The sequence below is a fragment of the Lactuca serriola genome, chromosome 7, assembly GCF_051521515.1.
Source record: "Lactuca serriola cultivar US96UC23 chromosome 7, Lser_US96UC23_V15, whole genome shotgun sequence".
Taxonomy (NCBI): Eukaryota; Viridiplantae; Streptophyta; class Magnoliopsida; order Asterales; family Asteraceae; genus Lactuca; species Lactuca serriola.
In genome coordinates, this window is record NC_136414.1 from 50,157,085 (window position 1) to 50,301,263 (window position 144,179).

A 144,179-nucleotide genomic window follows, 5' to 3' on the forward strand; every position below is an offset into this window, starting at 1 on the left:
TCATGTTCACTCCTCATATGTTAAGATTTTGGTGTTCTAATTCCTTTCATGTAAGCCCCTAAGTCATTACTAAGCTCCATAAGTGGTTTGGAAGGGTTTTGGGGCTTCAAAACCCCATTTATGAGTGTTTGCGGTCCAAGAGTGTTCTTGGGCCGTAAACACATGATTATGAGGGTTTTGGGTGATTTAAACACAAATTTGCAGGTATATTAAGCTAAACAACAAGGTAGGATAGATTACTTACGATTATGGAGCTCGAAATGAGCGTTTTTGGATCGGAAGCAACTTGTAGAGAAAGAGAGAGTAGAGAGAGAGTGAAAAGGGTGTAAATGAGGTTTACTCACCCTTATATAAGGGTTTGAGTTTGTGGCCCAGTGGAAATCTACCTGATATCGACGTTAAACGGGGCTTTTGGTCGCACCTGATTGAATGGTCGTAATTTGGCTTGATTCTAACTAAAACTTTTCAAGGGATTATTGAGGGTGTTTCACATGCTTCTAATTTGTTCCGACTCTCATGAAGTCATAATAAAAGTCCCAATTTAAGTAACCTAATCCAAAAGGTTAACGGGCAATTTAATAAAACGAGTTTTATTAACGGAAGAAGAGGTTAAAATGACGGGATAAATTTCGGGTTGTCACATCATCCCCCCATTAGAGGGAATTTCGTCCCGAAATTTGGGTTTAGGCAAGGAAGTAGGCATGAACAATTGGGTAGAGAGATGAGGGTACTTCCTATTCGGTTGGTCCTTGCGCTCCCAAGATAACTCTGGCCTTTGCTTGGCGTTCTAACAAACTTTCACTTACGGGATGCGGATTCCGTTTCGTTCAGTTAGCGATTCCTACAGGTTCGTCTACGAAGTTAGGGTTCCCAATGATTTCTATCAAGATGGGTGGGATACAGAGAGTGACGTCGGGCAAACACTTTTCAAGTCTAAGAAGTGGATTGATTTGGGGTGAAACTTATGGAATTTCCAAAAGTAGTCGTGGTCTGACGAGGGTTGGACCAATTTTTGTAAAGAATCTCGGATGGTCCTAAGCTCTCGGAAAGGTATAGCTTTTCAGTACTTAGAACATAGAGTACTTCTATGGCGGGATCATCACTGGCGTGATCGCCATTCTGAAGTTCCAAACGTTCTCTCATACTGGGAGTGTAGTCCTGCAGGTTGGTTCTTAAAAAGCTCGGGTTATCCTTGGATTCGTGTTTCCTATCGATTGGCTTTCAGAGGTTTTCTGGATCATCGGATGAATTGGATGTCTACGGGTATCTGTTTGCTGCAGGGCGTCTATCTCAACCTAGTGCAAAATGAACTTGCACTTCTGGTTCTTGAGATGTTTCTAACAGAACTATCAAGGTCGGGGAGATAGGGTTTTACTAGACGGCTGTTTAGAAAGTTTTTAAGCTTCTCATCATCGTCTAGTTGACGCTTTCACGACATGATTCCTAACAGGAGAGAATCATGCTCTTACCTGCTTTGCTGTTTCATGATTAGCAATCTTTGCTCAGGGCTAACACAGTCCTTAGAGATTTTCTGAAGTGTTGGACTATCTCGGGAGGTGGTTCTACTATTTCTGCGCGAGATAGTATTCTTGGAACACCTAGTAGTCCAATGAATCTCTAAGACATGCTCTATTCTCTAAGGCGTCGGTTTATTTCAGTTGCAGAAAGCGCGTGCTCTTGTATAACCCATCGGCTAACACCTAGACTGGTGTCAAGTCTATAATCTCTTCGGGATCTGGGTTATAAGGCTTTACGCAACCTACTTTCGTACTTTATTCAAGTATTCTTGGCTGCGGAGGTTATTCTGTGATTCTTAGCATTCTAGTATTCACTTCGGAGAATGCAGTCTATCGTCTATAGGGCGACGGTGACTTCTTCCATGTGAGGGGGGGAGTGTCCTAGGCACTACTCGTCAGTAACAGGGTGGACGAAGTGCCTGAGTAGTGCGAGCATCTTCTGCAACTACTCTTCCGGTGGTTCTGAGTTTTCTTGATTTAGGTTAAGTCTAGAAGTATAGGGTTCCGTTACTCGGAACTTCTAATCTCTTCATCCACTCTTCTCAGAGTTTAACTTATCGCAACTTCCAGGTTTCCGGGATATCCGCTGAGATGCTTAATTCATGGGATTAAGCGTGAATGGATGGTCGTAGTCAATGTCCTTGACTCTTACGACTCAGATTTCTTTACCAACTGAGGGTGTTAGCTACTATGTTGTCTTAACCGGGATGACAACAAATTTTGGATTTGTGGTCATTTTAGTAGCTCAACCCGCAGTGGTTCTCTTGACTCTAGTTCCTATTCTATGGGGTAGGATGAAGGGTTTCTACTTTAGGGTTTGTGGTAGAGCTCGTACTTGGCTTAACCACTAATACATGGTGTATGCAAGTCGTATATAATTGAGGTCGACAGGATGTTCATTTGTGCGACTCCACCCCAGACCCACAACCCAACGAGGAACAAGGAGTAGGGAGGAAGCACACATCTTAAATCTTATTGATATGAATTACATACCACTCTAATGCATATACCTGTTGGCAGTATGATAATCCTACGAGTTCTTTCTCTTAAATCACGAACCTGGTTGCGAGGTGCTAAGGGTCTTTCTGGGAAATCCACTGAGTAGGTTTCGAGTGGTTATCGTCTTCTAGAATACCTACAGTGTCTTTCACTTTGGTTTCTATCTGTCTAAGAAGGGGTGGGTTAACAGCGCGTGGTACCCTTCTCCTGGGTACTTCGGAAGGTTTTAGATAAGAGGGACGACTGACGGATCGCATTAGGTTTTATTATTAGGTTTGGAAGAACCTTTATCTGCTGCGATGGCTACGGTGAAAGTTCTTTTTACACAGCACTAGGATTTTACACGCGGTTGCACTAAGTCGAACCATGATTAATAGAGGCGTCGAAGTTGGCATACATCGACATGATATAGAGTGAGGGTCGATAGGGCCATGTGATGAACAGGCACACAAGTTCTTGGCGTCTCGGGTTTCGTCCCGTGTATCACTATCGTGGATACTTGGATCGATAGAGTCGACGCGGAACTATAGAGGGTCCTGAGTGTTTCAGAATAGTGTACCTTTCATGAATGGATTCTCACGAGGCCTTTCTATAATCGCCTAACATATACTAGTCATGTATAATTAAGGTGGGAAGGACTGTTGACTGAGCGACTCCGCCCTAAATCCACAACCAAATGAGGAACAGGAAATGAGGCAGCATCACTCACTCTAGATCTATCCATCTTAATTATACATGGCTTTAACGTATATATCGAGCCATTATAGCTTTACCTGATGAAATTTTGAATTTTACAACAGTGTTGTGACTTTCTCCTTAACGGGGGAGTAATTACATTTAGAATTAGCCTTTTAATGTTTTCGGTTAGTTATCTAGGATTGAGAGATGTACCAAAAGTTCTATCGTCTTCCTTGATGACTCTCCCTAGGTATTTATAGTTAGACTCCTCCTGCGCCTTTGTCATTTCCTTCAGTTGGGCAGTCCTTCTTGAAGTGTCCGATCTCACCACATAGATGGCATATTGGACTGGTCGCCACATTGGTGGTTGATGTGATGAACTCAACCCGGGTTCTGCAGGTATGAGCGGTATGCCCCTTCTTGTTGCACCTAGCGCAAAAGAATTCTCGACATATACCATGATGATGGTAGATACACTTGCTGCAGTGGGGAAGGTTTCCTAGGTATGGTCTTCTAGGTGTCGAGATGGAAGGGCTGGCAGGGGTATTGATTGTCTCAGCTCGTTGCCCTTCGGAAGGTCCTTGAGCCGAGGTACTTCCCTCCTCGTTCTTGAACTTTCTCTTCAGTGGATTTGGTTGAGGTTCTTGGGTGGCTGGGTACACAGAAGTTGGTTGCTGCCGTCCATTGCTAGGATCGGGAATCCCGATAGGGCACTTGCTAACATTGGCGTTGTTAGCATTTAGATGAGCCATGACAGCTGCTACGGCTGCCGAGACTGCAGCTTGGAACGTAGCTTCATCGAATAAGAGAGTAGGTTTCTTGCCAGCGGATTGGTTACGCTTCTTTGGAGGCATGGTTTTCCTACACGGAAAGGAACACAAGCTGATGAGAGAAGATGTTTAACTCTATACGTATCTATCCTTACTATAATAGGCATAAATTTTCCCGACCCTCGGATATTGGTTATCTAAGTGTCGACCTACATCCCTATGATGTAGTCCGGGTAATCAAGGTAGGAGTAAGAGTATCGGAAAGCCATAAGATGGGAGTCGTTCCCACTAAGTTATCTTTATACTGGAGAGATTCACTCTCCGGCTTTGGAAAAATCTGAGGGAAGTTTGGAACGAAGACTGCGGAAAGAAAGGCTCATGAAGACTTATGGCTAAACACTCTCAATCGAGGTTTTGAGATCCGATCTAATCGTATTACTTGCGACGGGAAAAGGCCATTTACCTAACACATAGTGTGAGTAGTTTAATCACTAGCTCACTAAATTGTATTATTATATGGGTGTATTAGCATGACCATAACGAGGAAAAGACACTTCTCGGGTTCCATGTATTGGCTCCCTCTGTCTACCTCTTATCCTTGACTGGGACCGGCGTTGGTTTTCTTCGGGTAATTACCTAGGGTTCTCTTATCGTGTAGACATATTGAATTTTTACTCCGTCTTACTTCCGATTCTGACTCTGGGTGTCATCACTTCATGATGGATGACTGGAAATCTCGGAAGTTCAGGCGAATTTCCCACTGATGTCCCTAAAAGGTATAGGCACTTGGTGGTTTCAATAGTCTTGTCCTAGTTCATTTATTTCCTAACTGGAAATCTTCTTAATGAACTTCTTCTGGGTCTGAATCAACTTTTCTGTCGATCACTGAAGTGGATAAGGTTTTCTACAGGGTTCGTGCGAGAATGGAAATGTCGAAAGAATCCTAAGAGATTATTAAAACATTTCACTGGGTGATCCATAATGAGTCCTGCTACAATTACATAGCGTACACAAATCATATATAACTTAGATCCGATAGGCCTTCGAATATGTGATACTACTCTATATCCACATCCAAACAAGGAAAAGGAAGTAGAGTGAAACCACACATTCTTAGTCTATGGGATCCTTATTATATATAACCTTGGAAGTATATCCTCTGTAATCGTAGGTATATCAATAAGGATCTTTTTAGTTTTTCACACAAGGTTATCTGTGGATTCTAAAATACCCCTATGGTATTTTAATTACTTGATTGACTCTTAACTTCTGAATATAATTCTAGGATTAATGTGACTCTTTTAGTATTCCAAAATACTCCCATGGTATTTTAAAATTTATGATTGGCTCTAGAATTCCTATTTGGTAAGTTTCAGATTCGTTGCAACACCACCATCACTCCCAAGCACACGTTGGTCACATCTCGAATAAATGTAGTTGATCAGGTTACATTTATTCCAGCTTACGATTACATAACTGCCCAGGTTTGACGGTAATGGTCCACATCCAAAGACTTTTATTTTGTTCTTCTTGTGATACTTTTCTTCGAGTGTTTAGATTCTGGATGTTCTTATACTTTGGTAAAATATGGTTATATTTTTAAAGTACAATTCTTGGTCAGAGTGTTTTATCCCAATGTATTTATAGGCTGTATATCTTTTATGAATTGATATACTGAGCTCACTATAAACAATTCTTTGATACCAATCTGTCACACCCCAAAACCGGAACGGAAGAAACGTTCTGGGGTGGATGACGTCATGTCAAGTATCACAACATATGCAATATAGTAATCAAAGTACAACAACCATTGCATAAATAGTAATAATTTTACATAGTTTACATTTCATAGCAACATCAAAGTAATACAAGGAATAATATAGATGCAGTTCGGTACTAGGCTGTCTTCACAAAAGCTCCCGGGATGTACCTGTCTATCGCTGACCTGAGAATACAAGTTATTTTGAAAGCGAGTATGAGCATTTTATAATGCTGGTGAGTCCATAAGTATTTAGCGTCATTTGTATAAATACGCATTTTTATTCAAATTAACTTTATGAAAGATAGTGGTTTAGAATCTACGGTGTATTAGCGTCCTTTCCAGAAAATCCTATATTTTCTAAATAAAAGCAGTCTTCGACCAAGACCCGACAGACTTATGTTTTATGGAGTAATTTTCCCCAAAATGCTATCATTACCAAAAATACGAAATTGACATTAAAAGAGTAATGAGAAAATCACAAGTGAAAATACTAGGGAAAAATAATATATATACCTGAGCAGTAACACTGCTGACTAAAACAAAAGAAAACATAGACTCCAGGAGAGTATCGAATGAATGATACGCTTGGTTCAGTCTAACAAAAGGAAGCACAGACTCTAGACAATATCGAATGAACGATACAGCTAGCAAAGTCTAAAACAAAGGCTGAATGTGAACTCGTATGTAACCATGCTGATCGACGATAGAGTATCTGATAACCCTCCATGTCACGCGTAGAGGTAGTGACATTAGAGGTAGTGGCATTATGTCACCCATGGGCCTTACCGGCACGGACTGTAGCTAGTATTCTGGGTGTGGGAGTATCATTCCCGTATATATCTATACACATGATGTTCACTCTCCTTCCCGGAGGCTCTGGTTTCACGGCGTTGGCGCAATGAAGCGTCGTAGAGGGAAATAGTGTGTCACATTCTAAAGTAAAAGAGAGAGAGAGAGAGAGAGAGAGAGAGAGAGAAATAGAGATAGAGATAGAGATAGAGATAGAGGTAGAGATAGAGATAGAGATAGAGATAGAGTCTCCTAACTATTCCTATAATAGTTACTAGGGTTCCAGAAACATGAATAATAGAAGAATGCATGTACTACTCAAGGCGATGAATTGGTTGAGAGAGAGAGAGAGAGAGAGGTTTTATGTCCATACATGTATACATGATATATAATTAATGTTTAAACGACCTTCGGACGGATAACCGATACCCACCATACCACATCCCAACGAGGAAAAGGAAATAGGGCGAACTAGCCTTCCTAAGTCCTTTAAACATTATTTATATAATTATACAAATATAGGCATGCATTTAGCGAAATAGAAGCATAGAAGAAAACTTTAGTAAAACCTTTGGAAAACCTTTACAAATAATAATTTACGACTTGATGTCATTTTTGTAAAACGAGCTTTGAAAACGATTTGATAAAACAGTTTAAGTGAAGAAAACCTTTGGAAAACCTTTAACAAGAAATTACGACTTGATGTCTCTTTAGTAACCAAGCTTGAAAAACCTTTGAAAAACCTTCGGAAAAACCTTTCGAATACTAATGATAATCTAAAAGAGAAATTCATACTTTAACAAGAGTTGAAAGCGAGATTGGAACATCTTAAGCTGGATAAAACAGTTAACATGCAAAAATCTATTTTGCTATACAGTTATTAATCACATGTGATTTATCTAATAACTGTACAGTTCAACTTGTATTCCCCCCCTATAAAAGCAGTTAAAATCATTTAAAAGGTTAATTCAGGGGTATGAACTCACCTGTTGCGGGTGGATCAGACGGAGGTATCGGTTGGGTGCTCGGTGCTAATTAAAGATTTGAACACACTTAGTGACCTTTTAACATATGATGACGTGTGTTTACATACAATTAGTGATTATAATACTAATAAAACACGTATAAGCATCCTAATGTGCGGAAAACACTTTGGTCAAGTGCTAGGAGGCTATTGGGTTGCAATAAGGGAGTGTATGGCCTAGTTAGGGAGTTTACTCTTCAAGAGTAAACTTTTTATGGAGATTTCGGCCCTAAGACCATATCCCCATGAGTTTACGGCCGTAAACTCATGGGTGGTGTGTTTTTGGATGTCTAAAGGTCTTGTATCACTTGTAGAATTAGGCTAGGTTCAAATCTAGGGCATAGGAAGGGGTTAAGGCTCCAAATGAACCATTTAAGGGAGTTCACGGCTGTAAACATAGAGTTTACGGTCGTAAACTCTCACTTGGTCCTTCCACTCATGATTTAAGGTCTTAAATGAAAGAGTATAAGGTTCTATGCATTTTTCCAAGCCAAAGGGGGAAGTTAGGGCATCATTTGGCCTTCTTAAGGGAGTTTACGGCCCATGGACCAATCCTTTGGTGGTTTACGGCCGTAAACTCCTAAGCCCATAGTTTCCCTGATGTTTAATGCCCTTATTTCATTGGTGGTTGATTCTAGACATTTACCCAAGCCTTAGGCGGTGTTTAAGGGCAAATTTAACACCTTAATTGGTGTTCTCGGCCCAAGAAGAGGGGTTTACGGTCCAAGTGTGTTCTTGGTCCGTAAACTCATGTTCGCTCCTCATATGTTAATATTTTGGTGTTCTAAGTCCTTTCATGTAAGCCCCTAAGTCATAACTAAGCTCCACAAGTGGTTTGGAAGGGTTTTGGGGCTTCAAAACCCCATTTATGAGTGTTTGCGGTCCAAGAGTGTTCTTGGGCCATAAACACGTGATTATGAGGGTTTTGGGTGATTTAAACACAAATTTTCAGGTATAGTAAGCTAAACAACAAGGTAGGATAGATTACTTACGATTATGGAGCTCGAAATGGGCGTTTTTGGATCGAAAGCAACTTGTAGAGAGAGAGAGAGAGTAGAGAGAGAGTGAAAAGGGTGTAAATGAGGTTTACTCACCCTTATATAAGGGTTTGAGTTTGTGGCCCAGTGGAAATCTACCTGATATCGACGTTAAACGGGGCTTTTGGTCGCACCTGATTGAATGGTCGTAATTTGGCTTGATTCTAACTAAAACTTTTCAAGGGATTATTGAGGGTGTTTCACATGCTTCTAATTTGTTCCGACTCTCATGAAGTCATAATAAAAGTCCCAATTTAAGTAACCTAATCCAAAAGGTTAACGGGCAATTTAATAAAACGAGTTTTATTAACGGAAGAAGAGGTTAAAAAGACGGGATAAATTTCGGGTTGTCACACATGGTGGCTGCACACACCCTTTTTAGGTCCCAAAATGGCAACAAACTTCATTTAAGGCTAAGGCATGAAGAATGAAACCTTCCTAGATGTCCCTTATAGCTTAAAGTCACATTTTGGCACATTCCATAAGGAGTGTGCGGCCGTACACACTTCCTGGCCGCACACCCTGGCCATACACACACATTTGTTGTGCATTTTGACCATACACTCCCTTGTATAGTCATATACCACTCATATACAATCTTATATGGTTGTAACACTTCATAATAAGTGTTTACTAGTCCCTAAGGTGGTTCCAAATCAATAATTAGTTTACATACACTAATTGTATACATATATATGTCATTATATGGTTAATAGGATTCGTTTGTGCTCAAATCTTCAATTGACACTCAACTTCCTATATCGATCTTATATTCGACTTATTCACAGACAGGTGAGTTCATACCCCTTAAACTTATCTTTTAAATGATTTTAAATGCTTTCATAAGAGGGGATACAAGTAGAAAACATGCTAGTTAAAAGATCAATCACATGTGATTTATAACTGTGTTTCAAACAAGGATTTCATATACTTCAAACTGTGTTTCAAAACAATCTACTTTTAAATCATTTTATAAACTGACATCAAGTCATTATTTATTTATTGTTCAAAACTCTTTAAATGTATTACAAAATCCCTTTTCAACTTATATATACTGTCAAAATCATGTATACATATGTATAGTTATATACATAATGTTTAAAGGACTTAGGACTGTTAGCTCGCTTTATTTCCTTTTCCTTGTTTGGATGTGGACTTAGGGTATCGGTCAGTTGTCCGAAGGTCGTCTAAATATTAGATATATATTATGTATACATATGTAGACATAAAAGTTCTATTCAATCAGTTCAGTACCTTTGGGTAGCAAGGGTATACATTCATCTATTCATATACATAACTTACTAGTAAACTATAATAGGTATAGTTTAGGAGAATACTATCATATACGAATACTATAATAGAGAATACTATAACAGAGAATACTAGACAGAAAATACTATAACAGAGAATACTATACAAAGGATACTATACAGAGAATACTATACATAGAATACTATTACTATAACAAGTATACTATAACAAGATTCAGAGATAACATAATGTGAGATACTACTTCATCTGGAGGGAGTGCGTGAGTTTGCGTATAAATCTATACTGGATTGACTATCCTACACCTTTGATGTTCGCTACAGTGGGATTTGCATGTCTACGGGTGCCAAATGTCATTTCTTTCGACGTCTTTCATCATCGTGTTATAGTCAGATTAGTATGGTAACAATCATATCACATTTTGCCTTAATTAAACCATTGGTTTTAAGGTAGTTATTACTTCAGTGATTAATACAAATAATAATGTAGTACACATACATATTTTCCCATTATCTTCAAATTGTGATCTTCTCACATAAAGGGTAATATAAAACTATATTTTGGAAATGATATTCATTCTTGGGAAAAGCACTCACATTTACAAAGGAACAAACATACAAACAGTCAAGTCTTGGTAGAAGACTACTTTTTACACTAGTAGAAAATATAGGATTTTCTAGGAGTTTTCAAACATATACAAACCTTTACATTGTTCAAATACAAACATTTTCATCAAACTTATACAATCGTTGACACTAAATACTTATGAACTCACCAGCTTTAATGCTGATCTACGCTTTCAAAATAACTTGTATTCTCAGGTCACCAGTAGACAGGTACCGATGACCAGGTTTTGAGAAGACGGAGCATCTTCAAGACTCGTCTTTTATTTTTATTATTCTTTTTGGTGTCTTATTTCTATCAAAGAACACACTTGTATGAAATTATACTATTAATGCAATGGCTGATGTTGCTGCTTATTTACTACTTTGCATTGTTATGATACTGTACATGACGTCCTCCGCCCCAGAACGTTTATGTCGTTCTTGGTTCTGGGGTGTGACATAACTCTATGACCAACCTCTCCCCAACAAACCGGGGTATGACATTTCCTCCCATAGAGAAGCTCGCAACATATCCTCGAGTGTTTGAATGTTTCTCTCACTCTGAACGTCAGTCTACAGATGATAAGCAGTGCTAAGATGCAGCCTCGTACCGATTTCCTCATGGAACTTCTGCCAAAAACGAGATGTAAATCGAACATCCTGATCAGATACAATGGAGACTGGAATACCATTTCAAGCAACGATCTCGCGCATACATATAAATCGGTCAATTTCTGGGCCAAAGAACTCTCCCGAATGGATAGAAAATGGGTGCTCTTGGTCAGACAGTCCACGATAACCCATATCTCGTCGAATCCCTTAGTTATCTGAGGTAACTTGGTGATGAAATCCATAGTAATATGTTCCCATTTCCACATGGAAACCTTCAATGGTTGCAACTTGCCATGTGGCCTCTGGTGCTCGACCTTGACCATCCGACAGATCAAGCACCTCTCGACATACCAGGCTATCTCCATAATTAAATAAAGCAAAAGATAAGAGTGGTATTTAAGAAGTCATCACTCATCTAAGAGATTAACATTTGAACAATCATGGGGGAAGTACCACATAAGCCTCAAATCCTGATACTGTAACACCCATAAAAATTCACAAAAATTTAAACTTTTTAAAACGAACCCAAATTCACTGATTGTTTACAAACATAGTTTTCAAAACATTTTCAACATCAGAGTCTTCCAAAATCATAAGACAAAACATGAGGATGTGCACGGTCACGCCTTCGCTTCCCGTGGTCATCTGAAGTACCTGAAACATAACCCAAAACTATAAGTCAAGGCTTAGTGAGATCCCCCAAAGTACCAACACATAAACAAATAACAAATACAGTAACAGTATGCCGGGTCCAATCAACCATTGGGTTGGAATACCCCAGAACCCTAAACCATCGGGTTGTAATGTCAATATATTATGGGTCCAGTCAACTATCGGGTTGGAATACCCCAAGCCCATCAACCATTGGGTTGGAATGCCAATACACAACGGGTCTTGTCATCCTCGGGATGGAATACCCTCGGGCCCACTCAACCATCGGGTTGGAATGTTGTGACATCCCCAAAATCTCGGCCAGAAAAAGACCGATTTTCATTTATGCTTTTAAATAATTTCAGAGTAAATCCTTTTTGATTTGAAAGAGTTGCGGAATTTGTTCCCAAAACAAAACATGATAAAATAATATTTATCAAAGCATTTCATCAAGAGATGCATTTTCATTATATAATCAAAACTCGGGATGTCATGTTCCGATACAGACCATAAAGCATAAACGATAACATTACAAGTCATTCAACAAATATATACATATACAGACTTGTACACAAAACAACAAGATGATCCATCCATCTTACGCCCTTGCGCCACTACCTGTAATACAAATAAAACTGAGTGGGTCAGGCTTGGGAGCCTGGTGAGCATATAGGGTTTTCAACCCACAATAAATAAGTTATATTTAATTTCACCAACCAATCACTATCCCGATTACCCATTCCCGTTATCCTCACTTTACGTCCCTAAAATAACATCTATCTCAAGGGACCTAATCTAGGATTTTCATCGGGACGGACATCACTGCGAAGGGGTTTCCTCAACAATAGATATCCTAAAGGCAACCATGAGGGGGATAGAGTACACCGGTGAACACATCGTTCACAACACCTACAGGTTATGAACCTGCTAGCGTTCCACTGGACTGTCTAGAAAGAGTCCGTGGTCGTTATCCATACTCCGCTGAATAACTAGATCAACAACAACGACAACAACATCGAGGCCTCTCATCTGTTTATTACACACCAACTATCTACCCATGTTCTACCCAACATATTAGTAGATAAAATATATACTTTCATACATAGTTTAAAACCTGTATATCATTCTCATTCAATATATATTCCACGTAACAGATGAGGCATACCCACGTAACACGTATTTCATAGAAAGCAATTCAGATCTATGAGATGTAATAAAGTGAATATCCATTCACGCATACAATCACAAAATATACACATAACAATTATATCGCATAAAATACTTCATAGTTACTTGCTAGAAGAAGGTAACTGCACCCTTACACATATAAACCACCATTTACTTAATACATTCAAACCATACTTGTATTTATGAAAGGTAGTATACACTCACATGATCAGAAGACGATCGGACAGCACTACGACTTGCAGAAGTAGTAATCCACAGCAGATCTGGAAGATCTCCACAAAAATCGAACTTCTTGCGGGCAGAGCTTCGGCTCGGGAACCGCACTTCTCGGGATCTTCGGGATCTCGGGACTTGCCTCGGGGCTAGAGTATGATACCGGGGCTTCGGGGTATTTCTGGCACGCAAAACGATGCAAAACGGGAGAGAGAAGAGAAGAAATTGGCAAAAGACTCGGCTGCCTTCGGATTCCTTTTATAGAGGCTGGAGCCTCGGAGTACGCGGGGCGTACGCCTGTACGCGGGGCGTACTGGCCTCCGAAATCGTCACTGCATGCGTCATCCGAAGTGTCGACACTCTTCGGCGTATGCGGGGCGTACGTCGGATTGGACTGGTGACTCCCCCTTCGGATAATGCTGGATTTTTCAATTAAAAATAAATACAATTTATTTATCAAACTTCGGAAATTCATATCTTCTTCATACGAACTCCGTTTTCGACGTTCTTTATATCCAGGCAAAAGTGAGACTACGCTCTACAACTTTCGTTTAGACTCCGTCGGCTAATTTCGACTTCATTTTTATTATTTATTTTTAATAGGCCGCGACAGAAACTTTCGTTATAAATTCATAACTTCTTCGTTTGACGTCCGTTCTCGCCTAACTTTTTATCGCTTCGATACCAACAACGAGACCTTCGATCCTCATTTAGAATGCTTCGGCTAAAAACCGCTCGATCTCAAATCGAGTATTTCAGGCTGCATACGGCTAAGTCGAAACTTCGATAAATCATAACTTCCTCATACGAAGTCAGATTTGGGCGTTCTATATATATTCGGAAACCTCGTTTCAACTACTACAACATTATCCAAAGATATTAAGTTTATTTTTCACTTAAATTTTGACGCTTATTTTTATTCTTAATTAATCAGACCACATAATTAAGCAATTAAGCACAAAACACATAATACTCAAATAATACATTCTTATCATTTCAAAATGGGTTACAAAGGTTAACTTAGACTATTACATTGCTAAAAATGGCAATCCCGGAAACACAGGCGTTACAAATGCCCCCAGTCTATTGGCTTACGTACAAAGCAGTAAAGCCTTAACCACCAACTAAACATATGCATATATAACATATAATCATATAACTGTCTACAGACAGTCAGACAGATCTATAGATCACTAAGCATAACATCATCATATAAACTAGGATACCGAGCTAACAGATCACTACAATACAATAACATGCATAATAGGATATCGAATCCAAAGGGTCGACATTGGTGCCTTTGACCCACAAGTACAGTGAGGAAAACTCACCTCACAAACTGAATAGAAGTTAATGAGGTCCCGACTCGGAATCTCAACTCTCTAATCGACACCTATTCCTACCAATCGCTAATTTCCATCAAAATCCCAAAATACCATTAACGTCAAACTTGGTCAAAGTCAACTGTTCTAACCAACTAGGTCAACTGAGTCAATCTAGCTGAGTCAACCCAACCAAGTCAAACTGACCGAGTCAACTCAGGGTGCATACGCGGGGCGTACTTACGTTAGGATTACACGCAACCTCGTAGTTGACCACCAACGGGGTGGTTGACCTCGTATGCAGGGCATACTTCGAGTACGTCGGGTGTACCCTCAAAATATACAAGTCAAAAATAGAATTTTAGATCGGTCGGTTTTAGCCAAAATAATCTAAATGAGAATTAAAGATCTCATTAATATGAACCCAACGATATAAGGACGTTTGAAAACAGACTCCAGATAAGAAAGTTATGCATTTCATATGGGTTTTAATAGTCTAACTCTGTGTGAAAAAAATAAAGTCAAAATTAGCCGACAGAGTCTAAACGAAAGTTATAGATCTCATTGAGAGCTTACGGGGGATATAAAACCGTCAAAAAAGGGCTCATATGAAGAAGTTATGTAATTTTGAAAATCTAAAAAACAGTGCGTGACATGCGTAGCGTATTCCCTAAGGTAGCCACACAGCCACACTCGAATCAAGACACGTGTCAGCTAACCAGTAGATAAAACATTAGCTTAGTGTGAGGCGCACAAGCCTATGGTGCGTGGCGCGCATCCTTTTTTCACCTATAAATACTATGCTTCGTATATGCTTTCACCTCCACACTCCTACACACTTTCTGTCTCGAGAAATCTTACCTTTTAAGCTATTTTCCCTTGTTTCTAGCCTGCAGCAAAGCCCTACAACACCCCTGAGTAGGGGTGTTCAAAATCGGGTATCCGAAAATTCGGATAGTAGATTTTAGGTATCCGAATCCGTATCCAGAATTTCGGATACGGATTCGGATATTGTTATCGGATATCCGAAATTTATTTCTACTTTTCTAGTATTAAGAACAAAATAAACTTCAACTCAATTAGATTAAACATGCAAAAAAATTGAAACAAATATGCAATATATAGAACTTATAATTCGGTTACATATAATAAGAAAACTTTCTTTCCTACAATGTCAATAATTTCAATTCTTCCGTCGTGAAATGACACCTAATGCTTCTTTTAACTTTCTAGTAATATACCTGATTAATTAATTTACGTACCAAGAAAATTTTCATTGTGCATCCATGCATGATACATTCAAACATATTCAACAAATGTTCATACCAAACCCAATACATAAGTTGAAAGCTCTATCTACTCGTTTTATCATATATAATATTAGTGAGCAATTTTAATACGTTTAATGTACCAAAAGAAATAGATATAAGTATGTTAAACAAGATGTTATATACACCTACAAATTTATTCAAAGTCATTGCAAAAAACTATAACGACTAATAATTAATCAAAGTGCACTTCAATTTGAAACTTGATTCAAAATTATACATTTTACTTCTAATTACCATGTTATATTCACCCATAATTTTGTATTTTTTAATTTCAAGTTAAGAAAAACTATAGTAACATAAATAATTTAAAATATATATATTATATATTTCGGATATCGGATATCCGAAATATCCGAAAATTTTGAAATTTACTATCCGAATCCGAATCCGAAAAGTCGGATATCCGAAAATCGGATATCCGAAATTTCGGATATCCGAACTTTCGGATAATTTCGGATCGGATTTTCGGATTTTTCGGATCGGATGTTCGGATGCGGATATTTTTGAACACCCCTACCCCTAAGTACTCATCTGAGTAGTAGCCTTCGAGTAGGAGATCCCAATTCAGTATTCTACCTGCTTAGATCCAGTTCTCATTAATAGTACTTTGTAAGTGAGCTACACTTCAGTGTAATTTACAATTATAGTTATAAGTCTTTACTAGGAACCTATAATTAAGCTTGATCAATAATTCCAAGTTGTTATACTAATTGATCTACTTACGGGAGAGGTGACTAGAATGGTCATGTTATCTTTGTTGTTGGATTTCAGAAAGGCTATACGCTGAAATGGTCTTACCTCCCAACCGTCCTGCCTCGTTGATCCTTACTTGATAGATATTGATGTAGACAATGAAATTAGTGAGGAATCTATACTATAATTATTATAGTCATCAGGATTATGAAATTAGACTAAGGCTTAGTACTTTATGCATCTAGGTCTTTTGAAAGTGTGAAACGATGCAAAAATCGCGAGTATCCCACTTTTATCAAGTGGGTGCATATGTACTTTCAAACTTATATATATATATATATATATATATATATATATATATATATATATATAACAATGTATATAAATGATACAAAATGATGTAGTATGGTGAGTTTGGGTACCTAAGCTTATATACCCTTAAGGGTATATTCACTTTTCTCATATATATATATATATATATATATATATATATATATATATATATATATATATATATATATATATATATATATATATATACATATGACTAATATCATAAAAGCCCTAAGTTTTTAACGGGTAATTGGAAAAATCCCTAATATTTCCATGTAACGAGTTTTGTGGCTAACTTTGTTATCCGTTTTACAAAATCAATCCTAAAATTTAGTTTAAAGTTCAAATTTGGTCCCTATAGTTTGCAAAAAAAAAATTACACAACATGATTTTTTTTAACTTTATTTTTTGTTTTTTGTATACTGTATTTATTTTTGTTTATTTTTGTTATATATATATATATATATATATATATATATATATATATATATATATACTAGGGTGCAAAGTTCTCATTGGATGTGATGTTGGCTTACCCTATTAGATTGTGTAATGGGTTTATCCTTTCCTATAAATAGGAAGTGAGTGGATCCCTTTTTATATAAGAACCCATATGAGAGATTAGTCTAGTGAGAGAAATACATTTTAGACTAATAAGAGCTTAAACAATTTTATTTGCATTGTGTGTTCTTCCATTATGTTTGATTCACGTTAATCATTACATTTCAGCATTTGTCATCATAATCGGGTCACTACAATTGGTATCAGAGCGGGTGCTTGAAGTTTTCAAGAAATTGATTCATGATGACATTTTTGATTGGATGAATCATTAATCAAACTTCATGTTGTAAGTTTCCTTTCTTTTGAGAGTGTTTTTGATTCTAGAAATCGAATTAATTCTTTGATCTTATTCAAATTCTATTTTCCCTCTCTAGAATTCATGTGATTTTCGCATTCTCATTCTAGAATTCATGTCGAAATCACTTTCTCTCTCTATAATTTTGATCAATTTTGCTTTCTCTCTCTAGAGATTTCTTTCAGATTCACTTTATTTCTTTAGAGATTTCTTTCAAATTCAATTTTTCGCTCTAGAAATATCCAAGTTCTTGTGATCTTTTTGTTAATTGATCAAAGATGGTGTGTTTGGATTATGATTCTTGGATCGTGATGATTGAAGATGTCAAGTACAAAGTCCATGAAGAACAATATTATGGATTATTTTTGAAATGTGGATTGATTACATGGAATACTTTGATTTCATATGGGAACAAGAAAGATGATTCTGGAAAATTGATCTTTCAACCTCTTTGTAAGATCAAAAATCTGATTTAAATAACGATGGATAAGTTCGTTTGGGATGAAAATAAAAATGAGCGAAGAGAAAAAGAATTGTTTAGAAAGCAATATGTTTTTCTAATTGAAGATCCAAGTGATCTTCATGCTCTTGAATTTTTTGAAGATTTTCTTGAAGAAGTTCATCATGTTCATGATGTTCAAGACAAGGGAATCCAATACGATTCTCATGAAGTTGTGAAAGTTTTTTGTTCAATTGGAGTTCAAACCAATGATTGTTTGTGTTCTTGTGATTCATTTAAAGAAATGGTGTCATATAGAAAGTCTTCAATCCAAGATGTTCAAATGTATCAAACTCCAAAGGATATGATTCAAAATTGCAAAGTTTGCAAAGTTGAAGTTGTCAAGAATGATGTTGTTTTTGGATTCAAAAATTCTAGATCCAAAAAGTGGAAAAAGAAGAAGAAGAAAAAAAAGTAAAACCAAGAAAATTTGGTTTTCTAAGCAAAATCCATCAAATGTTGGTTTGATGTCGAAATCAGCGAAGAAAAATTTGGATTCCTAAGCAACAATCATCAAATGTTGTTATGGTATCGAATTCCAAAGCTAAAATTGTTGAAGATTCTCGAATCCAACATGAAGATAAAGTTAGATCTTGGAGAAATGAGAAGAAGTTTCATGGATGGTACAATGTGCATCATGGATGGTACAATGTGGAATTTGGAAATTTTCCGATTCCAACCAAGGAACCTAGATCTTCAATGTTCGATTCATGTATTGCAAACGAAAAAAGAATCTTCAAGGAGGCTTCTCAAATTTTCAAATGGATTCCAAAAAGATATTGTTGATATTGATACCTTGTTTTTGAAGATCCGAAGATGAACGATCCATGTTTGATCAAAATTCGAAACAGATCAAATTTTTATTCGTTTGATTCAATTTTTCGAACCCAAACTCATTTTCTTTCAGTTTTTCGAGCCTAATCAAACTTTCTATTCTTTTGATCCATAATATTTGATCTCATTACTTCAAATTCTTACTGTTCATCACTTAATTTTTTAGCCCAAAATCTTTACTTCGTTCACTGTTATCGAAGGGTTTTTGTGATTACAATTGAAGAGTTGACTGTTATCGCAACGAGAAGAAGAATTCGGATTGAGTAGATTTCAATGTTGGATATTCGATTTTGTTTTTGGTTTTCATTTTCGATTTGTGATCAATGACTAAATAGAAGAAGGAACTCGACTTGTAATTCTAGATTCATTTTCATTCCTAATAGTTCGATTCAATCTCATGTTAATGGTCAATCAATTGTGAAGCAGGAAATAGTGTTGGTCTATTTTTAGAGGATGATAACGAAGGGTTTGAGTGGTGAATAATGGTGCTTGAGTATCAATTTTGGATCTCGATTTTGGTTATTGACTTTGGCATCACTGCTATGTTCTTCGTTCATCTAAGTCAAGGGAATCGAAATTTATTGTGAATTGAAACTCGTTGCTGAGAATCAAAAATCAAGGTTTAAGGCAAAATCGAAAGTTGATAATTTGAAAAATCGAAAGTGATTTTGATTGGTGATAAAAGAAAGCTCAAAGCTTCGATCGTGAAGTAGTTGAAATCGAGTTTACCAGTCGAAAGATTGAAATTTGACTTTGAAGATTGATTTTGATTTTGAGTCTAAATTTGATGAATGATTCACAATGAGGAACGAAACTGAGCTTGAGTCGAAAGTGATTTTTATTCAATTTTTTATTGTTGTTTGCTTATAAGTCAAGAGTCATTTCAAATCGAGAGTTTGCAGTCTCAATTTCAATTGATGTTTATTTGAGTCGATCAGTCGAAAAACGAAAGTGACTAACTTGTTGATTTGTGGTAGTCTTGGGATCGAAAGCTGAAGTTTCGAATAAAGGTTGATTGCAAGGAAATGTTGATTGTGAAATATATAGAATAAAGTAATCGCTTAACTATAACTTGACTTAAAAAACGTAAAAATGCTATAACAAGAGTAACGTTGACACTAAACATTGACTCTAAACAGAAGACACGCTTAAACCATTTGGGATATTGAAATTATATGTAAAACTTTGAATACACTCATATATTTATTTATTTATTATATAATTTGATTAACACTTGAGCCCTATTTTTCCGAGGCCTGTGTGGTCGTACCTATTGTCCTGCTTAGAGTCGGGCCTGATTCTTGAAGCTTTTTTTTTGTATGCCTATTATCATTTAGTCCTTATCTTATTGTTAGTACAAGTTGTAGTGGTATTGGTGGGACCCAAAAACGACCGGTTACAATGACAACCAGAAGATCAAACATTGTCATAAACATACCAACATAAGATGTAACCCCAGCTGAAAAGTTATTCCTAATTGAACAACATGCATAAAACGACCCTTAGTGCATGCTATTTTTGGCAAATAACACTTAATTACACATGTCATGTAGCCTTAAAATACTACAATTTCAACAATATTCAACAAAAGATTAGGTTATATAAGATATAAACACCACAGTAACATATATATATTAAGATGTTGAGGGGCGGAGCCAGTAGGGGGGCTAGTGGGTGTTTTGCCCCCCTAACTCCATTGGTATTAGTGTATTATAGTTAAAGTCCACAGTCGATTATACTTCATCTCCTTTGGTATGCATTTAATTGTAATTAATGTTAGTCTTATTATTTAACTTTTTCAGAAAACATCAAACATATAACTAAACAAGTAACATTGCAGTGTGTATTATTACTTTCCTTATTACAATTTTTTTTTATAATATGACTATAAACTCACGTAAAGTCTAAACGGATATCTCATTCAAATGGTTTATATATATATATATATATATATATATATATATATTATTGATGTACGTCTTAGCCCGTTAATCTAAAATTCTAGCTTTGCCCCTGAAGATGAAGATGTTCTTATTATAGTTCTTGGTTAATTTAATTTTTTACCGAGAAAAACAACTGAATTTATAATTTATAAAAGATCAAAGATAGCAAATTACCCCATTAATATTATTAGCAAAAAAGGACAACCGACTGTAACACTAAAGGGAAGTTCAAGAGTGTTCAGGGCAAACATTCGTCGCCCACAATCTCTTTTCGAATCCATGCATTTAATGCACACAATCATTACTCTGAGTCTTACCCCCTTACCTCCTCACGCGCCACCAATACCGCCACCACTTGCCATTCCCATAATTGATCATTACCTTCTCAGCTTCTCCCCCGACCCTTTTCTCCCTTGGATTTTGTTGGCAGCTGTACTAGTAAAGAAATTAACAAAAGTAATGGAGGGTACACGTCGATTGAATCCTGATGCATTACCGTTTTACCCTTCAAGATCCCGTCATTTTAAACCTTCATCTGGTGTTCCCCCACCGCCATCGCCATCGCTGCCTCAGCACCAATCACCACCGCCTCCGACCTGGCTTGGGAAAAGTTCTTTTAGATTTTCGAATTCACTTACTCCAGTCCCTAAGGGGCCGAGGATTCGAGGAGGTAGAGGTACTCCTGGACGGAGATTTGTATCGGCAGGACGTGTCATTGGCGGCGATGATGGTCGCAGAGACGGTGGTAGACCGTTGTGGGTGAGAAAAGGGGTTTATCGAGAAGTCACACCTTTAGATCCTGATGAAAACTCCACTTCCATCATGATTCGAAACATCCCAAACAACTACACGTACGTAATCTTATCTCCTCTACCATCTCTCCCACCTCCATTGTTCTACTGTTACTGATACACATGAACTTTCTTTGTTTACTTATGAATCCGGAAACAGTAGGGAACTATTAGTGAAGTTGCTGGAGGATCATTGCAAGCAAGAAAACAAGAAGGACGAAAACGTGGTTCGATCAGCCTTCGATTTCGTATATCTTCCTGTTGATTTCAAGTACGTATTATATATGGTAGCTCGCTTTTAACTCTTTCAATCCTAATATGATCATTTAAATATAAATCTTGATGCAGATATCGTTTAAACGCTGGATATGCGTTCGTAAACTTCACAACGCCGGAGGCTGCTTGGAGGTTTCAGAAGTCGATTAAAGGAAAAGGATGGGATTTGTTTCAAAGCAAAAAGATTGCCGATGTTGCTCGTGCCAAAATCCAGGTATATATCTATATATGCCTGAACTTTCTGTGGGTTTTATTATCGTAAAAGGAGTATGTATATCTATATCTATATATGATAGGGGAAGGATGCACTTGTGAGGAACTTCGAAAGAATGCAGTTACAAAGTCCGTCATCGGAATACCTGCCGGTGTGGTTTGATCCTCCCAGAGACGGGAGCATGCCGTCTTCCACAATGAAGATGCACGCCATTGGAAGTGTAGAAAGTTGGTAGGTCTGAAAAACTCTAAATTTGCTTACTGTTTACTAGTAGTATACGTACGACTTTCTCAGGGTACTTTTAATTAGGGTTCCATTAAGTTTGCTGACACTAGAAGATGAACTAGAAGTAGCTGAAGACTGAAGTAAAACTTTTCCCAATGTAATCATGTTTTAGAGCCGTAAGGAAGAACAGGTTTCTAGATTTTGGTCTGTACAAATGAATGATGATCCATGGCTTCTTTGATTGATGTGTTTACACCATCACTTCCATCGTCTGCATGCTGTTATATATACACTTGCTCATTAATATAATTCCGTAACTTTAAACTATATAATACTCCATCATTTACGTTTGTATTGCTAAGCGATGGTAGTTGGGATGAATAAAGTTTAGCAACATTAATTTAATTAGAACTTTTTTAAGGATTTAATATACATTTTAATTTAGTTAGCATAACATCTTTATTTTAATCTGTTTCTAGTTTTATTAATTTGTTTTCCATAGTGATGTATTTGAAAAAATAAGTTTCATTTATAAGTGCGTCCAAATGTGAAAAAATAAGGAGTAGTATGAGTACAAGTGTTGTAGTCAGATTGATTTCATAGTGTGAATTAAACGTGATATAGAAGAAATGTCTGTTGCATCTCGTTACCTCCACCATGCACGGAGCATAACATAACAGCGAAAGGGGCGGTGTTCCCCGTTACCACGGCGTTTCTGGCCGTCCATGTTGACAAAACGGCTATCGCTGTTGTCTACAACGCTCAATCTTAATAAGCTATGTTATCTTGTTTGGTATGTTTATACTACAGCAAGATATTGCTTATTGTGGTTTAAAATCATGATTATGGTTAGTTTTAACGTGTAAAAACAAAAAACAAAATAGGGTATGATTATTTTTAATTATTTTAATTGGATCGATATTATCATATTTTAAAAGGAAGAAAACATACATTAGCTAGATATTAGGGTGTTGTTTTAATACCTTTTGATTTTACTTAAATACAAACTCCTCTTATTTGATTCCACTTATTTTGATTTGATGTTCTTTTTTTTGTCATTTTCTTTGTTTTTTGTTTTTTTTCTATTATTATTACTTAAAATTATTATAGTTTAGTTAGTTATGTCATTTTATTTTTAATTATTTGTGTTTTGTTTAGAGTTGTATATTTATTTTTACGAACAATGATGTCCTATCTATTGTTTTATAAAAAAAATACAACTATGTATGTGTTATTCTTTTTGATCAGTCTATGTCTATGTTATTGTCTTATTTTTTTCGTTTAGGTTATTTATGTGTTATCTTCTCGTCCCATCTATTTTTGTATTATTTTTTTAGTTTTGACTATCCCTATGTTATTTTTTTCGGACAAAATGACTATGAGGGTAACCAACTGTTTATTTTGTTTGTGTTCGACATAACACTTTTGACCGGCTATCACATGTGATAGCCGGTCAAAAGAGTTATGGTGAACACAAACAACAAGTTCGATGGTATATTGCGTACAAAAAAAATGACTAAACTTGAACAAAATCAACAGTTGATTACCCTTCTTAGTCATTTTCCCTATTTTCCCAAAAATAAGATTTTATTTTATTTTACTAAAGAAAACATTTTTGTATAGTGAACAGGCATCAGTTTTTATATTATACTCATTGTTCTTTTTTCCTCATATCATCGTTATCAATAGAAAGGGTCCACTCATACTCCTTAGATATCTCAAGTACATCCATCTTTAGACCTACTAGGATATTTAAAAAAAAAAGTAAAATATATATGTATAGTTTCGTTCATTGATAAATATTTGTATTCACCATCCTCGTCATTCTAAAAGAACTCTATAAATGTCCTTCCTGAAATCATTAGAAATAATTTGACAAGAGTTGTCATTTTGATTAAGATTATCAACTTTAACTTTAGCATTTGATGTTGATGTTATATACGTTCGTCGACTTTACATCCATACGAGAAGAACTAACCATCAAAACTTATTTAATATTTTTATTACAGTTACTTGTACTTCGATTTACACTTGTTGAACGATTTTGTCAATAATAGTTGGAGAACCTATTTATTCCCCCAAACATGTAATTGGCCTTGACATATACTATCTCATTGATTTCCGATTCATATTTTTCAGCTCATTTGTAATATTTGGGAAAATGACTAAGAAGGGTAATCAACTTTTGATTTTGCTTACATTTGGTCTTTTTTTGTATGCAATATATAATCGAACTTGTTGTTTGTGTTCATCATAATCCTCACTATGAGCCATGCTAGTATAATGATATTTACACATCCACATGTAAATTCCAATCAACCATATTTACATAACATGGTTGACAACCTGCATAAACATTAGTTTGATGTTTAGCATTATAAAACATGTACCCTTGTAATCACATAAATAACATTAAGAATACAACATGAATTCAAAAATCGGTTGCAATTTTTATGTATCCCATACAAGTGTCACAATCCATGAAATTATAATTCTTTTCACATAAACTCCACCTATTGATTATGATTTCACCAATTAACAATTATTTACCAACTTTTAGCTCATAAGCTTCACAATTTGTATACATACTCCATTAAATGTCAAGCACCCGTATTCATGGAATCATAATCCTTTTTCACAAGACATTCACATTTTATGATAATCCATCCATATAACTCAACTTCATATCACATTTTGTTGAAAATGACTAAGGAGGGTAATCAACTTTTGATTTTGTTTGCATTTGGTTCTTTTTTTTATATAATATATCATCGAACTTGTTTGTGTTCATCATAATCCTTTTAACTGGCTATCACCTGTGATAGTCTGTCAAAAAGGTTATGATGAACACAAACAACAAGTTCGATGGTATATTGCGTACAAAAAAAAAATTGACCAAATATGAATAAAATCGACAATTGTTTACTCTCATAAGTCATTTTCCCTAATGAATAATAATGAATAGTTAATGTCCATTTTATGTGAAACAATTAACGGAATGGTAGCCGCTATGATTTTTATTTGTTATTTTAGATGGAAGATACTTGATTATAAATTTTAATGCGACATACTTGGAATATCTTGGATGGTTCCTTTCTTAAAAGTTTTTACTTTTGATAAATTGTTTTTTCACTAATTTTTATTTGATAAAGTTTTTTTATCAAATAACTAACATTTTCAAAAAAAAACTTTTTTTTTAAACTGACTAAGTTATCACTTATGTAACTTAAATGTTTTATTAAACCCCGTTCATATAACTTATTAATTTGCTAACATGTCAGTTAATGTCCATTATTAGTCACTAATTTTTATTTGATAAAAAGCTTTTATCAAATACCATTTACCATTCATAAGTGGCATTTACATATCATAAGCCTATCAATATTACCTTAGGCTTAGTCATGCAGACTTATACCAATTACGATAGTAAGCTATCAAAATTTTCTTTGGCTTAGTCATACATACTTATACCAATTACGATAGTTTAATATAATTCAGTTATTTACAATGATATTTTAATACTTAAATATTTTATCCTAGTTGGGTTTTACTTTACTTAGATACCATGTTATGCATTGCATATAACTTACATATCCTATACGTAATTATTATACATTTTTTCACTTTTACCATCATTTTTAACCTTACTATGATTTACACATCCACGTGTAAATTCCAATCAAAATTCCAATCAACCATATTTACATAACATGGTTGACAACCTGCATAAACATCAGTTTGATGTTTAGCATGATAAAACATGTACACTTGTAAATTGTAATCACATAACTAACCTTATGAATACAACATGAATTCAAAAATCGGTTGCAATTTTCATGTATCCCATACAAGTGTCACAATCCATGAAATTATAATTCTTTTCACATAAACTACACCTATTGATGATGATTTCACGAATTAACAATTATTTACCAACTTTTAGCTCATAAGCTTCACAATTTGTATACATACTCCATTAAATGTCAAGCACCCGTATTCATAGAATCATCATCCTTTTTCACAAGACATTCACATTTTATGATAATCCATCCCTATAACTCAACTTCATATCACATTTTGTTGAAACTCTTGGCTAAAGAAAAAACTTACTTTCAAAGATGACATGTATAGATAATTAACTAGTCATCATGAATAAAACAAATCTATCAATACACACATTTAAATATTATCCCCAATTCGCATACAAACCCTAGAATCATATCCTTTTATTTGATTAATAAACTTCAAATCCATTAATCACACATTTGCAACAAACTATAACCTATTACGATCCACACTCATTATATCTATAATCGTCTAGATTTAGTAATAATCATAAATGTAACAAATACTCTACTACAATTCAAGCTAATTAAGATCTTCTCAAAATATAAAAACATCAATGAACCATTTCATTTCTCATTTACCAAATCTCCAAACCCTAATGTACCCATCGGCATGTGTAGTGACAACTTTTTGCATCCCAACAGCCAAACAATTGATTGAAGGTCGGGAAGTTCTTGGCATTAAATCGATCCGTGTATCTTCCAAAACTCTTATTCCTTTTTTTCTTGTAACCTTTGATTGATGATGATTTTGTGATCTATATAACTTTCTACTACTTTCATCCATTATACAACTTGACAAAATGTCGCCTTTTTGTGGGTCCACAAGGCGTAAAACACCATCTATTCCTCCAATTGCTAATATCGATGTGTCATCACGCATGTGTTGGATTGAAGTTAGGACATTTGGACTCACTCTCACCTCCCACAATCGTTTCATCATCCTAAAAATCACAATATTTTATTCATTTCGAAATTAAAACACGATTATTTGATGAGGTTTTGCATTATAAAATGATATTGTTAAATTTTTAATGTATATGCAACTTTTAGTGATCATATCATATTGACAATACACACAAAGCATCATCATACCGTAGGTCCCACGAAGATGCTCTCCCTGCTCTTGATCCAACAAATAATATATTTGAACTTGAGTTGTAACACAAAGTGCTTAAATCTGTTACATAAAGTCAAATAATTGACTTAATATATAGGTGTTGATACATTTTCCCCAATTGTGTTGTAATTTTCTCAAATGTTTTTAAACATCGAAAAAAATATATATATATTAAAAACGGGGCCCACAACCAACCTGCAGAATCATTTGTCTTGAGTGTTCCCACTTGTTGATCAGATGAAAGATCTGATAAAGATATACGCCCAAAAGAGGAGCCACCAATAAGCAAATGGTCATCATTCAAAGATAAGCATGTAATAGGTCCATCATGCATCCTACAATATTTTTTATTTATAATAATTACAATAAAAAGCGTGTAACAAATAAATGTAATTATTATTATTTACTTGTCATACTTTATGATTCTAGCCCATTTTCTTCCATACATATCAAATACACGAGCTCTTCCATCCTCACATCCAACAATAGCTTCTGGATCTACATAGCTGCATATAGCAATGTACTTTGATTGATTTGTTTATAAATTATTATAGCATTCTACTTTCATTTTTACTTATTACTACATTGTACTTTGAAAAATCTACCCAATTATAGCAATAATTGGGTAGATTTTTCAAAGTATGATGCCTTGATGAGAAAACAACCTACCACATGCAAGAACCTCTAGGAAATTGAACACCTTGTGAAGAAAATATATTTTTCTTCTCTTTGCGCCTCCATAGACATATGTTACTCCCAACTAATCCAACAACCTTTAAAAAAATTAACATGGTTAGAATATGTGAAGAATGATATACATTAGGATCATTAATAAAGATTGTAAATTTAATTTTATGGCTAAGTGCAAGAAATAGGAATGTAAACAGAACAGAAGTACCTTGCTCTCATCAAAATCAAAGTCGATTAAAGAACCTGTATGTGGAAGATCATACTCAGCCAGACATTTGTATCTTTCTACAGACCATAGGCGCATCACCTAGCAAATGTTGAAATACTGATGTTTATAAAAAAAGGAATGCATTTCCTTAACATAATGTAATATGAAAATAATATGAAAGAAAAATGATGCAGAAATTAAATACCTTACCACTTCCACCAGTGAGGAGTAGTCCCACCTTCATTTTGCATTTGTCAATCCTATAAAGAAGCAAAATGTAACATAAATAACCAAATGTCTTGAGAATAATAAACCATGATAGAAAGAAAGATAATGCATTGAAAAACATATGAACAGTGAAAAAATTAAGATACATTGGTTAATTGACTTTATTACCCATCAGAATGACCTCTCCATTGATAAATATCAACAGAACCTGCACGTAAAGAAGACTGATGTTGACTAATAGCTAAGGCCTGAAGTCTTCTCCAAATTCCTTCTGAAGGGGTAGATATGTCAAAATCTCCACCAAAAATCCCTCTTTGCTTGTAACACAAGGTTTGGAGTAGCTTTGATTTATCAATGACTTGTCTCCTTCAATCAATGATACGAGAAGAAAGCAAGGTGAAGATGAAGTTTCAAGTAATTAAAAACAAGACTTGATTTTAAATTTATGAAACATGAGGGTGCATTTTCTCCTTTATGATAATAGTAGTTTCATGTAATCAATAACACTTATTCTTAAAGTTATGAAAAACGAAAAGATGCTTGTTAATAGCATCTTGGCAAGAAGAATGTATTACACAAAAACTTTCATAATTAACTTGTGTCGATTGCATATTCTTCAAAACGGAACATTGATATGGATTTTGATGCCAACATTCCTCATCATCTAACAAAATTTACTACTCAAAGAATCTGCTAGCTACCAATACACACTAGCTAAACAAGAACTACTGGCAATCTGAGAATGCATGAAATATCATTCAAAAGAAATTGAAGAGCCTACCAAAACCATTACCATCGACATGGACAAAAGGGGGCATCTTGGCATAAAATTTCCAGAGGATGATTGATAATGGTTTTGACTTTTTCTGAGTGATAAAGTTCATGATATTAGCAACTTCAGCTATTACAGTCAAATTTAACATAAAATTCAAACCACGCTCTCAGACTCTTCCCTATATGAAAACCAAACCCTTGAAATTGAAAGCAAATAAAGATGCGTTTTCTATTAATGAACAACTTTTTTTGCGGATATTGTATCGCTTCTTGTGAGCTGGATCTGAACAGGGGGGTTAGCTTACCATGACTTGCAGACGGCCGTGCAGCGAATTAGATGGACGAGATCAAGGAACGAGAAAACCGCACAAATAATGTCGTCACTGAGGGCTTGAATTTTTGTGGGAGAAAAGACATTTCTCCTCTTGTTCGACGGAGGAGGTCCGGCGGTGGAGGTGCCCAGGTCCATCGTGTTCAAGGGGTGAGGACATAGATTTTTTTGGGAACCACGCCGTGAAACTACTCTGCGGTATCGAGTCAGTTCCACAACCATGAATCATTTTCATTTCTTACTTTATATTTTAGAGTAAATTACATAAATGGTCCTTGTGGTTTTTCAAACTCACATGTTTAGTCGTCAATTTTTTTTTTGTTATAGGGGTGGTCCATATGGTTTCAATTTCTTGGATGACGAGGGTTGTGCCAATACATGGGGCATCTTGGAAGATGGTCCAAAGTCTCCAAATTTTAAGGCTCTATTTTTATACATTTTATTATGTCAATATAGAAAAAAAGTTTGATATGTCATGTATAACCGTTGAGCGGAAAATAAAAGGAAATTGAGTCAAAACAAACTCAACAGAGAAGACTACAGAATGTGCGATTCTTTTAGAATAGTTATCACATTAGGCCTCTCGCCACCGCAATCAAATGAATCTATGAATCATATCTAATTTCATCAACGGTAACAAAAAAATCAATTCATAACAAACTAATTCTGGTTTTTTTATGCAATCTTCTGATTTCCAATTTCAATTTTTGTTTTCTGATTACTAATTTCAATATTTTTTAACACATTGATTCTGATAATTTGATTCCACGCATCCTTGACAAAAATCTATCGTGTATTCGTAGATGATGTAGTTTGGATGATACGGGTATTTGCTTTGTGTTTTGGAGCCCAAGGGTATCGGTAAAGGTGTTGGTTTGGGCCTTTTATGAATTTTGGATTTAATTTTAGTTGTTTTTCAGACTAAATAAAGTTTATAGAAGTGTAGGGTTTCTCGTTACCTTTATGTGGATATAAAGAACGTCGAAACGGATAAGGGATGCAAAAGTTATGATCATTTGAAGTTAGAAGGGTTTGGACCAAGCCGCGTACGCATGACGTACAAGGGAGGTACGCATGGCGTGCACGGGAATTTGGATGTGGATGCATTTGGGAACGCCCTGCGTTCCCCAAGGGAACCCGCTGCGTTCGTTAGGCCAGATTAAAACTCTAATTTAGGGTCTTGGACCCTATTTAAATACCTTAACTCGCCTCCAACCCTCATTTCCTTCCGCCTCCATCCTCTCTAACCTTAATAACGAAACCTTAGACTCCATTTGAGTGATTCTTGAGCTTCAAAGTTATTTATGAGTAGTTTGGTGCTTGAGGATGAAGAAGGTACTTCTTGAAGAGTAATTGCTTTACTTGAAGCTTTTGGATCCAGGATTTGTGCACGTAGATCTATCTTCTGAAGGTATAAAGTCTCAACCTTGATAAATCTTTCATGTAGATCTAGCTAAGTGATATTTTGTTATGAATTTGGTCCCTTTGAGATGGTTCTTGTGAGTAGAAGTTATTCCATAACCTTTGAGCTTCATATTTGGTCCTTGTTGAGGTTATGAAGTCATAAAGTTTGGATCTTGATAGGTAAAAACCTTCCATGAATGATTTGGTAGTCATTTGATGAAGTTTGGGGACTTAGGGATTTGATTTGGGTCCCATTGGGTTATGCTAAGTCATACACTTGGAAACTTTATGACTTAAGAAGTCCCTTGAAATCAGATCTGGAAGTTTGGATTGAAGTCTTAAGGTATTAAGAAGTTTTAAGACATTTTAAAGTGATTTTGACCTTTGGAGTTCATCCTTGGTGTTGGGCTTCATTAAGCCATGCAAAGGATTAAAGCCTTCGACTTTATGGATTAAGTCACTAATGTGAAGTTATTTTAAGGATTTGGATGTTGGACTTAAGGTATTAAGACGTTTGGTGTGATTTTTGGTCAATGGTCGGGAACGTCGTGCGTTCATATCGGGAGTGCGACAAGCTCAGGCAAGGGGTCCCGATCCGTGGTCTGGCAACGAACGCCCTACACTCCACCAAGGAACGCAACACGTCCGGTTCGTCAATGAGCTTATTGGGCTTTTGGTCATAGGCTTGTTTTGGGTTTGTTTCACTTTGGACTTGTTGTTAGGGCCTTTGGGCCATATGAGATTTATTATTGAATAAGGAATTATTGGGCTTTAGGATAAGGCCCATGTGGGTTGGGCCCAATTTGGAAAATTGGGCCATTAGTGGGCTTATGGATCTTATAGTTTTGGGCCTTTTGATTTTAGGCCTGGGCCTAAGTTTTGGTTCATGTTGGGTCAGGGGTAAAATGGTCATTTTACCCTAAGTATGGATTATGGATCATAGTTTGGAACCCAATTGCTAATTGGGTGTTATTTTGGTATTGATAGCTCGGGAGGTCGTTAGAGCAACAACTAGGGATTTCTTTTAGTGAGCCTCTACATTCAAGGTGAGTATCCCTACTGTTCTATGGGTCGAAGGCACCAATGACGACCCATCTGGTTTATGTATTGTATGAAGACCCGGGGGTAACCCATGACATTTTGTATGAAAGACCGAGAGGTGGCTCCTGACAAACTGTATGTAAGACCAAGGTTACTCTGGAAGATAATTATTTAAGTAGTTGTAGATTGTATGCTAGGTGTCTTTGTGATGCTTGAATGGAAGACCAGGAGGTGGCTCTTGGCACTTGTCTGTAAGACCAAAGGTTTTGGTCCCCGACCTAGCAAGAAGACCACGATGCGACAAGACTATGGTTGGCACATAACACTTTTATTGATTGATTGGTTATGTATAATATATATGGATCATTTGATATGTTTGGTATGTGGTATTTGGGGAACTTACTAAGCTTTGTGCTTACAGTTTGTGGTTTATGGTTTCAGGTACTTCCGGTTCAAAAGGGAGGGGTCCGACTTGATCGCAGCGCATACACCCGTGTTTTCTGCAATACGTGATCTTTGGGAATGAACCCTGATAATTGTTTTATTTTGAAATGCTTTTAAATGTTTGGATAAAGTTATAATAGTGTTTTGATTATAATAAAAATGAACTTTTTACCTTTGTTTTTTTCGGGATGTTACAAGTTGGTATCAAAGTCTTGGTTTGAGGGATTTGGGCATACTCTCGGGTGTACCTGAACTTAAACTGAGGGTTTGGTGAAATTTTTTATAAAATATACATATAAGTAAAAAGAATTTTCTAAACAAAGAATAGGGTGTGATGCGTGCAATCGGCCGAGCTCAAGTAAGTGGTTCCCAAAATACCAATACATATTATTATGATATATTATATGATTATGAGAACTGCATGGTAGAATATGGCTATGGATCCGCTTAGTATTATATGATAGGAGAGATGCCTTTATATGCCTGATTATATGAGCTTTTAGAATTGCATGCTAATATGGATTCCAGATTAGTGGATTGAATGGCTTGATTAGTGTATGTTGGTTAGATTTTTTGTTTCCTGAATGCTACTTGCTTTGTGCTTTGTGTGACTCTTAGTGATGTAGACCAACTACTGAGTGTATATGTTAAGTCACATGTTGGGCATGTTGAATAATATCAAAGTGATGGACTTGGTCCTATTGCGCAACTCTCGTTTGAGTCCATCCGTTCTATGAACGAGCCTTTTACTCGAAGGATTATCTGATCTCTGTTGCATGTGATTATATTCGTGAGGTAGCTAGTTGACATTAATGGGAATCCTTCAGCAGCTGAAGGCAGGGTAAGTTCGAGAACCTAGGAGAGCCTAGGATATGCTTCAGCGGGTTTAGTAGTGTGGGTTAGTGGGTTTGATGTATTAGTTTGAGGAGGTGACTTAGAGGATTCAAGATGATTGCTGAGAAAAGTATGGATAGGTATGGAATGTAGTATTGGGCCCGTACTACTAAGAGCACATGATCCATACTCGAATCGGTGGGAGTCTTGGAGAATCTAAGAAGCTTACGAAAATGATGATTCTTGGGTATGTTTTGATCATTGACATATTTCAGTTTGGTAATGAACACTTAGGGAGGTGGTTTTGGTTCTGGTTCGGATTCCAGCTCAGGTGCAGGTGTTGAGCTGATTAGCAAGTAGATGCGGGACTTCATCTCCTCGTATATTTCTTGTAGTATTTCGAAGATCTTGGATGAGCACTTGGGCGCGTTCCGTACGGAGGTTATGGCTATCATTGGAGCTCGCACTCTTTCTTTCCAGGAGTTCCGTGCTTGTGGAGCTCCTGCGTTCCATGGGGAAAGGGACCCCATTGTCAGTAGGAGGTGGTTAGCGGATATGGCTAACGCATTCAGGACGATTTTCTGCCCCGAGGAGGTGAAGGTCAAATATATTTCCTGCCTATTGAAGGACAGGGTCGCGATTGGTGGGAAGAGGTCGGTAGTGAGTTGGGTGATGATGTTGTTGATGTTATGTCATGGGATGACTTCTCGACCAGGTTCCGAACTGAGTTTGCTCCGGCGATTGAGGTGCAACAATTGGCGCTAAAGTTTCTGGATCTCTTCCAGGCTACTGAGACTGTGGCAGAGATCATTGCCAAGTTCCTGGAGAGGGCTTTATTGGTCCCGCAATATGCAGTAGATGAGGAAATAAAGAATGTGAGGTATCATGATATGCTGTGGGATGACATCAGGGAGTTTGTGAGTATTTCAGGGTGCGAGACCCTGAATGATATGGTTTCTAGAGCCCGGGAGCGGGAGATCGATTTGGAGCACCCCAGGAAGAAGGGATCAGATCAGGTGCATACAGTGGAGGGTCCCGGGAAGAGACCCAAGACTTATGTTCAACGTTTGAGAGGCCAGCAGGGTCGGGGTCAGTACATTACGTGTAGGAAACTGCACAATGGAGTTTGTTGTTCTAGGGGTTTGGGCTGCTACAAGTGTGGCAGGGTTGGTCATGTCAGCAGGGATTGTCCTCGGGGGGCAAGCCCGTTGTGTTTTCACTGCGATCAGGTGGGCCACAAGAAGTTCGACTGTCCGATGATGAAGGGAGGAGCAGTGAGTACGCTTGCTCCGGCTACTTTGAGGATCACCGATGGTCGAGAGGGTAGGACAGGAGCCCCGACGGAGAGGAGTCGGGCTTTGCAGGGTCAGGCAGGGGAGGTCAGGACTCCAACAGACGATGTTGCGGGTATGTATCTTTTGTTTTCTTCTCGGTTTTATATGTATTTTTTGTTTGGAATCTTGCATCGGTTTGGGTAAGTGTGTATTGGGTTTATTTCTCTGCTTATGTTTGGGTTATATCTTCAAGAAATGTTATATGCCATTTTCATGCCACGAATCATTAGTGGTTTAGTGAAGGGTTGTTTCTCATATAGTGGGTATGGAGTGTTCAGTGTTATCTTGGTTGTAGTCGAGATTGGTTAAGGGGAATTTTGTGGAAGATTTATGGTCAGGATTCAGCGGGTTAGTGGTCCAGTATCACCAAGATTGAGTGGTTTTAGAAATTTTTGTTGGATAAGGTGTCTAAGTCCATAACTATTTCGGGTGTGTACTTGACCCGACCCGGCATGGTCCATTTGGGTTGCATGGCACCATGCAATTGGATAGACTAAATGAGAGAAATAACACTTGGAGATTATTAATATATTATAAGTTCTAATATATTAATTATATTATTTGATTAGTTTGATCAAAGAATTAATTTGGAATTAATTATGTGATCAAAGGATAACTAATTAAATATATGGGTTGATTATGTAAATCATTCATATCTTGTATAGTGGGCTAAGAAGCTCCATGGATTATCAAGTTGGGTTCTACCCATAGGATGCTCCATGGATGCTCCATGGGAGTTACAAACCCATGGGTCATGGAAATGAAGAGTCATGACACATTAGGGTTTACATGGTGTAACCCTAGATGTGCCAACACTATATAAGAGCCCCATTCTCCACCAAAATCGGCTAGACATAAGAAACTAGAGGGCTTGGCCGATTTTAAGAAGTGTGTATTATCTCAAAGGTCTTTCCAAGAGCATTTGGTGTTGTGTGAAGCATTTGAGGCATCACACTTGGGGTGCTAGGCTCACAAGGTTTCAAGGAACATAAGCAACAACAAGGTAAGTTATTCTATCTTTCATTCAAGTTAAAATTGTTCCCCATGTATGCTAGATAGGAATATAACATTGGAAATTCAACTTTGCATGATAATTAGACAAACATAGATCCAAGGTTATTAGGGTTGCATGTACACTTAGGAAGTGTTAGAATGCTCAAAACCCATCAGTGGTATCAGAGCCTAGGCTTGTTTGTTTGTTATTTATGCTTAAAAGTTGAAGAAAGTCGAAAAACTTGCTGTCTGACTGCTGGACTCGGCGAGTCCAATGGGGGACTCGTCGAGTTCACTTGTATCTTCAACCTACTCGGCGAGTAGGTTCATGCACTCGGCGAGTAGGGTCGACAGAGTGCAGATTTTCGACTTGAGTTGCTGGAAATGGATTAGAAACATTACCCTAAACTGTTTTGGTACTTGAAAACTTGTTTTAGATGGTGTAATGTCTTGCTAATTCATTTACAACAACTAGTTATCAAAATTACAAAGTTTTAAGTGTAGTTTTGATTCATGAAAGTGCTTATGTTCATGTTCTTGATCTTATGATGTTTAGATGATCATAAGAATTATTTGTAACCTATGTGGTAGTTTAATTCTTGATCATAATGTGTTTTAATGGAGTCCATAACTTGTCCTCAAGTTATGGAAAACCAAAAGTCACTTGAGTTAAAAACCATTAAAAGAACACAAGAGTTAGAAAAATGAAGAGTCTCCATTTTATTACTCTATTAAACTCATAAGTTACAAGAAATGAAAAGTTTTGAAAGTTTACAAAACTTGCCCTCAAGTTTTGGAACAAGTAAAGTCAAGTTAAACTTTAGTTCCAACCCTTAGAATTTTAAAAGTTAAAATTCAACCCTTATACTTATATTATTATGATTTAATAATATATATATATATATATATATATATATATATATATATATATATATATGTATAAGAACAAAGTCGTCTTACCGCTAGTACGCCTCATTCACGAACCGGTCTATAAGGTGGGTATAAGGTTGTTGCCTATAAAATGGCAACTTAATGGGTGTCCACTCTCACCCACCGCTTGCTTGATCGGTGGAGGGTCGTTAGCCGAACGGGTAAGACAAGGACTTATAAATTCTCATTAAAAGTATGATGAATATTATAAAGTAACTAAATGTTTTATTAAATTCCCAATCTTAGTTACTTTAGGAAAAATGTGAATAAGGTGCTAATCCATGAAATTACACTTTACACTTTGCTTAAGTCGTTGGTGGAGCGTGTGTGGTTAACCGGCACACTAACTTGGACTTAACAAGGTAGGTAAAGGGTGACTTAAGGTTTATTATAGTATCGATGGAGCGTGTGTGGTTTACCGGCACATCGATTGAGTGATAAATTTTAAGGGTACCAAGTGATTTGCATGGTTACTTCACACCTCGTTTTGTGATCCTCGGTATCCCAGTCACAAAACTTGGAGGGCACACTCGAGATTGAAACATGCCTTTGAAAAGTTCATTGAATCTCAAAGAATCTAGGAATTTCTAAGAACCAATCAAAAAAACCTAATATTTAATATTTCGTTTTTCGTGGTGGAAATTGGTAAATCGTCATTCACCTACCTTTCAAATGTGTTATAGCTTGGATTACGGCATACCTCTTCCAAGTTATAATATATTGTGATTGGATCCTAGCCTTAATATTACATTTGGGTGTTTTATTAAGGACTCTCCTAATATCTAAACTAATCTTGTCCTCTTCTTTCAGATGTCTTCAAACAATGCTGGCTCTAATCCTAATGGCTCCTTTACCCTTATGAACTTGTGTGGGAAAGTCACCTTTGATGGATCCAACTTCAATGAGTGGATCAGAAACATCAGGATGATTACCCGCTACGAGGACAAAGAATATCTCCTTGACAAGGAGCTTAAGGAGATTGATGAGTCCACTGCAACTCCTCAGGAGATCGCTGAATTTCGGGCACATGAAAGGGATGCTACGAAAGTGGCTTGCATCATGACGGCCACGATGACAGCGGAACTCCAAAAGTCTTATGAGGATTTCTACCCTTATGACATGCACCAAGATTTGATGGAAAGATACCATCAAAGTGCAAGACAAGAGAGGTATGAAATCATCTGCTCCATGATAACAACCATGATGAAGGACGGGGAATCTGTCACGAGCCACATGTAGAAAATGCAGAGGTATGTGGATCGTTTGCTGAAGCTTAATGTGAACTTCCCTGAGGATCTTGCAATAGATATCATTTTGCACTCCTTACCATCGTGCTATGATCAATTCCGCATGACATATCACATGAATAAGGAAGAGGTCACACTCAGCAAACTTCAGGGACTTCTCAAGACCGCAGAAACAGGTCTTAAGGGGAAGTCGGTTGTTATCACTCCTACTCCAAACTCTACTCCGGTTTTGGCAATCGGGAAAAGTCGAGGGAAGAAGAGAAAGAGCTCTTCTAAGGGTACCAAGGCTCGGACCCTTGATGGCTCTTCTTCAAGTGGAACCAAGAAAGGTTTCATCACTCCTTCTTCTGACCCAAAAGAGGCTTAATGCTTCTATTGCCATGAAAAATCTCATTGGAAGCGGAACTGCCCAAAATACCAGCAAGATGTGAAGGATGGTAAAGTTAAACCCAACCATGCAGGTATTTACACTATCATTTCTAATAACTCACCCCATTCTAAATCTTGGGTCCTTGATACCGGTTGTGGTATTCATATTTGTTGTGACTTGCAGGGACTAAGAAGAAGTGAGAATGTGGAGCAAGGAAGAATAAACTTGATCATGGGGAATAGGAAAGCTTTACCTGTTACCAAGATTGGAGTTTATACTTTATCGCTAAGTAGTGGGTTTAATTTAGATTTGAATAAATGTTGTTACTCGCCAGGAATGGCAAGAAATATTATTTCCTTTCATGCTTTGTACAAACAAGGGTTTACCTTTTCATTTAATAATGAATTTGGTTCTATTGATGCTTTCATTAATAATGTTCTTTATTTTAAAGCATTACCTTGTGATGGTGTGTATGAAGTTGTATCTGTTGTAGATAACTTAGGAAATAATGTTTTGTGTATTGATTCTATTAATAATAATAACTTGGATAAAGCATCATTATGGCATTGTCGTCTTGGACATATAAGCAAGAAACGCATAGGCCAACTCCAAAAGGATGGAGTCTTGGAGTCATTTGACCTAAAGTCAGATGAGAGTTGCGAATCATGCTTACTTGGAAAAATGACAAAGTCACCCTTCACAGGTTCGTGTGAGAGGGGTGAAGGTTTGTTGGACCTTATACACACGGATGTGTGTGGACCATTCAAACATGCCACAAGGGATGATAATCGTTATTATTTGACTTTTACCGATGATTATAGTAGATATGGATATGTCTACTTGATCAAGCATAAGTCAGAGACTTTCGAAAGGTTTAAGGAATTTAAACAGGAAGTCGAGAATCAATTGGGCAGGAACATTAAGATGCTTCGATCCGATCGTGGTGGTAAGTATCTTAGTTCAGAGTTCCTTGACTATCTAAGGGAATGTGGGATAGTCTCACAATTGACACCTCCTAGGACACCACAGTTGAATGGTGTGGCTGAGAGGCGTAATCGAACCCTGTTAGATATGGTTCGTTCCATGATGAGTCGAGCTTCGCTACCAATCTCATTCTGGGGGTATGCCTTAGAGACTGCCGCCCATATCCTTAATCTAGTCCCTACAAAGAAAGTTGCCAAAACTCCTCACGAGATGTGGACTGGTAAAGTACCCAAACTAGACCACATCAAGATTTGGGGTTGTGAGGCTTTCGTGAGACGCGAAACTCATGATAAGCTCGAACCCCGAAGCGAGAGGTGTATTTTCATCGGCTACCCACATCAGTCCTTTGGTTACCTCTTCTACAGACCTAGTGAAAATGTGGTCTTTGTAGCTAGGAGGGCTTTCTTTAGAGAAAGAGAGTTCATAAGCCAAGGAAACAGTGGGAGGCAAGTTGATCTTGAAGAAATTCAAGAGTCAAGCGGTGAAGTAACTTCAAACCCTAGCACTCAACTTGAGGAGGAAACTCCTGTTGAGCCAATTGACAAGTCTGTACCTCTGAGGCGTTCCACAAGGGTTAGGAATGCTCCTGAGCATTACTATGGATTTCATATTACTGCAGAAGGAGATACACTTATCAGTGATGAGACACTGATAGGTTTGGATGAACCTAACAGTTACGCGGAAGCCATGGCAGGCCCTGAGTCAGCCAAGTGGAAGGAGGCAATGGACAGTGAAATACAGTCCATGTATGACAATCAAGTTTGGAACTTGGTTGAGAATGTACCAGGTCGTAAGACAGTAGGGTGCAAATGGGTCTTCAAGAAGAAGACCGACATGGATGGTAATGTACACACATATAAGGCTAGACTGGTTGCAAAGGGTTTCTCTCAAATTCCTGGTGTGGACTATGATGAGACCTTTTCTCCAGTAGCCAAGATTAAGTCTATTCGGGTTCTGTTGGCCATAGCTGCATTTCATGACTATGAAATATGGCAAATGGATGTCAAAACCGCTTTCCTTAATGGAAAGTTGGCTGAAGATGTTTACATGAGTCAGCCAGAGGGTTTTGTCAGCAACGAGTACCCTAATAGAGTGTGTAAGCTTGAGAAATCCATTTATGGATTGAAGCAAGCACCTCGTAGATGGAATCTCTGCTTTGATGAAAAGGTCAAGGAATTTGGCTTTTCTAGGAGTGAAGATGAGTCTTGCGTGTATGTCAAGGCTAGTGGGAGTATAGTTAGCTTTTTGGTGTTGTATGTGGATGACATACTACTCATAGGAAATGACATCCCAACTCTGCAGGAAGTTAAGTCCTGGTTTGGGAAGTGTTTCTCTATGAAGGACCTAGGAGAAGCTACCTATATTCTAGGGATAAGGATCTTGAGAGATCGGAGTAAAAGACTAATTGGACTTAGTCAGAGTACCTACTTGGATAAGGTGCTGAAGAGATTCAGCATGCAGGATTCCAAGAAAGGAGAGTTACCCATCCAGAGTAACACCAGATTGAGTAAGACACAGAGCCCTAGTACTGAGGCTGAGATAGCAGAAATGAGTCGAACACCTTATGCTTCGGCTGTAGGATCGATCATGTATGCTATGACGTGTACTCAACCTGATGTAGCCTTTGCCCTGAGCATGGTTAGCAGGTATCAGGCGAACCCTGGCAAGGCACACTGGACTGCGGTAAAGAATATCCTCAAGTACCTACGAAGGACTAAGGACTGGGTTCTTACCCTCGGTGGGAGTGATGACTTGAGAGTTGTAAGGTATAGTGATGCTAGCTTCCAGACTGATAGGGATAATTTCCGCTCTCAGTCGGGCTGGGTCTTTACCCTAAATGGAGGAGCAATTTCTTGGAAGAGTTCCAAGCAAGAGACAGTGGCTGATTCAACTTGTGAATCAGAGTATATTGCAGCTAGCGAGGCGGCAAAGGAGGCGATTGTTGGATAAGGTGTCTAAGTCCATAACTATTTCGGGCTTGTACTTGACCCGACCCGGCATGGTCCATTTGGGTTGCATGGCACCATGCAATTGGATAGACTAAATGAGAGAAATAACACTTGGAGATTATTAATATATTATAAGTTCTAATATATTAATAATATTATTTAATTAGTTGATCAAAGAATTAATTTGGAATTAATTAAGTGATCAAAGGATAACTAATTAAATATATGGGTTGATTATGTAAATCATCCATATCTTGTATAGTGGGCTAAGAGGCTCCATGGATTATCAAGTTGGGTTCTACCCATAGGATGCTCCATGGATGCTCCATGGGAGTTACAAACCCATGGGTCATGGAAATGAAGAGTCATGACACATTAGAGTTTACATGGTGTAACCCTAGATGTGCCAACACTATATAAGAGTCCCATTCTCCACAAAATTGGCTACACAAGTGCGACACAAGTTGAACACTAAGAAACTAGAGGGCTTAGCCGATTTTGAGAAGTGTGTGTTATCTCAAGAGTCTTTCCAAGAGCATTTGGTGTTGTGTGAAGCATTTGAGGCATCACACTTGGGGTGCTAGGCTCACAAGGTTTCAAGGAACACAATCAACAACAAGGTAAGTTATTCTATCTATGATTGAAGTTAAAATTGTTCCCCATGTATGCTAGATAGGAATATAACCTTGGAATTCAACTTTGCATGATAATTAGACAAACATAGATCCAAGGTTATTAGGGTTGCATGTACACTTAGGAAGTGTTAGAATGCTCAAAACCCATCAGTGGTATCAGAGACTAGGCTTGTTGTGTTTGTTATTTGTGCTTAAAAGTTGAAGAAAGTCGAAAATCTTGCTGTCTGACTGATGGACTCGGCGAGTCCATGGGGAGGACTCGTCGAGTTCCTGTGTATCTTCAACCTACTCGGCGAGTATGTTTATGCACTCGGCGAGTAGGGTCGACAAAGTGCAGAATTTCGACTTGAGTTGCTGGAAATGGATTAGAATCATTACCCTAAAATGTTTTGGTACTTGAAAACTTATTTTAGAAGGTGTAATGTCTTTTCTAACTCATTTACAACAACAAGTTATCAAAATTACAAAGATTAAATGTGATTTTGATTCTTGAAAGTGTTCATATTCATATTCTTGTTCTTATGATGTTTAGATGATCATAGGAATTATTTGTAACCTATGTGGTAGATTAATTCATGATCATAATGTGTTTTAATGGAGTCCATAACTTGTCCTCAAGTTATGGAAAACCAAAAGTCTCTTGGATTAAAAACCATTAAAAGAACACAAGAGTTAGGAAAAATGAAAAGTCCTCATTTTATTACTCTATTAAACTCATAAGTTACAAGAAATGAAAAGTTTTGAAAGTTTACAAAACTTGCCCTCAAGTTTTGGAACAAGTAAAGTTAAGTTAAAACTTTAGTTCCAACCCCTAGAATTTTAAAAGTTAAAATTCAACCCTTATACTTATATTATTATGATTTAATAATTATATATATATGTATAAGAACAAAGTCGTCTTACCGCTAGTACGCCTCATTCACGAAGCCGGTCTATAAGGTGGGTATAAGGTTGTTGCCTATAAAATGGTGACTTAATGGGTGTCCACTCTCACCCACCGCTTGCTTGATCGGTGGAGGGTCGTTAGCCGAACGGGTAAGACAAGGACTTATTAATTCTCATTCAAAGTATGATGAATATTATAAAGTAACTAAATGTTTTATTAAATTCCCAATCTTAGTTACTTTAGGAAAAATGTGAATAAGGTGCTATTCCATGAAATTACACTTTACACTTTGATTAAGTCGTTGGTGGAGCGTGTGTGGTTAACCGGCACACTAACTTGGACTTAACAAGGTAGGTAAAGGGTGACTTAGGGTTTATTATAGTATCGATGGAGCGTGTGTGGTTAACCGGCACATCGATTGAGTGATAAACTTTAAGGGTACCAAGTGATTTGCATGGTTACTTCACACCTCATTTTGTGATCCTCGGTATCCCAGTCACAAAACTTGGAGGGCACACTCGAGATTGAAACATGCCTTTGAAAAGTTCATTGAATCTCAAAGAATCTAGGAATTTCTAAGAACCATTCAAAAACCTAATACTAAAATATTGCGGTTTTCGTGGTGGAAATTGGTGAATCGTCATTCACCTACCTTTCAAATATGATATAGCTTAGATTACGGCATACCTCTTCTAAGTTATATTATATTGTGATTGGATCCTAGCCTTAATACTACATTTGGGTGTTTTATTAAGGACTCTCTTATATCTAAACTAATCTTGTCCTCCTTCCTTCAGATGTCTACAATGCTTCTGGCTCTAATCCTAATGGCTCCTTTACCCTTATGAACTTGTGTGGGAAAGTCACCTTTGATGGATCCAACTTCAATGAGTGGATCAGAAACATCAGGATGATTACCCGCTACGAGGACAAAGAATATCTCCTTGACAAGGAGCTTAAGGAGATTGATGAGTCCACTGCAACTCCTCAGGAGATCGCTGAATTTCGGGCACATGAAAGGGATGCTACGAAAGTGGCTTGCATCATGACGGCCACGATGACAGCGGAACTCCAAAAGTCTTATGAGGATTTCTACCCTTATGACATGCACCAAGATTTGATGGAAAGATACCATCAAAGTGCAAGACAAGAGAGGTATGAAATCATCTGCTCCATGATAACAACCATGATGAAGGACGGGGAATCCGTCACGAGCCACATGTAGAAAATGCAAAGGTATGTGGATCGTTTGCTGAAGCTCAATGTGAACTTCCCGGAGGATCTTGCAATAGATATTATTTTGCATTCCTTACCATCGTGCTATGATCAATTCCGCATGACATATCACATGAACAAGGAAGAAGTCACCCTCAGCAAACTTCAGGGACTTCTCAAGACCGCAAAATTAGGTCTTAAGGGGAAGTCGGTTGCTATCACTCCTACTCAAAACTCTACTCCGGTTTTGGCAATTGGGAAGAATCGATGGAGGAAGAGAAAGAGATCTTCGAAGGGTACCAAGGCTCGGACCCTTGATGGCTCTTCTTCAAGTGGAACCAAGAAAGGTTTCATTACTCCTTCTTCTGACCCAAAAGAGGCTGAATGCTTCTATTGCCATGAAAAAGCTCATTGGAAGCGGAACTGCCCAAAATACCAGCAAGATGTGAAGGATGGGAAAGTTAAACCCAACCATGCAGGTATTTACACTATCATTTCTAATAACTCACCCCATTCTAATTCTTGGGTCCTTGATACCGGGTGTGGTATTCACATTTGTTGTGACTTGCAGGGACTAAGAAGAAGTGAGGATGTGGAGCAAGGAAGGATAAACTTGATCATGGGGAATAGGAAAGCTATACCTGTTACCAAGATTGGAGTTTATACTTTATCGCTAAGTAGTGGGTTTAGTTTAGATTTGAATAAGTGTTGTTATTCGCCAGGAATGGCAAGAAATATTATTTCCTTTCATGCTTTGTACAAACAAGGGTTTACCTTTTCATTTAATAATGAAGTTGGTTCTATTGATGCTTTCTTTAATAATATTCTTTATTTTAAAGCATTACCTTGTGATGGTGTGTATGAAGCTGTATATGTTGTAGATAACTTAGGAAATAATGTTTTGTGTATTGATTCTACTAATAATAACTTGGATAAAGCATCATTATGGCATTGTCGTCTTGGACATATAAGCAAGAAGCGCATAGGCCAACTCCAAAAGGATGGAGTCTTGGAGTCGTTTGACCTAAAGTCAGATGATAGTTGCGAATCATGCTTACTTGGAAAAATGACAAAGTCACTCTTTACAGGTTCGTGTGAGAGGGGTGAAGGTTTGTTGGACCTTATACACACGGATGTGTGTGGACCATTCAAACATGCCACAAGGGATGCTAATCGTTATTATTTGACTTTTACTGATGATATAGTAGATATGGATATGTCTACTTGATCAAACATAAGTCAGAGACTTTCGAGAGGTTTAAGGAATTTAAACAGGAAGTCGAGAATCAATTGGGCAGGAACATTAAGATGTTTCGATCCGATCGTGGTGGTGAGTATCTTAGTTCAGAGTTCCTCGACTATCTAAGGGAATGTGGGATAGTCTCACAATTGACACCTCCGAGGACACCACAGTTGAATGGTGTGGCTGAGAGGCGTAATCGAACCTTGTTAGATATGGTTCGTTCCATGATGAGTCGAGCTACGCTACCAATCTCATTCTGGGGGTATGCCTTGGAGACTGCCGCCCATATTCTTAATCTAGTCCCTACAAAGAAAGTTGCCAAAACTCCTCACGAGATGTGGACTGGTAAAGTACCTAAACTAGACCACATCAAGATTTGGGGTTGCGAGGCTTTCGTGAGACGCGAGACTCATGATAAGCTCGAACCTCGAAGCGAGAGGTGTATTTTCATCGGTTACCCACAGCGATCCTTTGGTTACCTCTTCTACAGACCTAGTGACAATGTGGTCTTTGTAGCAAGAAGAGGAGTCTTTCGAGAGAGAGAATTTATAAGCCAAGGAGACAGTGGGAGGCAAATTGATCTTGAAGAAATTCAAGAATCAAGCGGTGAAGGAACTTCAAACTCTAGCCCTCAACTTGAGGAGGAAACTCCTGTTGAGTCAATTGACAAATTTGTACCTCTGAGACGTTCCACGAGAGTTAGGAGTGCACCTGAACATTACTATGGATTCCATATTACTGCAGAAGGTGAGACACTTATTAGTGATGGGACACTAGTAAGTCAAGATGACCCTAACAGCTACGAGGAAGCCATGGCAGGCCCCGAGTCTGCTAAATGGAAAGAGGCTATGGATAGCGAGATACAATCCATGTATGACAATCAAGTTTGGAACTTGGTTGAAAATGTACCAGGTCGTAAGACAGTAGGGTGCAAATGGGTCTTCAAGAAGAAGACCGACATGGATGGTAAAGTACACACTTATAAGGCTAGACTGGTTGCAAAGGGCTTCTCTCAAATTCCTGGAGTGGATTATGATGAGACCTTTTCTCCGGTAGCCAAGATTAAGTCTATTCGGGTTCTGTTAGCCATAGCTGCATTTCATGACTATGAAATATGGCAGATGGATGTCAAAACCGCTTTCCTTAATGGAAAGTTGGCTGAAGATGTTTACATGAGTCAGCCAGAGGGTTTTGTCAGCAACGAGTACCCTAATAGAGTGTGTAAGCTTGAGAAATCCATTTATGGATTGAAGCAAGCACCTCGCAGATGGAATCTTTGCTTTGATGAAAAAGGTCAAGGAATTTGGCTTTTCTAGGAGTGAAGATGAATCTTGTGTGTATGTCAAGGCTAGTGGGAGTATAGTTAGCTTTTTGGTATTGTATGTGGATGACATACTACTCATAGGAAATGACATTCCAACCCTGCAGGAAGTAAAGTCCTGGCTTGGGAAGTGTTTCGCTATGAAGGACCTTGGTGAAGCTGCCTATATTCTAGGGATAAGAATCTTGAGAGATCGGAGTAAAAGACTAATTGGACTTAGTCAAAGTACCTACTTGGATAAGGTGCTGAAGAGATTCAGCATGCAGGATTCCAAGAAAGGAGAGTTACCCATCCAGAGTAACACCAGATTGAGTAAGACACAAAGCCCTAACACTGAGGCTGAGATAGCAGAAATGAGTCGAACACCTTACGCTTCGGCTGTAGGATCGATCATGTATGCTATGACGTGTACTCGACCCGATGTAGCTTTTGCCTTGAGCATGGTTAGCAGGTATCAGGCGAACCCTGGCAAGGCACACTGGACTGCGGTAAAGAATATCCTCAAGTACCTATGAAGGACTAAGGACTGGGTCCTTACCCTCGGTGGGAGTGATAACTTGAGAGTTGTTGGGTATAGTGATGCTAGCTTCCAGACTGATAGGGATAATTTCCGCTCTCAGTCGGGCTGGGTCTTTACCCTAAACGGAGGAGCAATTTCTTGGAAGAGTTCCAAGCAAGAGACAGTGGCAGATTCTACTTGTGAATCAGAGTATATTGCAGCTAGTGAAGCAGCAAAGGAGGCGATATGGCTGAAGAACTTCATTGGAGACCTTGGAGTTGTACCAGCTATTAAAGAGCCAATGGAAATTTTCTGTGATAGTGAAAGTGTTGTTGCCTTAGCCAAGGAACCAAGGGATCACGGGAGATCCAGACACATCGACAGAAAATACCATTTCATCAGACATCGGATCGAAGAAGGACTCCTCGTGGCAAAGAGGGTATCATCGGATGAGAACCCAGCAGATCCCCTCACGAAGGGACTGAGTAGGGTTAAGCATCTTCAGCATGCTCGGAGCATAGGGCTGAAGGATGATATAAGTTTTAGTAGTTAGATAACCCGGAAATTTGTAAAGTGTAATTGACATTTGATGATGAATAAAAGGTGTTTTATTTATGAGTAAAGTGTTGCTATCTCTTGTCAATCGTTTACTATATTTCTTTTGCATGTTTTGACTTCTAGAATAATTTTGTTTGGTATAACATATTATTCAAATCTCCACAGTCGGTCATATGTTGGAAGTAGATATGAATCAAGACTGTCATGTTTGGTTGTAGAGGTTTTGGACAAGGCTACAACAATCATGAGTGCTCATAAGTTCTGAGCATTGGACACAATCCACGCTCACTGGAATCACTTCATGGAATTTTATCTCGAGTGATCGTGAGACGGTAATATCATATAAGTCTTCAAACCTAGAGATATGATTTGTTACTTACAAGTTGGTTATGCATTGACTGTACGAAACCGCATTGGTAATTCGATGTTATAAAACGTACTTTTGTGTGTAATTCAATAAGTGGTAGAACAAACATATGAGTCGAATTTTATCTGTTCCTTCTTGGATTAGAAGCTGGTATCTGGGCCCCTCGATGATTTTGTTTTGACCCATGTACCGGGCCCGGTCAGAACTAAGTTGATGTGTTCAATTAAGTTCTATGTCAAACAAATCGGAAATCGGGAAACAAATGTTGGACAATAAGCAAGACATGTTCCATGTATTTGTCCGGCTGATATCTAGAACAGAGGATTATATGATCACTTATCTTAAATGGCGTATCATTATCTTCTCAGTTCCGAGAGACCTTGAAAGAGCTACGATTGCCGGTCGGTTCCTGAAGTACTAGAGATATAGTTATTAGACTTATCCAAGTGGGAGACTGTTGGATAAGGTGTCTAAGTCCATAACTATTTCGGGCTTGTACTTGACCCGACCCGGCATGGTCCATTTGGGTTGCATGGCACCATGCAATTGGATAGACTAAATGAGAGAAATAACACTTGGAGATTATTAATATATTATAAGTTCTAATATATTAATAATATTATTTAATTAGTTGATCAAAGAATTAATTTGGAATTAATTAAGTGATCAAAAGATAACTAATTAAATATATGGGTTGATTATGTAAATCATCCATATCTTGTATAGTGGGCTAAGAGGCTCCATGGATTATCAAGTTGGGTTCTACCCATAGGATGCTCCATGGATGCTCCATGGGAGTTACAAACCCATGGGTCATGGAAATGAAGAGTCATGACACATTAGGGTTTACATGGTGTAACCCTAGATGTGCCAACACTATATAAGAGTCCCATTCTCCACAAAATTGGCTACACAAGTGCGACACAAGTTGAACACTAAGAAACTAGAGGGCTTAGCCGATTTTGAGAAGTGTGTGTTATCTCAAGAGTCTTTCCAAGAGCATTTGGTGTTGTGTGAAGCATTTGAGGCATCACACTTGGGGTGCTAGGCTCACAAGGTTTCAAGGAACACAATCAACAACAAGGTAAGTTTTTCTATCTATGATTGAAGTTAAAATTGTTCCCCATGTATGCTAGATAGGAATATAACCTTGGAATTCAACTTTGCATGATAATTAGACAAACATAGATCCAAGGTTATTAGGGTTGCATGTACACTTAGGAAGTGTTAGAATGCTCAAAACCCATCAGCGATATGGCTGAAGAACTTCATTGGAGACCTTGGAGTTGTACCAGCTATCAAAGAGCCAATGGAGATTTTCTGTGATAGTGAAAGTGTTGTTGCCTTAGCCAAGGAACCAAGGGATCACGGGAGATCCAGACACATCGACAGAAAATACCATTTTATCAGACATCGGATAGAAGAAGGACTCCTCGTGGCGAAGAGGGTATCATCGGATGAGAACCCAGCAGATCCCCTCACGAAGGGACTGGCTCGGGTTAAGCATCTCTAGCATGCTCGGAGCATAGGGCTGAAGGATGATATTAGATTTAGTAGTTAGATAACCCAGAAATTTGTAAAGTGTAATTGACATTAGATGATGAATAAAAGGTGTTTTATTTATGAGTAAAGTGTTGCTATCTCTTGTCGATCGTTTACTATATTTCTTTTGCATGTTTTGACTTCCAGAATAATTTTGTTTGGTATAACATATTATTCAAACCTCCACAGTCGGTCATATGCCGGAAGTAGATATGAATCAAGACTGTCATGATGGGTTGTAGAGGTCTAAGGTGTTGGACAAGGCTACAACAATCATGAGTGCTCATAAGTTCTGAGTGTTGGACTCAACCCATGCTCACTGGAATCACTTCATGGAATTCTATCTCGAGTGATCGTGAGACGGTAATATCATATAAGTCTTCAAACCTAGAGATATGATTTGTTACTTACAAGTTGGTTATGCATTGATTGTACAAAAACGCATTGGTAACTCGATGTTATAAAACGTGCTTTTGTGTGTAATTCAATGAGTGGTAGAACAAACATATGAGTCGAAGTTTATCTGTTCCTTCTTGGATTAGAAGCTGATATTTGGGCCCCTCGATGATTTTGTTTTAACCTATGTACCGGGCCCGGTCAGAACTAAGTTGATGTGTTCAATTAAGTTCTTTGTCAAACAAATCGGAAATCGAGAAACAAACTGCTGGACAATAAGTAAGACATTGTTCCATGTATTTGTCCGGCTGATATCTAGAATGGAGGATTATATGATCCCTTATTTTAAATGGCGTACCATCATCTTCTCAGTTCCGAGAGACCTTGAAAGAGCTACGATTGCCGGTCGGTTCCTGAAGTACTAGAGATATAGTTATTAGACTTATCCAAGTGGGAGACTGTTGGATAAGGTGTCTAAGTCCATAACTATTTCGGGTGTGTACTTGACCCGACCCGGCATGGTCCATTTGGGTTGCATGGCACCATGCAATTGGATAGACTAAATGAGAGAAATAACACTTGGAGATTATTAATATATTATAAGTTCTAATATATTAATTATATTATTTGATTAGTTTGATCAAAGAATTAATTTGGAATTAATTATGTGATCAAAGGATAACTAATTAAATATATGGGTTGATTATGTAAATCATTCATATCTTGTATAGTGGGCTAAGAAGCTCCATGGATTATCAAGTTGGGTTCTACCCATAGGATGCTCCATGGATGCTCCATGGGAGTTACAAACCCATGGGTCATGGAAATGAAGAGTCATGACACATTAGGGTTTACATGGTGTAACCCTAGATGTGCCAACACTATATAAGAGCCCCATTCTCCACCAAAATCGGCTAGACATAAGAAACTAGAGGGCTTGGCCGATTTTAAGAAGTGTGTATTATCTCAAAGGTCTTTCCAAGAGCATTTGGTGTTGTGTGAAGCATTTGAGGCATCACACTTGGGGTGCTAGGCTCACAAGGTTTCAAGGAACATAAGCAACAACAATGTAAGTTATTCTATCTTTCATTCAAGTTAAAATTGTTCCCCATGTATGCTAGATAGGAATATAACCTTGGAAATTCAACTTTGCATGATAATTAGACAAACATAGATCCAAGGTTATTAGGGTTGCATGTACACTTAGGAAGTGTTAGAATGCTCAAAACCCATCAATTTTGCGTGGAATAAGTATTGGGGGTGCCGAGGGAAGTGGTTTGTTGTTGAGGTTTTGGTTGGAACATCCGTCCTTTGGACTTCAAGATTTAAGTGAGATATCATTTTAGGCATCTGGGATTATCAGTGTTGCTACGATGCTAGAGGTGTTCAGTTGGTCTTCAGGGGTTATGCAGTCTTTTGGGATGGGTAGTGATGGAACACTAGCATTGGTAAACATCGTTGTCTGAAGATCGATCATTGGAGGGTAAAAAGGATTGGGAATCCTTCAATTCTCATGTTCTATGAGAACTTAGTCGAATCAAAGTGGAGGAGAATCGTTTAGGTACTCAAGAGCATAAGTAGTTGTGGAACTAGGATGAGTTTCGCATCCCCATCTGGGAGGAAGGCGGCCCAAGTGGCTGTCTGGATCGAGGATTGTTTAGGTTGGGAGTTCGAGAAAATTCCCAACATTGGGTTCACATCTTCTTGGTGTCTGATAGTAGGGGTGTAAACGAGCCGAGCCGAGCCCGAGCCTGACCAAGCTCGAGCTTGGCTCGTTTAATTTGAAGAAGCTCTAGCTCGATTCGAGCCTTAAAATGAAGCTCGAGCTCGGCTCATGAACAATTTAGTGGGCTCGCGAGCCTAATCGAGCCTAAACGAGCCTCTATGTATATATATGTGTGTGTGTATGTATGTATGTATATATATATATATATATATATATATATATATATATATATATATATATATAGGCTCGTTTAAGCTCGTTTAGGCTCGCGAGCCCATTAATTGAAGCTCGGCTCGAGCTCGTTTAATAAACGAGCCTCATATTTAGGCTGGAGCTCGGCTCAGGCTCGTTTAATTCGATCTCGAGTCGAGCTTTTAACGAGTCAATTCCGAGTAGCTCACGAGTAGCTCGACTCACTTACACCCTTATACCCAGGTTGGGATTCTAATCATGACCTGAGTTCAACTTGGGTGTTTGGTCGAGTGCATGCTCGACTATGGATGTGATCAAATTGATAAACTAGCAGTAAGGCTTCCGGAGGCGGTTGTTGCAAGGTGGAAGTGTTGTAAGATCGTGGGGTGGCCCGTAGCATTCACTAGTTAGCAGTTAGTGCGGTAGCGTTGTAAGACTGCGGGGTGGCCGTAACATTCGGTCGGTTAGTGTGGGAAGTGTCCTAAGACTGCAGGGTGGCCTGTAACATACATCGGTCCCTGTACAACAGTAAGATTGTGACAAATCTATGATTTGCTCACGGATTTAATCAGATGGTTTAGGTCAAGGTGGGTATGTTCGCAAGGTTGTGGAAGGGCCACATCATGTTTGGAATCAGGAACTAGTAGGTCATGGGAGACCAGGTATGAGTTAAGACTACAGTTGGTCCTTTGGCATTCAGTTTAACATCGGGTTGGTGTCGTGATGGTTTGGGAGATTAGTGCTAGTCGAGGTTTTCTTTCGGGAGTCGTGTGAGGCGATTGTGTGAGTGTCTTTTGGCTCAACAACCGGGCGAAAGTTTGGTATTTCAGATAGTTAGCAGACAAGTTGGGACCAGGGAGGTCTCAGCTGCTTTTGGGAAAGCAACTAGGAGGCAGTGTGATGTTTTGGACAGTAGTTGTGATTTAAGATTCATGTGAGTGGAATAACTTGTTGTTCGAAAGTGCTAAGTCACTTACAGTGGGATTAAATAATCTTAGAGTAATTGATTTAGACCTGTTGCGCAACTCTCGTTTGAGTCTAACCATTGCAATGATGAATCTTCTACTCAAAGGATTATTTGAGCCTTCTGTTAACTATAGGTGTTCTGCATCTAGTTATGATCAGTGACTTTGTTCTATTGGTAGCATCAAGATGATCAGGGTTGGGAGTGTTGTTTTCGGTCAATTAATCAATGAAGGCTTGTTTTAGTGATGGTCCAGCATGGGCGGACTGCCGGGGAGTCAGACCAATGTAGATTTCAGGTTTCAGAAAGGAAGAAGCGGTTCTCTTCAGGAGCTAATGGTTTGTTCTTCTTCGGGTTGGAAGTTCGGTTTGGTTTCGTTTGTCTTGGGAAGATCGTTTTATGCACAAAATTTTTGGCTGCTTTCGTCAGGTTGTTTTTTTGATGCGACGGTTAGTAAGGAGCGATTTTGAGGACGAAATATAATTTAAGTGGGGGAGAGTTGTAACGTCCTGTTTCGAATCATTTCCCATTGCGAGGTGGTGATCAAGGAGTGTGTATTAGCAGAATTAGAACCCAAAATTGAGTTCGGGCTCATTTGGAGGTGGATGATGTAGTTTGGATGATCCAGATATTCGGTTTGTGTGTTGGAGCCCAAGGGTATCCGTAAAGGCATTGGTTCGGGCCTTTTATGAATTTTGGATTAATTTCGGTTGGTTTTCAGACTAAATAAAGTTTATATAAGTGTAGGGCCTCTCGTTACATTTCCGTGGATATAAAGAACGTCGAAAACGGATAAAGGATGCAAAAGTTATGGTCATTTGAAGTTAGAAGGGTTTGGACCAAGTGGGGTACGCATGATGTACGTGGAAATTTGGACGCGAATGCATTTGGGAATGCACTGCGTTCTTCAGGCCAGATTAAAACCCTAATACAAGGTCTTGGACCCTATTTAAACACCTTAATTCACCTCAAACCCTCATTTCCTCCAGCCTCCATCATCTCTAACCCTAAGAAAGAAACCATAGCCTCCATTTGAGTGATTCTTGAGCTTCAAAGTTATTTATGAGTATTTTGGTGCTTGAGGAGGAAGAAGGAACTTCTTGAAGAGTCATTGCTTAACTTGGAGCTTTTGGATCTAGACTTTGTGCACATAGATCTATCTTCTGGAAGTATAAAGTCTCAACCTTGACAACTCTTTCATGCAAATCTAGCTAAGTGGTATTTTGTTATGAATTTGGTCCCTTTGAGGTGGTTCTTGTGAGTAGAAGATACTCTAGAACCTTTGAGCTTCATATTTGGTCCTTATTGAGGTTATGGAGTCATAAAGTTTGGATCTTGATAGGTAAAAACCTTCCATGTATGATTTGGTAGTCATTTGATGAAGTTTGGGGTCTTAGGGTTTTGATTTGGGTCCCACTAGTTTATGCTAAGTCATAAAGTTGGAAACTTTATGACTTAAGAAGTCCCTTGAAATCAGATCTGGAAGTTTGGATTGAGGTCTTAAGGTATTAAGAAGTTTTAAGACATTTTAAAGTGAATTTGACATTTGGAGTTCATATTTGGTGTTGGGCTTCATTAAGCCATGCAAAGGCTTAAAGCCTTCGACCTTATGGATTAAGTCACTAATATGAAGTTATTTTGAGGATTTTGGATGTTGGACTTAAGGTATTAAGACGTTTGGTGTGATTTATGGTCAATGGGCGGGAACGCCATGTGTTCATCTCGAGAACGCGACGCATTCAAAGAAGGGGTCCCGATCTGTAGTATGGCAACGAAAGCCCTGCGCTCCACCAGGGAACGCAACGCGTTCGGTTCATCAGTGGGCTTTTGGTCATGTGCTTGTTTTGGGTTTGTTTCATTTTGGACTTGTTGTTAGGGCCTTTGGGCCATATGAGATTTATTATTGAATAAAGAATTATTGGGCTTTAGGATAAGGCCCATGTGGGTTGGGCCCAATTTGGAAAATTAGGCCATTAGTGTGCTTATGGATCTTATAGTTTTGGGCCTTTTGATTTTAGGCTTGGGCCTCAGTTTTGGTTCATGTTGGATCAGGGGTAAAATGATCATTTTACCCTAAGTATGGATTATGGATCATAGTTTGGAACCCAATTGCTAATTGGGTGTTATTTTGGTATTGATAGCTCGGGAAGTCGTTAGAGCAACAACTAGGGATTTCTTTCAGTGAGCTTCTACATTCGAGGTGAGTATCCCTACTGTTCTATGGGTCGAAGACACCAATGACGACCCATCTAGTTTATGTATTGTATGAAGACCCGTGGGTAACCTATGATATTTTGTATGAAAGACCGAGAGGTGGCTCCTGACAAACTGTATGTAAGACCAAGGTTTTAACTCTGGAAGATAATTAGTTAAATAGTTGTAGATTGTATGGTAGGTGTCTTTGTGATGCTTGAATGGAAGACCAGGAGGTGGCTCTTGGCACTTGTCTGTAAGACCCAGGGTTTTGGTCCCCGGCTTGGCAAGAAGACCACGAGGCGGCTCGTGACATAATGAGAAGACTATGGTTGACACATAACACTTTTATTGATTGATTGGTTATGTATGATATGTATGGATCATTTGATATGTGGTATTTGGGGAACTTACTAACCTTTATGTTTATAGTTTGTGGTTTATGGTTTCAAGTACTTTCGGTTCAAAAAGGAAGGGTCCGACTTGATTGCAGCGCATACACCCGTGTTTTCCGCAATACGTGATCTTTGGGAATGAACTCTGACAATTTTTTTATTATTTTGAAATGCTTTTAAATGTTCGGATAAAGTTATAGTAGTGTTTTAATTATAATAAAAATGAAATTTTTACCGTTGTTTTCCTCAGGATGTTACAATATATATATAATTTTGTACTATAAGATATTAATTGTTATTTAATTTGAAAATTAATAAATCTATATTTTTTAAACACATAAAATTATGACATGCAAACTGTGTGTCGTTATCCTTTATAACAATGGATTTAATGACACACAATGCGTGTCATAATTTTATGATATGCAAATGCGTGTCGTCTCCTTATGACATGTGCTTTAATGACATACATTTTGTATGTCATATGTACCTTTTATGACACGCAATGTGTGTCATAAAAGAGCTATTTTTTTCTAGTAGTGCATATGTTTATACAATTCGATTTTGTATAACCTTATGTAATTGATTTTTCTAATATGATTTCGTTCTTTTTTCCATTCCGTTACATACTTTAAAGAAACAAATATATATATATATATATATATATATATATATATATATATATATATATATCAATTCTTATTAGTATTGACAAGATTAAAGACGCACGCTAAATATTTGATTCTTGAGCGAGATAAAGACATTTGTCAGATATTTCTTTCTGTTGTCATTGTTGTTTTTTGTTATTAGTTATTGAAAGATTTAATAATTTATATTTTATCTTGTAGCTTTCTTAACCTTTTTAGATTTCATTTTATATTTTTGGTCACAAAGCATATGGATTTTATCTTTAAAGTTTATTAAATGTTATTTTCCTGATTGATGAGACGTCTTTACGTGTGGATTATAGCTATGGAAACTTTTTCTAGCTTGTTAGTACATTACTTCAAAACATTGACATATTTTATATGATGATTTTTCTAAACATAATTAATGGCTACATTAAAAATACTTATGGGGGTAATATCCAATGATATTCTTTATATGATTTCTTTAAAATGATTAATGGTTGCATTAAAAATAGTTATGATATAATATTCAATAATATTTTTTATATGATTTCTTTAAAACGATTAATGGCTATATTAAAAATAGTTATGATGTAATATCCTATGAATATCTCATGAAAACATAATTGGTTTCCCTAAAAACACTTAAGTTATAATGGTTCAATTTTAAACCGTATGAACATTAAATTTGGTGTTTTGAGAAACATTATTGAGGTTTTTATAATAAAAGAATTGATAAATTCAACCGTATAAATATTAAATTTGGTGTTTTAAGAAATTATTGAGGTTTTTGTAATAAAAAAATTGATGTATGTCTTGATGATACATTTATTTTATAATTTTTTTATATATATGTTTTGTGGATAGTATAAACATCAGACATTATTTTATTATCTTGTCTTATAAAAAATCAATAGACTGACATTGAAAGTTTAGACCATCTTTCATATACACAACATTTGAGTTTATCATTGTCATTCTACAAAAACACAATAAGCAACTAAAGCAACTAAATTTATGATTTAGAAGTCGTCGTTCCATGAAGATAATTACTTGCACAAATGAGATCAATTGCTAAGAAACGAACATTAATTTATATTTAATTTTCCACATAGACCAACACATGTAACCAGGAAACGATCATAAGAATAAATGAGATGATTTTATTTTATGAGATCGATTTCTAAATTCCCAAACATGAGGGTGCATAATGCTCAAAATAAAATTCGTTGACCACGTAAGACCAAAATAAAAGAATTGCGGGAAAGATTTGTACTCGAGTAGCTCCCATTCACCTTAAACCCTACACACATTCCACGTCTCTGTTTTCTTTGATCATGGCCCAAATAAATTGAAATCTCTCAATCTCTCAATCTCTCGTCCCCTGATTCTGCGACAGCCCTAGAATTTCGAAATCACGTCCTCTTTCTGTGCGACTCACCAACGCCGCTGCTCACAACCACCTACCAACGCTGCTTGACAGTAAGTTACTTGAAGTATGTCATCTGCAAAATTTTGAATATGTTGTGTTCATCTTAAGCTGATAATGTTACCTTTTACTTGCTATTTTGTTGATTCTCATTTATTTCAATGTCTTCTTCCTCAATATATTTCTCCGTTTCGCTGAATACATCTCAACGTTTTCTTCTTTTCATCTTCCATGATCAAAGAAGATAACCACTTTTGATCGAGTCGTGAAACTGTGAATTGTGAGTCGTGAAACTGTGAATTGTGATTCACTGATAGTTTTTGTTATTATTATATTATAATGACTAAGGTTTACTTATTTTTAGACTGCATATTTCATTTTCTATTAACTTGTCGCTAAACATGAAATAGCATATCACCACCATCACCAATGCAGGTGTATCCTTTTTGTAGCTTGACAATATTTCATCAGCTAATTGATAATTACACAATAACTCACTCTAGCAAGTCTACAAAGCAATGCAGACGATTTTGTCATTCATTTTGTCGTTAGGGTTCCTTTTTCAAGTTAAAATGTTTTTGTTAGTTGTTAAGATGTTGTTACAGTTTGTTGAAAATTGACATGTGCCGATATTTTTCGTGATTTGTTGAAAATCAATATGTTTAAGTTCAAATGTGTTAACCTTTTTGTGGACTTATTGAAAAACGATATTGTTTAGTTGCTAATATTTTAATATCAAATGGTTAGTTGTTACTAGTTTATAATTACAAGCTATTTGTTTATTATTTAATTATATTATGTATTCTAGGTGCCAAGGTGAAAATTCTGTCCATATCCACCACTAATAATGGGGGTGATCGAAGACTCTGTTACTTTGGATGCGAGTCAAGGGTATGCAATATATTCTATGATAAATTGATTTCATCATTTTTCTTATTTAATATATATATATATATATATATATATATATATATATATATATATATATATATATATTGTTTTTGTTACAGTATGAGCAAAGTTGACAGGCCTTGCTGCTCCTGTGAAGTCTGCTGTTGATAAGTTTCAGCTACTTCCTGAGTTTCTTAAGGTAAATGCACTAAAATATAAGTATTTAATTAGTCATTGGTGAAAATTGAAATGATCACTTCCTTTTAGAAATATAAGGGTGTTTTAGTAAAACTATTGGAAATCTATTAGGTTATTGATATTTATATAGTAGTATATATGTGCTAACTTTTAAAGAGTTTCAGGTGAGGGGATTGGTGAAGGAACATTTGGACTCTTTCAATTATTTTGTCAATACTGAAATAAAGAAGATTGTTCGTGCTAATGACCTTGTGAAAACTAAAGTAACTGATAAGGTCTTTCTCAGGTAGAACACTGCCATTTTATGTCTTTTTTTGGTATCATTTAAAGATCCAATTTTGCAATTTATTTGCTTTGTAAACACATTCCACTTGCTAGTTATCTGCAAGTATAGTGATTCTTTAGTCAGTTTCTTTTAGGTAGTGTTTGGTGTGATGGAATCGGAGAAGGAATGGAATTGCCCATTCCATCATGGACTGAAATGAAAAATTTTCAACATATAAACATTTCTGTAACATTTTATGGCACTACTTCTTAAAAATAATGTAATTTTCAATAAGTTGTTATCTTTTTTTCTAAGTTAGTTAAAAAACTAGCATCTTTATGTTATACTATATTCATATTTGGGTTTAATGAACTTTTATTATGTTTAATATTCTATTTTGGTGAATACAATTTTGTTAATTATAATTAAATAATGTATAGAGTAGAGTTAAAACTATACACACTATTTGCATATGTTTTATATTCCAGTCCTTCAGTCATTCCATTCTATCTAGCCTAACAAATCCTTAAGTGCTGTGTGGATAAAGTACTGTTTGGATAAATGATGCTATACAAAATACTTTGTAAAAAATTAGGACTTAATGGGGAAAGCTTCCTTCCCCTAACTTTCTCTATTAAGTTGTTCTTTCTGCAATAAGTCAAAAAGAAACACACCTCTATAGCTTACTGGAGTAAGTCCTGTCTGATTAAGTACATTAATTCAAGAAGAAATTCCATTTAGTTCTTTTATTATAATAATCTTATAAATTTTTTATCTTTTTGTGTGGTGATGGCAGATATACAGATGTTTGGATTGGAACGCCTTCTGTGGTTGTGGATGGTGTTACTGATGTACTGACTCCTCAAAGGTGTCGGCTGGGTGACATGACGTAAGCAGTCATGGAAAATTACAAAATTACCCCTTCATATATATATATATATATCGTTAATACATAGTTGTTAGATTCCTTTAAATGACTATTTTGACCTTGGATCAAACTCGGAAAAGACAGTATACCACAGGGACCGATCTTGTAATATACTCATAATTGCATTATTAAATCATGTTCTAGTTATAAGGGATATTTATAATTTAATCTCGTATATACAACTTTATTATAATGGTTATAAAATTTAAAATAGATTATTTTATTATATACAACTCCATCTTTCCTTAATTTTATACCTTCGATTTTTTTGTTTCATTTTTTAGGTATTCTGCTCCAATATATGTAAACATTGAGTATTGCAATGATATTTATGGTTATAATGCCAATCTACAAAAAAAAGTAAGTTCTAATTTCTTGTTAATATATTCATCATCACTTTCTGAGCTTTAATGGTTTAGATCTTTTTTTTTTATATAATATTGCAGACAAAAGTTATTATAGGAAGAATGCCTATCATGTTAAAGAGCAATAAGTGTGTCCTTTATGGTAAAGATGAAGATGAACTTGCAAAAGTAGGTGAATGCCCACTTGATCCAGGTGGATATTTTGTTGTTAAAGGAAATGAAAAGGTGACCTATATAATCTCAAGTTTATAAAAAATAGCAATTTACTTTTTTGTTATGTTTTTCTTGTAGTATTTTCATTTCTTTCATTTACAATGTTGTGCTTCCATGTTTTTTCTTATTTGGACATTATGCTTTGAAAGATCGACCTAGTTAAAGCATCATACATTTGATTTTGGGTTTTTTTGGTTCATAAATTAGAGATATAAAATTTCATCCCCTTTTTGTAATATAATTTATTGGTTGAAAGCATGTTTAAAGGACACTTACTCTATCGATAACAATTCCTATCAAACTTTTTTTTGTGATAGCTATACTTTAATTGAAACAAAATGTAACTTCTAATGTGGAGTTGAATATATTTCCATATATTGATTTTACTATTGGTATGTTATTTATTTTTCTGATTCTTCCAGGTTATTTTAATTCAAGAACAACTTTCAAAGAACAGGATAATCATAGACACAGATAAGAAGGGTTGGTGAGTATTCACTTCTCAGGTCTTCAAAACTTTATGCTAATTTACCAAAAGGGCAAATTGTGGAAAATAGCAATGTACCTTGCCTCCTTTACAAATATGGACAATGTACCTTGTTTTTACCCTTAATGACAATGTACTAATACTTAACTTTTTATTATCTGTAATAACAACATGCTTGCATTTTTGTAGTGATAATAGCATTATGTAACTCATAATAGCAATGTAGTTACATTTCTTTCTTGCATAGTAGCAATTCACTTGTATTTCTTTACCTATAATAGCAACATACTTACATTTCTTTACCAATTATAGCAATATGTAACAATTTCAGTACATTGTTATTATAGGTAAGAAGTATAAGTATGTTGCTATTATTAGTATAAAATAAAGTACATTGCTATTATCTGTAAAGAATTGTAAATTACATTGCTATTTGGTTCACTGAATATGTATCCTTCCTGTTTCTCTATCCAGCATCCAGGCATCTGTTGTGAGCAGCACAGCAACAACAAAGAGTAAAACAACTATAGTAATGGAGAAAGAGAAAATATATTTGATTTTGAATTCTTTTACTTCCAAGGTATAGATAGGTTTTATCTGTATTATGATTTGTTTTCATATAATTTTGTTTATCTGATTCCAAGATAAATTTGTTATTACTTCATATGATAAATTTAAGATTCTTCTTCATTATTTTCCTTTTGTTCTGTTTCATTTTATGGCTTTTCTTTTAGGTTCCCATTATGGCAGTTATGAAAGCTATGGGTATGGAAAGTGATCAGGAAGTTGTGCAGATGCTTGGTAGAGATCCTCAATATGCTGCTCTGCTTTTGCCATCTATTGAGGTAAGCTTCATGTTTTGTAAAGACTATGATGGTTTTATAAAAAAAATGTAGTAATAATGCCTTATTTTGACAACTTTGACTTTATATCAAATGCAAAAGTGACCTATATGTGCTTGGTAATATAGGACATCAAATAATAGACACTTAATATCATGTTTTATCTTTCCCATTTCAGGATTGTGCAAATCAGGGTATTTATACACGAGAACAAGCTTTGGAATTTCTTGATAAAAGGGTACAATCTATTGTTAATGTGTACTAGAAACTTTGATTAGGTTATAATTTCTTTTAAATTAATTTTGAAGTTTAGAGATTCTCCAAAGAAAGAGAACATTTTGACATTCAAATAAAGGAAATGCTGGGAATTGAATTCCATGAGTTTTAGGATGGAATGCTGAAATCCACCAATCAAAGGATTTGTGAATTCCAATGGGATTCAGTTCCATACTCATTTTCTTACTTAATACTGACAACTACTTAGTAAAACATCTGTTTTTGCATACATTATGTCCTTTTCTGATTATTCATGTGTTTAATGCAGCATAAGAAGAGATATGGTAAGGGTACTGAGGTATGTCTCTTATGCATCCTCTGCTTTAGGCTTATTGAAACATCTGTTAAATATCGTAGAGTTTGGTCTATTTCTAACAGAAGGGTATTGTTGTCCATTTAGGATGAGGGAGCTTTGGGTGTTCTTCGGGATATTTTTATTGCCATGGTTCGGGTGAGTCAAATAGTCAAATAAAGTCAATGATAAAATATATGATTTTTCAATGTATCTCCACCTAACTGTATATCTATCTATCTATCTATCTATCTATCTATCTATCTATCTATCTATCTCTGTAGGTGAGAGATAATAATTTTCATCCTAAATGTGTATATGTTGTGGTGATGTTGAGACGCATGATGGATGCACTTTTAAACAAGCATTCCATGGATGACAAAGTAAGTTATGTACTTTCCTTGATTTATTATGGATGTCATTGCTTTTATTTATTTATTTAAAATTTTAAATATCTGTATCAGTGTATGTATGTATTATATGTTTATTTTACTTTACTGATTGTCAATTCAATGGGTTTACAGGATTATATAGGCAACAAAAGATTTGAGCTTTCGGGGCAATTAATATCTCTACTATTTGAGGTGAGTTGCTTGTCAAGATTATTATTTTCTTTTGTTTTCTCATCAGTGTCGATAGTTTTGATTTATATATATATATATATATATATATATATATATATATATATATATATATATATTTTGGTGATATTTGGTTAAATTTCATATTTCAGGACTTATTCAAGACAATGAATACCTCTATAACTTTGCATTTAGATAAAAACCTAGACAAGATCAGTCCTTCTAGCAAGTTTGATATATCTAAGGTATGTCAGTTTTATTAATCTTTACCATATGATACATATTAGTAACTTATTTTATTGTCTTTTTGTTAAATAAAATATTTGCATCTAAATTTTTTAAACTTTGAAATCAGTGTTAGACTGGTTTCTTATCATAACAGGATAAATCCAAGAAATAGCAACACACTCCCATTTATTTGTTTGTTATAGCTTCCTACTTTCAAATCTTTCTACTTCCAGATTTTATAATTTTTGTTTTTATTTTTTTATGCAGTGTATAGTGAAAGAGGATATTACTAATGGCTTGGAGCGCAGCCTCTCTACTGGAAATTGGAATGTTAAGCGATTTAATATGGACAGAACAGGCGTAACACAGGTGATTATTTCTCTTTTCCTAGAATACTTTATTTGGGTCAACTTAACACCTTTATTGATAAAAATATCTGTTCACAATCTATAAAAAAAACTGAAAATTCAATTGTAACAGATTGTTTCAAGGCTGTCCTTCATTGCAGCATATGGATACATGACAAAAATCTCACCACAGTTTGAAAAGTCAAGGAAAGTCAGTGGACCTAGGGCCTTGCAACCTAGCCAGGTATATGCCACATATATATACCAATCTTGAAGTGTCACATCACACCCCAAAACTACGTCGTTTTGATGAATCTTTATGTGTTGTCCAATTACAGTGGGGAATGCTTTGCCCATGTGACACTCCTGAAGGTGAACAATGTGGGTTGGTGAAAAATCTGGCTTTGATGACTCATGTTACAACCGATGAAGAGGAAGGCCCTATTATCGCCTTGGTATTTCTTACTTTCATATTTTTTTTTTATTTTTTCTATTTTTTTTATATATATATACTTGTTTGTGTATATAAATATATGTAAACATCTTTGTTGTTCATCAGTGCTCCTGTTTGGGAGTTGAAGACTTGTCTCAACTTTCTGGAGAAGAACTTCATTCACTGAGTTCATATCTCATCATATTAAATGGTCTTATCCTTGGAAAGCATAGGAAGCCACAGGTTATATCCATATATTTTACTTTTTGTTTTTGATATGATTACTTAATGTCATCACATCATTCTTTACATATTTATCTACTCTGTTATATGAATTCCTAGTTCTTTGCTAATGCAATGAGGAAACTGAGAAGGACGGGTAAAATAGCTGATTTTGTAAGCGTTTATGTCAATGAGAAACAAGTAAGCTAGCTCTCCAGACTTTCAAAATTCACCAATTAACATGTGTAGCATAACCAGGGGTAAAATGGTCATTTTCTTTTTTTGGCAGCGTTGTGTTTATATTGCTTCGGATGGTGGCCGTGTTTGTCGGCCACTTGTGATTGCTGACAATGGTGTTTCAAGGATTAAGCATCATCACATGAAAGAGTTGAAGGTATGTTATTCAAACTGTTAAATGCAAGAAATAGCAATATACTTTCATCTATTTGTTTTTGTTTTTTTTAAAAAAAAATAATTTATAGCATTTGACTTTCATTTCTTTTTTTAAAGGATGGAGTTCGCAATTTCGATAGCTTTCTTCAGGAAGGATTGATAGAGTATCTTGATGTCAATGAAGAGAACAATGCTTTGGTTTGTTAAACTTTCAACTTTTTGGAAATAAAATATTCCAAATGATTATATGTATAACTTTTGTTCTTATTTGATTTTATGATTTTAGATTGCTTTATATGAAGGAGAAGCTACCAGTGAGACAACACATATTGAAATAGAACCATTCACAATCTTAGGTGTTTGTGCTGGGCTCATTCCTTTTCCTCATCATAACCAGTCCCCAAGAAATACCTATCAGGTCCTTCCTTATTCCTACTTTTTTATAGTCAAATTGTAGGAAATAGCATAGTACTTTACTCTTTTTACCAATATAGGCAATGTACTTTATTCTTTACACAAGATAATAGCAACATACTTGAATTTTTTAGCCATATGTAACCTGAAACTTGTATACTTACAATTTTGCCCTTTACCTTTTGTGGAGTTGTACGACTTTTTATTCCCTCTGTGTTATGCTGGATGATTAATTGATTATGCTTTTGCTTTCTTTCTCTTTCAGTGTGCCATGGGAAAGCAAGCAATGGGTAATATTGCATATAACCAGGTTTGCACCTTTTTCTACTTTCTAGTAATAATAAATCATTAATTATATTTCAATAAAAAAATACACGCAAACCAAACATGATCATAGAATGTAATCATTTGTTCCATTACCCTGATTATATATATTTATATCATTATATGTAGTGACTTACATGTTTTGTTTTCTTTAAATGAAGCTATGTCGGATGGATACTTTGATCTACCTTTTGGTTTATCCTCAACGCCCACTATTGACAACAAGAACAATTGAGCTGGTTTGTATTTTGTCTTATCTCTCACCATATTATACAAGTTCGTTGGTTTTCTTTATTAGTAAAAATAAATAATTTTTTTTAGGTTGGGTATGATAAGCTAGGAGCTGGACAAAATGCAACTGTTGCAGTTATGAGTTATAGTGGTTATGATATTGAAGATGCCATTGTTATGAATAAATCATCCTTGGATCGTGGTTTTGGTCGCTGTATTGTAATGAAAAGGTACTTATAAGTTATAACATGATCCGTATTATCTATATGTTATCTGTTGTTAAAGTTGCTTTCTCTTATGCATTTGTGTAAACAGACACACAGCTGCCTTTCAGAAATATCAGAATACATTTGATCAGATTAATATACCTAGCCGGGCCCCACATGATCGAGAAAAGAATCAGGTCATCGTTCATACCCTCTCTCTCTCTCTTGTACATTAATATTTTCTTATTTGGAATTTTATACATTAGAAAGTCTACCAGTTATAGCAGTGAAAATTGCTTTTTATTTTGATGACATTGGGTATATTTTTTGAAGTATGTGCAATGGTATGTTATTTTTATACTTTTGAAATATCTATATTCATGTTAAACAACAATTGTTTTCCGTGTAGATTTTGGATAATGATGGACTTGCTTCTCCTGGTGAAATAATAAGACATCAAGACGTTTACTTCACGAAATTAATCCCTGAAAATACAAATGTTTCTCTCAAGTCACAGCCAACAAATAAGTGAGTTGTTATAAACTTATAATGCTATAAGATTTGATTGTGTTTTTGATGATATGGGAGAAATTCTCATTCTTTTTGTGATTTCAGTAAAGGTAGACCATATAGACAAACCTACAAAGGTGCAGAAGGGGAAGCAGCTGTTGTGGATAGAGTGGCTTTATGCTCTGATCAGCGTGGCAATTTATGTGTTAAATTCATGGTTCGCCATACTCGTAGGCCTGAGGTAATTTAGTTTCAGTTTTTTTTTTTGGGCTGAGAAACATTTTACTGTTTTTTATATATATTTTTTCAATCTTATTGTTATGCTTTACAAACATATACGTTTCACTGTTTTTTTTTTTTTCTTGTGATAAAATTCCATTTCTTTTGTTTCTCTTTAAATGTATTACTGATATGCTTATTTGATTTAGGTTGGTGACAAGTTTAGTAGTAGGCATGGGCAGAAAGGTGTTTGTGGGACCATTATCCAACAAGAAGATTTTCCTTTCTCTGAACGAGGCATATGCCCAGATTTGATTATGAACCCTCATGGCTTTCCAAGGTACCAAAACATTAAAAATACTAAATTTAATCCTACTACATATGCAACAAAATTCCTTCACTAGCTTTTGTAATTTTCCCATATGTTTGTTCATGGTATTTAGATTTTAGAACCTTTTTTTATTATTTTTGTTTTCTCACTTCTTACTATTTTTATAGTCGAATGACTGTTGGAAAGATGATAGAGCTTCTTGGAAGTAAGGCTGGAGTTTCATGTGGGAAGTTTCATTATGGAAGTGCATTTGGTGAACCAAGTGGTCATGCACACAAAGTTGAAGATATAAGGTACAACTCTTTCTTTCTTTCTTTCAGTAGGTAGTTGATAATTAAAAAAAAAAAAACTTTAAATGACATTTCATATTTAACAGTGAAACCCTTGTGAAGCATGGATTTTGTTACAACGGGAAGGATTTTCTATATTCAGGTAGTTATCTTTTATTGCACCTTATATTTATAATAAATCAAGATTATCTTAGAACTCGATTCAAGTCTCTGTTGAATTTTAAATTTAGAAAGTAATTAAGATTTTATAAATTGCATAAACATCCTAGAACTATTAAATTATTCTCTGAACTGTGAAAGGATTTTTCATTTTGTGATTAAAATTCAGGAATCACTGGTATGCCACTACAAGCATATATTTTCATGGGACCAATATACTACCAGAAACTAAAGCACATGGTAAGAAATAATTAAATCCTTTAATTATCAATTTTTTTAAAAGATATTAAAACATGTATTTATGTTGGTACATAAATCAGGTCATGGATAAGATGCATGCTCGAGGCATGGGCCCACGTCAACTCATAAGTAGACAACCCACACAAGGGAGAAGCAACAATGGAGGTGAGTTTTTTGCTTAAAATACATTTTACATAAACTTTTTAATAGTAATTTTAAATATGATAATTTTGATAATTATTTAGGTTTGAGAGTGGGTGAAATGGAACGAGATTGTTTGATTGCTTATGGAGCTAGTAATCTGATATATGAACGTTTAATGATCTCTAGTGATCCCTTTGAGGTTCAGGTATGTGTATGTCACATTTTTTCAACTCATCTTTTGTTTAAGAGTGATTTTTTTTTTTTTCAATTTTGGTCCTTGTTCCAAGTGAAATGGCTATTCTTGGCCCCTAACTACGGCTGGCTTTTACAATTTTTGTCCCTAAAGTATAGTCTTTTTCTTGAAGCGGGGACCAAAACGTTACGATAACCTCAAATAAGCAAGGGACCAAAATTGCAAGAAACATCTATACTCGGGGTCCAAAGATATAATTTACTCTTTGTGTGGCTTTGCTCTTTCAAAAACCCTAAACCATATGATAATGTTTGGTATGATGGAATGGAATGAAAAAAAACTGTTTGTTTTGTTTGATGAATGAATCATTTTGAAGGAATGTGATTGATTTTTTTCCGCATCATGGAATGGAATGAACAACCGGACTATAATCCACTTTTATATATGTAACATCTAATGACACAATTTTTGTTTTCTATAATTTCTCAATTCTATTTAAATTACAATGTTATTTTCTAAACCTAGCTAACCAAAGTTATATATTTTTTTACTTGGTTTTTTATTTTTATTTTATCTGGCAGGTTTGTAGAAAGTGTGGGTTACTAGGGTACGAAAATCGTAAGACAAAAACTAAAGTATGCTCCACATGCAAAAATGGAGATAATCTCTCATCCATGAAACTACCATATGCTTGCAAGCTTTTATTCCAGGTAAATATTTTTTATTACTATTTTTCTTTTTTTGGGTTTTATGAGTTTTTATTATGTTCATTCTTTATTTTTGTAAAATAAAAAAGTTTATTAATACTATCGTCTACGGATTTCATCCTTCGTGGATGGAAGGAGTTCAACTCCACTCATTATTTTTTATTAATGCCAATCAAACACACGTCATATTCTAATTCTTTTGATAGATTTCTTTCTTAAAAAAGACAAACATTCTACGAACCAAACACACCTGAGTTTCTGTCTAAGAAATCAAAACTAATATAAAACTTTTGCTTCCTGATTGCAGGAAATCCAGTCGATGAATATAGTTCCAAAATTGTCATTGGCCGACTCATGATTGACACATGTATATGTTTTTTTAAGAAAAAAAAAATTATGGGTGATTTTTGAACAAACATATCTTCATGGATGATATTTTTGACCAAAAGTAATAGTAACTTACATTCTCATAATGTGTTTTTTTAAAGTTAAAATGTGTTTTTTTGAACAATTTAAATGAATTTGATATTAAATAATGACATTAAACCGTGTTGAAAATAAAAATACATGAAAGTGGAATTTAGACCTCTTCATGGGAGATACATGTGGGTTGTCCATCATTGTTCATATTGATTTTTTATTGACAATAACATCATACATAAATGATATTTTTGCATAACATCAATCCACTAAACGAAGGATATTTTTTAGTTGACAATAACATCATACCACTCGTCAAGTTTCACATCAATCCAGATATTTTTATCTTGGATCCAACATACACAATAACAAACTTACAGTTCCAAAAAAAGGTTATTTTCTCCAAAGGATGTGGCATTGTCTTTTCAGTTGAAATGATGGCAAGCCACTATAAACATATTACATCACCAGGAAACTCTGAATTGATGGCAAATTGTTTTGATTGGCCTTGGGGAAAGTTGATGGTCACTTGGAATCATGGGAAGGAGAACCCAGTTTAGTGGACTTACTAAACTTGACGTTTCTAACAGTGTAATCGACATTGCATGCAATCACATTATAATCAATAAAAGGGTATATGGACCCACATAAACCTAAGTCAAGATATAAGGATCACATAATCAAAATCAAGGGTATATAAATCCACAATCAAAAGTCAAATGGTATAAAACCTATAATCAAAGTCAAAGGAAAACCCCCGGATATTTAAACTTATTCACAAAAACATGCCCTTAGTTTTAAACTTATTCAAAATAATATGTCCTTAGTTTAATAATGGACGCCCCGAATCATAAAATATTATGGGAGAATTTCATATATGCCCCTCTTAAACATCAAAATATCATATTTGTCCAGCTTAATTTCTTAATATCATATTTACCCTTCATAAACCTTCAAAGTATCATATTTGCCAAAATCCTTTTTTTATAATGTTTTTTAATATTTTATAATCATTTTTATACCTTAGAATTATTATAATAATAAAAAAATTTAACCATATTATCCTTACGTCTACTTCTAAATTGTTGGGATGTCGCCTCCTTGACAAACAAAAAGATTCATCTTCAACCCTCTCAATGGAATGTATATTTTGATTGTTTAGTTTTTGTTGTTGTTGATTATTATCATGTTGTAGATGGAAAATATTTTAGATATTAATATCATTGACATTTTGATGTTTAACAAGGACATATACGATATTTTGATATTTAAGAATGGCATATATGATATTTTAATGTTTAAAAAGGATATATATGATATTTTAAAATTTTATGAATGGTAAATATGATATTTAGAAATTTTATAAAGGATAAATATGATATTTAGAAATTAAGCTGGGTAAATATGATATTTTGATATTTAAGAAGGGCATATATGAAATTCTCCCAAATATTATCAACAAAAGAAGGGAACACATAATACATATAGTATCCAAGCAAAATATATACATACAATATTAAAAAAAGAAAACACAAGTCAAAATACCCACCTCAATTACTTGTAATGTCAGTTCAATCTCTTAATCACTTCATAATGACGTGTTGAAGAGGTTACAAAATGCCCAAAATACCCTTGAGAGGGTTCATAACTTTCTTATTCTACTTGTTTTAACCCCATATGGAAGGTTTGGTCGGTTAGATGTCAAGGGCTTAAGGATTAGGATTTAAAAATCAATTTTGAACTTCTCATACTGTTACACATTGTGCAACAGTCTAAAGGCAATGTAGTTTTTACTCTCAACACATCTACAAGATTGAGTTTTTACTCTAAAGGCAATGTAGTTTGCTCCTCTTGCTCCAAAATTTGACCAATGAGTCTTAATCATAGTTAAAAACATCTTAATATAATAATTTTATATCTTTTAAGTCCTATGTTACTTTAATTTGAATTAATGGTTAAGACATTTAGACATCACATGAGCTTTAGGGGAAGCTCATATGAACGTCCAACCATCAATAAGGGTCCATGATTAGTATACTTATAATATAACTACTAAAATGATTGAAATGAAGATTTACATCTATAAGTTTGGAGATTGGTTGGCTACAAACTCTAATAACCCGATAGAAGCATTGCCCTACGATACGTCGCTTAACTTCATGATATTTTGTTTTTCGTGACAATAATTTTCTTTAACAGTCCTCTAAACACCTTAGTGTCATTTCCAGTTCTAGTGTTTGGGGAAGAGTATCATGCGGCTTTGCAATCTTCTCCACAAAACTTTAAGTTACATTAGGGTGCACACACATTCTACACGTTCCATCAACCTGACAATATGCATATGACTTCACCAAAAGGCTTCCTACATAATTATTTTATGAGTTTTTGTCTAATCTAGATGCTAATACTATATATTCCTCAAGATAAAACTTTTTCCGGGGGTATTAGTATGTATATGTAGATAGCCATTTGTATAATATAACCGGCCTATGTCCGGCTTACCCATGATCTTTTTGTACTTCGTAATATTGTACACATATATATTTAATTAATGTAAAAATATTGGGTTCATGGTTTCATGAGGAAAATACTTTCTTACTGATCCTTAACACAAAAAAAAAAAAATGCTTACTCAGGAAAACACGTTTACACGCATAAAATTCCTCCATTATTTGCTTCCAAAATGCAAATGGTTATTTCGGGCATTTGGAACAGTGTCAATGTTGTTCTTGGTCAATGGCAATGATAGCAACGTTTGATAATTGAGTCATAATCTTTAGGGTTTATCAAAGCCAATCATATGTGGGAAGTTAACTAAAGCGCGGTTTCCTCGGTGCTTAAAGGCCGCTCTATCGTAGGCTATGGCTGCTTCCTCTGGCGTCTTGTACGTCCCCAGCCACAACCTTCCACCTTTCTTGTCTGGATTTCGTATCTCCGCCGTGTACTTCCCCCACCGCCGCCTCCTCACGCCTCTGTACCTCTTGCCCGTTGGTTCTGTTTGCGTATCATCACACAAATATTCCGTCCCGCAAGGCGGAGCTTCAATGTCCTTTCCGCTGACCACTAATTCCACCATTTCTCCGCTTGAGAAATCCCAGTTTATTGGCATATTTATTCCTCCATCCGCCGTTAATGAAATCGTACCGGAAATGCATGATGAACTTTCCTGCAAATCTCCCGTTTCTGGTGACAACAAATTCGCAAACTCAACATTGTTGACTGGAAGAATGTCATCAAGTTTGCCAATATCATCAACAGTTCCCAACTGTTCAATCCATTCATCCATTAAGAACGAGTCAATCGAGCTCAAACTTGGGCTATGGTGGTATATTTCACCCGAGTTTGATGAACTCCAAGCTTCTTTATCAACACCATGGTTCTCAAGAAATGAAAAATCGTCGTTGTCAAACCTCCAACAAACATCTTCAGGTATTTGATACTCGTGGAGAACATTCTCAGAATCATCATCAAGAAGGTATTTTCGTATAGATTCAAGGTTAGGAGAATTGAAACTAATTTGTGTATCCATGTTGGGTATTCCTTTTAATGACGATGAGCTATTATGGTATTTATAGGCAATAAAAGAAAGAAAGACTTGGTCCATTTCCATTGACCATAAAGTAATTGTTCCATGATGAGTGGAAAAATAACATTAGATCTTTGATGTCAAGGTACGGACTACGGAGGAGATATAGTTGATAGTGCTATTTATGTAACACGTGTGGATGAGCATTATATTCAATAGTTATAAATATTGGTGATGCTGATGCATGCAGTGCAGATTATGAATGGAACCCACTGGAAATCATTGTGGCTGTTCGAGTTGCTGATGGGAATGGTGTTACACATGTGTAGATTGCAGCAACACCCGTAATTAATAATTTTAGTTGTAGTTAATGACACAGTGTGAGCTCACATATATATTTCATCCTTTCTGGTTATCTTCGATTGATTATACAATGATGCATGGAAAGGTATGAATTGTGATCAATACATTAAATTCAATTGAGTTTAATGGATTGCTATATAATTTTTTACATTCCACAGAACTCTATCAATTTTTTTTCTTATAATGTATTGAACTTTATAAAGTTCGATAGAAAATTGAAAAAATTAATTTATAGTATGTATTTAAGATTAAAAACTTTGATTTTTTCTATTGAAAGGTTCAACAACTATTGAACTCCAAATCTATTGAATGCCAAGATGGTATTTCATCATGGTAGAGTTTAATCTATGAATGACAAATAGACTTGCCATCTTATTCAACTCTCTCATTGAAATCACAATTATAGATGCTCTTAAAAGTGTTATCTTGCTCCAGAAACGAAATATGTAGCTAATCGACGCAACAAATACTACAAATAAAATGACATATAGTGACATATATTTTTAGTGGCATATGGTTAATGTGCTATTGTATTATGGTTTTTAATGGCACTTATTATATGCCACTAAAAAATTAATACATTTAATGACACTTAATTTTTTGTCACTAAATTACATAGTTATTAGTGACATAATGACTTGATATATCACTAAAACTTTTTTTTTATTAAAAGTACCATATAGATAATTCTTATAATAACTAAAAAATTTAATTATAATATTAACAATTTATTTTATATTTCTCATTTAAAACTAGTATTACATATTTATGGAAATTTACTATAATTATTAATTGATTTGTTAATTTTTACGAAAAAGAAAATTTGAAACCCATACCTAATAACCCAACTTGACATTTTTATGTATTAATCCTAGGCATTAGCAAAAGGACCGAACCGGCCCAACCCGGACCCGACCTGGGAATCGGCTTCGGCCAAAATCAAGAACCGAACCGGCCCAACGGTTCTATCGGTTCCGGTTCTGGGTCTGGTTTTTGCCGGGTTTTCGCTTTTGGAACCGGTCTTCGAGAAATCAACGTATTTTGGGGTTACGGTTTCGATTTATGCCTAATTATTGAATGTGATTATAAGCTCGAAGATCAATAACATGAATGCAAAACTGTTCTGTTTTTTATATACATATACATTGAGTATATATACATGGATAAATATTATTGTATTTTGTTTGTTGTTGTTAAATATCCGAATGATAGGATCTGAGGTTTTCTTGAAAAGTGGACATATGGTCATGAATTAAGGATACAGAGTTTACAAAATGAGTTATGCAAGAAAGCACTATCAGATGAAAAATGAAAAATGTAAGAAAATGCATTTAAACGAATATGTGAGCAAAATCCCTTTTCTATTTATTTGTGGATATATAATATATTTTCTATCTTGTAAATGTGATTTGAAAGTACATTTCTCTTACAAACTGGCTGATGTTGATATGTTGAATAAATTAAATTCACAACAAAGAGATTTAAGTACATAAGAAGATTAAATGTTGTAATTATTCATCATATAACATTTACAAAAATTTAGTTGATCAATCTTGTATTTGGTTTGCAAAATTTAAATGAGTCACTTTTCTCAAACAACCATTGCACCATCATTAACTATTTAACATTCAAAGTACACTTTCAACATTCAAAATACACTTTCAAGTTTCCCCAACAAAAAAAAAAACAAAGTCTAATATGTGGATTCAACATCTATTTGACATTTTGACTAATTTCCCGATCTCTTCCCCGTTAGCTTCAAGTTGTGTATAGCATCCACAATGTCTATATATAACACAAAAGGAAAATGTTATTACTTAATAAAATGTAACGATTACTAATAAGATGTAACAAGTTACAAGTATTAGTGTATTATCAATAGCAAGGTCATCGTCAGCTAACACATCGTACACTTCGTCATAGTCATATATAGGCAAGCTACTCTTTCTTAGCCAATCTTGAGTGCATATCAATGCCTCCACAATCACAACAGACAAATTAGTATGGTAGTCGATAATTACTCGACGACTGTTACTGAATGTGGATTCGGATGCTACGGTGGAAATTTGTATCCCCAAAATATCTATTAAAAAACAAATTAGTGTACAATACATGACATGAATTTATAAATTAAAAATGAAAATTAGAGTAAAACAAGGTCGATACCTCTTGCCATTCGAGCAACGATCGGGAACCGCACCGCGTTATTTTTCCACCATGTGAGGATATCATATCCTTTGTCCGATTGGGTCCTCGTTTAAGTATCGTTGCAATTGGCTTTCTGACGAAGTCAAGGGGAAACTTCCCGAGGTCATATAGCTTCCAAAGAATTCGTTTTCGTCATCAAAATTAACAACTTCTTCGAGAGTTTGTTGTTGAGACGATGATGTCATGTTTGACCTTTCCAAGTATGTCTTGAAAATTTTGTCCAGTTTGCATTCGATATCAATAACCTTTGCACGTGCTTTGGATTCTATCACATCAACGAACATCTTATTATCTTTGTTCTTGGCTTTAAGCATTTGGGTAAAAACAACTTTCATAAACTTTGACTTGCATTAAGGATCTAACAATGTCGCAAAGAAGACATAATCACTTATAGTGTCATAGTCACCCCAATATTTGTCATATTTATCTTTCATATCCGGTACGATAAACAAAAAATCCGGGTTGGTTTCATGTTTCCTAAGATGTTGCTCTATGTCTAGGATCTCCCGAGTATACGTATGGAAGATAGGCTTTGTTGAACACGAAACTTTTTCAGTTTTCTTCTTAAACTTCTCAAGGAACTCCATCATCTTTTTAATCATCTCAAAGTCTGAATGCGTTGGTATCCTTCCCACACTTTTCTGAAACATTGGATCTATAAAAAAGAACAAAGAAAATACAATCAAAGTTTCATGTATGTTGCTGGAACAATAAATAGATTTGGTATGGTATATTCCAAGACATGTAACTCATTCAATTTTTAACCAAATCAAGCGTTTTTATAGTCTAAAATTAACTACAAATCCTAATATACATGTAGGAAAAAGATTCAGGGCAAAACAAGTTAAATTAAATGAGTTATGCACATTTGAACAACAAAGTCAGATTACGTGTAATTGCTGAAACATAAAAAAAAAATTATGATTTGACACCCTTCCTTGCGGGGCTTGTAACTCATTTAATTTTTAACCAAATCAAACGTTTTTATAGTCTAAACTTAACTAAAAATCCTAATCTACATGTAGGAAAAAGATTCAGGTAAAAAATTGAATGAGTTATGCACATTTGAACAACAAAGTCAGATTACGTTTAATTGCTGAAACATAAAAAAAATCTGATTTGACACCCTTCCTTGCGGGGCTTGTAACTCATTTAATTTTTAACCAAATCAAGCGTTTTTATAGTCTAAACTTAACTACAAATCGTAATCTACATGTAGGAAAATGATTCTGGTCAAAACAAGTTAAATTGAGTGAGTTATGCAACTTTCAAAATTTGGACATATTGCTAAAGAAGTAAAAATTGCTAACTTTTAGTGCTGAAACATATTTGATTTTATTTACCTTGATGGTTATATTCGAGAAATGCGTCTTTCACATTGTATGCTGATCCTAGCAATTCAAAGGTATAGTTCCACCATGTTGGAGTTTCACCACACAAAAACCTTTGACTTTCTATAGTCGCATCCTTCATGGCTTGTTTGAAGGTCTTGATCTGTTGCGGGGAGACTCTAATGTATTTCACCGCATCTTGTATGCTTTTTACATGATAAACTTCTTGTTTTAACCCCATTTTCACAACTTGGTTTATGATATGAGCCATACACCTAATGTGAAAATGTTTTCCATTCTCGTAAATACCCGACAGTTCTTTCACAATGATGTTGATTGCCACGTCATTTGTCTTGGCATTATCAACGGTCATCGTCATGACATTCTTCATCCCCCACTCGTTTATGCAAATTAGCAACCCCCGGGCCATTTCTTCAGCTTTGTGAGTATCAATTTCTCTAAAGTTGACTACCCTTTTGTGCATGACAAAATCTTTGGTAATGAAGTGGGCCGTGACAACCATATAATTTATCTTTTGACACAAGGATGTCCACGTGTCGGTTGTCAAGTGGATGGCTGTTTTGGGGTTGCTCAAATGTTTGTACAACTTCTGCCTCTCCATTAAATAGAAGGACACAACATCACGAGAAATTTTATGCCTTGAAGGCAATTTCACCCTACCATTAAGGGCGTTTACAAATTCTATGAACGCCTCGTTTTCAATGAATTTAAAGGGTAGTTCCTCGATGGTGAAAAGGCCTAGTAAGGCAAGTTGGATTCTAGTATCATGTTTCCATGTGTATACATGACCCTCACCATTAGGAGCTTTTGTAAATGACAACTTTTTTTTGTTTGTCATCAACTTCTTTCGGTTTGTTGTTCGGATTTAACTTGCACCCATTAAAATGTTTGTCATCAACTTCTTTTGGCAACCCATTCAAATCTTACATTTTCAATATAACACATTAGTTATAAAACTAAACGAATTCTTAGTTTTGACAATCTTACATTCATACTATAAACTAATCTAACAAAAATCTTGCATGTATGTTTACAAAGTACAAAGTACATTGTTAAATGGAGCTTAAAACATGAAATACAAATATATAATATTAGTTGATCTTCATGAGCATCCATAGTTTGAATCATTGAAGCAAGATATGAAGATGTCGACTTAAGAATTGAGAAGATGATAATTGATGAATGATGATAAAGATTGATGGAACCTTGGAGATGCTTGGAATTGTACACGTAGGGTGCAAGGGATGATCGATGCTTGGATTCCTAGGAGATGTCGATCGATTATGTCCTGGTAGGGTTCGTGTCTTCGTGACTTTGAGTCGCGAGTCGTGCTTCAGTGCTTGGTTTCCGTGGCCTTTTTATTGCGATCATTTTTTTTACGTCCAAAATAGAAGTCCGAACAACAAAAAAACTTGGGGTTTTTTTAAAGGCTATTCAGTCCGGTTCCAATGACCGTTCTTACCGGTCCCGGGTCCAAAAAATGACGAAAATATAGTATCTGTACCGGCCTGACCGGTTCCATCGAGTTCCGGTTCCGGTTCCGGTTGGTTCCCCGGTCCATATGCTCATCCCTATCTGGCTGTGTTAATGCAAGTAGATTTTTCCACACTATGCTATATGCATTGTATACATATGATAAGATTGATTTAGGTCAAATTCTCTGGACTCAGTTTATCCAAAGTCCTACATCTTCATGAAAGTTTTCAAATATATTTGATGCTCATTTTTGGTCCATCGTGGTGAAGAATGCTCGTGATCATTTTAAAGTTACTCAAATGGCCGATGTGCAAATGGAAAAGTTTTCGATGATGAATACTGTTATGTTTGTAACAAAAAATGCCAAGAATTTTCATTTTATTGGTGCAATTCCAGAGGTCATGCTGTCCAAGGTGCCTACGAAAAACGAGATTGTTGAAATATATTAGAAAATTATTAATCTCGATGATAGATATATTTCACCATATCTACATGCAATTTTGGATGATGGGAATGTTCATAGGAGAGCTGGTGTGAAAAGAAAGGTAAACGTAGTTGAGGAAGATGTTTCCACGAAACCAAATCCTAAAAGGAAATTGAAAAAGAAAGCCAAGGTTTGCAGCTGATGATGATGATGAGAACATTGTCAGTGTTGTTCATATGGATGATGATGTAAACAATGAAGATACTGCAAGAACTTTAGATCTTCATAAAACAGAGAAACAAAACATAATAACTGTGAAGCCTATTACACCTGAGAATTCTGACTCTTTGCATTTTCTTTAGGTATCTACCGTTTCCACCGACATTACTTCTCATTTCTTATTTCAAATTGAGAATGATATCTTTCAAAATATCATACACAGACCCATTGTTAATCTTTCACAATCCCAATCGCCATCCGTTCCAGTTTCATCACCTCAAACCACTATTCCAAATCAAACTACAACTGTTCGTATTCAAACACCACCAGATTCATCACCTCAAACCGAAACTATAATTCCAACACCAATCTTTACTGATTACACTACCTCACCATCTACAACACAACAACAAACTACCACCGTTCCACTACTATCTACAAATATTCCCACTTCTAAACCCATTCAAACTTCACCAGTTTAGATTGATGATACGCTGTCAAGGGGTGATGATGATTTCACAGTTCCTGATGATGAAAAAGTTGAAGCTATTAGTTTTTTCAAAGCTTTTGTTGAACCTATTTTAGTTCCATTTTTTCTGGACAATAAGAGTGATTTGGATGATGTTACAACTATTGCTCCTATTACTAAGAAGGAATATCACTTATTGAATAGGAATTTGAGTGCTCTTGTTTGTAGAGCACACTATTTTCACCAACCAATTTCAAAAATATGATCATAGTGCAGGAAGCATCTTTAAAAACAATTCTTTCCGAGAGAATAATATTATTTGATGCTCAAGAGAAGTGAGTTATTGATACGACTGCGAAAGTCGATGAATTTGTGAACTATGGTCATCATCATAATGTCATTAGAACAATCAATACTCTTGCTGGGCACTACGATATTGATTTGAAAATGGTAGATATTATTACTAAAAGGGAGAAAAAAAATTAGGTCTCTTAATTTGGATTTGATACAGGTGAAGAAACTTTTTGAGAAAAATGATGAGAAATTGTTACTTCAAAAGGGAGGAATTTTGAAATCAATTAATGATTAGTTCGCATTATGGAATAGAAGGATGCACCACACGTTGACTACATGTCCAAAATGCTTGATATGAATCTTCATCCTATTCTTTTGCGACTACATGCTTTTAAAGGTGTTACGAGTAGTGGAACTACTTCACAAGAAGGGGGACAGGGTGTTACTCAAGAGGGTGTTGTTGCTCATGATGATACTGTTTAAGAAAATGTTCCTCAAATCAATATTGGTAATCCCTAAGTTGTTCCTCTTATGACAAAGAAATATGATGCTCCAAAGGTTTCTATTGGTGAGTGATCTCTGAAAAGATGTTTGGAATAACTTACTCTAAAAATCCCTAAAAGTTATATGAGAACAAGTTCTTTGAGGATCATTTTGCATAATGAGGTTGATCCAAATGATAAAGAAGACGAGAATGAAGCTCAACTGAAGAAGGATGAAGAAATAGAGAAATCAGAACAATTTCAAATTGAGTTGGATAGACAAGAGGCAAAGAAGAGAGAAAAGGAAGCCACTGAAGCAAATTTGAAAGCTCTATGGCCTCAATGGACTGTTGAGAGAATACAAAATGAGGTTATCAAGAATTTTTAAAAAAATTGGCTTGATCCACAATCTTCTTTTGTGATTAATAATACAAGTGATTGCTAGTTAGATATTCCAGTGACTTTAAGAGCATTCCTCTTCAGAAGTTTTTAGACTATGGTTGAAGTTGCTTTATCTAATAGTGTTGTGAATAAGAAGCTTTTCAAGTGTTATGTTACATATTTAAAGCCTTAATATGAAGTCTGGAGTCTAAAAAGATAGATGTTGTAAAGACGATTGAAGAAGTTAGAGTGTAAGGATATATAAACTACAAGTTAACATTATTAAGGGGATCAGACGATGAACAATCTGTTTTCACTTTTGCTGATCTACCGATCAGGTATCCCTATGATTGGATTGTTTTGTTTGGATTTCTGAAGAAGAATGAATCAAAATTCAGATCTCAACTCCAACATTTGAAGCGAATTCTAAGATTGTATTGGATGTAGTTATGAAAAATGGATGTTGAAGTGCTAAGAGTGTTAAATAAAAATGATAAGTTGTTTAGAATGTGTTTTAGTCAATCGATTAAGAAAACAGAGTAAGAACACGATGATCTAAATAAGATATGGTTTCAACACGTTTATTCCAGATGAGTGCAAAGAGTTGACGTACAACAAAAGACTAATGTGAAAGCTACAAAATTTACTCTACCTTATTTATAGGTGGTAACGTTACCATATGCGGCCACATTAAACTTAACGGAAAACACTAACGGGGCGTTATCTAGCCAAGACCATGGCCGAGACCCGGTCTTGGCCCAAGTAGGCCAGCGTTGAGCTGGTGGCCTGCTTCCCCTCATAGGGATCAAATATTCCTCATAATCTTTTCATTCTCTCGCAACCAATCAGGTCATGACAAGGAGCCTAGTGATGCCCATAACCGACGCCACCTAGTAGTTAGTTATCGTGGGTATATTCCTCCCAATAAGAGAGTGCCACGTCTTAATCCCACATGGTAGAGTCATTTCATTTTGTTAGAAACAGGTATAAAAGGATCTCGTCCTGACCAAGGAAGGGATCCATCTTATTCCTCACACAATTTACCCTAAACTCTCTCTAAGGAAACTAACTTGATCGTCGAAGCGACATCTCGGGAGAACACCCGGTCGTCTTTTAACGATTCTTCTATGTTGTGTTCTCAGGTAAACTTTTGGGACAGATCCATCATCCAACTTCCAATCCCCTACTGAACATGTCACAACATTTGGCGCCATCCGGACGTATCCTCAGAGTGATACAGCCAATAAATGACGTTGGTTCTCTGCAAAAGGGGGATCTAAACCCAACAGCATCTGCGACTGCAGTAGAAGGTCTGTTCAGAATACTGGTGACAGTAAATGACGACCACCACTACGAGTATAGAACACATGCCCCAATACAGGTGCTAATGGCACAGACCCCACCAATTACGGTAGAAATAGCAGAGCCAGTACTCCAGAGCAATTTTCGACAACTTTTTTGGGAGGGTTCGCTGCCTCAGACGGCAATATTGCATCCCGATATGATGTAGGAACCTCCGTATGATGACACCAATGTACTCACTATCTTTAAGACTCGTAATAGAAATGCAACTCACAAGCGGAGGACGAGATAAAGGTGCTCTTGAGAAATCTACTCAATATTAGATTTTCGAGCAGCGATCCTAGACCGTTGAACTGGGACCCGCGAGACCCACCCCTCATATCTTGATTCATTCGTCATACGAAAATCCATCGAATATACATCGACAATGGTAGTTACTTCGATATACTCTTTAGGCATTGTTTCAGGCACTGCCAGAGGCATTGAAGGAGGGACTAAGGCCTCCAACCGGAGGACCGATGGTAGGGTTCACCGGACACAGTCTATGACCATTGGGCACTATCCGGCCACGCTTAACGTTGTTTAGCCATGATGAAAGGGATAAAATCACAAGAACAATCGAATTCTTTGTGATCCGGTTTCCAGCAGAACACAATATTTTGCTAGGTCAGTCGGCGATCTCCCTACTACAGTTTGTTCCATCCACGATACACGACATAGTTAAATTTAGCACATGCCAGGGATCAGTGAAAATCATTGCCAAAAACACTTGGGCGCAGCACTGTCACCAGATCATAGCTGCCCCCGAGCTGATGCGAGCACCAAAGAAGTCGAAGGAGGGATGTTCCACCGAAAAACACCAGATAAACATGGAATATCCAGACCAGCTTGTGCGAATTGGCGCTCACCTATCAGGCGAGACCAAGGCACGACTGGTAGCGCTTATGAAGTAATATTCCATCGTTTTCTCCTGGAAACCGATAGATCTGACAGGCGTGGACCGACAGGTTATTGAAACAATCTTAATATCATGCCAGGAAGCAATCCTGTTAAACAAAAGAAGAGGGGCCAAGCAGAAGATTGAATTAAGGCTATAAATGTAGAAGTTGCCGACCTCGTAAGTGTCGACATACTTAGGGAAGTAATGTTCCCGACATGGATAGCAAATCCTGTTATGGTAAAGAAAGCCAATGGATCATGGAGAATGTGCATTGATTACTCAGATCTTAATAACACCTGTCCAAAGGGTTGTTATCCTCTCCCAGAGATCGACCAAAAAATCCAATCGCTTAAAGGTTTTCAGTTCAAATGCTTCCTCGACGCGTACAAAGGTTATCATCAGGTACAGATGAAATGAGAGGACAAGGCGAAAACAACCTTCCATACTGAGAAAGGCACTTTTTGCTATCAGAAAATGCCATTTGGACTAAAAAATGAGGGCGCCACATATCAAAGACTAATGGACAAGATATTCGCTGATCAAATTGGCAGAAATATCAAGGTCTATGTCGATGATATGGTAATCAAAATTCGTAGAGAAGAAACTCTACTCCATGATGTGGAATAAATAATTAAAATTCTAGCTAAAGCGCAGATGAGGTTAAACCAGGCTAAGTGTACATTTGCTGTGGAGGAAGGTCAATTCCTTGGATATCAAATATCTAAGGAAGGGATCCTGCTCAATCGCACCAAAATCCAAGAGTTCCTTGAGTCAAAAACTCCCTACAAACTCAAGGGGGTACAAGAGATCAATAGTAGGTTGACGACATTAGGAAGATTCATCACCAAATCGGCTGAAAAGGCGATTCCTCTGTACAAGACCCTCAAAGGGTGCTTAGATAAAAAGTAGTTCAAATGGACGGAAAAAGCAGACGAAGCATTGCAACGAATGCAAGACGCTCTACACCAACTACCGGCTCTTGCCTGCCCATTACCAGGGGAGACACTACAAATGTATTTAGGTGCTTCGGAAGAAGCAATCTCGTCCGTGTTGGCTGTAGAAAGGGAAGGGAAGCAGGTACCCATCCACTTTGTGAGTAGGGCCTTGCAAGGGCCAGAGGTCAATTACCCGAACTTAGAGAAATTGGTCCTCGCCTTGGTATACGCTGCCAGACGGCTAAGACGGTATTTTCAAGCTCGCAAGGTGGATGTCCTAACCAACTATCCGATAAAGGAAGTTTTGCTAAGGCCAGAAAAATCTGGCTGCCTAGCCAAGTGGGCCATAGAATTAGGCGAGCACGATATCAATTATCACCCCCGAACTAGCCTCAAGGCCTAGGCCCTCGCAGACTTCCTAGTCGAAATCCCATACATTATCAAAGGAGTGCTGGCGACAATCTCTATTGACCCTCTTGAACCTGAAGCCGGTAAAGAACTCTAGAAGTTATACACCAACGGTGCGACAAGTAAGGAAGGCTCAAGCACATGCCTGATCCTTGAAATCCCAAGGGTGAAGAAATCACTTACACACTGCGATTTGATTTCCAGGTATTCAATAACGAAGCAGAGTACGTAGCACTTCTATCAGGCCTGAGGTTGGCAAAGGAGGTTGGTGTAAAGCAATTAGCAGCTCTCAGTGATTCATTACTTATCACAAACTAGATAAATGGAACATATGAAGCAAAAGACTCAAGGATGTAGAAATACCTAGTTGCAGTCTACAGCTTGACCATCACATTCAAGAGTTTGTCAATAAAACAAATCTCCCAGGGAAAAAATGCGAGGGCGGATGCTCTCAGCAAGCTAGCCTCCACTTCCTAAGATCACTTAACAAAGAAAGTGCTAGTCGAAGTGCTCCCGGAGAGAAGTATTAATAACCAAAGGGTTAATACAGTATCGACTACTCCATAATGGATCAAACCTTACGTCGATTACTTGCTCCATGGTGTACTCCCAGATGACCCAAATGAGTCAAGAAAAGTAAAGATCAGGGCGTCGCATTTTGCAATCAGGGACAACCAACTGTAACAGAGAGGGTATTTAATCCCATTGCAAAAATTCATCTCTAAGACAGAGGGACAGATGCTCCTGGAAGAAATTCATTCCGGAGATGCGGCAGCACATGAAGGCGCTCGAACACTCACAGGAAAAATACTCCGCATAGGAGTATATTGGCTAGACGTGTACAACGTCGTCGTATCCCTAACTAAGAAATGCAAGGAATGCCAGACATTCGCCTCTTTTTAGAATCAACCAGCCATGCCATAGACCAACATCACCAGCCCCTGGCCCTTCCACCAGTGGGGGATTGACATAGTAGGACCATTCACACCAGCGCTAAAGGGGTGTGAAATTCTTGTTAGTGGTTATGGATTATTTTAGAAAGTGGATAGAGGCAGAACCGCTGGCCACTATCACAGGAAATCAAATGATAAAGTTCATGACCAAAAATATCTTGGCTCACTTCGGAACCCCCATAATTCTCATGAGTGAAAACGACACATAATTTGAAGGAAATCCCTTCAAGGAGTGGTGCGGAGACAATAAAATTCATCGCCGGTTCACATCCGTGGCGCACCCTCAGGTCAATGGACAAACTGAGATATCAAACAAAACCATAGTCAATGGTCTGAAGAAGATATTATTCAGATCAAAGTCCTCCTGTGTGGATGAGCTTCCAACAATACTATGGTCATATCATACCATAGCAAGGTCAAGCACATGAGAAACACCATTCAACCTAACCTATGGAACGACGGCAGTCCTCCCGTTGGAAATAGTGGCTAGCTCACTGCGAACGGAGGGTTTCAAGGAAACAACCAATGAAGAAGGGTGACACCAGGACTTGGACATGCTCGATGAGAAACATAAGGCTGCACAAATGCGCCAAGCATTGTACAAATCGCACACCGAGAAGTATTACAACCGCCAAGTCCGGGTTAAGAATTTTAAAGTTGGAGAATGAGTGCTAAGGAAAAAAGAGTCCAGTCATTCCGAGCCATTAGGGAAACTCAGTGTCACTTGGGAGGGACCATACAAAATTATGGAAGCCCATAAGAATGGTGCTTATGTAGTCATAGCCCAGGACGGGCGTGCAATCCCAAGGACTTGGAATGCACAGAGCCTGCGTCATTTCTATTCTTAAAACGAGTGACAAAATTGAATGTTAGCAAAGGCATTGTACATTAGTTTTGGAATGTAAAATTAATCAGCAAAGATTACTTTATCACTTCGAGTCTTATAATACTCCAACAATAAAAGTGGAAAGAGAAATTCAGATGTTCCTTATTTTCAAGCTTGAAAAATAAAGTGGCTGTGTATGTTTACCATGTGACAACAAGGACTGATCATCCAACGTCACATGAGCGAAATCGTTACAAGGAGGCAGCCAGGGGGTTTATATATAAAAAGGTTCATAACCTTTCCCCCAGAACATATTCATCAATCACATTGTAGCAAATAACTAACGTACAAAAGAACATGTGACATAAGTGTAGAAGAGTCATAACCTTCCACTAATGAGAAAAGCAAAAACAGGTGAGCCTCATGATGCTGATCTTGGCTACACCCAGGGTCTTTAAGCAGAAAATCAGAACAAAATTCTCAAAGACCAACTTTAGTAAAGCACAAGGAGTTCACAAATAAGAGAACTCAGACCAGGGATTTAAGCCAACCCTGTATAAATACTATGTGATGGCCAACATAAACCATTTGCAAAGAAATCAAACAAAAGAATGTGGGGGATAATGAGAAACATTCACACTCATAAATTAAAAGAAAACATTTTCAAATCGCCAAACTCCCAGACTTTAGGACTGCCACAAAGGGTAGCAAAGATAAAAAGAAAAAGGAGAGTAAATATTGTTCACAAGAGTTATATCAAAACAAACTAGAAAAATTACACTAATCATGGGCAGGGGTTGTACCATCACCGGACAAAGAGCTTGGGCCATGACCTGAATAATCGTTCTGAGCATCTTGACAAAGAACACGGAGCCCGACCAAGTCCTTGTTTCTAAGGCGGAGATAGCCAGCAAAATCCGTCTCAGTAAACGTCGCCATGGCATCCTCCATCTCCTGGGTTTTAGCGGCCACGTTCACCTCCATCTCTGGGTTAAATTCCCCGACAACCACCAGTTCTTTTGTAGCTCTTTCACCTGCTCCACGCCTGCCGCAACGCAAGCTGCCTGCACATGAATTAAACCTTGGAGAAATTCGGGGCTCTCGATCACCCTGTCCACCACCTGACTGAGCCCATCATGGAGGATCCACAAAATATCCTTCTCCAACACCCTTCTTGTGGCACCTTCCCCAACCAGGTATGCCTCCAAATCTTCCGTTCGCTTGCTTAGGCCGGTGTTTCCCACAGTCAGGACCCCCATGCGATCATTTAGGCACTTAACCTCCCCATTTAGCTTTACCACTTGATCTTTCAGACTTGCCTTCTCGCACAACACCACCTTTTATTGGGCCTCCTAATTGCGATTGTCGGCTTCCATTTTCACCACCTGGTCCTTCAACTCAACACATTCAATGCTCACCTTGTATGCTTGAGACTGGATAGTCTCAGTGTCGGAAATACGCTCATCAGCTGCAACCAGGTAAGATGACACTTAGGTAGCAGCATAGCGAAGACTGTCAGCCATATGCTCATCCGCCAACATAGATAAAGCTTCATTTGTAGCAGGGGGAAAGGCATGACGACGCCACTAAAGAGTAGTGTCATGGTCGAACACGAGGTCTCTGGGGGTTAGGCTCCTAGATGGCTTGTAGACATCTGAATGAGATCCTGTAAAAGGAGGGATAGTTCATGTTTTACCCGGATAAGCTGACACGAGACCTTGGGAAGGCGAAGACCAAGTCTTCGCCTTGGTTCCTCGAACAGTAGGATCAGGGCCGGTCATGTTAGTGTTTCCTTTCTCTGTATGATTGGGCGGTTCAGTCGTCCTGTTGTGTGCCCCCTCCAGCAGTTTCGGAGGACTTTCATCGGGGGCATTGGTGGAACCTAGTGAACCCCCTAACAAGAAACTCAGATTACGTTTCTTGCACAGAGGGGGCTCGGTGCTAACTATCTCAAAACTACCACCGAAAGAGGCTTCCAAGAAAGCAAATCGCCTCTTGATGCGACGGTGACTCCTTGGGGACCCGGAAGGGGCAAGATCCTCTCGTGAAGCGCCAGTAAGAAAAACCTCCTGCAGATCTTGATCCTCTCAGTGCCAACAAAACTTTCGGAACCAATAGTAACCTCAGTTCCCCGACCAAAAACAGGGGGTGGAAGAGTCTCCACAAGGTCGACGTCGCGACACTCAAGATCACCTTCAAATAAACCTTGAAGAGATTTCTCCAAGGAAATAATCTCCTCCACACCTGGAAACAAAACAAAGACAACAACGGTTAACCAAAATGCCGATTTTAACGCGCTTTGACGAATAAAAAGTGGGGGGGGGGGGGAGGAAACATAATACCTTCTTTCTCGACGAAAAATGCGGGCATCTTCCCACGATCCCTCCAAGCGACGCTCATCCCACCAGCGACCAAGAAGAAATCGAGCCAATCCTCACCATTGATGCTGATCTTCTGTAGGACATCATCCAGTTCTTTCAGCACCAAAGAGTGTTTGAGCGCTGTCGACGTACACCTTAGTCCTTGGGTAGCTGAGCACTACAAGGTCGCTATTCACCCATAGAAACTTCTCCTACCAGTTCTTCTTGGACTTTTTGTCATGGATAAGGGTAGGGACTATAGTTTCTCAACTCTAAAATCTCCCATTCAAGTGTCAAAACTCACGGATGAAAAGAAGTTCACAATATAAAAATAGTTAATGAAATGAAAGAAGAAGTGTCCAGAAGTTAATAGAGGAAAACACACTACATTATTCATGAAAAGAGATGGCTATATATAGCCTTATGGAGTACCACGTGAGGCATGAAAGTAGCCATACAGTTCTACCCATTACTTCACCTAAAGAACCGGTACAACCCATGACTCAATCTTCCAACGTCACTTTCTCAACATACAACTCCAACAAATTCGGTCAAACCAAAATACCTATTCTACCTAATAAACTATTAATAAAAACATAACATATAAAACCATAAATAAATCTAAATCCAGCCATATGCATAATCACGTGACCTTGGTAAATAATCGATTAATCCCAACAATCACCCCCTTAATCGGTTATTTTTCCACTCCATTCATAGTAATGTCGGTTCATCTTCGATGATCAAGTTTGCTACTTTTTCCCACTTTGGACATTCGTTGTTGTAATGACCGAATTCACCACATTTGTAGCATTTTACCTGACTCTTGTCCCGAACACGTTCCTTACCATCTTGGCTCCTCCCGGACCCACGACCTCTTCCCCGGCCACGTCCAAAGCCATCCCGATGCGAACCGCCACTGCCACAACGCATACAACCATCCGACTTTTCTTCTCTTGACAACAACAACCCACCATGAACGTCCTCCACCTTCTCGGATCCTTTGATGCGCTCCTCATATGCCTTTAGTCTACCGACGACTTTATCAAAAAGCATCGTATCCAACTCAAAGCATTGCTCAATCGACGCCATAATTTGAAGAAAGGACTTGGGTATAGAATCAAGTAACCTTTTCACCAAGTCAACTTCTTCAAGTTCATGTCCGAGACTCCGTGCTTTCAAAGCTAAACCACTCAACTTGGCTGCAAAATCATCAATGGTTTCTCCCTCCTTCATACACAGGCTTTCTAGTTCCCTCTTCAAAGTTGCTAATCGAGCTGTTCTTACCCGATCCACACCCAAATACCGAGTTTTTAATCCTTCCCAAACCCTTTTTGGATCGGTGTAATCGGACATTTGCAACACCATCTCTTCTGAAACAAGAAAGCAAGAACTTGTTTCTTCTTCTTTGGATCCGATTCTCCACCCGATGGCTTTGCTTCAACAGTCTCCTATATTCCATGTGCATCCATGATGGACTTTACTTTGACTGCCCATACCGGATAGTTGGCTGGGGTCAAAATCGAAATCTGATATGACATTGAACCACCATCTTTTACTGCCAACGCCATTTTTCCTTTCTTGTGACAGCCCCAACCTCTTCCGATCTCACCTGTTCCAGGAGATTTTTCCACCAGTCAAGAAAACAAAGCTTCTGCCCATCCCATTTTCTTTTACCCAACAAGCAAGCCAAACCAAAATCCCACCCGTTTTGATTTTTTCTGCTTATCTCTTCCGCTTCTGGTTAGGCTCCTCTAACACTGAACAGATGGATCAAGGATGGAGGCTGCAATTTTTTTCAGCCTGCTAACAGAAACGAGTTACACCCCCTTCACCAAAACCGTGGGGCTCTGATACCAAATGTAGTTTCTCAACTCTGAAATCTCCCACTCAAGTGTCAAAACTCATGGATGAAAAGAAGCTCAAAATATAAAAATAGTTAATGAAATGAAAGAAGAAGTGTCCAGAAGTTAATAGAGGAAAACACACTACATTATTCATGAAAAGAGATGGCTATATATAGCCTTATGGAGTACCACGTGAGGCATGAAATTAGCCATACAGTTCTACCCATTACTTCACCTAAAGAACCGGTATAACCCATGACTCAATCTTCCAACGTCACTTTCTCAACGTACAACTCCAACAAATTCGGTCAAACCAAAATACCTATTCTACCTAATAAACTATTAATAAAAACATAACATATAAAACCATAAATAAATCTAAATCCAGCCATATGCATAATCACGTGACCTTGGTAAATAATCGATTAATCCCAATAGGGACTCCCCACCGACGAGAAAGGGTATGAGTCCCCGACTGAGTGGAAGCATGGAAGAAATACTTGAATGGCAGAACAGTTGGCAGACGGCCTAGGGCATGACAGAGGAGTTCAAAACCCACTATCTTGTTTATAGCAATTGGGGTCAGCTCCCTCACGGAAAACCCATATTCACGGATAATCATATTGCAGAAGCCTGTGGTGGGAAAACGTGGACTCACCTCGAATAAGGCGATTAGAATGCCGACTTTGCCATCGGGAGGAATATAGAGCGATGCATCAGGAAGAGGAATCTGAACCCCATGTTCGGAGACAAACCCAAATCGAAGCTAAAAAGACTCCCATTCTTCAGCGGTAAGTTCCCTACCAGAGAGACGATTTGTAGCCATGGAAGAACACAAAGAAAAGGTCGAAAGGGTTCTTTGAGACACAAAAGTAGAAAGAAAAAGGCAGAGAGTGAGGAGGAAACAACTAGGAAAACAAGGTCTTAAATGCTACTAAAGGGGTAGCGAACCATCTCATGATGAAACTGCCAAAGAACGGCGACTTCGTCCTGACAACCGCATAAACTAGCAATAGCAGTCCACCACGTGTCTACAGGTAGACAATAGCGACTCCTCTACGTCACGAACGCAGAAGCCTACTAGTCTAAGGGACTTGTTAACGTTACTATACGCGGCCACATTAAACTTAACGGAAAGCACTAACGGGGCGTTATCTAGCCAGGACCATGGTCGGAACTTTGTCTTGGCCCATGTAGGCTAGCGTTGAGATGGTGGCCCGCTAACCCTTATAGGGAACGAATATTGCTCATAATCATTTCATTTTGTTGCAACCAATCAGGTCATGACAAGGAGCCTGGTGATGCCCAGAACTGACGTTACCTGGCAGTTAGTTATCGTAGGCATATTCCTCCCAATAAGAGAGTGCCACGTCTGAATCCCACATGGGAGAGTCATTTCATTCCGTTAGAAACAGGTATAAAAGGATCTCTTCCTGCCCAAGGAAGGGATCCATCTTCTTCCTCATACAATTTAAACTAAACTCTCTCTAAGAAAACTAACTTGATCGTCGGAGCGACATCTTGGGAGAACACCCGACCGTCCTTTAACGATTCTTCTGTGTTGTTTTCTCACGTAAACTTTCGGGAAAGATCCATCATCCATCTTCCAACCCCCTGATGAACATGTCACAACAATAGGGTACTCACAGAATAAAAAAAAATACTAGGACTATACATGATAGTACGAAACACAGAACTACCTAGTAAATACATTAAGATGGAGAACTCATGTGGAAAATCGCTATATACAAAAACTTCGCATAAAGACAACTACCAATTCGACTTCTCACAACCTATTTTGGCCTAACATTTCCCCCCCTTTGTGGGAAAAGACAAATCATCAAAATTTAGGTAGAATCTTTACAGTCTATAGAAAAACGTATTGTATCTCCATACACCATTGAATAATCTTCCTTATCTTTGCTCTGTCTTCATTCTTGTTTTTTGACAGTTGTTGATGCGAGGTAGGATACTGGTAAGATGTGTATTCAAATACCTTTCAGCATCATTGAAAGGAAATAAGAATTTTTTCCTGCTCTTATTCTTCCATTTTACAATAAACACAACACAAAGAGGATCATGCACAATCTCTCCATATTCACAATCCTTTATGCTTATTTTTCCTTTTAACACCACCTTAGGAACTTTCGATCTTCTGTTGATGTGAGTAAATAGATCGATATCTGTTAGAGCCAGATGAGCAAAATAAGCATCTAGAAAAGTCTTGAGATGCCCATATCCAAGAACATAGGTAGTTTTGTCTGTAGTATTAGTCTTTTTAAGATCACCAATCAATAATACAGTCGAAACAATATCATTCATGTTCATGAGTGGAAAATCTGCAATTGTGAGTTCAAACGACACAATGTTTGCACAAACCACCTTGTAACAGAAATTATGCAACAATCCTTCAAATAATATATCAGGAGTAATTGATACGAATTTGACAATTTTAACCAATGGCCATAACTCCTCCTCGCTCTTCCCCAGTAATGCATGAAATCGTATCTTCAACTTTTGAATTCCTCCTTGTCATGGTAATTATCAACAAGTTTAAATTAAGAGAATACAAACAAAGAGTAATCAACTGGAAAATCCTGTTTATTAAACTATGTATTCTCAGTTGCATAACTCTTCCTTGGCTTGACCAAAAAAAATCTTCATCTTCACTAAAAGTTGAACTTTCGATTAATTCGTAATTCCAGACTTTATTCGGATCACCTTTGTTAATAAGAGGTGGATCATCTTTCCTTTTCCTTAAGATGTTATTCAACTGCCTCATATCCTCCATCTCAATATCTTGCAACCTTTTATTTTCTTCAGTTGAGGGCTCGACATGGACACCCTTCCTTCTAGATTTGGGATCAACATGTGATGTAGTTTTAACTACATCAGAACTCAAACCTCCCTCTCCAATAGTTATCCATTTGTTCTACAACTTAGATAAGTCGACATCAACATGTGGAGTATTCGTTGTTTTTGTTTTTGAAGTTGTAACCATTGTTTTCATCGATAACGAAGTGGGTACTTTAGTAGACATGACCCTTCCCACAACTATGCTTTTATCTTCATCAAATCCTTTAGACGAACCAACCCCCTTTCTCCCGCTTGCAACATAATTGCAGAACATGGATAATTTGTTGAAAGGTGAAGGACGAGGTCAAGAATTGGTGCAACATTAGATTTAAAGCAGGATTCGACTGAAGAGACCACTGGCAAAAGAAAATCTTGGCAAATCGAAGTAGTTGATTGAAAATCAAACTTTTATAAGGTATCCTGGAACCCAGTCAAATACTTCTTTATCTGAGAAAACATCTTCCCGTCTTCTTCTTTCTAATTCTTTAAACCATCAATATAATCTTTATTGAAAATAGTAAGATCTTCGACCAAACGAGTTGTAGCTCCAATCAGCACATTAACCTTCTGAGTTATAGTTTCACAAAACTTATCAAGTTTTTGAACTTATCACTAAGCTCTTTTATCTTCAATTCGATAGAATTCTTTGAATCAATCACCAGCTTCTCAAAAATTGAATGACACTCACGAGTAGCATCTTGTAATTTCGCAAGTTCATAGTCAAAACTATGAGAGTGAGTAGCCAATTTTGCATTAACAGTCTTTTCAATACCTTCAATTAAAGTCCTAGTCCTTGACCCTTGAGACTTTAATAGGTACTCAACCTAAACTCCACTAACTGTTGACTTCCCAACACTATCATTCAGGAACTAAAGAATTGAATTCATTTTAGAATTAAGGATCTTGAATTGTTTAGCAGACATGATGGCATTATCAAGAGCATTTTTTTCATATGGAATGAATTCCAATTCTCCAAAAACAACCATGACATCATCTTCATCTTCTTCTTCTTCATTAATATTCTTCTCCGCCTATATGGATTGAGATGAGAATAAAGATGTAATAGGTTCATTCATCACCGCTTGAAAAGTTGGTGATACAATTGGTATGGATGTAGGTGGAGTGGTAGATGTTTGTGGTGGAGACAAAGGTGGTGGCAGTGGTGATGGTGATGGTGATGGTGGAACAACTGGAGCATTAATGGTTGTTGTCGAACTCCCATCACCCATGTTAACATTTATATCCTTATTAGATAAGTTCACATTGATGTTTATGAAGGGGTTTGAGCATTTTAACACTCCTAAGATGTACATGCAACCCTAGAAACCTTGAATCTATGTTTTACCATGATACATGCAAAATTGATTTTCCAAGGTTGTTAACCTATCTAGCATAGCATGGGGAACTTTTAAACATAAATGCTAGAAGAATAACATACCTTTTTGTTGTTTGGATTCCTTGAGAACCTTGTAAGCCTAGCACCTCAAGTGTGATGCCTCAAATGTCTCACACGAAGTTCACTAACACCTCAAAATCGGCTAGCCCTCTATCTTGTACAAGTAGTAGTAGTAGTAATAGTCCCCATTTTGCTTGCATGGGGTTCTTTATATAGTTGTGGCACAAGTAGGGTTACACCATGTAAACCCTAATTTTCATGGCTTTTCAGATTCCATGATTCATGGGTTTGTAACCTCCATGGATTATCCATGGTGCACCTTATGGGTTTTAACCCAATCCATACAAACCATGGATCATTAGCCCACTATACAAGAATAAATGATTTACACAATCAACCCCACATATTTAATTAATCTCTTTTTGATCACTTAATTAATTACAAATTAATTATTTGATCAATACTAATTAAATAATATTATTAATATATTAGAACTTATAATATATTAATAATCCTTAAGTGTCCTTTCTCTCATTTAGTCTATCCAAGTGTTGCAATTCCATGCAACCCAAATGGACCATGCTAATCGAGTCAAGTACATTCCACAAAATAGTTATGAACTTAGACACCTAATCCAACAGTCTCCCACTTGGATAAGTCTAATAACTATAAGTGCAAGAATGACTTCAGGAACCGATCAGCAATCGTAGCTCTTTCAAGGTCTCGTGGAACAGAGATGATGATGATACACCATTTCAGATAAGTGATCATATAATCCTCTATTCTTGATATCAACTGGACAAATACATGGAACAATGTGTTACTTATTGTCCAACAGTTTGTTTCCCGATTTCCTATTTGTTTGACATAGAACTTAATTGAACACATCAACTTAGTTCTGACCGGGCCCAATACATGGGTCAACACAAAATCATCGAGGGGCCCAAATATCGCTTCTAATCCAAGAAGGAATGGATAAACTTCGACTCATATGCTTGTTCTACTACTTGTTAAATCATACACAAAGGCATGTTTTATAACATCGAGTTACCAATGCGTTTTCATACAATCAATGTATAACCAATTCATAGGCAACAAGTCATATCTCTCAGTTTAAAGACTTATATGATATTACTGTCTCACAATCACTCGAGATAAATTCCATGAAGTGATACCAGTGAGCGTGGGTTGAATCCAATACTCAGAACTTATGAGCACTCATGAGTGTTGTAGCAACACTTTGCAATGTCCAACACCTTAGACATCTACAACCAACCAAATGAAAGTCTTGATTCATATCTACTTCCAACATATGACCGACTATGGAGAATTTGAATAATATTAAATACAATAACATAATTATTCTGGAATTCAAAACATGCAAAATTGAAACGGTAGTAAACGATTCACAAAAGATAGCAACACTTTACTCATAAATAAACACAACTTTTATTCATCATCAAATGTCAATTACACTTTACACATTTCAAAGCTATCTAACTACTAATGCTAATATCATCCTTCATCCATATACGTCTCGCATGCTGGAGCTGCTTAACCCTACCCTGTCCCTTCTTGAGGGGATCTGCCGGGTTCTCATCCGATGATACCCTCTTTTCCATGAGGATTCCTTCTATTCGATGTCTAATGAAATGGTATTTTCTATCAATGTCTTTGGATCTCCCGCGATCCCTTGGTTCCTTGGCTAAGGCAACTGCACTTTCACTATCACAGAAAATCTCTATAGGCTCCTTTATAGCTGGTACAACTCCAAGGTCTCCAATGAAGTTCTTTAGCCATATAGCCTTCTTTGTTGCCTTTCTTGCCGCTATATACTCTGATTCGCAAGTTGAATCAGCCACTGTCTCCTGCTTGGAACTTTTCCAAGAAATTGCTCCTCCGTTTAAGGTAAAGACCTAGCCTGACTGAGAGCGGAAATTATCCCTATCAGTCTGAAAGCTAGCATCACTATACCCTAATACTCTCAAGTCATTACTCCCACCGAGGGTAAGGACCCAATCTTAGTCCTCCGTAGGTACTTGAGAATGTTCTTTACCGAAGTCAAGTGAGCCTTGCCAGGGTTCCCCTGATATTTGCTGACCATGCTTAATGCGAAGGCCACATCAGGACGAGTACAAGTCATAGCATACATGATCGATCCTACAGCGGAAGCATACGGTACTCGACTCATCTCTGCTATCTCATCCTCTGTACTCGGGCTCTGAGTCTTACTCAGTCTGGCGTTACTCTAGATCGGTAACTCTCCTTTCTTGGAATTCTACATGTTAAATCTATTCCGCACCTTCTCCAAGTGGGTACTCTGACTAAGTCCAATTAGTCTTTTATTCCTGTCTCTCAAAATTCGTATCCCTAGGATATAGGCAGCTTCTCCAAGGTCCTTCATAGTGAAACACTTCCCAAGCCAGGACTTCACTTCCTACAGAGTTAGGATGTCATTTCCTATGAGTAGTATGTCATCCACATACAATACCAAAAAGCTAACTATACTCCCACTAGCCTTGACATATACACAAGATTCATCTTCACTCCTCGAAAAGCAAAACTCTTTGACTTTCTCATCGAAACAAAGATTCCATCTGTGAGGTGCTTGCTTTAATCCATAGATGGATTTCTCAAGCTTACAAACTCTATTAAGGTACTCTGTACTGACAAAACCCTCTGGCTGACTCATGTAAACATCCTCAGCCAACTTTCCATTAAGGAAAGCGATTTTGACATCCATTTTCCATATTTCAAAATCATGAAATGCAACAATGGCTAACATAACCCTAATAGACTTAATCTTCGCTACTGGTGAAAAAGTCTCATCATAATCAACTCCCAAAGTTTGAGAAAAGCCCTTTGCAACCAGTTGCGCCTTATAAGTGCGTATATTACCATCCATGTCGGTCTTCTTCTTGAAGATCCATTTGCACCCGACTGTCTTGCGACCTGGTACATTGTCAACTAAGTTCCAAACTTGATTGTCATACATGGATTGTATCTCTCTGTCCATAGCCTCTTTCCATTGTAGCTGTTAGGTTCATCCATACTTACCAGTGTGCTATCACTGATAAGTGTATGACCTTCCGTAGTAATATGGAATCCATAGTAATGCTCAGGTGCATCCCTAACTCTCATGGAATGCCTCGGAGGTACAGACTCTTCTGTCGGATCAACATGAGTTTCCTCCTCAGGTTGATTGCTCGGGTTTGAGGTTAATTCACCACTTGACTCTTGAATTTATTCAAGGTCAATTTGCCTCCCACTGTTTCCTTGGTTCATGAATTCTCTCTCTTGAAAGACTCTTCTCCTTGCTACAAATACCACATTATCATTGGGTCTGTAGAAGAGGTAACCAAAGGATCTCTGTAGGTAGTCGTTGAAAATACACCTCTCACTTCGAGGTTCGAGCTTATCATGAGTCTCGCGCCTCACGAAAGCCTCACAACCCCAAATCTTAATGTGGTCCATATTGGGAACTTTTCCGGTCCATATCTCATGAGGTGTTTTGGAAACCTTCTTTGTAGTGACTAGATTAAGGATATGGGCGGCAATCTCTAAGGCATACTCCCAGAATGAGATTGGTAGCAATGCTCGACTCATCATGGAACGAACCACATCCAATAAGGTTCAATTGCGCCTCTCAGCCACACCATTAAGGTGTGGTGTCCTGGGAGGTGTCAATTGTGATATAATCCCACATTCCTTAAGATAGTCAAGGAACTCTATACAAAGATACTCACCACCTCGATCGGATCGAAGCATCTTTATGTTCCCACCCAACTGATTCTCCACTTCCTGTTTGAACTCTTTGAATCTTTCAAAGGTCTCTGATTTATGCTTGATTAAGTAGACATATCCATATCTACTTAAATCATTAGTAAAAGTCACATAAAAGCAGTTAGCATCCCTTGTGGCATTTCTGAAGGGCCCACACACATCAGTGCGTATGAGATCCAACAAACCCTCACCCCTAGCACAAGAACCAGTGAAGGGTGACTTTGTCATTTTACTAAGCAAACAATATTCACAACTATCATCTGACTTTAGGTCAAATGACTCCAAGACTCTATCCTTTTGGAGTTGGCCTATGCATTTCTTGCTTACATGTCCAATACGACAATGCCATAATGATGCTTTATCCAAACTAGTGGAAGAATCGATACACAATACATTATTTCCTAGGTTATCAACAACCGACACAATTTCATATACACCATCACAAGGTAATGCTTTAAAATAAAAAACATTATTAAAGAAAGCATTAATACCACCACTATCATTATCAAATGAAAAGGTAAAACCTTGTTTGTACAAACCATGAAAGGAAATAATATTTCTTGCCATTTCAGACAAGTAACAAAACTTATTCAAATCTAACACTAATCCACTACTTAGCAACAAATAATAAACTCCAATCTTGGTGATAGGTGAAGATTTCATATTCCCCATGATCAAGTTTATCTTTTGTAACTCCCGTAGATCCGGGCTAGTCAATTCAAATATAATACGGGTCGAAAACGAATTTTCGAAAAAAGATTATTTAGAATAGATAATCTTAACAAAGTTGTAGAATATGTATCAAGGGTTCCGTATATATAAAGAACACTGAAATCCGATTTATAACGAAGAAGTTATGGCTCGTCGAAGTTTTACGACAAAACCGACACGACACCGGGAGGCGTAAATAGTGAATTTTTGATAAAAGAATTTTTAGCTTTAGTGATCTAAACAAAAGTTGTAGTATACATTAAACCGAGAGTGTCCATCAAAAGAACGCCCAAATCTGACTTCGTATGAGGAAGTTATGAATTTTCTAAGATTTGGCATAATAGTGCACGACTCGAAACTCGAATTTTAGTTCGAGCGGTTTTTGGCCTACGTGACCTAAATGAGAGTTGAATATCTCATTAATAGGAACTCAAAGATAAAAAGTCAGACGAAAACGGAGTCCGTATGTAGAAGTTATGAATTTTACGCGAACATTTAACAGTATAATCTCCTCCTACTGTTAAATTTAAAATCGGCCAAGAATTAGCCGGCAGAGTCTAAACGAAAGTTGTAGATCTTGTTTTTACCTACATTTGGATATAATGAACATTTAAAACATAGATTGTATGCGAAAGTTACGGGGTTTAGAAGCCGGCAGGGTGTTGTGAAAAATCGGGTGACGTGGCTGAATATGGGCCAAGGCTTTCTCCCTAAGGCAAGCCACCAGATGGTGACACCTGGCCATGGAATTTATGAGTAGGACCTCTTACTCGACGAGTAGAGCAGGATTCCAGCGTATAAATAGAGGTGCCGGTTTCCCTCATTCTTCGCACCTTCCCAACTTCACTTTCTCTCTCTAAGCCCCCAAAACCCCCCCTAAGCCTACGTAAACCCCCTAGCACACGAAGGAATCCATGAGGCTCCCGAAGCCCTGAGAAAAGAGCCTTTCGGCTCGGGAACGCTGCTCCGGCGAAGCCCGATTTTCGAGAAAACCCGTTGTAAGTGAGCTACGCCTAACCTATCTTTAGTATAACTTATGGTTCAATATAGTAATGTTATTAGGAACTTATAATGAGTATTTGGGCTATTATTATGAGTTATATAAGTGTCGTTATAATATCTTTTTAACCAATCGCGGTACGGGGAATTTGGTTTGGAGGGCCTCTTGGGTTGCTGGATTCAGAAGTGCTATATGCCAAAATGATCCTGCCCTCCGGTGTTCCATGGCTGGCCCCTGTCTATACATAGTGGGTGTAGAGTATTGTTTAACGCATATATAATAGTAATAATAGCTAGACTATTAATTATTATCGTCAAACATTAGACTAAAATCTAGTGTCATGATAGTTGGTTTTGCCCGAGGGAAATTGTTTTAACAGTAACGAAGTGTTGTCCGAGTGCCGAGTCACCACCTTATCGGGTGAGTGCATAGTTACTTTCATCTTACACATAGATATGAAGTATTTTATATAAATTACGTGCTATGTGTGTATATTATTTGTATACTTGTTATCTATGATGGATGAATGATTTTATACATGTTTTAAATGATTTAAACTGTATATGTATTTTATATCTACAAAATATGTTGCGTAAAACATGGGTAGATGTATTAGTTGTTGTGCGATAAAATAAAATGATGAGATGTGATATAGACCATGAGATAAGGGTGAGAGGTGAACCATGAGAGAAGCCTTTTACCCAAGTGTTGGCCCTGTCATCTAGCAGAGTATGGATGACAACCACGGACTATTCTAGACAGTCCAGTGGAACACTAGTAGGCTCGCAACATGAAGGTGTTTATTTGAACTGTGTATTCATCAGTTGTACTCTAAAAACCCATTGACATGTAATGCGAGTGGATTCTAGGAAACGATACTGTCGATAAACGTAAAAACCCATTAACATGTATTGCGAGTGGATTCTCGGAAATGATACTATCGATAAACGAGATAACCCTGACAACTATGGATTTAGTGCGTGATGAGCAAACCCTGACAACTATGGATTTAGTGCCTGTTGAGAAAACCTTGGCAACTATGGATTTAGTGCCTGTTGAGCAAACCCGGGCAACTATGGATTTAGTGCCTGTTGAGTAAACACTAGAAACGATGGATTTCGTGCATATTCCTTAGGATGATCCTTAGGAATGAATGAACAAGAAATAGCTGATTCTTAGGGTAGATCCTTAAGAGTAAATAAGATAATGGGGATGGGTAATTGGGTTAATTGTTTGATGATTAAACATAATAATTATATTATTGTGGGTTGAAAACCCTATGTACTCACCAGGTTTCCCAACCTGACCCACTCAAGCTTATTTGAATCACAGGGGCCGATACGAAGTTATATTACACTGAGAGATTAAAGAGGTTTAGATCACTAGTGTAAATGAATGTAAGTTCAATTTATGCTTATGTTTCTGTATTGACAATGACATCCCAAATGTTTTAAAATGAATAAAAATACATTTCTTCGGAAATGCTTTGATAAGGTATTTATCATGTTTTACTGGGAACAAATTCCGCAACATTTTTATTAAAAGAAGTACTCTGATTTTATTAAAGCATAAACAAAACCAGTCTTTTATGGCCGTGAAAATGGGGATGTCACATCTTCCCATGCTCCACATTCTCACTTCTTCTTAGTCCCTGCAAATTAGTACATATGTGAATACCACATCCTGTATCAAGGACCCAAGAATTAGAATGGGGTGAATTATTAGACAATATAGTGTATATACCTGCATGGCTAGGTTTCACTTTCCCATCCTTCACATCTTGATGGTACTTTGGGCAATTTTGCTTCCAGTGCGACTTTTCATGGCAATAGAAGCATTCAGCCTCTTTAGGGTTGGCAGAAGGAGTGACGAAACCTTTCTTGGTTCCACTTGAAGAGGAGCCATCAAGGGTCTTACCCTTGGTACCCTTTTAAGGGCTCTTCCTCTTCTATCCTTTGCCTTGCCCGATTGCCAAGACAGGGGACGCAGTAGGAGTAGGAGTGGTAACAACTGATTTACTCTTAAGACCACTTTCCGCGGTCTTCAAGAGTCCTTGAAGTTTGCTAAGTGTAACTTCCTCCTTGTTCATGTGGTATGTCATACAGAATGATCATAACATGAAGGTAAGGAGTGCAAAATGATGTCAATTTCCAACTCCACGGGAAAGTTCACATTCAATTTCAGCAAACGGTCCACATACCTTTGCATTTTCTGCATGTGGGCCGTGATGGGTTCACCATCCTTCATCCGGGTTGTTATCATGGAGGAGATGATTTCATATCGCTCTTGACGAGCACTCTGATAGTAGCGGTCCATCAAATCATGGTGCATCTCAAAAGGATAGTAGTCCTCATAGGACTTTTGGAGCTCGGCTGTCATTGTGGCCAACATGATACATGCCACTTTGGTTGCATTACTCTCATATGCCTGGTATTCAGCGATCTCCTCAGGAGTAGTAGACGACTCAAGTTCCTTAAGCTCCTTGTCGATGACATATTCTTTGTCCTCATACCGAGTGACCATCTTGATGTTCCTGATCCAATCCATAAAGTTGGATCCATCAAAGATGACTCTCCTACAAAGGTTCATGAGAGAGAAGGAGCCGGTACGGTTTGAGCCAGAAGCAGCATTGTTGGAAGACATCTGAAAAGAAGAAAGACAAGTTTATATTAGATATAAAGATAGTCCTTAATAAAACACCCAAATGTAATATTAAGGATAGGATCCAACACAATGAAAATGTCCTTAATAAAGCTGGAGGATGATAGGATATATGAGTCTAAATGATGAAGTCGTGTGATATTAGTAGACATTTCAATTGAAAACTGTTGAAAGTCATAAATGAAACTAACTAATGGTTATAAATGATAATCAGTGGAAATTCATCATAGATAATGATAAATAATTCTTAATGGCTCATTCATCATAGATAATGATAAATAATTCTTAATGGCTCATATCATGGAAGGTTGTGAAGAATTTAAATCTAAATACCCTCGCTTACACTAAAATGATACCGATGACAAAATCTTTTGAGGGGGAGGGGGTGGGGGGGGGGGGGAGCTTGTAATACATGTTCTCTATAGCAAATCATATTATGATAGTGTAATACTATTAAGAGTTAAATAAAGGGTTTAAGTCATATATTTTATTAAATTGTATGAAAATCTTTATATCCCTTCGACTATGGCACCAGAAGTATAGATATGGAGCTTTTTGATAAAAATATGTTATAAAGGGAGTTATAGTTAACTATAGTATGAGTATATGGATGTATGGTTCATTGAAATCTGAGTAAGTATGAAGCATTTATAACCATTTGAGGTAGGAAGATGAAATGCATTGCTTAAAGAAGCAAAATGAGGATTCCGGGATCATATATATGAGCATTACGGGGTCACGTAAGCTCAATAAAGTACCCAAACATATGAAATAAGAGCATTTTTCCATTTTCGAGGCACAAAGGGTGAGGAATTTCTGTTTTATAGCCAAATACGGCCATATGATGTGGGTTAGATGATCAAGCATTTGTATTAGTGGCAAATATAATTAAGTATGCAACTAATTGGGGACAATGCCCCGAGAACAGAAAGATGCTACTAAGCATCATCTATGAAGCTTTTTGGTGCCTATGGCTGGCGAGAAGCGATGGAATTTTCAATAATGTTCCACCACTTCCTTCCAAAATGCATGATCATGTGATATTACTAGTATATGGATGGATAAAACAGATGACTAAAATGAGGAATTGGTGTTGTAATCCATTTACTACACTGCGACTTTATTTTCTATTTTTGGTTGTTTTGATGCTTTGCTTGGCACCTTGCTAAGCCTCTTAAGTTAATAAATTCTTTCCAATTCCAGAAAAATTTGATAATGTATTCCATTATTTATTGCAATCATTACTGAGCCTAATCCACATATTCAAAAGATCATGTGGGGTGTGTATGTAACATAATTTGAAAGTTAATTGTATGCCTATATATTTGGTTGTTAGTAATTATCGCCACACGAAATTGATAATCATTAAAGAAAATACTATAACATATTATTTTGTTGTGGATGATGAATATTCAACAACTAATATATGTGGTATTATGATTTATTTATAGTCTATTTAGCCATAATAACTAAATTTCTTGAAATGATAATAATGCAATTGCAGCCTATTATTATTTTTGGTTTCAAAAGTTCTTAAAAACTCGACAAAACTATAAAAATTGTCTTTGTGGTTTACCAAAGGTTACAAACTCGGTATCTGCTAATTTGTTTTGGCGAATATGGTCCCTGTGGTTTCTAAAACTTGCATGAATGACCCTTTTTCTGACGCTGTTACTGTTCATCCGTTAGTATTAGAAAATTTTTGTTTTTCAAGTAGCGGGGGTTGAATTTGTGACTATGGGTAAACCATAAGGACCATTTATGTAATCTTTTCTATATGTTAGACAAAATTACAAAATGGACCCTATGGTTTGCCAAAAGTAACAAAGTTACTCCCTACTAATTTTTTTGATGCGTTTGGCCCTTGTCGTTTGCAAAAGTTGCACTGGAGGTCCTTTTTCATAACTCCGTCAGTTTGTAGCCGTTTGGGATTTTTAACATCCTCTTCCTTAAGCTCTTCCTCATATCCTGCACTTTCAAACTCATCATTGTTGATCACACCTAATTCATCATCTTGGTTTAAATCTACTTCTATGTTTGGTCCTTGTCCAAACCATTCAACTCATCCACACAACTGTTAAACTCTCTCATATCAACCTCCCAGTCATCTAAAATAGCTTCTAGGTCAACAATGTAGTCAAAATCATCATCTTCTTCTGAATACTCTTCTGAATCATCTTTTGAATCCTCTTCACTTCCTTGCTCATCTTCTTCATCCTGTTCTTCATCAACTTCAACCTCTCTTTCAAACCCACCCACATTATGATATCCACCACTACTAAAAGGCTAAAAATCATGTAGTATTTCCCTATGATCCTGGTAATTAATACCAACTCTAATATCTTGCATTGTATCAATTTCTTTTGGTATAGGGAAATATGAATCATCCTTAAACTCATTAACCCCATCTTGTTTGTTTGGCTCGAAAGGAACTAGGGACATGGAAAAATCATACACACCATCTTCTATCTGTGTCTGATTAGATGATTCTTTAAGTGGGACATTCAAGTCTAATTTCTTGCTACAAGAACCACTTCCCTTCTTCTTAGGCTTAATCCTATTAAGTTCAGGAAAAGGATCATCATCAAGTTGCTCAATAACAACTTTACTTGGGGACATGAAGTAAGTATGAAGTCTTGTAGAACCATGATCAACGTACACACTAATCACTTTGTTTTAAGGGACATACTGAGCCGTAGATAAACTGACGAACTTATGAAAAATGACTTCCATTGCAACTTTTGCAAACCAAAAGGGCCAAACGCATCAAAAAAAATTAGCATGGACTGACTTTGTTATTTTTGGCAAACCACATGGACAATTTTTGTAATTTTGTCTATATTTTATGTTTATGAGTTTATGGCTTTTTCACTCCTTTACTTTTTAAAATATCAATTTGAACCCTTCACTTTGAACTTTGAACTTTGAAAAATGTTACTTTCACCCATCTATTTTCTAAATATTCGTGTTTAACTTCGTATTATATATAATTTGATTTTCATTAATAACTTCCGTCTTTAACTTAAAAAACTATTTTTACATGTTTATTTTTATATATTCGTCGTTATAATTTAAGATGATTAATGTTTCGACTTTAATTTAGAACTTTATTTCGTTAATTTTTTTTGTAAAAAAAAATCACATGGGTTTTTTTTTTTTATAAACTTGTCGGTTTAAATTCGAGTTTGCCTAGGTTGCAACGTTTTTTTTTTTTTTTTTTTTTTTTTTTTTTGTGTTTAATTTGATGTACGTTTTCTACGTATGAGACGGGTCACATATAATAATTATGGTTTGTTAATTAAAAAAAGTATTATACTCGAATTTTTCTATGTTTCCACATTTTTTTTAAACATTTTTCTGCTTAACTTTATGTACATTCCTACGTATCATTCGGGTCACATATAATAAATTTCGTTCGTTAGCTTAAAAAAGGTATTATATTCGAGTATATCTACGTTTCGATGTAACTTTATTTTAGGTTTTTTTTAAGTATCAGTATAGATTCGAGTTCTTCTACATTTTGACATATATATATATATATATATATATATATATATATATATATATATATATATATATATATATATATATATTTATTTATTTATTTATTTATTTATGTTTACGTGCTTATTTTTATGTATGTGTTTTTTTCGTTCGTGTTTTTCTTACGCCGAAACATAACATTTATCAATACAATCGTCAAAAATGAACTTACTAAATTCAATGCTTATAATTACGCTTTTATCTATTATATGTGAAAAAATCCATACGTAGGAACATACATAAAATAAGCACGAAAACGTCCAATTTTTTTTTTTACATCGGAACATAAAAGAAAAATCAAATTTATATCAGACACGTGCATAAAAATAAGTAAGTTAGATTTTTTTAAGTTAACGCAAGAAAGCATAAATAATAATAAAAACGTATTATATGTGATCCGAGTCATTCGTATGAAACGTACATAAAATTAAGTACGGAAACGTTAAAAAAATACGTTTCACGAAACGTACAAATTTATATCGACACGTGCATAAAAATAAGTAAGTCAGATTTTTTTAAGTTAACACAAAAAAGCATAAATAATAATAATAACGTATTATATGTGATCCGAGTCATTCGTATGAAACGTACATAAAATTAAGTACGGAAACGTTAAAAAAATACGTTTAACGAAACATAGAAAAGCTCGAAGATAATACATTTTTTTTAAGTGAATAAACGAAAGTTATTATATGTGACCCGAATGGTACGTAAGAATGTACATAAAATTAAGCAAAAAATGAAAAAAAAAAAATTACGTCGAAATGTAGACAAACTCAAATATAATATGTTTTTTAAATTTAACAAACGAAAGTTATTATATGTGACTCGTCTCATACGTAAGAAACATATACAAACTCAAATTTAAACCGAAAATTTTATAAAAAAAACCATATAATTTTTTTAAAAAATTTACTGAAAGAAAGTTCTAAATTGAAGTCAAAACGCTGACCACCTTGAATTATACCGACAAGTATATAAAAATAAACACATAAAAGTAGTTTTCTTAGGTAAATAAACGAAAGTTATTAATGCAAATAAAATTATATATTATACGAGGTTAAACATAGAAATTTAGAAAATAGAGAGGTGAAAGTATAATGCCCGCAGATTCGGACATGTCAATTTAGAGATAATAAACGTTAAAAATAATTTTTTAATAGAATATTATTTAGGATAAATAATCTTAACTAAAGTGAGGGTATATGTCATAAGTATTTCATACATATAAAGAAAGCTGAAATCCGACTTATAACAAAGAAGTTATAACATGTTGAGGTTTCACGATTAAACCAACACGGATCTGCTTATCGAAAAAAAGTAAATTTTGATAAATTACGTTTTAGCCTTAGTGATCTAAACGAAAGTCGTAGTAGTCGTTAAACCCGAGAGCGTGTGTATAGAGAACGTTCAAATCTGACTTCGTTAGAGGAAGTTATGATTTTTCTAAGATTCTCGCTAAACCACCTGTAAGTTAAGTTATGCTTACCGTACTTTAAGTATAACTTATGTTTAAGTTCATTATCGTTATTAACCTGTAAAAAAGATTTATCAGTGATTGCAAGTCGTTATACTGATTGATCTACTTACGGGAGAGGTGTCTAAAATGGTCACGTTGGCTTGGTAGTTGGATTTTAGAAATGCTATACGTCGAAATGATCCTGCCTCCCAACTGTCCTTCCTGGCTGATCCTTAATTACTTGATAGATCTTGAAGTAAACTTTGAATTAACGATGAATCTAGACTAATAATTAGTCTCAATAAATATTAGACTAAGACTTAGTGATAATGATATTAGGTTACGTCAAAGGAAAATACAGTTGCTAGAAGTGAAGCGCTATCCGAATTTTGGATCATCACTTTAACAAATGAGTGCGTAGTTACTTTCATCTTACACATAGATATGAAGTATTTAATATCAATACATGCTATATGTGCCTATTATCTATGTTCCTAACATCTATGCTAGATGAACGATCTATACATGTTTTACTTGATTTAAATTGTATATGTATTTTTATACCTATAAATATATTGGGTAAAGATGGGTAGATGAAAGATGATATAGATAATGAGAGTTGAAAGATGATATATATAATGAGAGACGAAAGATGAAATAGATGATGAGAGGCCTTGACTTTAAAGATGATGTCATCTAGCAGAGTATGGATGACAACCACATACTATTATAGACAGTCCAAAGGGAAGCTACCAGGCTCGCAACTTGTAGGTGTTTGTGAACCATGTGCTCATCAGATGTACTCTAAAAACCCATTGACATGTATTATGGGTGGACTCCCTAAAATAATGTTGTCAATAAAGAAGATAAACCCAGACAACTATGGACTTAGTGCTGATTAGATATATACTGGCAGCTGTGGACTTAGTGCCTATCAGATAAACACTGGTAGCTATAAACTTAGCGTCTATTAGATGAACCATGGAAGTGATGGACTTTGTGCCTATTCCTTAAGGAAAATCCTTTGGAATGAATGTATACCTACTTATAAATATCATGGAGGAATCCTTGAACTTGTACTTTCAGTATAGATGATTCTTAGGGTAGATCCTTAAGAATAAAGAAGATAACGAGGATGAGAAATTGGGTTAATTGTTTGATGATTAAGCATATTAATTATATTATTGTTGGTTGAAACCCCTATGTACTCACCAAATTTTCCAACCTGGCCTACTCATTTTATTGTATCACATGTAGAGATATTAAAGATACATTCTGCTGAGAGATTCAAGGAGTATTAGGCCACTAGTTTAATTAATGTAAGGCTTGTAATATTTTGTTATGATTATGTTTTTGTATTGACGATGACATCCCAACGTTTTAATACAAATAAAATACATTTCCTTGGAAATGATTTGATAATATCATTATCATGTTTTTTGGAACAAATTCCGCAATATTATTTTTCAAATAGGATACTCTGATTTTTAAATAAGCATAAACAAATCGGTATTTTCTAGCTGTGAAATTGGGGATGTCACAAAATGTAACTTTTTTCAAAGTTCAAAGTGATATTTTAAAAAATAAAGGGGGTGGAAACGCCACAAAGTCATAAACATAAAATATAGAAAAAATTACATATATGGCCTTTATGGTTTACCTATAGTCACAAGCTCGGTCTCTGCTACTTGAAAAGACCAAAATACTCTCATAGTAATGGATGAACAGTAACAACGTCAAAAAAGGGCCATTACGCAAGTTTTTGAAACCATAGGTGTAACACCTAGTTTTCAAAACGGATCGGTTGAGGGCATCAAGGAGTCAAAAGCATGATTTTTGGGTAAAACCATGTGTCACGACACAACCATAGGGAGGTCACGACATGATTAGTTAAAAATGAAATGTGTATTCTGGAGGGCTTGTCACGACGTGACAAGAGGATGGTCACATCGTGAGGGTGGTTGCAGCCCAAGCCCACACATTTTAGGGTTCTCTCCATATTTAAGGATCTTATCTCATAACCTAGGGTATCTTCTTTAGCCCCCACTCATTTCAAACAAAACCCTTAGCCCCATCTATGACTTCTTGAACATTTGATGGTGTCTTGGTGACTTGAAGGTGAAGGGTTCATCTTTGGAGCATAGTTTCAGCTTGCAAGCCTCAATTCCATCTTCTAGCAAAACCTCTAGACCCTTGTGAGTATTCAAGCTTCATGCTTTATGGTTTTTTGTTGCTAGATCTAGAGTTTTATGATTTATTATCCATGGATTGATGAGTAAGAGTGTTGGGATCCCATAAAGTTGGCAACTTTATGGGTCCTTAGTGTTCCTTGATGGCCAGTAGAGATAAATATGAAGTTTGAGCTCTTGCTTGAGGCCTTGACCTCCTTTTTCTTCATAAGTGACCTAATTTGAACTCAAGACTTGCATTGGGCATGCAAGACCTTAAAGCATCGATTTTTTTTTATGATTTTTGAGGTGTAAGGAAGCCTTCTGGAGGAGATGAGTCTGTGGCTTAATAGATTAAGAGCTTACTCCATAAAGTTGCTTTTCAGCCAGTTCTCATGACGTGACAAGGTGCCTGTCACGTCATGATGATTGAAGAGTCGCGATTATTTTGTCCTTATCTGGTCACGACGTGACCAAGAGGTTGTCACGTTGTGAGGAGCAGTTGACCATTGACTTTTTGACCAGTTTGACTTTGAGACAAACTTGAAGGATTAGGGTTGTTTAGTAAGATTCTATCATGTTTTGGTGCTAGTAGGTTCGTAGGAGCAATCAATACAGAAAGGGAGTGTGTTGCAGTGTTTATGGGTTCTTCGGTTCAAGTGAGTTTTCCTCACTGTACCTATGGGTCGAAGGCACCAATGTCGACCCACTAGATTTGGTTATGTATCCTTATATATATATATATATATATATATATATATATATATATATATATATATATATATATATATATATATATATATATAGGGGTGACAATTTTTGACACGACACGAAAAAAATACATGATACGAAACGAAATTGGGACGAAACTGAAATTCGAATTTGTATTCGTGTCTCGTTCGTGTGAAGTGTAAAAAAAACAATGTCGTGTTGTGTCGTGTTTAAAATTCGACACGAAATTGATACGGTTTAGCATTTATTTGTCATGTTTTCGTGTTTGTCGTGTTTTTCTTGTTATGTATAATTAAATATTAATTAAATAAACTATTTTTTATTATGTTGTCTTTGTCGTGTCGTGTTTGTCGTTTTTTAATCGGTTCGTTTTCGTGTTAGTTAAAAAAAACACTACATCATGTTGTGTTGTGTCAAACAAAAACACGACACGATGGCCCGATTTGCCACCCATATATATATATATATATATATATATATATATATATATATATATATATATATATATATATATATATATATATATATCCTTGTATGCTAATATGTAGGAGTAGTATTATGTCGGTTAGAGTAGAAGTAGGTTGGTCATCATCGAGTGGGATGCCCTAGGGACTGTATGTAGTCACGTAGGATAGGCTGAGAACTCTTGATATATGATTTTTTTTACCTGTTCCTCGTTTGGTTGTGGCTTTAGAGTAGGATTATCTATTCGGGTGTCTATCTCACTTCTTGTTACATATAGATATGCATTCCTTGGAGATTTGCCCGTATTGGAGCTGTGTGCCTTGAGGGGCCTAGTAGGCGGTAGTGAACTATTCGACATGTAGATTGATAGTTGCATGTACTTATTTGCCTACTTTGTTTCTTGTTTGTTTATATGTAGACATATTATGGTGGGTGAGGTTGAGGCGTTCATGCTGTGTGTTGTAGGCCAATATACTAGGTGTGGGTCGACTGTAAGCCGTAAGTACGGAGTCTCGGGAGGAGCGGTTAGGTTGAGGCGGCAAGTCAACATACCTGGGGGTAATCTAGTCCGATGACTGTTGACCCAATATGCATGCTTGCATATGTTTTGTGGTGTGCGATATTTTAGAGGAACTCACTAAGTTTCATGCTTACCCAATTGTTTATGTTTTCAAGTACCATCGGTGATCGTGGGAAGGCGAAGACATGACTGTACACACTCATTAGCAGCATAAAGGATTTCACGTTTATTATCACTCTAATTTTTAACAATTGTAATTTGAAACAAATGGTTTTCTTAACATGAATTTTATAATTGTGAAGTTTTACTTTAATTAAAATGAAAATATTTGGTTGTAACAATGAGACGTTAAAATAGAGAATATGTTTGTCAAAAAAATAGCAAAGACTGAGTTTCTGATATTTAGTAAACAACAATGACCATTAATGACCATTTTTATAGTTTTGTCTGTCACATGCATCATATATATCAACTAAAGGAAACTAATATTTCATTTAAGAAAATCATTTTCTCCTTTTTTTATTAGTTAATTCACCTATAAATCTCCATGAATCATAAAATCCATTTTATAATGCTCGAAACTTTAGGGATCTTTTTGGATGAGTTGTTGCCAAATTTTGTTTCTTTTATGGGTAAATTATTTGGATCGTCCATATGGTTTGGGTAACTTGTACGTTTGGTCCCTAACAATTTTCTTTTTAACACGGACAATCCCTGTGTTTTGATTTTGTTGCGTCGTTGGTCCCTTAGTGATGTAAAAAGACTATTATGCCTTTATATATTTCTTTTTAATTTTCTATTATTTCTATTTATTATTTTTAAATAAAAAACAACTCCTTATTTTATCCCCACTCACCCAACTCTCATTTTATATCTCTCCCTAACCCTTTTCCCGACGCCACTTTTTCGATGACCCCACTTCTTTCCATATTCTTTGTTGGATGTTAAAAATGAAAATTTGTACGTCTGTGAGCCAATTAGATCCCCACCATGTTCTAAACCACATCCGACCTCCACCACCATTAATCCACGGTTACCACTGCGACGTTGAGGTAAAAATGCAGAGCTATAGCCAGTCGTTAACGTTTTTGAAATCGATGTTATGAAGAAATCGATTTTCGTTTCAGAACCCCTTCATATGATTTTTAGTTTCGATTTTAGAGATCAGTGGTAGTTTCCTCAGCTTTGATTTTGATTTGATTTTGGAATTGGGATTTTAAAATCGTTTGTAAACTGGTATCATAGAAATTAGTTATCGTCCATCGTTGTTACGAAAAAACTCATCGACGACTATTCGTTTTTTCTCATCGCGGCTCTGGTTGCATCCCCGACCATGTTACTAGATTTGAAGTTTATTATGGTTTGGTTTTGCGCTTTGATTTCACATTTTATTCTGGGTTGGCGTTGAATTTTAATTTTAGGTTTGTTTGTTTCCAGCTTTGATTATCACCTTTGTCTTTGATTTGATTTTAATTTGGTTCCCATGGTGGTGGTAGTTTTCGGTGATGTGTATAGTGGTTGTTGCTAGTTGTAGAGGTGAGTAGGATGCGGGTAGTGGTGATTGCAATTCTTGTTGAATCTTTGAACGAAAAGGGTAGATGAAGTAACATTTGTGGGATGAGGGGCTAATGGAGGAGAGGTTGGTCTTTCAGGGGAGATTGAGGGGATAGTTGGAGTTTGGAAGAGAGGTGAGGGATGACTGTCGGTTGTCGGTGGCAGTAGAGAGGGTGACTGACGATAGTGGCGGCAGAGAGGAAGACGGAAACCGCCGACATGGATGAAATTTTAGAGAAGGAAGTTTGGATGTCAATGGTCCGTTAGAGTAAAATGATTGAGTTTGACCTTTTGGGTGGTGGGACATGGACTTTTTTAATAAATAGTTTTTTAAAATACCAAATAATTATAATAAATCTGAAAATAGATATATAAGGGTAATTTTTTTTTTTTTTTTTTTTATGTCTAGTAGGGATCTGTGACAGAACAAAAATATATAGTAAGGATGGTCTTTGAATTAGTGACTACATTATGATATTTTAAGAGATAAATTAGTTAAATGAAACGGCAAAATAAATTAACCTTAAAAATAGAATTGTTATTATGAAAAAAAGTTGGGAAAATACTGGGTATAGACATTTTTTGGGGTTTATAGACACAAAAAATTGGATTTCCCGATATAGATATGGATTCTGTGGAGGTAACTCCGAGGGGCTCCGCGGAGTGCATTGTAGCTCCGCAGAATGGCAAAATTGTAAATAAATCAGGGTATTAAAAAAAACTCAAGATCCATTCCGCGGAGCTACCTCCGAAGAATGAACTCATTCGCGGAGATACCTCTGAGGAATGAACTCATTCCGCGGAGGTAGTTCTGAGGAATGGATTCTTCAGATTTTTTAAAAAAGTTAAAAAAAAACGCCTCTAATGATACTTTTATGTAAAGATTTCTAATTAAAAGAGCAACTTCTTCCACCTCACATTCATTCTAAACATTAACAAGAAAAATTCATACTATCATAATTTTTTCTTGAAAATAATTAGTTGGGGAATGAATATAAACCCGGAGAACCGATGTTAAAAAAAAAAAAATCTGAAGATTCATTCCTCGGAGCTACCTCTGCGTAATGAGTTTATTCCTCGGAGGTAGCTCCACAGAATGAATCTTTTTTTTAATACCCTGATTTATTTATGTTTTTGTCATTCCACGGAGCTCCTCGGAGTTACCTCCGCAGAATCTATGTCTATACCTGAAAATTCAATTTTTTATGTTTATATTTTAAAATTCAAACCTAAAAAAATGTTCATACCAGGTATTTTCCCAAAAAGTTTGTGGTGTTTGACTATATGCATTACCATCATGACTGGGCAACCATTTTAGAGATACAATCTGTCATCGAGTCATGACTCATGACTGGGCAACCATTTTAGAGATACAAACACATGTTGCACTAGAAGGCCTCAACAAGAAACCAATAAATCATATTTTACAGCAGTGGTGGACACATGTTTTAGAAGTAGCACCATTACAACTGTGAATTCAATCTTAAACCAAATGACATCGTTATCTTAAACCTATACCATAAAGATTAGACTAAAAAACATAACTACAATCCAATATACATGTCATTAATACTAGAATATACATCATCACCAATCAAGGTTTCAATTACTTTATCCATAATAAAATTAGTCATATATGTTTTTTATATTTTATTATAATTTTAATATAAAATAATAAAACTATTTAAATTTTTTGTAATGAATTATTAATATTATAAATAATAAAACTTGATTAAAAAGGACTATATTTTTTTTTATGAAAGGTTAACTTTGTTACAGTAATATAGCTTCGGTAACCCTTGTAACATTAATTTCATTCAGCAAAATAAATAAAAAAATAAATAAAAATAAAACATATAAATTACGACGTACATCAAATTGATAATAAAAAATGCCCTAAAAATTACGTGATATTTTAAAAAATATTAATGATTTACGACTAATATGATTGTCCATTGTAAAATTATACAATCTTTTGCGAAATTTCAGGATATACAAAAATATAAATTGTATTTTAGTATTTAAATCAATGTTAAAACTCTAATCATGATTGTAATATCGTACAATCATACGATTACGTTTAGGTAAATTGATCCCGATCATACTTGGATGATTTTTTATAACATTTCCTTCTCCCTAGCCCGACTCAAACACATAGGCGATTCAAGGCTCTCCCTCATTCTGGCCCACTTATGATTTGTAGGGATTTAGTTTGAATATTTAGTACATATAGAAAAAAATAAACTTTTATAAAAGCATATAATGTATACTGTAGATGTATTTTTTTTTTTTTTTTTTTATAAATGTTTGTCGTAAATTTATGAAAAAAAATGTTTATCGTTTATTCTTTCGGGCAAACATATTTTCTTAATTGTAAGCAAATAAACCCACCACCAGCTGAAAAAACAAATACCCCGGCGAAGGATAGTAAACAGACGCCCAAAATTGGGAAAGTTTTGAGTACATTGAACTTGAAAGAGGCTACATCTGAAGTCTAAAGTACGAAACTATTGATTGTGAAAACCAAGAAGAAAACGAATCATATGTGTTGAACTTAAAATAAATACTATAAATTAAACATAACCGAGAGTATAAGTTATCTAAAATCATCCAAAGTTTCAAACAAATGGTATCTACTTTTGTTTCAAGTCTTTTCTATTTTCAGAATTTATGTTATTTTATTTGTTTTTAAACTTAAATATTGTATTATTAGATTTGGTGTTTAAGGATCTATTTTTTCTTAATCAACATTGTTTCCTATTTAAACGTTAACGTCATACTTTCGAAGTTCGAACAGATGTTATTCTAAAGACATGTCCCTAATTTCTTAATTACTTATACTTTTCAACCGATATTATTCTTAAGACATGACCCTAATTTCTTTACTTCAATTATATCAATATGACTTTTGTTTAGCTGGTCTTACTGAAATATTCACTAAATACTAATAGAAAAATCAAATTACTTTTTTTCTCAAAATCAAGATAGAATTGCAAAAATAATCAAACGTATTGTCAAAATTATGTGATTTTGATTTAAAAATATTTTGTGATGTAAAAATGGTTTGATTTTGAATACTACGTTTTTGGTCCAAAATATTAACTTTAACAGTTTGTCTGTTAATTTTTTAAAATGACAATTTACTCTCAATGATCATTTTTACAACCAAACTACAAACACTATTTCTGCATCTTTTCTTTTTAATTTTATTTATTTATTATATATTAATATTTTTAATTATTTTTTAATTTCTTTTTATTAGATTACTTTTTTTTATTGTATTATTATATATTGATAAATATTATTTTTAATATATAATATTTATATATTAATAAATATTATTTTATTGGATTATAAAATACATTTAGTTAATTAATCCAAACAAAGAATTAATCCAAACAATATGACGAGGGTCGTGTGTTATGAATAACTTTGGAGTATATTCGATGGGGGGAGATATATAATGTCGAACAAGGGTCAGACTACTATGACATATTGCAAGAGATCTTAGAGATTGTGTATTACAACAGCTAACCCTCGACTGTTGTACTGTTTAATTGTATTGAGTTTGATAAAAAGACGGTGTAATAGTGAATAAAAGCAAGTTGATTGATGTCAAACCCAACTTTCAACTTCAAACTCATGACCCTTTTTGTTTGGCATGACAAGCAGAATAAGTGTTTATACATCATACCTTTTAGTGAAAAAAAAAGACGAAAGACAAGTGGACGGTTATCAAGACAAAACCACGAGGCGTATTTGAATTCACCGGAGCTGAAATGGAAGTAGATGAAAACTTTCAGGTTTGTAACACCCTATCCCGAATCGTTTCCCTTTTGGGTGTGGGTGACGTAATTTAGATGATCCGGGTGTTCGGTTTGTGTTTTGGAACTAAGGGGTATTTTGGTAAAGTGTCAGATCGGTCTTTTATGGAAATTGGATTTTGTTCGGGAAATATTAAGGCGTGTATGAGTTGATAAAAGTGTAGAGCTTCTCGTTACCTTTTCATGAATATAAGGATCGTCGAAATCAGATTTATAATGAAGAAGTTATGGCCTTCAGAGTATTTTAGGGTTTAAGGGAAACCCTCGTATGCGGGGTGTACTAGTTTGAAGTGAAGTACGTGGGGCGTACACTGGTGTACGCTAAGCGTAGCAAGATGGAATGATCACGAAGCCTCGGCCTCATACGTTGGGTGTAAAAGGTGTTAAGGAAACCCTAATTTAAGTGTGTTGTACCCTATTTAAGGACCTTAACTTTACCAGCCCCCAAACCTCCTAAAACTCTAAATCGACACTTAAGCCTTCTTTGTGCTGTTCTTGAGCTCTTGAGAAGATTTTGATGGTTATTTTGGCCATTGTGAAGAAAGTAAAGAAGATTGAATGTGATTTTCTTGGTGAGGAGCCTTTGGATCCAGAATCATCACCCTTTTTGCTAGACTTTTGAGGTATCAAGTGATGGGTTTTATACAAACAATCCTATGTGTGCATGCAACCCTAGATTTGGATCTATGTTTTCACTATTAGATACACAACAATATGAACACAAGAAGAACCCTAACATGCTCCTATGTATTTCGCAATTTAGATAGTATAAGGGATTACATACCTCTTGTTGTTATATTGTAATAACAACACAAATCTTCAATCTTCTTGTCTTTGAAAGCAAGTACCACAAGTGTAGTACCTCTAATGGCTCACAAACACCAAGAGCAAATGGAGAGGCAAGAGAGAGAGGGGGGAGGTAGAAAACCGGCTCTAGGAGATTCTAGGATCAAGTGGCCGATTTTCCTAAGCCAATAGGTCCTTATATAGGTGTAGGGATTTGAGTTTCAGTCCTTATCCTTATCTGATTACTTGCCCACCAAGCAGTCCAAAGGATAACCCTAGAAACCTTATCATGGACTAATTCTAGGGCCTTATCTCCTTGAATTCATCCACTCTATCCATAGGGCGTCAATTGCCCTACTTTGCAACTATCACATAATCACAATTCAGCCCCCTAGTTTAGTTAACTTCTTTTAATCACAAAATTAATTCTTAATTAATTCTTGACCAATGTCAACTAAATAAATATGATTTCTCTTTTTATATATTATTCTTATAATATATTAATAAACCATAATAACCTCTTTCTCTATCATTTCTCCAGTCAAGTTTCTTTGGTGAAGGCAACCCAAAAGGACCATGCACAACCGAGTCAAATACTTACCAAATATGGTTACGAGCTTAGACAATAATCCAACAGTCTCCCACTTGGATAAGTCTAGTAACCATAAATGCAAGCACAACTCGATTAGCAATCGTAGCTCTCAAAGACGCTGTCGAACTCTGATCTTATCAACAACATGTCCTTTAGATAAGGGAACGTATGATCCTCTGTTCTAGATATCGTGTGGATAATCACATGGAACATAGTCATACTTATTGTCCAGCAGTTTGTTTCTCGATCTCAGATTCGTTTGACATAGAACATAATTGAACACATCAATTCATTCCTGACCGGGCCCGACACATAAGTCAAATCAAATCATCGAGGGACCCTGATATCGCTTTTACCCTCTTAGGATAAAAGGAATAGATACTCTTCGACTTATATGCATTTACTATTCACTAATCAAATCGTACACAACAATGCATTTTATGACATCAAGTTACTGATGCGTTTTCGCATTATCAATGTACAACCAATCAACAAACAATAAACCATATATCTAGGTTTTAAGACCATATGATATTATCGTCTTGCGATCACTCATGATAAATTCCATGAAGTGATTCCAGCAAGCGTGGGTTTATTCCAATGCTCAAAACTTGTTCATAAGCACTCATGAATGTTGTAGCAAACCTTTGCTATGTCTAATACCTTTCAGACAATCTACACACCAATTCATGACAGTCTTCATTCATACCTACTTCCAACATATGAACGACTGTGGACTGTTCGAATAATTCGATTATTCTTAAACAACTCAATTATTCAGGAAGTCAAAACATGCAAATTGAAACAATAGTTAAACAATTAACATAAGACAGTAACTTTACTTATAAATAATACTCCTTTATTTAATCATCAAATGTCAATTACATTTATCTATTACACGTTTCTAAACTATCTAATCTAAACTAATATCGTCCTTTAGCCAAATGATCCTAGCATGCTGCAAGTGCTTAACCCTACTCAGTCCCTTCGTAAGCGGGTCTGCTGGGTTATCCTCTGACGATACCCTCTTCACTCCGAGGAGTCCTTCTTCTACTCGATGTTGAATAATGTGATATTTTCTATCGATATGTCGAGATCTACCATGATCCCTTGGTTCCTTGGTCAAGGCAACCGCTCCTTCATTATCTCAGAAAATTTCCATGGGCTCATGTATGGCTGGAACAACTCCAAGGTCTCCAATGAAATTCTTTAGCCATATTGCCTCTTTTGATGCTTCGCTCGCTGCAATGTACTCTGATTCTCACATTGAATCAGCTACGGTTTCGTGCTTGGAACTTTTCCAAGTTATTGCTCCTCCATTAAGGGTAAAGACCCAGCCCGACTGCGAACGGTAGTTGTCCTTGTCGGTCTGAAAACTGGCGTTACTATACCCTCGCACCTTTAAGTCATCACTCCCACTGAGGACTAGAAACCATTCCTCGGTCCTCTGAAGATACTTAAGAATATTCTTGACTGTGGTCCAATGTGCTTTGCCAGGGTTTTCTTGATATCTGCTGACCATGCTCAAAGCGAAGGCCACATCAGGGCGAGTACAAGTCATAGCATACATGATCGAGCCAACTACGGAAGCGTAAGGTACTCGGCTCATCTCTGCTATTTTAGCTTCGATAATTGGCTTTGAGTCTTACTCAATTTGGCATTACTTTGGATTGGTAACTCCCCATTCTTGGAATTCTCCATACTAAAGCGTTTTAGTACCTTGTCAAAGTAAGTATTCTGAATAAGTCCTATTAGTCTTTTACTCCCGTTTCTCACTATCCTTATTCCCAGAATATATGCAGCTTCTCCGAGGTCCTTCATAGCGAAGCAGTTCCCGAGCCAGGATTTAACTTCCTGCAGTGTCAGGATGTCGTTTCCTATAAGCAGTATGTCATTGACATACAATACGAGGAAGCTCACTATACTCCCACTGGATTTGACATATACACATGATTCATCCTCACTTCGCAGAAACCCAAACTCTTTGACTTTCTCGTCGAAACAAAGATTCCATCTGCGAGACGCTTGTTTAAGTCCATAAATAGACTTCTCAAGCTTACACACTCTATTAGGATGCTTCGCATTGACAAAATCCTTTGACTGAGCCATGTAAACATCCTCAGCCAACTTCCCATTAAGGAAAGCGATTTTGACATCCATTTGCCATATTTCATAATCATGAAATGCAGCAATGGCCAATATCACTCTAATAGATTTTATCTTCGCAACTGGTGAGAAGGTCTCATCGTAATCAACTCCGGGAGTTTGAGTAAATCCCTTCGCAACCAATCGCGCCTTATACGTGTGAACATTCCCATCCATTTCGGTCTTCTTCTTGAAGATCCACTTGCACCTGACCGTCTTACGACCCGGTACATGATCAACCAAGCACCAAACTTGGTTATCGTACATGGACTAAATCTCGTTTTCCATCACCTCTTTCCATTTTGCAGACTCTGGGCCTGCCATGGCTTCCTTATAGCTGTTAGGTTCGTCCAAATTTCCTAGTGTACTATCACTAATGAACGTATCCCCTTCCATAGTAATATGAAAACCATAAAATTGGAGTTGAACCCTAACTCTATCGGAACTTCTAAGAGGTAAGGACTCGTCAATTGGCTCAACCGGAGTTTCCTCCTCGGGTTGAGTGCTAGTGTTAGAGGTTCCTTCATCGCTCGAGTCTTGAATCTTTTCAAGATCGATTTGGCTCCCGCAGTCCCCTTGCCTTATGAATTCTCTCTCTCGGAAAACCCCTCTCCTCGCAACAAAGACAACATTGTCACTCGGTCTATAGAAGAGATATCCAAAGGATTTCTGTGGGTAGCCGATGAAAATACACCGCTCACTACGAGGTTCAAGCTTGTCGTGAGTCTCTCGTCTTACGAAAGCCTCGCAACCCCAAACCTTGATATGTGCTAATGAGGGAGCCTTCCATGTCCACATCTCGTGAGGTGTTTTGGCAACCTTCTTCGTAGGGACTAAGTTAAGGATATGGGTGGCAGTCTCTAAGGCATAACCCCAAAATGAGATAGGTAGTGAAGCACGACTCATCATGGAACGAACCATGTCTAGCAAGGTTCGATTACGCCTCTCAGCCACACCATTCAACTGCGGTGTCCTAGGTGGCGTCAATTGCGAAACTATTCCGCATTCCTTGAGGTAGTCGTGGAATTCAAGACTTAGGTACTCTCCTCCTCGATCGGATCGATGCATCTTGATTTTCCTTCCCAATTGATTCTCCACTTCTTGTTTGAACTCTTTGAACTTTTCAAAGGTTTTCGACTTGTGCTTGATTAAGTAGATATACCCATATCTGCTATAATCGTTGGTGAAAGTCACATAGAAGCGGTTCTCATCCCTTGTGGTGGATCTAAAGGGCCTACACACATCGGTGTGTATGAGATCCAATAGATCCTCACCCCTCTCACAAGTGCCAGTGAAGGGTGACTTGGTCATCTTTCCAAGTAAACAAGACTATCACACATCATCGTCCCTAAGGTCGAATGACTCCAACACTCCATCCTTTTGGAGTTGGGATATGCGTTTCTTGTTGACATGTCCAAGACGAAAATGCCACAAGCATGCTTTATCCATACTATTGGAAGAATTGATAAACAACACATCATTTCCTAGGTTATCTACCACCATCACAATTTCATAAATTCCATTAAAGTCAATGCTTCAAAATATAAAACGCCAATTAGATAAGCATAAATAGAACCTTTTTCATTATTAAATGAATATCTAAATCCTTGTCTAAACAAACCAAGAAATGAAATGATGTATCTTGCCATATATTGCGAATAGCAACAATTATTTAAATCTAATCCTAATCCATTACTAATCGCTAGAGAATACACTCCAATCTTGGTGACAGGTGACGATCTTCTGTTCCCCATGATTAGATTTATTCTTCCATGCTCCACATCCCTATTTTGTCACCCCCCCAAACCAGAACGGAGGAAACGTTCGAGGGTGGCTGACGTCATGCTTAGTATCACAACAATTGTATCATAACAAGCATAGTAAACACAACCAGACATTGAATACATATTTGAAAAAGGTTTACATTGTTTAATACATAGTTTTGTTCATATCAAAAGTAAAATAGTAAAGACGCGACTCTAATGCTTCGACTTCTCCGAACTCCTGGAAATACCTGTCTACTAATTCTCTGAGAATACAAGCAGTTTTGTAGAATATCCACATAAAGCTGATGAGTTCATAAGCATTTAGTTTTGGTGGAAAAGTGTTCTTTAAATCCTTTTGAAAAGTGTTCCTCAAGAAAATCCTATATTTTCTTATGAAAAGCGTATTTGAAAACCCATTCATTTCATGACTTCCAGATTCGTACAAGATATGTACAATCCAAGGAGTTCTGGAATGAATATGAATATCCGTTGGTTGTAAACAGTCCTTTTTGAGTATTCGGTTTATCCCGGGAAAATCCTATATTTTCCCTAAAGGTTGATGGTTGATTATCCGTTTTAAACTGAGGTTTCCAAGTATCTACCATACTCGTGTGGATAAAAGTAGTTTTCTTTTAAAAACCCTGGTTACACCCAGAGAAGTATATTAGTCTTAAAAACTAAATATAAAAAAACCGTGATGAACTAAATCCTGAAGATATTATTATTAATACCATCTAGTAATTAATCGGTTATTAATTTGAGGTTAGTTCATTTGATTCATTATTACAAAAGTAAATCTCTGCTACCTAAGTTTTGAGTTTCATGACCAATACTGACTGGATATAGCCCGCAACGGCCTGTATCCTTAATGACTTTGTCACCCGCAGACCTGCCGGTCCGATTGTAGCTAGTAGTAAGGTGCGGGATTGTCAGCCCCGTATAGATCTATTCACAAATCTCACGCTCTCCCTCCACGTGAATCTGGTTATACGATGATAGGATTTATCCCTGTACACCTAAGGGTACAATAGTGAAGTAGCGCCTCACCGTATAGTACAATCTACTTTACATGTAGTGTAGTAGCGTTCAACCGTAGTGAAAATCCGAATGTATACCGTTCGTAGTGATAATTACAATTATGAAAACGTGATAGAGTAGTGGTGCAAGCTGTAAACTATTTCTATCTTAATGCATACGTTTAGTAGTGAAAGTTTCTATACTTGTCATGTCTAGAAAAATCCCAAACAATACCGATTATAGTTTGCATGAATAACGTAGTGAATAGCGAATCCGGAAAACTATGAAATTTCAGTGAAAAACGACCCTTATGCTTAACTCAGTACAAAAGGGTTAAAGTATGAGAATTTCATGAGTTTTGAAAGCATTTATGTTTAGCTTGTATTCCCCCTGAAAACAATAGAAATACGAAAAAATGTAGGGGTATGAACTCACTGTTTGACGAATGATTCGAGCGGATGATCGGTTATGAGTGTCGAGTGTCAAATGAGGTTTCGCACTCACGTGGATCCTAGTAATATATAATAGCACATATATGTATTATATTTAGGGTATATCATGATTAAAAATGATGGGAAACCACCCTAAAGACTTGGAAATACTTCTCGGGACCCTATATGATCAATTAAGGGAGGTCTACGACCATTTGAATGAGTGTGCGTCCAGGGAGTGCGGCCAGGAAGTGTGTGTGGCTGCACACACGAGTGTGTGGCAGTATAGAGGGTGTGTGCGGCTGTACACAAGAGTGTGCAGCCGTACACTCCTCATTTGTCCCCGAAATGTCGATTTTGAGGTGTTCTAGTGCTAATACCAAGTCCAACTAGTAAATGGAGGCCAAACTCTTCACTTTGGAGAGTTTTAGTGTGTGCGGCCACCTTATGAAGGTGTGCAGCCGTACACCTTCAAAGGATTATGAAAATGAAGAACAATATGAGTTTTAATCTTAGGTTCAGGTGTTTTACCAGTATAACAAGCTGATTGATGGTATGGTTCACGTTCTTGAGGCCCTTTGAGTGTTCTTGGATTATGTTTCTAGAGAGAGAACGTAGAGAAAGAGTAGAGTGCAGCCAAAAGAAGAAAAGAGTGAATGGAAGGGGGGGGGGGGTCTCCTCCAATATATATGGTCAGGTGTGAGGTTAGAGGGTGTGTGCGGCTGGGTGTGCGGCTGGCTGGCCGCACACACCTTCTTTGGTGTGTTTGGCCCGATTTTGCGAAGCTACACACTTTCTAAACCTTCTTAAGACTCATATCTAGGTTATACTAAGCCTAGAGCACTCATATGGACCCACAATTTCATTAAAAGATGATAAATTCGAGTTTAGTATTGATATACGGACCAATTGCACAAGATAAAAGTTTCGGGTTGTCACATCATCCCCCCGTTAGAGGGAATTCTGTCCTGAAATTCAAGAATAAGAATATAACTCATGGCCTTGGAAAAGATGGAGGTACTTAAGGTTCATGGGAATTGCAAAGTTCCCATCAGGCCGACACTTCTTCAAATTCGATACGTGGGAGGCGGAATGGAATTTGCTAAGTTCTCGAGGTAACTGGAGTTCGTATGTTTATTGGACCGACCCTAGCAAGTATCTCGGATGATCCAACGTATCATGGATTTGGCTTTCTACGCTTTTCGCAGCGTATCTGGCCTTTCCAGGGTGAGATCTTCAAGGGACACGTTCACCAATTTCAGGGCTCGTGAGGGTGCTGTTGGGGACTTAACTCTTGACTAGATACGTGTCGCCCACCTCAGCCCAGCACAGAGTGGAGTTGTACTTACGACCATAGAGGGCTTCGAACGGTGCAACCTCGATACTGGAAAGGTCTCCGTTTCTGCAAGAAAGTTCGATTAAGAGTAGATGTGTGTCCCATGACACATCTTCAATTATCCGGATGGTTCTCTTATTTTGTCCTTCTCTTTGTGGATGATACTTTTCGTATGAATACTTTCGGATTTTGAAGAGAGATGAATTCTTTGAAGTTCACATCTGGTTGTCGTCACGAGCGACGGGAGTTTCGCAATCGAACGATTTAAGACAAAAGGGTTTGGTATAACATAGACTCAGTCGAACTAAACAGGATGACGTCGTAGAATCGCGCGTTAAGTTTGTCTAGGAAGTTCGTTTCGTTAGCACATTGGTGCCTCTGGGTGAATAGCTGTGGTGTTTGTTGTGTTTGATTCGAAGTTACCAGGTACTACTAACACGAGGGTTCTGATGTCTTGAAATTATGACTTTCATGAAATGGTTCTTACTAGATCTCTTTATGATCGTTTGGTGTACACAAGCCGTGTATAATTACAACTGAACTTAACATATTCACTAAATTGTCATAACTTACTCAATGGGGGCTTTAAATATTATAAGAATGTCGTGATTTAATTTGAATGAGGAAATAATCATGATTATGAGTAATTATAGGGGTTTTCGAAAACGTACCAAAACATAGCATGGTTCTTTGATGCTTCCTCATTCCCTGAGGTTAGACTCCTCCTGTTCCTCATTGTTCATCTCTGTTGGGCATTCTCTTTTGAAATGCCCCATTTCGCCACATGCACCGCACACTTGAACTATGCTAGCATCGGTAGTGGAAGTGATGTATTGAGTCGGGGTCTTCGCAAAGAGAGCTTCCTTTCCATCCTTAGCCCTTGGACAATTTCTTTTGAAATGCCCTACACTACCACAGAGTTAACAGGTTGGACTAGCCCCAACATTGGTATCCAGAGTGACGAACTTGACTAGGGTCCTACATCTGCTGGAGGTGTGCCCCTTCCTGTTGCATCTGGTGGAATGCAGCACGCGACAAACTCCATGATGATGGTAGTTGCATTTGCTACAGTGCGGGAGGTTTCCGAAGTAGGGTGTGGTTGGTGTTGGAACAGCAGGGCTGACTGGGGTATTGACTGCCCCAATTCGTTGCCTTTCAGTAGGTCCTTGGGTTGAACAAGTTTGTAACAACCCAAAAATCATGAATAAAAAATTTCTTTTTAAAAACATTACTAAGACCATATTCATAAAACCGCATCATAAGTCATAACATAATTTCCGAGTATTAATCCAAAACATAATCTTATTATCAGAGTAAACATTCCCAGGCTAACTGACTATGGTGTGTGCACTGCAACATCTCCGAGCTCCTCCTTTGAAAACCGAGTACCTGAAACAAAAACCTGAAATAGTAAGCACGAAGCTTAGTGAGCTCCCCCAAACTACCACATACCATACAATAACATATAAAGCACATACCGGGCCTTGCCCACTGTATCGGACCGAGGTCCGGACTAACTGGGGCCTTGCCCCATGCATCGGACCGAAGTCCGGAAACTGACTGGGACCTTGTCCCCTTCATCGGACCAAAGTCCGGACTAACTAGGGCGTTTCCCCTGCATCGGACCGAAGTCCGGAAACTAACTGGGACCTTGTCCCCTGCATCGGACCGAAGTCCAGACTAACTGCATCAGACCGAAGTCCAGAACTAACTGAACATAGCATAACATAAACATATCAACTAGCATGAACACACATATACTACATACTGCATTGGGTCGTAGCCCGGAACACTTAACACATAAATCCTATCTGAGCCACGAAGGCATCAAACATTCTAACTACTGCATCGGACCGAAGTCCAGAAACTACTGCTAGCTAAACGGGCCAGCATTGTGGCCTTAGACCCGTTCCTACCGGAAGGAAACTCACTTGAACTGTTGAGCTCTGTTGATAACCGTCTGGTTGCTAACTGACAACCCTCTGAGGCGCTGCTCCTCTAGCTCTCCGAGCTACCAATATCAATATAACACTTAGTCTGACAGTCCTCCAAAAGTCAACTAAGTCAACTCTGGTCAAAGTCAAAGTCCTGGTCAAAGTCAACTTTCCAGGTTGACCCTACTCGCCGAGTCAGCCTACTGACTCGCTGAGTTCATAAGCTCAGAAACCCCTTTCATTCGCGAATCGACTCGCCGAGTTAGACCATGACTTGCCGAGTCTACTGATTTCCGAGTTCTGTCCTGACCAACTCACTGATTCTCCACTCAACTCACTGATCTGAGTCTTAACTCAAAGGGTTTGGGGTTTCGCGACTTGACTCGCCAAGTCCAAGAACAGACTCGCCGAGTCCAAGGAAATCTTCAACAGACTCGTCGAGTTGTTCTTCCAACTCATCGAGTTCCAACTCGCTGAGTCCACCCATGTGACTCGCCGAGTTACTACGCGATTTAAGTCTGGTATCTAGCCCGACTTGCCGAGTCATCTCCCAGACTCGCCGAGTCCATATGTGCATTCCCATAATTTCGAGTAACAGAGCATCTCCTTTGCTCCAAACAATAGATCTGGTCTTCTAATAGTATCTGAACACGTAAAGTTGCTAACTTTACGTGTGTCTATGATGCAATGAATCCTAAACACTACAAATTAACTATTAAGGAGGCTAATTGGGCTAGAACAAGGTCATGGCTACCAAAAGATGTCTTTCTTGAGCTCCTGGAGCTCGAGGATGTCTAGATCTACAATATGAACCGATATAACTGCTTCATCATTACAAATTTATGCTTTTTGAGCTCAAAACCATTCATTTGGGGGCAAACTAGATCTAGAAGTACAATAGCCAAGGTGAGAGCTTTATTACCAGAAAGTGATGAGGCCGGTTGAGAAGCTAATCCTGGACCAACAAGCTTCTCCTTGGACCTCCCAACTCCTTCTTCTTCTTCTTCTTCTTCTTCTTCTTCAAAGCTTTCAAATTACTTCTCCAAGGGTAGACCTTGCTCCAAGAAAAGGATATAGTGGCTAGGGTTTGGGGTTCTGGACTATAGGGGCCGCAAATGAGCCCTGTGGAAGAGAATAAGGTGCTTAAATAGGGTACCAAGTCCCGGAATTAGGGTTTCCCAACCCAGACCAAAGTCGTCGAGTCCACTTGCCGACTCGCCGAGTCGGTCACTTACTTTACACCCGGATCCCGCTCCGACTCGCCGAGTTCCTCCCTGGACTCGACGAGTCGACCCTCTTTAACTTATGGTTTTCCTTTCCTTTCTTGACCTTTCTGATTTCGGGTGTTACAACTCTCCCCCACTTAAACTAAACTTCGTCCTCGAAGTTCACTATGGTCAACTGACCTGCAATCCGCCTCCAACACTATGCTTGGTGACTCTAACCCTTTTTGACCTTCTGTCCGATCATTCTAGATGATCTAATCCTTGTAGTTAAAATTCCCGAGTACAATCTAATCCTCAACCTTCCTGAGAACACCTCCTATTCAACTGACAATCCTTCCGGTACTCCCTGAGTACTTAGGCTAAACATTCTTGGGGTATACTCTATTTTCCTCATGCATTCTCTGGCCTTCCCGAGGCGTCTTTCTATAGCTATTCACCTCCTTTGTCACTGTGAAGATCATACCCTTCACGATGTCCATCACTCCAACCACTCTTAGTGCTGGTCACTACTGCTGGAACATACTGAATGCTTCTAATTTCCATAACTTAGTGCTGAGCACCTATCCCAACGAATGGATCAGATAATCCTTTGAGTGAAAGTTTCATCCCTACAATGGTTAAGACTCATACGAGAGCTGCGAAACAAGGTCAAACCCTCCCCTATGAGATTATCCAACCCCGCTGTGAGAGGCGTAGCACCCTCTGTCAACTTGCTGCCTCTTACCATACTTCCTTTATCGTTACTACCTCTGACTGAAAATTATGCTGCCCCTCATCCGCCTACCGGAGGCACTGAGACCACCCTGGTTCAAACAATCTGTCGTTATCTGGGTTACCGGACTCTCACCGGTCACTACACCCATCACAACCTCCTAGTCTCTTCCAGCGACTTCTGAAGATACTTCGACTATCTATAACTGTTCTATCCATTCTGCCGCTCATACTGAATCGATTCTGCTAGAACCAGCCTGCTTATCTCCCATCTGACCACTCAACTTCCACTAACTCGAGCCTCCCATCCTGAAAGAAAGGCTACCTGCCTAATTATCCTTGCAGATCACTTATACTTGGCAGAAGACTCAACTGATCCTGCTGAGAGGGACTTGCCATTTCCAAATCAACCAACCATACCGTCAGCACTTGCATTCCGACACAAATACTAATACTTTCCATAACACTGAATCTATCCGAAACACTGCACTGCCTACGACATTGAACTGCCTGAAACAATGAACTACCTGAAACACTAAACTGCATGAATCACTGAACTGCTTGAAGCACCGAACTGCCTATATGGCTGCTTCCTAAAATATCTCAAGACCTTCCTGGTCTCCAATCATTCGTCGGTTATCTGCAACACCGAGTTCCAACTGAACTGTAGAGTCCAAGGACTCCACACCTAGTCGCTCCCACGACTTCTGAACGAAATCTTTCTCTGGAACTAGTTTCTACTAGTTATCCTGTCACTGTGGCTCTACCAACCTCCCGATCCACCGATCAGGTTCAAACGTCACATCCTGACATCATCAAATCCAAGGCTAAAAATGATGGCTCCTAAACTAACGGTAGCCCTTAACATACACGAACCCAAGCGGTCCACTGCTTCCCTGATCTCATAACTGTGGTGACGATCCAACTATCGAATGCCTGGCTTAACCATAACTGAACCATTTGGGAAATCCAAAATCTATCCCTTGGATTCCCATATCCTCACTGCTGCACCCAAACTGGTCGGTACTACTACTTCCCCCGCGTCCAAACAACGCACTCATGCTGACTACTAACCTGACGAATGCCATGGCTACATCCACAGACTTACAACTCCCTAATACTATCTGGATGCTAGTGAATGCTACGACTACCCCCATAGACTTACAACACTACTACTATCTGACTGCTAGTAAATGCTACGGCTACCCCCGCAGACTTATAACACTCTGCTACTATCTGACTGCTAGTGAATGCTACGGCTACCCCCGCAGACTTACAACACTCTACTACTATCTGACTGCTAGTGAATTCTACGTGTAAACTAAGGTGATAAGCGTACTATGTATTTCATGATAAACTCTAATACAAATATGAGCTTTCTTTATGATACAACTCAACGTATACGTCCATACGATTCCAAAAATATAGAGAACATCTGAATCTGACTTCGCATGAAGAAGTTATGATAAACCAAACACTATAAATCTCTATAATAAGAGGAATTTAAAATAGAATTAGAATTAGCTATTTAAGTCTAAAAGAGAGTTATAGTACTCGTAAATACCTACACGTCATATAAAGAACATCAAAAACGGAGTTCGTATGCAAAAGTTATGGCCTTCTAAAGATTCAGCTTTCAGAAACCCTAAGCTAACTAAATTCACTACGTGAGCTTTATGACACTCACGACGTGAGGTGTCATTTTGCCACATTTCGGAATCTAGAAGGTGTGACGAGGCTGCGAGGGGATAGGATCCAAACTCACGACGTGAACAAGGTGTTTTTCACGACATGAGGAGTCACATGGCCACCTTCCGAAGCTAGGGACGCAAATGGCAAGTCTACTGGGTGATCATGCAAGACTCACGACGTGAGCCTTATGACACTTACGACGTGAGAGTCCTAAATTCTTACTATAAATAGCAGGTTCGACTTCAGCTATTCCTTACACCATTTCCTTATCTCCTCTCTCCCTTGCTGAAGACATCTTGCATCCCGAGCCCCGACGATCTCGCACGCTGACCGTTTTGCTTAGATAACATAAAATCATGCTACTAGGGTGAGTTTCATGACCCCACTTTCTAATATTTCAGGGGAAAAAGCATGCTAGTTATTGTATATATGTTATTATTATGTCTATATGATAGTATATAGTTATGATAATCGAGATATGATTGTTCTAAATATAATATTTTGAATACATACAACTATTATTATCTTATCAGTATGTTAATTTACTAATGTAGATCTTGAGTTATACTTAGGATTCTACATATATGTTGTGTGCGATATAATACCGAAGTAATATTCAAAAGTTCTAAATGTTAAGTTATATAGTATGTTGTTATTATTAGTTTTATGTCAAGATAAAACTGGATATGTTATATGTTGTTATTGTTAGTTTTATGTCAAGATAAAACTTGGTATTGTTATTGTTAGTTTTATGTCAAGATAAAACTTGGTATTGTTATTGATAGTTTTATGTCAAGATAAAACTAGAAACGTTATATGTTGTTATTATTGGTTTTAGGTCAAGATAAAACCTGGTTTTTACTTCAAGATGTAGCTGTTATACTGCCTAAATATTATAAAGTTAGGAGTAATGTTTAAAAGCATAGTCTAGTAACTTAAGGTTTTAGACATGAAAATGCTTTTGTTGTTAGAGCTATAGGAAGCCGTCAAAGTCTACATGAGTAATTGTATTCATCAACTAAGATTGGGGATCTTAGCGGAAATCCTCTGAACTGTAACCGTTAATCCTGTGTGAGCAAGGAAGTCGTGTATAATTAGTATACGGGCTGACCACCCCACTTGTGACTGTTAGCTACAGTCAACCAAAAGCAAGTGATGAACTATCCTTTTATTTGTTATTATTTCGGCATCGATGAAGCGTACCGTGTTGTTTCTCATGTTAAATCATGAGTGTATTTGTTCTCATGGTAAATCATGAGTGTATTGTTCTATAAGAGGTATTATGTTATAGCAGCGGTTACAGGCTCATGGTAGCAAATTGTTAGAAACATTATACCTTGTCGTATACAAGTATTAATGTTAAGTATAAGTTTTCCCCTACTTATACCTTAAGATTAAGAAATGTTTAGGTATAACACTTAATTGATAGGTATACTATTATACCTAATGTTGGAGAGTCAAAATGATACTTTCAAAACTATACTTTTGAATGTGTAAAAATGTATTATTTTATGGAGTCAAAACCTGTGAACTCACCAACTTTATGTTGACGTATTTTAAAATTCATGTGCTTTCAGGAACTTGAAAAGCTGGTATGGATTCGAACCGGAGAAGTTTTACTATTATCTTTCTGTTCATTAAGAAGTATGTCATAGTCAAATATTATGTAATAAATACTAGGAAAAAAATAATGTAACTTTCAAACATCAATAAAGGTATGTATTTTCTGTAAGTATTGTTGAATGTATGTTAAATAACTGTGATACGAAAAATGACGTTACACTACCCGGTGTTTCCGCCGACGGCCGGGGTGTGACAGATTGGTATCAGAGCTATTAACTATAGTGACCTAGTACTTTCTTAGGAAAACACGTCTATAGTTTAGGGATTACTCTATTAGGTTTAGGTATATCCCTTAGCCTACAATAAAAAGTATTATTAATTATACTAATGAAGGAATACTTACGGGAGCGGTGACAAGGATAGACATGCCAATTTGGGTTGCTGGATTTCAGAACGACTATATGCTAAAATGATCCTGCCCTTTCGACAGTCCTGACTGGTCGGAGCCTTATCAGATAGAACTGAAGTAGCAAACAATAGTAAAATCATGAATACAATAAATAAGAATATAGAGTCATATATAAAGACTCAGACCCGCAATGAGAATACACCTTAATACCCATAATGTTTTTGATCTCAAGGATTTATATCAAATATTCCAACTAAAGTTTATATGTGCATAGATCCTATCACAACTGGTTGTAGGTGTGCAACGACATTTTATTATGATCAGATCATATGAACTATTTAATTTGGGGGAAATATTTGATAGACTAAACTCTTGGTGATCCAAAATATATAGGAATCCGACATGGCACATTCACGAGAATGGATAATCATCGAGGATACGGATGAAGAAAAGGAACTTTCATTCCCTATGATGGTAGGCGATCCTTACTACCCTGTAACTCCAACCACCTTTCATCCAATACCTTTTGACGATGGAGCATCTTTACCCTCCAACGAATAGGAAGAGAGTGAACCAATGGAAGAAAGAGAATCCATGGAGAAGACAGAGTCGGTGGCATCATCTCTACCACCACTAAACACTCTTTACCGTAAAGTTCCAGGAGGAGTAAAAATGAAACGCACTGCATGTAATTCTATACCGATATGGAAAAATCTTAAGAAGAGTCAGAAGGCAACATCTTCAGGAAGTCATAGAGTTCAAGATGAACCTGCATGAATCACACAAACAGTTGATGGATGGGTGGCGGAAGAAAAAGCTGCCAAGATGTATGAGACTGGTCAGTCATCTCGACCACATCTCCCACATTCTTCTGAAGATAACACTTTATCTCAATTGTTTGAGAAAAGTGTGAAAATTGAAGATAAGATGGAAATTGTCGAAGGGAGGGCTACTCATCTCTCTGGAAGAGTGCGAAGGCTAGAAGGACAAAGGACACGAGATCAGGAATCAGTGATGGATGTCCATCATCGTATAAATTTTGTTTATAATGACATGATTACTCACGATGCCAGGATTGCAGAGTTAGAACTCTACAATCAAACCTCAAGAAATGAAGAACGCATGGGAAGTCTTAAGCAGAGAACTCAAGAACTTTAAGAGCAAGTGGTTAATGTCACTGACGTGCTGGGTCATCACTTAGGTTTCTGGTAGATAAGCTACAACTAGTGGTTATGTAAATAGAGAAAATCAGACTAGGTAAAGAGAAAAGAGGAAAGTTTATTATAAGGATGTAGAAAACCATGCAAATTTTGCAATGTTTATAGAAACTTTTCTCTTATAAACCTAAATAAACTGATGTAACCATTGGTAATAATATGAAGCATACGTTATAGTAATCATTATACTGTGAATAATAACTAGAGTATTTAGTACTCGTGTATTAAATGATCAACAAAACTCATAAAAATTCTTATTATTTATAATAGGAACTAAAACAAAATGCCTAGAAGGAGTAATCGGCTAAACCCTAACCGACCATCAGCACCACAACAACAACCACAACCACCGCCAGAAATAAACCCCTCAATAAGTACAATACAACTTGAAGAAATCATAGCTCAAAGAATTGTTGCGGCTCTATCTTATGTCACAAGAGATGGAGTTAGAAATGAAGGCCATGTAGGAACCGCTAGAACATGTACCTACAAAGATTTTATGAATTGCAGGCCAAAAATCTTTCATGGAAATGAAGGGGTAATGAATTTGACAAGGTGGATAGAAAAGACAAAATCCATCTTTCAAATAAGCTTTTGTCCAGATAATTGTAAAGTACGATTTGCAGCATGTACTTTTGCTGACGCAACACTTACATGGTGGAATATCCATGTGAATACAATGGGAATTGATACTGCAAATTCCATGAAATGGGAGGAGCTAAAAATGATGCTAGTAGAGGAGTATTGTCCTAGGGAGGAAATACATAAACTGGAACAAGAACTGTGGACCCTAACCATGAAGGGTTCAGAGATAAAAGCTTATACCGCTAGATTTAATGATCTTGCTGTAATGTGTCCAGCACTTGTGACCCCTGAATATAAAAATATTAAGCGATATATCTGGGGTTTAGCATCTCAAATCAAAGGCATGGTGATCGCATCAAAGCCTACGACTTATGACAGCACCAAGAGGATAGCTCATCAGCTAACCCTCACAGAGATCCAAGGAACATAAGTGGTCTCAAAGGCTGAGTCTCCCAAAGCTAGAACAAACAAGCGCAAGTTTAATAAGAAGAATCTCAAACAACAATCTGAGAAAAGACAAGAAGTGGCAACCAACTACGCAGCCACAACCGCAGTACCTACTCAACCAAAGTCTGCATGGTGCAACCACTGCAACCGTCATCACCCAGGTGACTTTTTGTTTGCACGAAATGCAAAAAGAAGGGGCATACTACTAGTTACTGCAGGAGCACAACACCTGCAACAGTAGATTAACAAACAAATACTGGAACAGGTCGTGGTGAAGAAAGAAAGTGTTATAAGTGTGGAGAGGTTGGACACATCAAGAAAGAATGTCCAAAGTTAAGGAGTCAAGGAGGCATAGGGCGTGGCAGGGCATTTGTGATCGGAAGCAGAGAGGCTATCCAGGACCCTTCGGTTATATCTGGTACGTTTCTCATAGATAATTTATACGCTAGCATACTCTTCGACTCTAGAGCAGATCGAAGTTTTATAACTCCGACATTTAGAAAATTGTTAAGTCATAAGTCTAGCATATTAAAAGAAATCTATGAAGTAGAAATTGCTAACGGCCAAACTGAGAAAACACATGAAATCCTAGAAAACTATCTGTTAACTCTTAATAACTACCTTTTTCACGTCAACCTCATGCCAATGCCTATCGGTAGTTTTGATGTTATAATTGGCATGGATTGGTTATCTTCACACCGCGCCGAAATTCTATGTCATGAGAAAGCCATACGACTACCCTTACCAAATGGCGAAGCTTTGATTATCTATGGCGATAAATCTGGGAGGAACCTCAAATTCATCTCTTGTACTAAGAACCAGAAATATCTACATAAGAAATGTAGCGCATTCTTAGCCCACATCATAGATAAGAGAAGAAAGATAAAAGAAATCTAGGACATACCTCAAGTATGTGATTTCCCTGACGTATTTACTGAAGATCTACCTAGAATACCTCCCGTCCTACAAGTCGAGTTTCGAATCGACTTAATTCCAGGAGCAGCACCAGTAGCGAAATCTCCTTATCGGTTGGCTCCATCCGAAATGCAAGAATTATGTAGCCAACTACAAGAGCTTCTTGACAAAGGCTTTATCAGACCAAGTTTTTCACCTTAGGGAGCACCAATCTTGTTTGTCAAGAAGAAGGATGGATCCTTTCGAATGTGTATTGATTATCGGGAGCTAAACAAGCTAACGATCAAGAATCGTTATCCGCTTCCAAGAATTGATGATTTATTCGATCAACTGCAAGGATCTAGCTACTACTCAAAGATAGATCTTAGATCAGGATACTGTCAACTCAGAGTACAAGAAGACGCCATTCCAAAAACAACATTTAGAACTCGTTATGGTTATTATGAGTTCTTAGTTATGTATTTTGGATTAACCAACACCCCAGCAGTGTTTATGGATCTCATGAATCGTGTTTGCAAACCATACTTGGATAAATTCGTGATTGTATTTATCGATGATATATTGATATATTAACGAACCAAGGAAGAACATGGTCAACACCTGAAAATAATCTTGGAACTACTAAGAAAAGAAAAGTTGTACGCTAAATTCTCCAAATGTGAGTTTTGGATTAGAGAAGTACAATTTTTAGGTCATGTAGTTAGCAACGAAGGAATTCATGTTGACCCATCCAAAAGCAATCAGGAATTGGGAAGCACCAAAAACGCCAACAGAGGTGCGTCAATTCCTAGGACTTGCTGGCTATTACCGAAGATTCATAGAGAATTTCTCCAAAATAGCCAAGCCACTTACAACACTAACCCAGAAGGATACGAAGTTCAACTGGGAAGACAAACAAGAAGATGCTTTTCAGAAACTGAAGCAAATATTGTGTGGTGCACCAATCCTATCCCTTTCAGAGAGGACAAAAGATTTTGTCATATACTGCGACGCATCAAATCAAGGATTGGGATGTGTGTTGATGCAAAGAGGAAAGGTTATCGCCTACGCATCACGACAACTTAAGGTGCATGAGAATAATTACACTACCCATGATCTTGAATTGGGAGCTGTAGTTTTTGCACTAAAAATCTGGAGACATCACCTATACAGTACTAAGTGTACTATTTTTACCGACCACAAGAGTCTCCAACACATATTCCACCAAAAAGATCTTAATATGATACAAAGAAGATGGGTCGAATTATTGAATGATTACAAATGTGAGATTTGTTATCATCCTGGAAAGGAAAACGTGGTAGCAGACGCCTTGAGCCGGAAAGAATATATTAAACCCCGACGAGTACAAGCATTAACTATAACGATCCGTTCTAAATTTACCGCACAAATTAGAGAAGCTCAACTTGAGGCTCTAAAAGAAGAAAACATCAAGAACGATGCTTTGTGAGGAATGGAAAAGCAACTTATACAAAAAGATGATGGAACGCGACACTTTATGAACCGATTTTGGACGCCTAAGTTCGGTGGAATCAGGGACTTGGTCTTAGAAGAAGCCCACAAGTCCATATATTCTGTGCATCCAGGTTCTGAAAAAATGTACTTAGATTTAAAAGTACATTATTGGTGGCTAAACATGAAGGCAGAAATTGCTACTTATGTGAGCAAATGTTTGACTTGTTCTAGAGTGAAGGCAGAAAATCAAAAGCCTTCAGGTTTACTTCAACAACCGGAAATACCTGAATGGAAATGGGAGCAGATATCAATGGACTTCATCACTAAGTTACCTAAAACTCCTAGTGGGTTCAACACTATTTGGGTAATAGTCGATAGATTGACTAAGTCTACCCATTTCTTACCAATTAAGGAGAACGACAAGATGGAGAAGCTGACTAGAGTTTATCTTAAGGAAATTGTTAGATTTCATGGAGTTCCAAGTTCTATTATTTTTGACCGAGATAGTAGATTCACTTCACGATTTTGGCAATCTCTACAAAAATCCTTAGGAACACGTCTAGACATGAGTACAGCTTACCATCCACAGACTGATGGTCAGAGTGAGAGAACCATTCAGACTTTAGAAGATATGCTCCGAGCCTGTGTAATAGACTTTGGAAATGCGTGGGATACTCATTTACCGCTAATTGAGTTCTCCTACAACAATAGTCATCACACCATATCAAGGCTGCACCGTTTGAGGCTCTTTAGGGACGAAAATGTCGTTCCCTAGTATGTTGGGCAGAAGTTGGAGATACGCAGATGGCCAGGAAACGTACAGGAGATACCTTACGTACTGGACCGGAAATAATCCACGAGACAACTAAAAAGATCGTGCAAATTAAGTTTCGATTAAAGGTTGTACGTGATCGTCAAAAGAGCTATGCTGACGTAATACGTAAGCCTTTAGAATTCCAAGTTGGAGATAAAGTAATGTTAAAGGTTTCTCCTTGGAAAGGTGTAATTCGATTCGGTAAGCGAGGCAAACTAAACCCAAGGTATATAGGACCTTTTGAAATTCTAGCTAGAATTGGTTCTGTCGCATACCAACTCAAGTTGCCTCAAGAGCTAAGTAATGTACACGATGATTTTCACGTATCAGATCTCAAAATATGTCTATCCGATGACACTCTTGTGGTACCTCTCGACGAGATACAAGTCAATACCAAACTCAAATTTTTAGAAGAACTTGTCAAGATCATGGATCGAGAAGTCAAACGATTAAAGCAAAGTCGTATTCCTATAGTGAAAGTTCGATGGGACTCTTTGCGAGGACCTAAATTTACATGGGAACGTGAAGATCAGATGAAAGAAAAATACCCCCAACTGTTTGAAAAAACCCTATCCACAAGATAAGTTTCGGGACAAAAATTTTCTAACGGGGGGAGAATGTAACACTAGCCAAAATAGGTCAATAACAATCACATGTGATTATGCCAATCATGTAATGTGATTTTGTAAACTAATGTGATAAGTGTACTATGTATTTCATGATAAACTCTAATACAAATATGAACTTTCTTTATGATACAACTGAAAGTATACGTCCATATGATTCCAAAAATATAGAGAACATCTGAATCTGACTTCGCATGAAGAAGTTATGATAAACCGAACACTATAAATCTCTATAATAAGAGGAATTTAAAATAGACTTAGAATTAGCTATTTAAGTCCAAAAGAGAGTTGTAGTACACGTAAATACCTATGCGTGCATATAAAAAACGTCAAAAACGGAGTTCGTATGCAAAAGTTATGGCCTTCCGAAGATTCAGCTTTCAGAAACCCTAAGCTAACTAAATTCACGACGTGAGCTTTATGACACTCATGACGTGAGGAGTCATTTTTCCACATTCGGAATCTAGAAGGTGTGACGAGGCTGCGAGGGGATAGGATCCAAACTCACGACGTGAACAAGGTGTTTTTCACGATGTGAGGAGTCACATGGCCACCTTCCGAAGCTAGGGACGCAAATGGCAAGTCTACGAGGTGATCATGCAAGACTCACGACGTGAGCCTTATGACACTCACGACGTGAGAGTCCTAAATTCTTACTATAAATAGCAGGTCCGACTTCAGCTATTCCTTACACCATTTCCTTATCTCCTCTCTCCTTTGCTGAAGCCATCTTGCATCCCGAGCCCCGACGATCTCGCACGCTGACTGTTTTGCTTAGATAACATAAAATCATGCTACTAGGGTGAGTTTCATGGCCTCACTTTCTAATATTTCGGGGGAAAAGCATGCTAGTTATTGTATATATGTTATTATTATGTCTATATGATAGTATATAGTTATGATAATCGAGATATGATTGTTCTAAATATAACATTTTGAATACATACAACTATTATTATCTTATCAGTATGTTAATTTACTAATGTATATCTTGAGTTATACTTAGGATTCTACATATATGTTGTGTGCGATATAATACCGAAGTAATATTCGAAAGTTCTAAATGTTAAGTTATATAGTATGTTGTTATTATTAGTTTTATGTCAAGATAAAACTGGATATGTTATATGTTGTTATTGTTAGTTTTATGTCAAGATAAAACTTGGTATTGTTATTGTTAGTTTTATGTCAAGATAAAACTTGGTATTGTTATTGTTAGTTTTATGTCAAGATAAAACTTGGTATTGTTATTGATAGTTTTATGTCAAGATAAAACTAGAAACGTTATATGTTGTTATTATTGGTTTTAGGTCAAGATAAAACCTGGTTTTTACTTCAAGATGTAGCTGTTATACTACCTGAATATTATGAAGTTAGGAGTAATGTTTAAAAGCATATTCTAGTAACTTAAGGTTTTAGACATGAAAATGCTTTTGTTGTTAGAGCTATAGGAAGCCGTCAAGGTCTACATGATTAATTGTATTCATCAACTAAGATTGAGGATCTTAGCGGAAATCCTCTGAACTGTAACCGTTAATCCCGTGTGAGCGAGGAAGTCGTGTATAATTAGTATACGGGCTGACTACCCCACTTGTGACTGTTATCTACAGTCAACCAAAAGCAAGTGATGAACTATCCTTTTATTTGTTATTATTTTGGCGTTGATGAAGCGTACGGTGTTGTTTCTCATGTTAAATCATGAGTGTATTTGTTCTCATGGTAAATCGTGAGTGTATTGTTCTATCAGAGGTATTATGTCATAGCAGCGGTTACAGGCTCATGGTAGCAAATTGTTAGAAACATTATACCTTGTCGTATACAAGTATTAATGTTAAGTATAAGTTTTCCCCTACTTATACCTTAAGATTAAGAAATGTTTAGGTATAACACTTAATTGATAAGTATACTATTATACCTAATGTTGGAGAGTCAAAATGATACTTTCAAAACTATACTTTTGAATGTGTAAAAATGTATTATTTTATGGAGTCAAAACATGTGAACTCACCAACTTTATGTTGACGTATTTTAAAATGCATGTGTTTTCAGGAACTTGAAAAGCTGGTATGTATTCGAACAGGAGAAGTTTTACTATTATCTTTCTGTTCATTAAGAAGTATGTCATAGTCGGATATTATGTAATAAATACTAGGAAAACAATAATGTAACTTTCAAACATCAATAAAGGTATGTATTTTCTGTAAGTATTGTTCAATGTATGTTATATAATTGTGATACAAAAAATGACGTTACACTACCCGGTGTTTCCGCCGACGGTCGGGGTGTGACACTACGGCTACCCCCCCCCCCCCCCCCCCCCACAGACTTAAAACACTTTACTACTATCTGACTGCTAGTGAATGCTACGGCTACCCTCGCAGACTTACAACACTCTAATACTATCTGAATGCTAGTGAATGCTACGGCTACCCCCGCAGACTAACAACACTTTACTACTAACTAACTGCTGCTGGAAAAAAATGTTGCGGCTTCCCCGCTGCTCTACCATGCTCTGCATGCTGCCTCTGCTACTGACTACTAACACAGAAGCATCTCTTGCTAACTGTTCTCAAGATCCTCATTCCGACTCACTAGAGTCCTACAGGCGGTCCTCCAACCTGGATTCCCAACCAGCTACTAATCATCTCGATTACATTAACTAACTGTTGGGAAGTTCCTCAAACTCCCAATCCTGAACTCCTCAATCCATCCGTCGCTGTGCTACTATCTTTTCTTCTTAGAGGCCGCGTACTCATTTTGGGTCTACGTGCTCTTATCCTTGTATACTCGGAGGGTTCTCCCCCACTTGGATCCGGCTAACTCCTCACTGCTCACTGGTCGGAAGGATTCCCCAACCTTCCTTCCATTAAAAGGGCGATCTGCTGTCCGCCAACGTTTATCTCTGTTGGCGCTCCAACTAACTTTTACCAGATCCGAACCATTCTTGCTAACTAACCGAGCACCCTTCAATCCTTAACTGTACTTGTTTTAATGACTGCATCCCGAGAGCCTGCGTTTAGGGTGAACATCTCTAACCCACTTCCTTACCGACCGCTAGCTACTCCACTAGAAGCTCTGGATTGTCACTAATGAGAATATAACTGATCATTACCCGACTAACACTTTCCACAAGTAGTGAGGCACTACTGAATTTTACACATACATGACACAGTTACTATATCCGAAGTAACCTACCCTAGAGGGGACGACCTCCAATTCACCATTCTAATTCCAAGGTATGCAAATGGCATATAACTTAACCATAGGCAGGTAATATAATACCCCAACACATATGCTTATTGATATTAATGCAACAACATAACAATAATAACATGAATAATAATTGACCGGAAGGTAAAAGATATGTACCCCCATCCTTCAGTGTTACTCGAATCCTTGTTGAAATCAACCGGAATACTCGGCTTCGAGCCGTGGGTGCCCTTGCCCGACCCTGATGTCCGCTGGTGGTTCTCGAAGTCCCAGGGACAGGAGCTGGCACCTGCCCTGCTGTATACAAAATCGGACAGTGGGCCTTCTTGTGGCCCCTCTGACTGTAATGGAAACATATCGGGTCAAGTCCCTGGGCGATGGTAACAATACAATCTCTGCTAAAATGGCCAATCTGGCCGCACTTGAAACATACAACATCGCCACCACTTCTACGCCTGCACGCACCCTCGTGCGTCCTACCATACTTCCTGCATTGACTGCGGCTCTGATAGTCCCTCGATCTCGAATCCGACCCCTTGGGCCTCTTGCCCGAACCTGTGGCTACCTGAGTCTCATCCGTTTTCCTCTTCCTTTTCGACTCCCTGCCCGACTCTCGTTCATGCGTTACCTCGTCAACCCCACCCATCGTCTGAACAATCATTGTCCGACCCCAGAGCTTCACGATCGACATACCAGTGACCCATCCAATGATGTTGGGTAACTCCTCGCGAATGACTAGCGAAACCTCATTAACTACCCAATCATGCAAGGGTCTTTCCTGGAGACAGGGTACCCCACTCACCCCTGACCCCTGATGGAAAAAGCCAGAAATGGAATCCCCCTCTCTGATGGATCCCCGAACTTCATAAGAATCGGGCTCTAGACGAGCCCCAAACTGTCCTGAAACTATCCCGGCCTTAAAGGCCTGAAGATGTCTGTCCATGAGCTCCACGATGGCCTCTCTAACCGAACCAAAAATCACTGGAGTTTGATTAATGATGTTGCGCATAATCTCTGCGGAAATGAAATCCCTCGTCTGATCAGCAAGCTACCCGACTCTAGAACCTAAGCCAGATCCCTCCCCGGCGCCTGAACTGCCAACTGATATCTCGCGCAACGTCACCATGCTGAAAATATAACACATTACTGATCAATACACACCGTTGCTGAGGGACCTCTCACACCCTCTACTAGTTCCCTGGTTTTTCCTCGGCCCCTCTTGAATCGAGTACGGATCCTCTGCTTTCAGTAGTACGGGCCCATACTACCTTCCACATCTATCCGTACTTTCCTCAAGAGTTACCTCGACTCCACCAAGTACCTTTTCTCTACTCCTAATCTTTGCTACTCTCATCCTAGGCTTGCCCTAAGGAACCTCTGACTCCACCCAAATAGTCCTCAGCTGCTGAAGGCCTCCTCGTAATGCCAATTAGCCACCACCTGAATACCATCACATGTGACGAGGCTCAGATAATCCTTCGAGTAAAAGACTCGTCCCCACAACGGTTAGACTCAGACGAGAGCTGCGGAATAGGGCCAAATCCAGCACTCTGACATTATTCAACCCTGATCACATGTGATGTGATGTATTCACCTAATGGCTAACTCCCATCACTCAGAGTCCCACTAAGCGCAGAACAAGTAGCTTTCGGATAAAGGAAACATACTCTTGCAAACTATTCTCATAATCAAGAAACTGTACTAGTATACAATGTTGAACTCCTACTATCAGGCATAATCTAAACAGGCTATCCTACTGCTGTCTAATCAATACTAGCATGCAATTCTCATAAGACTGAAACACATAAGCAGGCACATAAGGCATCCTCCTAGATCCTTAGTCCTATACTAGCCTTCTGTTCTACTGAAACTGAAACTGGAACTAAAACTGAAACTGGAACTGATAATCATAAACTTGTATGGGTAATTTGGGAGTACTTACTTGAGCTCAGATGATTGCATGCACCACACCCTTTTTCTCTTTTCAAGTTATTTTCCTTCTAAATATTCTTTTCACTTTTTCTAAAACTCTTTTCTTTTCTCAAACTCCTTTTTGCCAAAAATCCTTTCGAAAATGTTTTTCTTTTAAAAACCTTTTTCCCGTATCCTTAGTTTGATTCCAGACACACTCTCAAGTATGTCCGAATCCCTCAAACCAAGGCTCTGATACCAACTTGTAACGACCCAAAAATCACGACTAAAAAATTTCTTTTTTAAAACATTACAAAGACCATATTCATAAAACCGCATCATAAGTCATAACATAATTTCCGAGTATTAATCCAAAACATAATCTTATTACCAGAGTAAACCTTCCCAGGCTAACTGACTATAGTGTGTGCACTGCAACCTCTCCGAGCTCCTCTTTTGAAAACCGAGTACCTGAAACCAAAAACTAAAACCGTAAGCACGAAGCTTAGTGAGCTCCCCCAAACTACCACATACCATACAATGACATATAAAGCACATACTGGGCCTTGCCCACTGTATTGGACCGAGGTCCGGACTAACTGGGGCCTTGCACCCTGCACCAGACCGAAGTCCGGAAACTGACTGGGACCTTGTCCCCTGCATCGGACCAAAGTCCGGACTAACTAGGGCCTTTCCCCCTGCATCGGACCGAAGTCCGGAAACTGACTGGGACCTTGTCCCCTGCATCGGACTGAAGTCTGAACTAACTGCATCAGACCGAAGTCCAGAACTAACTGAACATAGCATAACATAAACATATCAACTAGCATGAACACACATATACTACATACTGCATTGGGCCGTAGCCCGGAACACTTAACACATAAATCCTGTCTAAGCCACGAAGGCATCAAACATTCTAACTACTGCATCGGACCGAAGTCCGGAAACTACTGCTAGCTAAACGGGTCGGCATTGTGGCCTTAGACCCGTTCCTATCGGAAGGAAACTCACCTGAACTGTTGAGCTCTATTGATAACCGTCTGGCTGCTAACCGAAAACCCTCTGAGGCGCTGCTCCTCTAGCTCTTCGAGCTACCAATATCAACATAACACTTAGTCTGACAATCCTCCAAAAGTCAACTAAGTCAACTATGGTCAAAGTCAACTTTCGAGGTTAACCCTACTCGCCGAGTCAGCCTATTGACTCGCCGAGTTCATAAGCTTAGAAACCCCTTTCATTCGCGACTCGAATCGTCGAG

At 37.2% G+C, this 144,179-nt stretch overlaps 3 protein-coding genes across 3 annotated transcripts; 2 read left to right on the plus strand and 1 right to left on the minus strand.

Annotated features, from left to right (window-relative positions):
* The first annotated feature begins 21,308 nt into the window (after positions 1-21,308).
* Positions 21,309-22,656, plus strand: LOC145063049 (protein MEI2-like 6). Its single transcript, XM_079010644.1, has 4 exons — positions 21,309-21,776; positions 21,877-21,987; positions 22,065-22,206; positions 22,289-22,656. The coding sequence occupies exons 1-4, from the start codon at positions 21,385-21,387 to the stop codon at positions 22,439-22,441; spliced, it is 798 nt and encodes a 265-aa protein (XP_078866770.1). The 5' UTR covers positions 21,309-21,384; the 3' UTR covers positions 22,442-22,656.
* A 3,971-nt stretch (positions 22,657-26,627) lies between these two features.
* On the minus strand, positions 26,628-29,841 carry LOC145062500 (F-box family protein with WD40/YVTN repeat doamin). The gene is made up of 9 exons (XM_079010096.1): positions 29,602-29,841; positions 28,691-28,888; positions 28,500-28,554; positions 28,295-28,393; positions 28,066-28,169; positions 27,813-27,902; positions 27,592-27,731; positions 27,372-27,456; positions 26,628-27,220 (listed from the first exon to the last, which is right to left on the minus strand). Exons 1-9 carry the CDS (start codon positions 29,763-29,765, stop codon positions 26,851-26,853), a joined length of 1,305 nt encoding a protein of 434 aa, XP_078866222.1. The 5' UTR covers positions 29,766-29,841; the 3' UTR covers positions 26,628-26,850.
* A 3,869-nt stretch (positions 29,842-33,710) lies between these two features.
* On the plus strand, positions 33,711-68,738 carry LOC145063956 (DNA-directed RNA polymerase III subunit 2-like). The gene is made up of 38 exons (XM_079011506.1): positions 33,711-34,003; positions 34,066-34,230; positions 58,362-58,437; positions 58,601-58,722; positions 59,498-59,590; positions 59,914-59,989; positions 60,076-60,219; positions 60,630-60,694; positions 61,169-61,274; positions 61,429-61,539; positions 61,715-61,774; positions 62,081-62,110; positions 62,213-62,263; positions 62,389-62,487; positions 62,629-62,688; positions 62,838-62,930; positions 63,181-63,282; positions 63,394-63,504; positions 63,599-63,715; positions 63,820-63,936; positions 64,036-64,116; positions 64,205-64,309; positions 64,426-64,506; positions 64,595-64,726; positions 64,988-65,032; positions 65,208-65,285; positions 65,368-65,507; positions 65,593-65,680; positions 65,893-66,011; positions 66,099-66,234; positions 66,422-66,552; positions 66,711-66,836; positions 66,920-66,975; positions 67,162-67,232; positions 67,313-67,397; positions 67,478-67,581; positions 68,151-68,279; positions 68,584-68,738. Exons 1-38 carry the CDS (start codon positions 33,711-33,713, stop codon positions 68,632-68,634), a joined length of 3,849 nt encoding a protein of 1,282 aa, XP_078867632.1. The 3' UTR covers positions 68,635-68,738.
* Positions 68,739-144,179: the final 75,441 nt, after the last annotated feature.

Excerpts from the sequence above, each read along its gene's own strand:
- LOC145063049 (XM_079010644.1), top strand. The coding sequence starts at position 21,385 with ATGGAGGGTACACGTCGATTGAATCCTGATGCATTACCGTTTTACCCT. Across the intron at positions 21,777-21,876 it reads AACATCCCAAACAACTACAC|TAGGGAACTATTAGTGAAGT; the intron begins GTACGTAATCTT and ends ATCCGGAAACAG. Across the intron at positions 22,207-22,288 it reads TTGCTCGTGCCAAAATCCAG|GGGAAGGATGCACTTGTGAG; the intron begins GTATATATCTAT and ends TATATATGATAG.
- LOC145062500 (XM_079010096.1), bottom strand. The coding sequence starts at position 29,765 with ATGGACCTGGGCACCTCCACCGCCGGACCTCCTCCGTCGAACAAGAGG. Across the intron at positions 28,394-28,499 it reads TCACTGGTGGAAGTGGTAAG|GTGATGCGCCTATGGTCTGT; the intron begins GTATTTAATTTC and ends AACATTTGCTAG. Across the intron at positions 27,732-27,812 it reads AAATGGGCTAGAATCATAAA|GATGCATGATGGACCTATTA; the intron begins GTATGACAAGTA and ends AAAATATTGTAG.
- LOC145063956 (XM_079011506.1), top strand. The coding sequence starts at position 33,711 with ATGCGGGACTTCATCTCCTCGTATATTTCTTGTAGTATTTCGAAGATC. Across the intron at positions 34,004-34,065 it reads GTCGCGATTGGTGGGAAGAG|GTTCCGAACTGAGTTTGCTC; the intron begins GTCGGTAGTGAG and ends CTTCTCGACCAG. Across the intron at positions 64,727-64,987 it reads CCCCAAGAAATACCTATCAG|TGTGCCATGGGAAAGCAAGC; the intron begins GTCCTTCCTTAT and ends TTTCTCTTTCAG.